The 127,114-nt window shown below is 37.3% G+C and overlaps 2 protein-coding genes across 4 annotated transcripts; both read right to left on the bottom strand.

Annotated features, from left to right (window-relative positions):
- Positions 1-43,104: 43,104 nt before the first annotated feature.
- LOC306877696 (ras association domain-containing protein 10-like) lies at positions 43,105-45,647 on the bottom strand. The gene has a single exon (XM_079429607.1). It carries the CDS (start codon positions 45,448-45,450, stop codon positions 44,086-44,088), a length of 1,365 nt encoding a protein of 454 aa, XP_079285733.1. The 5' UTR covers positions 45,451-45,647; the 3' UTR covers positions 43,105-44,085.
- Positions 45,648-48,926: 3,279 nt separating this feature from the next.
- Positions 48,927-121,277, bottom strand: LOC306885391 (transcriptional enhancer factor TEF-1). Of its 3 annotated transcripts, none has more exons than XR_013785529.1 (13): positions 121,131-121,277; positions 120,607-120,714; positions 102,345-102,597; positions 72,466-72,530; positions 67,607-67,669; positions 59,330-59,464; positions 58,986-59,032; positions 57,106-57,167; positions 56,875-56,999; positions 55,664-55,837; positions 54,272-54,412; positions 53,051-53,225; positions 48,927-52,115 (listed from the first exon to the last, which is right to left on the bottom strand). XR_013785529.1 is itself a non-coding variant. In XM_079441860.1 (13 exons), exons 3-13 carry the CDS (start codon positions 102,490-102,492, stop codon positions 52,002-52,004), a joined length of 1,227 nt encoding a protein of 408 aa, XP_079297986.1. In that variant the 5' UTR covers positions 102,493-102,597; positions 120,607-120,714; positions 121,131-121,277; the 3' UTR covers positions 48,927-52,001. The 3 variants fall into 3 exon arrangements, 2 of the variants coding, with proteins under 2 accessions (XP_079297986.1, XP_079297987.1); XM_079441860.1 differs by having other exon boundaries at positions 53,051-53,203; XM_079441861.1 differs by having other exon boundaries at positions 53,051-53,203; positions 58,986-59,023.
- Positions 121,278-127,114: the final 5,837 nt, after the last annotated feature.

Genomic DNA, 127,114 nt, shown 5'->3' with positions numbered 1-127,114 from the left:
TAATAATAATAATAAATATATAATTCTACAATAATCTAAACAGTTCAAGTACAAGTAAATGTCATTGAAAATATACAATTTCCTAACTTATTGGCAGGTTAGACGTAATGGTTATTATGTATAATAGTTTTTTTTTTAATGTTGTATATACGAGTATGCCTAATTATCATTTTAATAGTATTATTATTTTTATTTTTTACATATCACGCTCATTTTACAGCAGCAAAAAAACTAAAAAAAATCCCATACACGTGTTAGCCACTGGAGGGCGTCAAAACATAACTATGGCATTTTGCTGCCACTTTATGGAGCCACCGTAAAGACCACCACCACTGTGAGTATGGCAAGCCGTTTTGACTTTTATTCCTTCACATGATATGAATTCTTGATATCAACAATTCAATTTTTATTAGTTAGAATTAAATTGTTGATATCTGTAATTGTATTTTCACTAGTAAAATGTCACCATAGGCTGCCATTCAAAATCAATTGTTGATATCAATAATTAATTTCTTACTTGAAATTCCAATTTCACATATCAGAAATGCAATTCTTACTAGTAAAAATGTCTATTCTTGATATCAACTATTTAATTGTCACTAGTGACAATGTTCATTTCTGATATCTGAAAATGTATTTCTTATATCAACAATTGAATTCTTGATATTAAACTGACTTTCAGTCGGATTAGTGTCATCTTATTTACACAGTGTTACTGTACAGTATGTCACACACTATGACACATACAAACATGTTCATGATTACTGAGGAAACTCAGCGTTGGCAGCAATTGATTTACAATTTTAAAGCTAAATGAAAGTAGCGTAAAGCATAAGAAAATGACCTGATTCCTCCATTCTATACTTTAGCTTATAAATATTGATTTTTAAACTGCAGATGGGCTTTGTTCACCTTCATGACCCTAAAGGATGGAAAAAAGCTTGTGGGACATTTCAAATGTGTTTAGGGGACAGACTGACCCATTAGGATGGCTGACTCCTCTTGGGATTTCTTTCTGTATTCCCAGTGGACATTCAGTATTTAAAAAAGGCTGTTGCCCACAGGGGTCAGTTGCATAAAATGCTTAAACTAGTCTTTCAAGTTGCAGCTAAATTTTTAAGTCAGTTACATAAAAATGTAAATTGGTATATAATCGAAATAATCTAATACTTAAAGACTTATTCATCTTTGGCTAGTTGGTCAGACTAGTTTTTAAGACATAGTTAAGTTTAAGACTTAACATTGTAAAGCCTGACATATGAAATAGCCTAAGACTGTAAAATCAGTTTTTCTTTCTTTCTAATAGAACAGCAAAATATGCAATTGCAGTCGCTGGTATTCAGGTGAATCAATGAGAGCATAATAATAGACTATACATAAAATGCATATACTTTAGTTCTCACACTTAAGGGGATGATTTCTCACTCTTAACCAATTATTAACTACTGCGTTTGCCTAACTCCTAATTACTGCTTATTAATAGTTAGCAAGGTAGTTGTTAGGTTTAGGTATGGGGTGGAATTAAGGGATCTAAAATAGGATTCATGCAGTATATGGCATTTATATACTACAAACAGCCAATATGAGAGTAATATGCATGCTAATAAGCAAATAGTGAGAATTGGTCCCCAATCTAAAGTGTTACAATGCATGTAAATATCAGATGTCATCATTATATGTCTTAGAAAGATGGTATTTCAATGCTTAGTTTTATGATCAAGCTCTGTACTTTTTATTGTGCTATGCAATCCAATGATGATGAACTAATAAACATATCTCAAAAGCCTGATTTATAATATTGTATACTTACATTTTACCATGATTTTTCTAAAACATTATGCATGAAAAAAACATAAACCTAAGTTGTGTTTTGAAATATAACAATATAAACTGTGTTCTTACATGAATAAAAATCAGTAAATTCTTTACAGCAAGACATGTGAACCACAACCTAGAATGATACTAAAAGGCCTTTTACTTAAAGCATAAACTATCAATCAGGAGACAGAAGGTTGCGAACAACAGAAATGTTTCATTCGTGTTCATAATTCAGAGTCCTTACAAATTTGTGCATCACATATGATACAGTAGGGTTAATATGGTGTGTTGACAAGACTCTGGGCATCACATTCTGCTGCTTTGAGATCATTCATCTGCGTTTAATAAAGAAACATCTATGCACACTGTTACTGACTTCAAATAAATATTTGAATAAAGGGTTACAGACATATTTTAGGTAATTTGCACAAAGCAAACAAATTACTTACAGTTTATATTCAGGTTCAGGACAGAAAAAAACAAAACTGACATATTGTATCAGCTGCAATAAGTACAAAGCATTTTGCAAAACCTGTCAAGATTACACAAGAGAAAATGTTGCACTGCTTTAATTGGCAAAGTCACGGCTGAAGGAAAATGATTTAAATGGCTCTCTTGTTTCAGTCACTTTCTGGCCGTTCTGTATGGTGTTGTTTGCTTGGCACAGCGTGTGATGGGTTGGTGACAGCTCCTTTTCGAGAGACAGAAAAGAAAAGTGATTGGTGAGCAAACATGGCCTTTCTTGCCAGGCATGAAGTCGGTATAAAGAGAGGGAGGAAATCCAGTCACATAGCTGTGTCTGAATGAACACTTTTCCCTGAAAAATGTGACATGGCAAACACATGAAGTTCAAATGGTTCACACGTCACATGCCAACAGTAAAACGCAGAGTTACTAAACTGCAGTAAAACAAAGCAATTGTTGGCTAATAAGTCAAGGTTTCTTGTGTAAATGCTTCTCTTGTATGTTCTTCAGTAAAGTCAAAGGCCACTGCTGACAGTACTTTGATGCAGACAAACAAACATGCAGGCAAGTGGATGAGGAATGAGCCAGAGGAATGTACTCTGGATGGCAAACATCCCAGCCTTGTTGAATTTAAGCTTTTCACAGAGAAAGCCCTTCTGATATGATTCATAGAGCATTTCACCTCTTCTGTGAGTGAAACTGCATGCATGGCTGAGCAAATAAGTAAAAGCTATAAATGTAAGAATCCAGCTTGAACGTTTCCAGACAATATGAATGATACAGTTTGAATGAGATTTTTCATCAAGATCAATATAGCTATATATTAAAAACAGGTTTTATTTTATTTTACTTAATTTAATTCTATTCTATTCTATTCTGCTAGGACATCTGTGTAATACAGTATATACACCATAAACAACTGACACCAGAAGGTTAATTTGTATTGCAAAAATGGCTCTGAAAAAGTGACATCAGTTCAGAGAAAATCTCTAGCATTTATGTATGTATGTATCGGGTGTGTCTCACTCGTCCTGAAAAGTGAAGTTGCGGGCTCTTTGATAGCCCCCTGGTGGCTGCCTCCAGTACAGGTCATAAACCTCGCTCTCTCCATGTAAACAAATGGAACTTCAGTAAAAAAAAAAATAAAAAAATTACACTTCCAATACAGTTTTCCAAAATATGGTTTTGGTCATTTAAGGTAGTTGTTATCACGCTCATATATATGTTCAATTGTTAGTTTTTGTGATCAGTTTGATTTTAGCTAGTAAATTGATGCTATAAAAACGGTGCGTGTTGTTATGGTTGATTGGGTCTGCGGGAGTTTGATTCCGCGGCTCCACCTCACGCCACTACTGCGCAGACTCTGGCTCCAAACAAATCTCTACTGTGCAGACTCTGGCTCCAAACAAATCTCTGTGCAGACTCGGGCTCCAAACGAATCTCTGCTGTGCAGACTCTGGCTCCAAACGAATCTTTGCTGTGCAGACTCGGGCTCCAAACGAATCTCTGCTGTGCAGACTCTGGCTCCAAACGAATCTTTGCTGTGCAGACTCGGGCTCCAAATGAATCTCTGCTGTGCAGACTCGGGCTCCAAACGAATCTTTGCTGTGCAGACTCGGGCTCCAAACGAATCTCTGCTGTGCAGACTCTGGCTGCAAACGAATCTTTGCTGTGCAGACTCGGGCTCCAAACAAATCTCTACTGTGTAGACTCTGGCTCCAAACGAATCTCTACTGTGCAGACATCGGGCTCCAAACGAATCTCTGCTGTGCAGACTCTGGCTCCAAACAAATCTCTGTGCAGACTCGGGCTCCAAACGAATCTCTGCTGTGCAGACTCTGGCTCCAAACGAATCTTTGCTGTGCAGACTCGGGCTCCAAATGAATCTCTGCTGTGCAGACTCGGGCTCCAAACGAATCTTTGCTGTGCAGACTCGGGCTCCAAACGAATCTCTGCTGTGCAGACTCTGGCTCCAAACGAATCTTTGCTGTGCAGACTCGGGCTCCAAACGAATCTCTGCTGTGCAGACTCTGGCTCCAAACGAATCTTTGCTGTGCAGACTCGGGCTCCAAATTAATCTCTGCTGTGCAGACTCGGGCTCCAAACGAATCTCTACTACACAGACTCGGGCTCCAAACGAATCTCTGTGCAGACTCAGGCTCCAAACTAATCTCTGCTGTGCAGACTCGGGCTCCAAACGAATCTCTGCTGTGCAGACTCGGGCTCCAAACGAATCTCTGTGCAGACTCAGGCTCCAAACGAATCTCTGTGCAGACTCGGGCTCCAAACAAATCTCTGTGCAGACTCAGGCTCCAAACGAATCTCTGTGCAGACTCGGGCTCCAAACAAATCTCTGCTGTGCAGACTCAGGCTCCAAACTAATCTCTGCTGTGCAGACTCAGGTTCCAAACAAATGTCTGCTGTGCAGACTCGGGCTCCAAACGAATCTCTGCTGTGCAGACTCCGGCTCCAAACTAATCTCTATTGCGCAGACTCAGGTTCCAAACAAATCTCTACTGTGCAGACTTGGGCTCCAAACGAATCTCTGTGCAGACTCGGGCTCCAAACAAATCTCTGTGCAGACTCAGGTTCCAAACGAATCTCTGCTGTGCAGACTCCGGCTCCAAACTAATCTCTATTGCGCAGAGTCAGGTTCCAAACGAATCTCTACTGTGCAGACTTGGGCTCCAAATGACGTTATTTACTCAAGATGGCAGCAGCCATACTGAGATGCATTCGCTTCACTTTTCTATAGTGGAAGAAAGCAGAGACGCGTCATCCATCTTTTTTTTTTTTTTTACAGTCTATGGTATGTACATATGTATTTATTTATTTAGTTTGTTATTTAAAGGTGCTGTATGTAGATTGAACTAGGTATTGCAGTCCAAATTCAAAATATTGGAGACGGATTTATTCACCCGGCCCCTGCTCCTCAGACTTGACGCACACGTAACAAGCGCACATGACGATGAATGAAATTAAATATGCTGTTTTTTTCCGCCAACTGGCAACACGGCATGCCGAAATACAATAGGGTAAACTGACAGTGGGCGGGTTTCACAAGCCAAAACACAAATGGACATTCTGGGCCGCACATTTTCAAAAGGAAAATAACTGAATGTAGCATTGTTTTTCAGATTAACAAGTGTTCTAACTTAGCATGTTTCTTAAATATCTCTAAACATATTATGGTATTTTCATGCTTTAGTAGAGTCAAAAACTTACAAAGAAACATCTATTTGTTTGTTTATTAGTTTGTTCCTACCATAGCATATAAATAATTTTTAATAACTGAAATAAATGTAAAGAAAGAAAGAAAGAAAGAAAGAAAGAAAGAAAGAAAGAAAGAAAGAAAGAAAGAAAGAAAAAAAGAAAGAAAGAAAAAGAAATATTAACATGCTATCAAAAATGCTCAATATACTTAAAAACGAAGACATTTTAATACTGTGGTTCTTTCCGGTATATAACATATTCTGTGAGATCTGACATCAGTGAACTAAATTCCCGAAGATACAACACATTCAAGTATGTTGTATTTAAAAATATCTGTATTATAATATTTTCCTTGGAGGTTGTTTTTGACACTACTTTGTTATCTCCCCACAGGTATTTGTTTAACAAAAGCAAGTTGCACATCCTGTATTGCAAAAGTATGTAAATATGAAAGTTTGTTACTGCTGAATGTAACTGGCATATAATGGATATAGAGCTCATAGCATCTTATTTTCAAACACACTTCAGAAGAAACACAATCCTTACAAATTGGGATGTAATAGGAATTACTGAAACCAATATCATTTCTGCTGTGGAGGAAGAAGAGTATCACATTCTGTGACCTTGTTAGGAGATACATGCATCAAGTGTTTCTACCGGCGCATTTTAAACAAAGCTGATAGAATAAAGAAACTAGCTGAGAACTAGCTTTGAGAAACTAGCTCTGAGAAAAAGAAACAATGTAGCAAAACTGGGTGTAACACACACACACACACATAGATTTGGTGCTGTGGTTTGTCCTTTAGCTATTTTATGCCTCTTCTTTCCCATGCACATAAGGCAGTTTGTACTCCAGATGAACCTGTTGTGCTCTCCATGCGATTTCTTTAGCCGTTCTCATCCGTGAATCAGTGAGATCAGCTGGAATCTCGAGGGCCCTCTCGGAGAAATTCCCCATTGGTTTCTTTAATGAGTGTCTCTAGGCAGTAATGAGAGAGGCACATACGTACCACCTGAGAAGGTTACAAAGTAATTATTTCCCAATCACCAACCCTGTGGAAAAAAAAAAAATCAGTATATGTAATGTGAGTTCAGTGCTGTAAGTTTAATTGAGTGGCTGTGTTAACTCTGATACTACATGTCTATTACAGCTGAATTAAAACTGCCAAGTCTGCTGAGTACTACAGTGGGTTTTTGAACACTGTATTGCACGGTTTAAAAAAAATTAAAATAGAAAAATCAAAGTTAATAAAACAAAGATTACTGGAATATGTTTTACAGGAAAATACAAGAAAAATGTAATCACGTTTAATTCAGTGTGTTACTTGCCATTTCTTTGAAATTATTTTTTAAATGTTCTAGCAATTTCTGAGTGAAAAATGTTTTAAAGTAAATCCTACACCATTTTTTGTGCAACGCAGTGCCATCAGTATTACCCTTTAATACCAGTTGATTTTATTGATGTTATTCTTTCCTCCATAGTGCTGTACATTTTATTTTTACAGCACTATGGTCAACAGATGTTGTGTTTATCGTTGCTTAATAAATACATGAAATATGAGCAATAGCACACTCGTGGCTGTGCGATATTAAGCCGCAAGTAAATCACAGCGTGAAGATATACAGCCATATCGCACAGCTACAAGTGTGATATTGCTTTTATACAACAGTTCAATGCCACGAATGTGTAAATAAAAAAGAGACAACAACGGAGTGTTGAGTCAAGTATTATGAGAAAGAGATGGATTGAGTGAGTGTGATTACCTGCATCTGATACAGCATTCATTCTTCAGCTCAATCTCATATTCACAATAAAACATCAGTTTGAATGTTCGCTGAGGAAAGCCATATCTTTGTTATACTATCCTTTCATTTGGCTGCGTCTTACAAGGTTGTTGTTTTTTTTTCGTCTTACAAGGTGTTGTTTAAAGTATAAATAACTTCCTTGTTTACAACCTGTTGTCAATTTAAAATATTTACTGCTGACTTTACTGCAAATAGTCTCTTGTCACCATCTAATGTAACTATGTAACAATGTAAATAGAATCAACATCACACGCACACACAGTTTATCAATACTAAATAAATACTGTTATTAAATACTACTGTTATTTATATAAAATATTGTTTATTGAATTATACTATGCAATTCAGTCAAAAGTACAAAGGCAGCGCTCTGATATACAGCATTGATGTTACATAAAATATAACGAGATGAGATTTTGCTCCCAGCCAAAACTATTTGCTCTGGAACAAACAATAGATTAATGAGAAATACTGCAAGCTGGGTGATACAAATGGTGAATCGGTTAGAGTTCTGTTATCACTAGAATACCTCACTTCTAAAAGGCTCTCAGCCAATCGAGAACCAGAAAGAATTGTTGTGTGTGTGTGTGTGTGTGTGTATAGTATTAACCAAATTATAAAGTCTCACAGTGACTATTTCCCAAACAGAGGGCATAAAGTAACACTTTTCAATGTCTTATGAACTGTGACAGTAAAAAAAATGGTAATACAATGTCAATAAACAGATTATAAACACTTGCACATCACCCCCGATGCAGGCCTGAGTCGTTGCTTGTATGCGTGGGGGCCTTTGAAACTGCAAATTGGCCTCTTCGCTCTTCAGTGAGCAAAATAAAACCAGCAGAATGTACCTGCGTTCTTTAAGCAACCACGACGCTCTCCCATGCACGGCAACACCGTCCACCCTGAACAGCCGTCTGTCCCACGAGGCCGGAGGAACACCCAACACTCCCGGTGGCTGGGTGTGCTATGCGGTAGCGTCTTGTGCCGTCCCTCGATTTAAGAGGTCCTTTGAGTGCTTCCGATGACCGCGCTAATAGGAAGTTCAATAGTGCAGTATAGTCCGGCAACTAATGCTAAAAAAGATAGCAGGCTCTCAACAGGCCTCAATGCCTTCAACCCGTGAACCGTTTCAATAAACAAATAGTTAACACACAGCCTGCGTCGGCTGTGATACTTAAACACACAAAAGATATATTACATGAAAATAAATCGTACAACTCGGGTTTTGCAGTAATAAAAGTTAGATTATTATCAGAACCCTTCAGCGACCAGGATCTCCAGTCCGCTGCTCGTCTTCTCTCTACTGATCTCCTAATCGACCAATAAACTCAGACTCACCTATGAGAGGGCGTGTCTAAACAAATATACATCCAATCACCTAAAATAAATCAAACTTGATAGCGAAAACCAGATTTTTTCCCAAGTACACATCAAATTAGTGTTTTGCACGGGGTTTCTTAAAGGGGAACACACATATACAAGCGCTTTGTACAGCATACATATTCAGAATAGTGTTCTGTTAACATGGTCTCAATAATAACCTATTTGGCTATTATAAACTGAAAATTATAATTAAACTCACTCTTTTAAGGGAAACCCATTTACTTTGCTGAAAAGCTACTTATAGCTTATATATAAACTTCCCTGATAAGGCGGTTACAGATAGATAGATAGATAGATAGATAGATAGATAGATAGATAGATAGATAGATAGATAGATAGATAGATAGATAGATAGATAGATAGATAGATAGATAGATAGATAGATAGATAGATAGATAGATAGATAAAGAGGCTCTTCACAGAAATACCATAGAAGAACCATTTTTTTTTTTTCCTGTGATGAAAATTCAGCATCATTACTCCAGTCTTCAGTGTCACATGATCCTTAAGAAATCATTCCAATATGCTGATTTGGTGTGCAAGAAACATTTTATTATTAATAATGTTGAAACCGATTGTGCTGATATGATATTTCATTACATTATTAGCAATTACATTATTACAATTACAATTATTGTTAGATAATAAAAAGTTGAAAAGAATAACATTCATATGTAAATTTTAATCAGTTTAATGCATCCTTGATGAATACAAGTATACAACTTGCATCTGCTAAACCTGATGAGGGCATTTTTGAGTTTCGAGGTTTTGAGGGCATTCCTTACCGATGTTAGGACATTGCTTGATGGTTGCTAGGGTCTTGCTTACTGACCCATTAAAGAGTCCACCCCCCATCTTCATTCAGTCATTTAGAAAAGTAACAGCAAACCTCTTCTCAACAAGCCACAAGATGTATCCTTAATACCCAGAGATGAGTTTCACAGCAAAGTTTAATACTTAGGGTTAAGAATTTGTTCAAATATTTAACCGGATGTATGAATAATAATGCTTGCCTGAACGAGCAGTAGTAATTACTGTAATGCAGTCAAAAGTTCCTGTGCTATTGTTACTAACATTTTCCTATCTTGGGGATTATGTATTCGGTGTTTATTAGCTTAACAGACTCTTACCTGAGGCTAATGAGGGAACTGGGTATTAAAATGCACTATCCATGAACTTTTCGGGTTGTCAAAGGGAAAAATTCTGAATGAACATATACTGTCCCCTCGTTTGAGTCAATGCCCAGCTTCGAGTTTACCTTGCATTACTTCAGTTCCAACATTTCATCATGTCATCCTCAGCTCGCCTCCATCTCAAGAAAGCCAATAGTCTTGCAAGTCACAACAGGGACAGGCCCCAGTCAAAACAAACAATGCTCATTGTGAGAAATCATTGGTTTACCTTTATTAAGGAGCAGTATTCAAGGTGAGCCGCAGTTTGTGTTTTAACATTAACCAGGTAATTTATCATCATAGCCACTGTGGATCGGTCACTGTGGATCTAGCACTTACTGATCAAATCTGTCAGGCCGATGGCAACGGGTTGATTTCCTCTGGTCTGAAAGGCAAACATGAGTTTAAACCCTGCTGTTGAATAAAGAGCTCAACCTTTATTTTGCCAAACTTGTGCTGAACTGGAATAATCCTCTCAATGACCCTTGGTGACCCAGTTCTCAATTTCAGCAAATCATGTGCTGACATGGGAACAGAGAGGAATGCCAGGTATGAACACGTTTCGGAAGTTGCTCGGTGTGGGTGTTTTGTCTGTGTCCACAGATGTGTGGCTGAAGGAGTGCAAAAGAAAAAGATTAAGCCTAACCTTACTCAATAACAGATATAACAAAAGGAATGCATGTGGGGAGGATGTAAGATTATGCAAAAACGTTTACAAGCATAGTTCATTTATTTAAAAGGATAAAAGCGCATTTTCACTGCTACTTTCAGTTTTCAAAATTATTTGCATGATTGTTTTACTCAAAGCATTTAACTAAATAAATTAATTAATAAATAGTATACTGAAAAACAACCTGTAAAAAGAGTTCACAATGTACAGTATTAGTATGAAGGAATTATCTTTTTTTATTTTTCACAGGTGTTTTACCTTTGTTGTGAACTTTGCACTTCATTGCAGTTTTTTTTTTTTTTTAGTTTTGTTTTTTTTTTATGGTTAACTGAAATGTCTGTAAAAAAAATTATTCGATAATGTCCTGGCAGAAAAAACAAATCAATACTTTTTTTTTTTTTTTTACAGTTTAATGGAAATTTGAAAAAGAAAACAATAAATAAAATAAAATTATATATATATATATATATATATATATATATATATATATATATATATATATATATATAACCTGAATTCCGGAAATGTTGGAACATTTTTTACATTTGAATAAAATGAAAACTAAAAGACTTTCAAATCTCATGAGCCAATATTTAATTCAGAATAGAACATAGATAACATACCAAATATTTAAACTGAGAAATTTTACAATTTTATGCACAAAATGAGTTCATTTCAAATTTGATGCCTGCTACAGGTCTCAAAATAGTTGGGACGGGGGCATGCTTACCATGGTGTAGCATCTCATCTTCTTTTCAAAACAGTTTGAAGATTTCTGGACATTGAGGTTATGAGTTTCTGGAGTTTTGGTGATGGAATTTGGTCCCATTCTTGTCTGATATAGGTTTCCAGCTGCTGAAGAGTTGGTGGTCGTCTTTGACATATTTTTCGTTTAATGATGCGCCAAATGTTCTATATAGGAGAAAGATCTGGACTGCAGGCAGGCCAATTCAGCACCCGGACTCTTCTACTATGAAGCCATGCTGTTGTAATAGCTGCAGTATGAGGTTTTGCATATATATGGTGTCTTGCTGAAATACACGTTATCTGGAGGGGAGCATATGTTGCTCTAAAACCTATATATACACCTTTCAGCATTCATAGTGCCTTCCAAAACATGCAAGCTGCCCATACCATATGCAAACATGCACCCCCATACCATCAGAGATGCTGGCTTTTGAACTTAACACTGATAACACGCTGGAAGGTCTCCCTCCTCTTTAGCCCGGAGGACACGGCGTCAGTGATTTCCAACAAGAATGTCAAATTTGGACTCTTCTAACTATAGAACACTTTTCTTCTTGATGTTCAAATATGGCTTACTTTTTGCATGATAGAGCTTTAGTTGGCATCTGAAGACAGTACGGTGGATTGTTTACCGACAGTGGTTTCTGGAAGTATTCCTGGGCCCATTTAGCAATGTCAATGACAGAATCATGCCGATGAGTGATGCAATGTCGTCTGAGGGCCCGAAGACCACAGGCATCCAACTTCAGCCTATCTCTTACGCAGAGACAGATTTCTCCAGTTTCTCTGAAACTTTTGATGATGTTATGCACTGTAGGTGATGAGATTTGCAAAGCCTTTGCAATTTGACGTTGAGGAACATTGTTTTTAAAGTATTCCACAATCTTTTTACGCACTCTTTCACAGATTGGAGAGCCTCTGCCCATCTTTACTTCTGAGAGTACTTTACTTTACTCCGCCTCTCTAAGACATCCCTTTTATAGCTAATCATGTTACAGACCTGATGTCAATTAACTTAATTAGTGGCTAGATGTTCTCCCAGCTGAATCTTTTCAAAATGTCTTGTTTTTCAGCCCTTTGTTGCCCCCGTGCCAACTTTTTTGAGACCTGTTGCAGGCATCAAATTTGAAATGAGCTCAGTTAGTGAATAAAAGTGTAACATTTCTCTGTTTAAACATTTGCTATGTTATCTTTGCTCTATTGTGAATAAAATATTGGCTCATGTAAGTCTTTTAGTCTTTTAGTTTTCATTTTATTCATATTTAAAAAATGTCCCAACATTTCCAGAATTCGGGTTGTATACATACATATATATATATATATATATATATATATATATATATATATATTCACTGTAAAAATAATATTGTTAGATCATGCCTCCATGCCATATAATTAAGATCCAGCCCCGGATGCCAGATCCTTTCAGAAAATATCAGTTTTGTCTGGTAACAGAACAACTAGTCAGCAAAGTAGTCTAATACCCAAAACCTGTTAACAGGAAGTCTTTGTCTGGTACCCAAAACTATATTAGCAGTCTTCTATCAGTCAAGAAGTTTACGAAGGAAAAGCCAGTGAAGAGCAGAAACAGGAGAGGAAGTGATGATAAAAAAGGAGCAGTTTATTGAAGTCTTAGTTGCATACGTTTCAATGCTTAGACTTCGTCTGAAGAACACAAATTCATCAAGCATTGTTATATCAAACTGCTTCAAAACAACATAAACCTTGAGTTTCCAAAAACATTCCCTCGTATCTCTTATTCATGAAGACAAACAGCCCTTGAACCACACAATCATGAGACTAAACAACAGTGGGAAAATAATAATTAAAATAAATAATATTGAAGAGAAGAGAAGGAGAAGAGAAATGACTAATCAATTAATGAATCAATAAAATTAACATATAAATGATTATAATGATTATTTGATTAAATAGAATAAAATGATTAAATGATAAATTATTATAAATGAATGAACAAATTAATATAAAACAAATAATGTAAAACAACACAAATGTATTATTGCTCTTTGAAGCAAAACACACACAGTTTGCATTTGAGGATTCTCAGATCCTTCATTATGATCAATAATGGTAACATATGTTTCCCTCAACAGTTATGGTTGGAAAAATAGATAATGGCATTGTGAGAAACCCTTTCCTCGTGGTTGTTTTGCCATTAATAAAATAATTATTACATCTTACAGAAGAGGTACACAGACGGCGTGACATATAGTAAAACAGGTATTTATTGACAGACTCAGGCAAAATGGAGTAGAACAGGTAAGTGGTAGTTCTTGGATTCTTCGGAGATCTGGAGGAATGTTAACTTGGGTATCTTTTTCTTGACAGGAGACAAGGAACAGGAGCTGGACACACACCTCACCAATGCGGCTGACTTGGACAGAACTCGGGAGCAGACAGATTGGGGATCGCTGGAGAAAACACTCGGGAAGAAGCACAGCAGGTAAGTAGACAAGGAGGGAAGTATGAGGCATAGAGATTGTGATAGCAATGGTAGTCCTCTTCAAATGAACGAGACCAGACACTGGAGTGCTGTGAGGTGTGTGTATTTAAGGCTTGGCTAATGAGTGGTTTAACGATGTGCAGGTGCGTGTGATCAGTACTCAGGTGAGAACAGGTGCTTGCATGCGTCGTGACTGTTGGAGAACAGACAGAACCGTGACACTTGTCTTTTGGCATATCTTTTTTAAATAAATAGATCTTATTGTATTTATCATGTTATTGTTATCATGGTTTCTCCTGCGTTTTTTTTTTTTTTACATGCGGTTGCAGGGGCTGAGTAAGCTATATATTAAGTATAATATTAAGAGTATAATTATATATTAAGTATACATGTGTAAGAGTGTATAATCAGACAGATAAAGTCTGTGGAATGAAATTGGGATGAGACTGCATCAGAAGAATCACCTCAAAAGCAGTTTAAAAATGTCATTAAATCACAAATAGCACTAACGCTGTGCCATAAACATCATGATCCAAACTGCTGTCAGTTTCCTTCAAAAAGTGCAGGTACTCAAATAAATGTCATAATTCATTATTTATAGTTGATTTTACAAACGCAACTGTCAGTTCATTAGCTTACTTCATAGTACATCCCATGTGTGGGAACTTGCCGCCGGCTGTCATCTGCCTTAAAAGCACTTTCAGTGTTTTTGTGCCTCTCTACTCCTTGTTTGCTATGACACATGATGCCAGTAGGAGAAAGGTTAAATGGGGAAACCATTCACGACTGAAAAAGACCAAACAAGTATACATTTCCAACGGTTTATCAACAACTGCATAATTCCACCACCTCAAAGGTTTTTCTGTCATTTTTGATCATTTTGTTGGGTAACAAATCCACATGGAGGAGTTCTGTTTAATCTTTTCCTGCCCGGTGTGCAGTCACATTGTTTGCCAAAAGAATTTGTCCTACAAACATGGTGAAATTTAATACAAACCTATTGTGACAGGAAACAAACTTACCGTCCCGAACTGATGAAGCACGGGACTGCAGCAATTGTTTGGATGTGAGATACTATGGGACAGGCCTCAGGGACTATCCATTCACTTTTATGGAAGCACAGATAATTCAATGAGTTCCAGCAACACCCAGACATTCCCATGTTGTTTTTTTACAACTGACACCGAAATCATGTGTGGAGCACACGATAAGAAGTAGGTTATAGGCAGAGATTGCTCCTATATGCTCATGTGTAAAGCTCATCTTCTTTCAGACGGTGGGTGTGGTAGTGAATCTAATCTGTCCTTGTGAGTATGTCTAAAACTATCTCATCTTCAAATTGTAATCAAAAGTATTATCTCGTACTTGGCATTATCTCATCAAAGATAAGATGTTTACATTAATATACTACAATTACATTTCACTAAAAATACATTTCTTTGTGAAATCTTGAGATGGTCTTGTGTTGAATTGTAAATATCACTTGTGTGGTTGTGTAAAAGCATCCTCTCCGTTGTACTGTGGAGATATCTTTGGCAGGAAAAGTGTTCACCATTCTGTTCTGGTTCGCTATAGAAGTGTAGTATTATATCTACAGATATAGTAAAATTATATCAATAGATTTACAGTAGAATATTCATACTATTTTTTAATATCTTGATTGCTGGTTTTATTTAATTTCATATTTTACTCAAAAATTTGATCTTTTAATTACTTATTTGTTTTGTGTTTTTTTATTTTATTTACATTGATGCTTTGGAAATATTTGTCTACATGTAAAAATGCAATTAATACTTTATATTAAAATTATATATTATTAATAATTGATATTTACTGTTTTAATTATTTTATTTTATTTTATTACGCTGTATCCTGGAAATGATGCACAATACAAAACATCCTGCTCACATGATTTTAGTTTGTTTGCTTCAAACATTACATGTAATAACGTTACATTGACATCTTCACTGATGCTGGTATCTTCTTTAATTAAATGACATTACTGTAATAAACAACTTATTGTGGAAAATTTGTTGGTCATGATGCACTGGGCAGTTAAAAATGGATAAACAATAAAAATATATCATTTTAAATAATAAATAAATAGTGTACAATACATATTGGTTGTTTATGTTTATTTAAAAATTGGTTTGAATAATCATAGACTTTAATTTTTATTCAATAAATTTTTTTATTTTTATTAAGATATTTATTCAGTAGAATTTCTAATTCTAAGATTTAAAGGATAAAGCAACAATAAAATATAGGCATTTGCATAGCAGCATAAATAAAAAAAGAAATCTGTTTTTAATGTAAATCAATTCCTGTTTCTGTATTTGAACAAATACCTGTACAAACTATCATTTAAGTGTCCAATACACAAATGTACATACACTGCACTGACATCATGCACATTTGCTCTAGACAAAAGGAATTTCACACTGGCTACATCATGTAACACAGAGTAGCCAATTAGCAATTAGTCCCAAAATACTTCACATTGTCTGCATGGTCTTTAGCTTTGTTCTTAGCTCACTCTGAAGTGGAGTATAAATGGTTCTTTGTGGTCGTCATTTAGGGGTGAAGCCAAAATGTAAAGAGTGAACTTAGTTTTACCTTCCTGACGACATGGCTGACCTCGAGACCATCTCCAACCTTTGACATCTGACCGTTCCATGGGGCACTAATGGTGACTAAATCACCTGCTAAAAAGCACACCTGGTTACTATATGCTTCATAAAAGACCAGTTAAGCCTTCAAAAAGAATGCATAAAAAAGGGATCAATCTGTATCACTCATTTGTGACTCTGGACCACAAAACCAGTCTTAAGTTGCACGGGTATATATTTCAATAGCCAAAAATACATTGTATGGGTAAGAATTATCGATTTTTCTTTAATGGCAAAAATCATTAGGATATTAAATAAAGATCATGTTCCATGAAGATATTTTGAAAATTTCCAACCATAAATATATCAAAACTTAATTTTTGATTAGCAATATGCAATGCTAAGGATTTAATTTAGACCATTTTAAAGGCGATTTTCTCAATATGCAAGGTAAAAGGGGGAAAAAAAATCTCCAAAACTCATAGGGTTTTTGCTCATGTAATCACCAACGTATGCAATCATATAATACAATGAATGAGTGAAAGGTGAATACAAGTTATTACAAGTTTTATGTTTTTTTTCAGGCCGATCTCACTGCAACTTGCACATATTTTACGAGGTGGCTAATTCGTACGACCTCACGTACATATTTTACGAGTTGCCAATTCGTATGACACCTAACCCCGCCCCTAAACCTGCCTGTCACTCATGTGTTTAGACAAATCGTACAAAATCGTATGAGTGAGGTTGTACAAATTAGTCACCTCATAAAATACGTACGAATTGGTCGTGAGATAGCGTTGTTGTTTTTTTAAATTATTTATATTAAAATATTTGTTAACAATGCATGTGCCAACAATATAACTGTGAATGTGATCATAATTGCTCAAACCCCTGCAGGGCTACAATAAATCTGAGCACTCGCTGAGGTTCTCATATAATTCAAACCATATAACATCAGAAGGAAAGCCCGCTCAATGAGGAATTCCCACGCTTGGCTTAACCCACCACGTCCTCAGAGTAACAAAAGAGCTAAATCATGTCGTACTGCTTCCCACAGATGGGCTGCCTTCTCTGTTGACAAAGGCATGCAAAATAGTATTTACAGATGGCAGAGCAGGATCTGGCTCTCCAGCATAAAGGCTTCCCTTTTGAGAGCCGTTTCAGGGCCATGAGAAAACATCTGAGCCGAAGTGTGTGGCGTTTGTACCGCGAACCACATCCCTCCCTCCCTCCCGGACCACATTGCTGAAGTCTTTCACAGCAGTCTGTGGATTTGGGAAGCAGATGCTCGGAGAGACACCACTGCTGTGAGGTCATATAGAGGATGTGACATGCATGTCATGTTCAGTCCCCTGCCGCTCATATTCTCTGAAAGGAGAGTCCGATGAGTGTATGTGGCATTTGTTTGCACTGTCAGACTTCTTGAGGCCCTGTGGTAAATATGCACTAAACTCTCACATCTCTGAGACTAGGGTTCGCTGCGCATCTGATCTTGTGAGATTGACCTTTGCCCTTTTGCATGCATTTGTTCTGTCTCCCAAACTGTACCTTGATCTGATCATGTTTGCAGTCTTACACAAGACTGTGCTCAATATGTCAGTAAGGTCATGTAAAAGCTTCAAACTGTGTTCTTTTATTGGTTAAAGGTCTTCAGTTTCAGGTAACATTTCATTCAGTGTCCTTGTTACATACAGTATGTGCACTTACTGTAGTAATAACAGTAAATTATGCATAATTACACGCAACTAACCCTAATCCTAAACCTATGGTACATGTTGTTAAAATATTACACAGTACATAAATATATAATTACACTGTGATAAAGATGTATTCCAGTTTTGGTTTCCATGTAAACACCTTTAATAGTGTTCTGCACTCTCAGAAAAACATACAAAAACTATCACTGGGGTGACACTTTTGTACCTTATTTACCCCAAAGGATGATTATTAGTACCTAAATAGTGCATATTAATTAGTCAATTAGATAAAACCAGATGGAAGCTTGGAGAAAAATCTGTTTTTGTTCAGCTTTATAATGAATCGATGAGGATAAGTTATAGTTTTGAGATTTTTTTTATTATTATTATTTACAAGTAAACACTCAACATTGGAGTCAACACAGGGTCCCTACACAGAAAGTGTTTGGCACAATTTTCAGATAAAAAAAAATAAAAAATACAATTCCACATCATTGCACAACTCCTCAGTTGTCCTCCATCTGTGGTCTGATGTTATGAAGCTATTCCCTTCAGGAGGGTCAAGTTTAGGCTACTGGATGGGCGTCAGTCGAATTATAGTTCAGCATTTATAGTTTAAAATGTCCCCATAGGGATAGTAATACCAGTCATTTTTGACCTTGTGGGGATTTATTTATTTATTTGGTTCCCATGAGGAAAACAGCTGATAAATATATATTTTTTTTAAATGTAAAAATGCAAGTTTTGTGTGAGGGGTAGGTTTAGGGTAAGGGGATATAAAATTAAGTTTGTACAGTATGAAAACCATTACGCCTATGGAGAGTCCCCGTAAACCATATATACCAATGTGTGTCTTTTGACATCATGTGCCATGAACTTCCAATGTATAAATAAGAGGCAGATGAAAAAAAAAATCTGCCTTTTGGTTTGGAACAACAATTCATTAATGACTGATTTATCATGAATGTGAACAAAAGCAAAAATGATGCATAAAATATCCCAGATGCTTATGGCCAAAGAGCTGTTGCTATCCAAAATATGTACCCATGACTGTTCATAGCTCGTATTGTTTCTTTTTTGATTTCTTAAAAAAAGAGTAAAGATCCATGCTGAGATCGTGATATGGACAGCGGAATATCCAGCTTGGAAAATGTCACTCATCTGGCTCCTCTGTGTCAGCTATTACTGAAGCACACTAGGACCCCGCAGACAGTGACACCACACAGGAAGAGCTCCAAAACATCCACTGGGAACAGAGGAAGTGGAGAAGAAAGAACAGATGCTGTGATGGCTTCAACCATGGTGCTAAAAGCAGTCAGTCGTAAGAAATCACAGATGATTTTAACTGCTATATCAAGGGTATATGAAACAGTCACAGGTTGATCATGAGAAAAATGTATCTCTGAACAAAGAATCCTTTTATATGGTGCATTGAGCTTCATGACATGGTTTTGGATTATATATGTGAGATTCCAGATGTTAAGAATCTGAGAATAATAACTTTACTGTAATGCAAAACACTTCTTGTCAACATAATTCACAAATAAAACTAGCTGGTTTAATTCGTCACCATAAGAACAGCCCCATCGCCTATATAACGCAACTGTAAGAATGTCAAGCAAACATACATGGAGAGGTGAAAAATAATACAGTTGTGAATGAATACAAATTCATTCGTTTAGTATCAATGGCTGAACAAAGAAGAAAGATGAATCTGAGTTACTCATATATGCACTCATACAAGCCAAGCAAAAAAAAGTTGTGTGTACTTTAAGCATAGATGTGAAATGGGTTGCAAAAACGGCAAAACTTGGTTCGTCTTAACCTGTTTGACTATTTTTTATCTGGAAAAGATTAGATTAGATTAGATTAGATTCAACTTTATTGTCATTTATGCAGAGTACAAGTACAGAGCTAATGAAATGCAGTTGTAAAAGTGTAAAAGTGTAAAAGATGTATCTGTCTAATTAAGTATTATATATACATATTATTGTATATTATTATTGTAGTGCATATGCATTTTCTTCCAATGCATTTTATAAATTAATATATATATATATATAATATATATTATATATTATAATCATAATTTTAAAAAACTGAATAAGTTTTATATATGATATGCATCTCATAATAATGTAAACACACACAATCTATGTGCACTGTCTAAAGACATTTGGACATCTACATTTTAGATTTTACATTTCCCCCAATAAATCTCCTATTACTACCCTGTAAAACAGGTTTATACCTTTCCTCAGATAACTGCAATAACCACAATACCTGTGGGTGTGCTGAATGTTCACAGATACTAGATAACCATGTCTGCTTGTACAGGAGTAATTATTCTGATTCTGTGTAAAATGTCCTTAAAAATTATTTCATTAAAGCTAAGAGCCATTTTTAAGAGATCCCTTCGATAATTGTTATGGGGTATATCTATATATTGTTGCCACTGGTCACATTATGTAAAACAGAAGAAGTTTTGGCGTCTTTTTTTCTGGAAGACTGGAAGTTCTGAGAGCGCGTGCTGGATGCAATACATCAAGCAAGAGAACTCAGCTCAGCTGTTATGCATGTAGGTAACAATAGTTTAAAACGTTATTAGTTAATAAATGAAATCAGTGTTGACTGAATCATAAGAGATGTAAATCTAGAGAGCATCCAAAGCTAAATATCACCTCCATAGGCTCTGCAACTACAGATGATACAGTTATAGCACCACAGAGCCTATTGCTCATAAATCTGTGCATAGAGAATCTACATCAGCATTGTGTTAACTGGGCTTTTTCCGCTTTCAAGGGGAGATCTGGCAATGTAAGTTTAATGTGGAATCACACTATATTAAAACCCTACAATCTGTTATGTGTCGGGTGGTTGTAGTAAAGAGGTGCACGACGATGGAGTTAACAAAAAGGAGTATTCTTTATTAAACGGCATCAACTCACACTTGACATTAACTAACTTAAGAACGGACAGAGGACTAAGGGAAAACTCAAGACTAATAAAGGGATCGGGCAAACAAGGAAACAAGATAATTAATCTAACACAGGTGGGGAAGATCATTAATTAACAAAACTAGGTCAGGAACTAAAACAGGAAGAACCAAATATGGGCAAAACCAAACTGAACAGAAACAGAACCGTAACAGATATCGCCCCCCTCCCGGAAGGTGCGTCCCGCACCGTAACAGTAACATCGGGGAGGGGGGGCGGGCGCCCTGGGGGCTAGAACAGGGCCAGGACAAGGAGGAGACTCGGGAAGCCTCCAGGGCGGATCAGGAGACTCAGGGAGCCATGGTGGGACTGGAGACACGGGAGGCCATGGCGGGTCAGGAGACTCAGGGAGCCATGGCGGGACTGGAGACTTGGAAGGCCATGGCGGATCAGGAGCTTTGGAAGGCCATGGCAGGACCGGAGACTCGGGAAGATCGTTAATTAACAAAACTAGGTCAGGAACTAAAACAGGAAGAACCAAATATGGGCAAAACCAAACCGAACAGAAACAGAACCGTGACACAATCTCAATAAAACCCACTGGAATATGTATATGAAAGGGCTATACAGAGCATAAGATCATGCTCATTGCAATCCAAAGTTGTGAGTTAAACTTGTGAAAAATATTGGGATATCACAATAAATATTTTCAGGTTTTCCTGCTATGCTTTTAGGAGAACAATATCTTACGTTTTTGGGAAACTGGCGCTAGGTATCAGCAATAAATCATAAAAAGTTACTGCATCTGGGAAATTATTTGCCCTTAAAAATACACAGATGAAATGCAATGACAAATGCTGTCATGTTATCTTGCGTTCAGAGGCAGATGCCTGATATTAGGAAATGTAATCGTATGAGACAGTTCTGGGAAGTAATTATACCAAATTATTTGGATGACAGAAGCTCATATCTGTTGTTTTTTTTCAATAAAAAAAATATCTGCCTCAATTGTTTATACATGGATGTTAAGATTTCATACGCATCTTGGCATTTCTTTTCAGCGTTTTATGCACGTAATTGTTATATCAAATAATTTTCATAAAATATGTGGACGATAGGAAAGTTTGCTTACTAAGGTCACACAAGTTTTTCTTTGTGTGTCCAGGGATTGATTCAGTAAGAGTTTATGCACATTTTCTTATAAAAAAATTTTTTTTTTAAATCTGCCTCAAATGAGTGCTACATTTTTTTGCACATTTTACTGTATGTGCATCTTGGCATTTCCATCAATCGTTTTTATGCATTATCGTAAAATGTGCATAAAAATATATGGACGTATGTGTAAGTATGTGGATGGTAAGCCATTGTTATATATCAAAACAAAACACATCTGTCATTAGTCATTATAAGATGATAACTGCCTGGATGGTCATTTATGTAATATATGTAACTGGAGAAGCATTTATTTTATATCTTTTGCATTAACGCTGTGAGAAATAAATCTGTTCTCCACCTTGAGTTTTACAAGGTAACACCCATTCAGTGCAAACAAAGGCTGGAGCATTAAGAATGTCAGCCAACAGCCCCAAACTGATTTTTCTAGTTTCTGATATCAAACTGCAGCTATAAATCACACAAGAGTAAATAAACGAGAAAAGTGCACTGAGGTTGTTGAATTTGACAGTTGGAAAGATTATGGATCTTACCGTGTACCTGTTGATATGCGCAAATCAGAGCTAAGAGTCATGTTAAAAAAAACACCTTATATATATATATATATATATATATATTAGTATTTTTGTCCTGTTTTATAGTACAAATATTTAAAGAAAAATACATATTTACTTAAAACATAAAATAACAAGGCAAAATTATTTAAAAAAAAATGAATTTCTGTATTGCTGCCTGTACTTCAAGTTTTGTTTGAGTTTAAGAGCTTACTTACATGATAACACACACACATATATATCACCTGTTTCAATAAACTAATGTATGAAAAATCTAATGCATTGTATGAAAGGAGATTATAACTGTATTATACAACAGGTGGTTGGGGAGATGAGATGTACATACATTTTGTGCATATGTCAAACATCTCTTAGTTTAGCAGACTGTTTATGCTGCTGTAGTCTCTAATTCTGGCAGGATCATCTGATAGTGTTCCCTTGATCTAAGGCCTGTGCTCTTATCACACAGCAGTCAGGCTTCAGCTGAGGGCTGGATGCAGTGAGAGGGATCTTTCAGAGAGACAGCGATAGATTGGCTGTAGGGCATGTCTTGCACTCTCTTTGAAATTCTAGAGAGCAATATGGTTTTGGTTCAGTGCTCTAAGGCATGACATGACTCATTAAAAAAAAAAAAAAGTTTTTTTTTTACTGTATCTTATTTTAAAGGGCCCCAAAATCAGCTGTTACATACAGTGTGACAAATCACTAAACGACTGTTACGTTTTCTTTGTAAAGCACACATAGCTTTACAGAGAAACTAATCAAATGCAATATCTTGAATGTCTTTTTCTATTAGTTTTGAGAAGTTTGGATTGATTTTGGTCAGTCGGTTTGTTTGAACATTAAATGAACCACTTCAAAAATAATTCAGATTCATTTTAATCATTGCATAAAAATTTAGTTTTTGTGCCACATAGCTTGTTTAGTGCACTGACTGTGAAAAGAAATTATTAAAATGTATGTTTAAATTATATTGGATAGTACACTACCCTTTAAAATTTGGAGTCAGTTTTGTTTTGTGTTCTGTGTTGAACTTTTATGTTGAAACTCTTTTAGTTTCCTGTTCTTGTAGTCCATTGTAGTTTCTTTGTTGATTAGCTCTTTGATTGTTCTCACGTGTGTCTTGTTTCCCTGTTTGGACTGTGTATTTAAACCCATGTGTTTCCAGCGTTCATTGTTGGGTCTATTATTACATGGTTGTGTTTTTGGATTTGCTACATGACAGTCAGTAAGATTTTTTTTTTAAAGTAACACTTAAATCGATCAAAAGTGACAAAAACCTCCTTAGTATGTATAGTTTTATTGACATTTATATAATTTATAATTTTATGTAACATCAGTGGTTCTGGGCATGTGACCAAAAGCACAAATTCTATTTGTTGGCCTGCTTTATTCGCAGTGAGAAAAAAAAAAGAAAAAAAGTTTGTGATTGGGTCTGTGGGAGTTTGGACAGACTTTGACACCACGGCTCCACCTTACGACCATTACAGCGCAGAAAGTAGTGACTGTAAGAAAACAAAGAAAACTTTCATCACACTATTTCATTATTCTTTAACACTCTGCAGTGGCTCCAGAGCACATCCATGATCAGTGCCAGTTTGCTGGGAGAATTTCTTTATTCAGTCTAGGTTGCAATGATCATTACCTAACCTTGCAGAGTGTGCTCACTGAGCAAACTAACCTGTAAACTAGGCAAGTGCGTGCAGTTCATGAGTGTTTGATGAATGTACAGCCCTACAGGTGCTGTCAGTCTGCCACAGCCTTTCAAACATTCAAAAGTCTTTACCTGCGCCTGAGCGCTCTTAGAGAAAATGTCTCATCATTCCAAAATATCTCTGACAGCAGTAGGGTCTGGATATTGACATGTTAACAAATTGTTAACAAAGGATACAGAAATGTTTGGACACTTTGTTTTTCATATCATTAACTATTTTTTAACAGCACTTTTTAATTTAGGTTAATGTAATTCGTAAATACAATACTGTTCATTGCTCAATCCTTACTAACTCTTTATTGTGTTTGCAGACCTCAACAACTGAAAGTCAAGGCCCAGTCTTATCTTTATTCCTGATCTTTTTTGTGATTATAACAGAGGGTAAGGTCAGTTCCAGCGTTGGCTAAAGTGTTGGGGAGTAAAAGTGTCAACTTAACTACATTTTTCAGCAGTGTGACAGTATCTCATTTGTTACAAGACACTTTGCTAAGTAGAGGTGCATCGTGACAAATCCCTAAATGACTCGCATTTTCTTTCATGTCACATTGAGTTGCACACACAGCTTTACTGCTGAGCACGATGAAGCAATGATCGAACGCAATATCTTGAATACCCTCTTTCTTTTATATACGTATGGTTTTGATAAATCTGATTTATTTTAGTCAGTTGCTGAATTTGGACAGTTTGTTTAAATGAACCAGTTTGAAAATAGTTTGACCAATATCCACCCGCATCTTCCAGTGGCAGGCTTGTGCTCCAGTGATGTAGGTATGTTCCTGGTTAATTTTGCCCCTTCATGGACAAATATGGCTTGCAGGGAGTCACTCGCTGGTGGTTAAGAATTGGTAGTGATATGTTTTTCTTTAAGGGTGGAGGCAAGGCTCTTCAGGACTTTAGTTGGCGTTGGAAGGATGTCATATGTTGCTCTGACGATAAAGCTGAGCTGCTTCGCATCTATGCTCCACAGGTTCTTCCAGCTGATCCTCCTCTTCTCCACCCTATCCCACCGTGTCCACTATCCCTGTTTACCAAGGAAGACTGCCCTGACCCACCTTGATGCTTTCTCCTGTTTGTGCATTTCCTCTATAACCATCTTCCTCCATTCTGGTGCTGTGGCTTCGTTCCACTCTGGACATCTCGTTGTTAATCCAAGGCCTTCTCTTCACTGCTGAACATGCACCACAATATCTATGTTTCCATCACCCTGTTTTAATGCGCCTTTTAAAGTATTGCATCAGAAACAAGCGATGGAAAAGCCAAATTTCGAATAAAAATTCCTTAATTTGCAAAAAAAGGTTTTACGCTCACTTCAGGTTTTAGATTTGTGCGAAAAAGGGTTAATGTGAATAATGGAAAATGGAAACGCGAAGAAATTCCTCCATGTGCATCAGAACCTCCTTCTGCAGTTGTCGTACCTGTTCTTTGCATCATACCAGCTACCAAGGCTTTTCACAGGCTGCTCAGATACTGTTGAGATAGGGTCATTTCCGAGGATGAACTTGGTGTCACTGAGCACTCCTTTGACAATTGTCACGGTGCACACAGTAGGGAGGAACGAGGAACACGGAGATGAGGATAAACTCAAAATAGCAGTCTTTAATGAAGACATCAAGGCAAGGCAAGGCAAGGCAAGGCTGACACAGACAGGAACACCGGGAAGTAACGAGTAGACCAGACGAAATCAAACGGAACAGACAGGACTATAAATACACAGGATAATCATAGATAATTAGACAAACACGGCTGGACAAGAATTAACTAATGATCACATAAAATAAGGACAGGAAACAAACCAAATAAAGAAACGAGAGGCAGGAACACATGACACACATGACAGAGGACTGACAACAATAGAGATACCGTGTATTTGAAAGGTTTTATCTTCATTCTGGCCCAGCTGATATTCTCCTCCGGTTTTCTGAGTAGTCTTCTAGTACATGGCACCGTGGTGGTCAGAGTAGTAATGTCATCCATATAGGCTCTGAGGGGAGGAAGGCACAAGTCCAAGTTAAGCCGCTGTCCACCTACCACCCACCTTGAGGCACCACATCTGCATAAAAATGCTTTGTGCCATATACATACTGCTCTGACTGTGAAAATAAATTCTCTCATACATCATTGGTTAAAATGTATATACATAAATTACATTGAATAGTACACTGTTCAAAGGTTTTGGGTCAAGATTATTATTATTTTTTAAATAAATGAACACCTTTATTCAGCAAATTGATTAAAAGTAAAAAGAAAAAAAAATGCTGTTCTTGCAAACCTTTGACACATCGAAGAATCCTAGAGAACAAAATGCACAAAAATATTAAGCAGTGTAAATGTTTTCAGTATTGATAATAATAGGAAAAGTTTATTGAGCACAAAATCAGCATATTATAATGACTTCTGAAGGATCACGTGACACTGAAAATTGGAGTAATGATGCTGAAAATTAAGCGTTGCCATCACAGGAATACATTGCTTTGATTAGAAATAGTAGACTATTCTTTCAAAAACCTTCAAAAAAATCGTAACATTCCCAAAAGTATGAACGGTAGTGTATATATCTGCCCCGCTACTGACCATTTCGAATGAGTAGCTTGACTGTATTTTACCTACTTTAAATTACTGGCATGTAGCTCAGGAAGATACAGTTTCAAAGTGGTGTAGTTTCCCAAACACTGTCTCTCTGCATAACACAGAACTACAACCCCTGTGGCACAACTGTCACAGAGGAATTTCACACACATCCATAACTGTGTGTGTGTATGTCCTTGTAAATTACTGTACAAACTTCATGGCAAATCTACTGTCAGTTTCAGATTACTGTGTATGGTCTGGATGTTCATGCAAAAGAATGACTTTTTTATTCAACCACCATGAAAGGTTAGGGCCATAACTTTCCCTCAGACATTTAGGATACTGGGGTGCATTTCCCAAAAACAACTACGGTCACAAGTTCTGTTGTTACCAATAGAGTTCAATGGAACTAACGACCATAGCTAGCTAAAGATTGCTTTTGGGAAACGCATCCCTGATTGACTAAATCAGGTTTTTAATAACATATTAACTTTTTTCACCAGTTTTTTCCAGTCCTTTTATAAACTTTTTGAAAAACCTGAGGTCTGGTTTCCCGACCTGACAGCACCTAAACCCTAGAGCAGGGGTAGGCAACTTCGGTCCTGGAGTGCCGATGTCCTGCAGAGTTTAGTTCCAACCCTGAAAAAACCCTCATCTGCCTGTAGCCCTAATGATCCTGAAGACCTTGATTAGCTCGTTCAGGTGTGCTTGATTAGGGTTGGAGCTAAACTCTGCAGGACATCGGCAAATATACTTTTATATATTCGTCATTCAAAAGGAGAAACCGAAACAAAAGGTATACAAGATAAACGCAGATATACGAAACGTAAACAAAGCAGCGCTTGCTTACCATTTTGAATATCAGTTACGTTGATAACTTTAATCATTTTTAGTGGCTCATGTTGTTATGAAAACAATTTGAGTATTAGAATAATTGGGAAAGATCACGTAACGTTTAAACAGCCTTCTGTCTCTACCGCCTTCATTTACGAGCTCGTTTTCATCACTTTCATCACTGTAATTCTTGGGCACTGACTCATTCACTAAACTGAACATCCAATCAGAGTTCTCCCTCTCGCTGACGGCCCCGTCGTCGATTCAACATGTTGAATTGGGCAAACTGCCGCCAACATGAGCCTGACGAGTGGAACACACCAAACAAACTACGCCCGTCCATCACTTGCCGTCGGTCCGACTTTGGCCCCCGGCCAACCGTCGGCTTGGTGTGTCCTGGCCTTTAGGCTTCAAAAACAAAACAAATCCATCAGAGAGATAGCAGGAACATTAGGAGTGGCCAAATCAACAGCTTGGTACATTCTGAGAAAAAAAAAAGAACACACTGGTGAGCTCAGCAACATATAAAGGCCTGGACTTCCACAGAGGACAACAGGATCCTCTCCATGGTAAAGAAAAATATCAAATCAATATCACAATAACCAGCCAAGAGAAGAACACTCTCCAGGAGGTTGACATGTCACTGTCAAAGTCTACAATCAAGAGAAGACTTCATGAGAGCAAATACAGAGGTATAAAAATGGTTGTAATTCCTAAGCATTTTATGTTATATTTTTGTTCAACACCTGGATTTAAAGCTTATAGTCTGCACTTTAATCACATCTTGATTGTTTTATTTCAAATCCATTGTAGTGGTGTATAAAGACGAAAGCACAAAAACTCAGTCAGTGTCTGAATACTTCCAGACCTGACTGTATTTCTTCTTTCTATCCTGTATTGTGTCATTCCTGTTATTTTATCATATTCATATATACACTTTCATGGCTGTTTTAACACACTTAAGCACAAATGAACGTTAAAGTACAATTCAAATATTTATTTTACCATTCATTTGTAAAGAAGCTTACAATGCACATGTAATATACTTGATTATAATTTTACTTGCGTTGTGTTATTCACTGTTACATTTTAAAATATATTTTATATTTTATAATATATAATAAATAGGTCCTACCGGATCAAAAAACATACTAAAGTTCAGCTGATTGAAATTCATATAAATTTTAATTATTCAATTTTTATTTATTTGCAGCTAACATATTAATGTATATAAAACATACATTTATTTATTTGCAATTAATATACAATTGAGTTTTCGAAAACATTGCATTCAGTTTGCATTTATATTCCAAGTCCAAGAACCTTAAAAATGGCATTATATCCTTTCCAACATCTTTTCTCTGCAGTTATGGCATTTCCTTTCATTGAGACATTATCTAGAAGTTTTGAGTTGAGCAGCTGGATATAAAGCGTCCATATACCATATGCCCAGTTTAAACTCAGCTCAACGTCCCCTTTTTTGAGAACATTTTACGATTTGTGAATTTAACAGTAATATGATTTCCCCAACCTCTTCTCAATAGCCTCTTAATTTGTTTTTGTTTGTTGATTTTTTCTTTTAAATTAATTTACTAGCCAAACCAGGCAGCCAGAGCTCAATGACAGTCTGTTGAGTCCACAGCCTTTTCTGAGACACAAGAGGCCAGTATTGTCTCTAGGGCACCACATACTTCAATTGCAGCAATTAGACTTCACATGTCAATATTAGGCATTGGTCCATGACCTACCTGACACCATCCTTTGTTATAGCATCTCTATTCAGCCTCCCAGTTTGAGTGGGATTAGCGCTAATGAAGGTCCTCTCCCATTGGCCATGGGTCAAAGCAGCAGCCTGTTGTCTTATAGCCTGCAGACAACTTAAAAACAGTATAATGTCTCTTCCTGGTGGCTTTGTCATGTTTAGTTTTCATTATAGGAATAATTAATTAAAATATACATCAAAGGATGATTACTTGAAATGAGATTCCAGGGTATATTAAGTAAATATAAATATTCAATGAGCTAATTCAACAAACCCCTCTGAAAAAAACAAAAACAAAACAGAAAAAAATTCAGAAAATAGATAGGAATAAAACTGAAAAAATTGGTGTGAGTGCAACTGAATTTTAGATTTTGAAAGGTAACACTTTACAAAAAAAAAAAAAAAAAAGGTCTCGTTAGAGTTAATGCATTAATGTATTTACGAACATGAACAAATAGTTTTAGAGCACATATATTTTTACTGAATTTTTTACCTTTGTCAAAGTTAGTTAATAAAAAAGTTCATGTTAGTTCACAATGTATTAACTAATGTTAGCAGATACAACTTTTGATTTTAATAATGTATTAATAAATGTACAACATATATTAACCACGAATAATACAGCAAATGATGTATGTTCATCTTAACTAATAATTTTAACAAATGAAACCTTACCTTATAGTCTTACCCAATAAAAATTATCCTAACTTATTAATCCACGTTTTACTAAACATTTTCCAACCTTTTTATGACTTTCTTCTTAAAAACACAAGCATTTTAAAGAACTCTGAAGCTTTTTGTCCTAAGCAGTAACAATGGATTTAATGCATAAAATATAAAGATATATATCTGAAAGCTGTAAAACCATGAATTCATGAATTTATGAACTACTACATCCAATGAAAGATTGTTCAAACAATGCTGCCTTATATAGGGCGGATACATTTTTGGCTTTAAAAGACTTGTAAAGCTTGAAATCTTCATTACTTGACCATTGAAACTGCAAGGAAAAGAGTGACAAGTGCGATCTTCACAATTTCTTCTTTTGTGGAAAAAAAAGTCATACCGTTTTGGACCGAGATTGACTAAATGCAGACGGAATTCTTAGTTTAGGGTGAATAAATTCTTTAAATTAAAATCATTAGTATAGTTTTAAATCAAGGGTTTGAGATCTTAAAAGAATTGCTGAATCACTGCAGACAAAACTGTGGGGAAAAACAGTGAAATGTTATTGTTCCTCCCCTTGCCAGAATAAACCTTTTCATATGCTATCTAGTTTTATATTTATCTTAAGGGCATCATATCTTGAATCAGGCTGGGCCTGAGTAGGAGGCATGTTCATTTTATTCATTACTGCATCAGAACGGCTCTCCATGCCCTCCAGATACAACCATACAGACAATACTGAAACTGACTCACTGTGTGCTTTGAGACAATCTGATGAGAAGGCTTTCTTTGGGGTTTTTCTGCAATGTGGGTCCCACATACTCCTAACACATTGTGTCAAGCTCCAGTGTGATTATTTTCATTTCAGGGATGTGATGCACAGACGGTGTGTGTGTATGGGTGTGTGCTTAAGTGACTGTGTAAGTGAGAGAGTCTATTCAATAACAGAGCAGTCGTGAATTATCTACTGAGATAGTCTAGACAGATAAAGATGAATTCATACCACAAATCATAACACAAAACTTTGTCATACACAAATAATGTATTATATGATTTATTACTGTACACAAATGTCATAATTTCAATACCATTTAGCATCACTTTGGAACTGAACTACTGTTCTCTTGCAGTACACTTTCACGACTGTTTCTGAACACACTTAAGTGCACTTTTACAGTGGGGATCGAAAGTCTGGGAACCCCTTGCAGAATCTGTGAAAATGTGGATAATTTTACCGAAATAAGAGAGATCATACAAAATGCATGTTATTTTTAGTACTGTCCTGAGTAATATATTTTCCATAAAAGATGTTTACATATAGTCCACAAGACAAAAAAATAGCTGAAATTATTAAAATAACCACATTCAAAAGTTTGGGAACCCTTGGTTCTTAATACTGTGTGTGGTTACCTGGATGATCTACGACTGTTTTTTTGTTTTGTGACGGTTGTTCATGAGTCCCGTGTTTGTTCTGAACAGTTAAACTGAGCACTGTTCTTCAGAAAAATCCTCCAGGTCCTGCAGAATCTTCAGTTTTCCAGCATCTTTTGCATATTTTAACCCTTTCCAGCAGTAACTGTATGATTTTGAGATCCACCTTTTCACGCTGAGGATGATTGAGGGACTCAAACACAACTATTAAAAAAGGTTCAAACATTCACTGATGCTCCTGAAGGAAACACGATGCATTAAGAGCCGGGGGGTGAAAACTTTTTGAATTTGAAGATCAAGGTAAATTGTACTTCATTTGTCTTCCAGGAAACATGCAAGTATCTTCTGTCGCGTCAGAAGGGCAGTACTAACTGGAAAAATATGATATTTCAACAAAATAAGAAAAATTTGGACATCTTCATCCTGTTCAAAAGTTTTCACCCCCGGCTCTTAATGCATCGTGTTTCCTTCAGGAACCCAAGTAAAGTGTTACCCAATCTTCAAGTTCTGATATTCTTTTGTCGTGCTTTAAAGAAGTTTACTTATTTTAATGTGAGTAACATATTAAAGCACACTTAAATACTTAAGTGTACTTCTAGTGTGATATCCGCTAGTTCATTTTAAGTTATTATATTTTATAATATAATAAAGAAGTCCTATTTCACTGTGTATAACAGTGTTGTAATGTTCAGCTAACTGAAATGAATATAAATGTAAACTATAAAACATTTTTATTTATTTGAATTTAACATGCAGTTAAGGTTTCGAGAACATTACATTCAGTTCAGTCACATGGGATATACCTGCACCGGGACAAACTACTAGAATTGATCATAAATCCCTCCATGTATTGCAAGGGACTGTGGGCAATATTAGTCCAATATCACAAAATGTTCACATTTCAAACTTTTGGCATACTATTTACAATGCAGTATGATTTGCACAAATACTAATCTTACTATTCAGGACAACTATAACGAAATGCATCCTGAGATCATAAAACTTTAAAGCATTTTTAAATGTAATATTTTCCTCACTGTATTCTATGGAAGCTTGTTCCACAACAGGATAAAATAAAATAAACAAAAGAAAATAAATTGATTGATTGAATTTTACCTTTTTCTCATAATCATGATTTTATATTTCACAATTTGGACATCTTTCTGGCATTTCTGAGTTTATATCTCGGACTTAAGTTATAGAAATCAGTTATAACATTTATTATTTATAATAATAGGAGTTACAAAATCGTACACTTTATATCTTGCACTTTTATAAACTCGCAGTTGAGAGAAAAAAGTCAGAATTGTGAGATAAAAAGTCACAATTAGCTTTTTTTTTATTCTGTGGCAGAACTCGGAATTCTGAGGGAGAAAAAAAATCTGACTTGTGACATACTGTATATCGACTACATATGTATAAATTCAAAACTTTATATGACGAAGAAAATGACAGAGTTCTATGTTTATGTATTATAATTTATATCTCAAAAGTCAGAATTGTGAGATAAAAAGTCACACTTACATTGTTTATTTTTTATGGTTGAAACAAACTTCCATAGTTTTGTCTCTCTCCCATTTTGTTTTCTTTCTTGCCAACATTTTAAAAGCATATCCTGTAGAAGCAGAACAATGTGTGAGCACTGATGCTATCTGAGTAACAGAAGGATGCGGCTCTAGGCAAATGAAAGGCAGTATTGTCCGTGTTGTCCACAGGTCTGCTGCAGTGAAAAGCAGCTCTCAGAGGCTGAGAAAGTGAGCAGGCACTCAAGGCTGCCAAAGCCACCATGATTCCAGCACTGCAAGCACTGCCTTTCAACACTCAAGTTTCTCATGGAGGTAAAGTTGAAAAAAAGAAGAAGAAAATTCAAAACATCAAGGCCATTATGTCAAGTGCAGAGATCTATGAGAGCTGAAGACTACCTGTATTATGCTGATAAAACACCTAAGAAAACTATAGGCTGTGTAATAGATCTTGTACATGCATACATCCTTCTCAAAATATATATAAAAAAATCTAATTTCATTGAACTTGTGATTTGAGCTTTGAGTTTTTTGCATACAAATGCAAACATAGGGCAGCTTTGTGCATTCCTCCCATGAGAGCATGTCCAAAAGGCCTTGACAACTCTCTAAGAGAATTCAGCCATCTAAAGCACTGAATAGAGTTTATTGAATGTCCAGCTTGACTCTGTGGACATCTGCTAAAGGATGAGGCGTGGATGACAAACAACGTCTCCCCTTACACATGTCAGACATTAACACTTGACCCTCAATCTGCTACAGATGGATCTGGTTTCACTCACTGTAGTGTTTGTGTGTGCAACACAACCTGCTGTGAGCGTACGGAGGAATACAGGCCTCAGATAACTACTACCTGAGCAGATTAACTTACCCTCCATTCACCGTGACACCAGATAGCATTCACACATACAAAGTATGTGCCTGCATGCAGTTTGCATGAACATTCTGCAATTGGTGTTTGAGCAATGCAAGGAGTGCAGCATATGTGCCAACATTAATTACATCTTTAAAGTAGTGCTTTTCAAAAATTGAGTTCTAGTTTAATCAAAGGTCATCATGTACAACAGATGAATTAAAAGGTTCAAACCATTAAGATCTTTTGAAATGCATTTTAATTTAAACAAGGTCCTTGATTCCCTGAGTCTGACCTTTAACGTTTGATTAGTGCATTTAAAGTCTGCATAAAGTAAAAATTCACTCTGTTTGCTTTCCAAATATATGCTATAGATTTTATTCTGAATGTTTCAACCTTGCCTATGTTTAATTTCCCTCACAGTCTTATTCTTATTCATGGCAAATTAAATAATGTCAGTTCAGAAATTAATACAGGCTTTCTAAAGAAGCTACTGCTGAAAAATGGGGCAGAACCAAATATGCTGGATATATCCAACACCTGAGTAAGCACTGACACTCGTTAGCTTAGCTTAGCCAGTTATAATACAGGAACATAAAGGTCTTAAAGGTAATGCAGCATAAATAAATATACAAATAAATGGCCTTGTGCAACTAAACACACTTATTACATACACAACATTTTCACCACCATTATATGTGGACTACAGAAATAAGACACTGTTTTGTTACTGTTACTGTTCTGATATGATAGTTAAGATTCTTTTGTGCTTCTCTACTGCATACAATCAAAAGGAGCTTGTATGTAATGGTAGCCAGGTTGAAAATCAAAACTGCATTTCATGGATGTGAAAATGTTTATGTATTTGGTCTTGGCAACTGCTGCAGCACAAGTATGGACTTGTTATTGCCAATAGATACACAGATGTGTTGCTGTATAAACATGCATAAATCCCATAGTATATCTAGACAGGTGGTGCTGGGGAGGTGGAGGGTTTCAGAGGAACTCTGAACAATGAACAAGGCTATTTAAATGTTGAGAAAGCAATATTTAGGCTGCAGAGGCTAATCATTTTAATATATCCTGTTATCAGAAATCCTGATTCTTTAAAAAAAAAAAAAATGTATCACCAGAGACACTTTATTATTTTAGTAATATTAAAGCTTCTCTGTGGATGGCTTTTATACCCAGTAAAACCAAGTCAATATAATCAGCATTGTAGGATGCACTTTAATTTAGCCTAATATGACTGTAAACTACATTTTGAGCGATCTGAGCATATGGATAATGGTCTTTTGATCCACTTTATTTATTGTGCCTTAGCCTAACTCAGGGGTCACCAAATTCGGTCCTGCAGAGTTTAGCTCCAACCTTAATTAAACACACCTGAAGCAGCTAATCAAGGTCTTGCTAGGTATACTTGAAACTTCCAGGCAGGTGTGTTGAGGCAAGTTGGAGCTAAACTCTGCAGGACACCGGCCCTCCAGGATCAAGTTTGATGACCCCAGGCCTAACTGAATAAGACAATATGTGATAGCACACTAGTGAAATACAAGGGCTGTATCCGAAATCGCCCCCTATACCCTCAAATAGTGCACTATTTGAGGGGACAGCCATTTTAAGTGGTGTTCGAAACCATAGTGGATGTTCTCGAGTGCACTCATTCAATCCCACAATGCACCGCAAAAACGAGTGTACAAGCGATGTACACTCAACGGTTGGAGAGAGTCGCGCGCCGAATGAATTCCCACGTCTCACCAGAAGATGGCGCCCACAGCTGAATCATCCATCCATTCATTTTAGAAGCGCTCGTCCACGGCGTAATACAACACAGGTACAAATTAATTGTAAATGGACTATTAGGGTTTATACATAATTTCCGTGACTGAGTTCTAGATAAATCCTTCAATCTTACTATTGGAGCTGCCCGTATCAAATTATTATTTAACAGGAAGCAAACTATGCAAAATCGGCAGTCCTTCCGGTGCACTTAGTGTCCGAATTCACTCACTCGTTTTCATTCACTCCTTCAAGTGAACTATATGAGTGGACTAATGTAGGGAATAGTGAATGAGGGTATAGGGGGCAATTTCGGATACAGCCAAGGTCATCATCTGCTGTGAATATGGCATCTGCATTTAAAGAACTTTTCCACTTCAAATCCTTATGAACTCCCTGACCTGATTCCATACAAAAAGTTTCTACTTAATCCCAGCTATCATCTCTGCTGATCCAGTATGACTGTATTTATTAGTTTTTATGCCCTGGTTGCCTTTAGAAACATCAGTCAAGAAAGAGATTCACTCTGTGTGTGGGAGTTGGAAGAGAGATATGACCTCTTTAGCTTGCAGGTTTGAAACTGAATCCCATATTTTAAAAGGGGAATCCATTCAACCATCATATTTCTGACTGCTATTTCTCTGAAGCACTGCCAGAATTCCCATTCCTAGTCATTATATGTTGTATCCACAGAAGTACGCTTCAAGGTGACATACATGGGCATTCCATCCAAACAACCTGAAGGAAATTATAAATGATTTACACAGTGTTATGAAACTCTGCGCTGCTGTAACATCAACTAATTCAGAAACACTTAGAGTTCATACAGCAAATGGTTCAAATGAATTTATATATCAACAAGAACACAGTTAATAGTCATTTTGCATGGCTATGTACTCTCAGGAAAAGAGATGCAGTTCATTAACATGCAGCTCACAAGTTGTCACAATGGCAACCTGCCATTTATTCACTCTAATTTGAAAATACCATTTTGTATAATATTGGAATATTACCTAAAGTGAAAAAACTACTACTAATGTGTATTATTATTATTATTATTATTATTATTAAACAGAATGGGAATCATCATACTGTGCTTACATATATATGTGATTCCTTATATAATTTGACATTTTACTCAAAACCTATGGGTCTTGTTATTGAGATTTAGTCCTTGTGACAACTTTCCCATATGGCACGTAACCACAAGCTCTGCTCCTTAAACCAAAAGCTGAAATTATATGTCCCTAGAGATCTAAACATATTATATAAAACCCACAGCTTTACACATGACATGTGCTGTAATCATGCAGAGACAGGTACACATTAAATAAACATGATTCACGGTTTACTGCCATTGTACTCAGTGACAGAGATAAGTACTGCTACTATTTCACTCAGGTTTTCCAACACAGGAAACTAGCAAGGCATGAGTTAATGAATGATGCATAACATTGCATTTGCAATGGTAAACATTTCATTTGTGGTCTGATCCCAAAACTGGAACCCAACGTTATCATCTGCAGTAGAAAATGCAGAAACAATCGAAGAGCATTTATGTGGGTGAAGACCACTAACTTTGTTAGAGAACCATCCCTCAGGAAGTAAACAGATGCCTAATAGGAACTAAGAAGTACTTATGTTAGCATTTGGTTCAATGAAGCATGACTGACATGCTTGGTTGTACAGTCTTTGTTCTAAATCAATTTTAAGGTGGCTCAGAGGCTTTCAGCTGGGGTGTGTGTGTACCAAATTAGCTGCCTGAGACACTTTAGCAGAACACAGCATGCTTGTAAATCTCTTTTAAGAATAGGCCATGTTTGAGATGTCATCAAAATATGTGAAAAAAGAATCAAGTTAGAAAATGCAGCATCAATTATTAAAATAGTTTGTGTTACATTTTCTGAAATTGATTCTGAATGGTGCTCGTCTATGCAAAATTCACCACTATGCTGCTAAGTTGGATGGTTGCTAAGATATTTACATGAGGCTATGCAGCTGCTTGGGTGTTCTTGGTATTAGCCAGGGTGTTGCTAGGGTTTTTAAGGGATGTTACTTGCTGGTTCAAATCAAATAATGATACAATGGCTCCTGAATATGGCTCAGGTTGTACTTAGAACATATTTGTTTTGTTAGCTGGGAAGTATCTATGGATGCTATTCTTTTCTAAGACATTTTTTGCTAACGTTCCAATTGAATTGTGAAAAAAAAAAGATTTCTGATTGTTTATATGTTTATAGAACTTTATATGACCTGAGATGGGATTCTAAAAACGACGTTCTGTTAATGTTACTGGACATGGGAAAATGTTGAGAGAACCTTCCCAGAGCATTAGCAAAAGTTCTGAGAATGTTCCCATGATTATGCACACGATATGATATATCATCATGTCCAGAGTAGGATTGGTATGACAAGTGACACGCCAAAGTTTAATACTAAGTGTAAGGAGTGTTGAGGGATGAGAAATGACAGTGGGTGTGGTGTCAGACCTGGGAGAGGCTTTTAAACATAAAACAAGCATAAATTGTCCAAAAAATTGATCATGGGGATGAAAATGTACAAAAGAACAGGGTATCTGATGTCCTTGCCGTTACAGAAAATAGTAAAGGCAAGGAGTGTCAAAGGGATTTAGGCCAAGTAAAAGGGAGCAAGGTCCTGGCAGCCGTACAAGCTTCATTCCAGGGTGGGGTCGTGTCTTCTTTGTAGCTGTTGTACTTCTCAGGGACTGTCAATTCCAGCCCAAAGGTGGCAATGCATGCTGCACAGCACCATAGGTCTGGCAACTTGTGGATTGCCTCCTCCTGGATCTAGGAGAACATCAACATTCATGAACGGGGGAAAGACACCAGTCTCTTGAGGAGAGGCACATTCTGCATTTACCAGCAGGGGAGAGGAGTTCTAACTCCCGCACCGAATAAAAGTATCCAAATAAACGTGGTATATCTGGTGTCCTAGATGTGACAGGAAATCATGAAGGCAGGGAGACACAAGGCCCATGCTCCCCTCTTCAGAACGGAGAGCGAGGGATGGCGGCTTCTTTGTAGCACCTCTGCTTCCCTGGAACTGCTGCGTTTGAGAGGCACCCTGATGGTGGTGACGTGCCTCCTGCACGGGGCTACAGGTCCAGTGACTTAGCAGCATGGTGCAATCCTTCCCTGCTCCCCTCTTGGACATACGAAGACACCACCATGCATGCATGGGGGAAAGAGACAATTTCAGCATTTAACAGCGACTGCGACAAGGATTTATTCTCTTCAGGTGTGCCTCATCACACCCCTGCTCTCTCACAACTCTTCCCATTGGGAACCTAGCAAAGGGGGCGATCTAAGGGACGGGGTGACCCTGATAATAGGGGTAGGTGTCAAAGGAGTTTGTTCTATTCCTACGTACAGAATGAGCAATATAGCAACAGTGATGCTTGCCTTAGCAAACACCACTAATGAGGTTGCTGTGGGCTAGAGTAAATTTTAATGTGATAATAAAGCACAGCCACATTCATTAATGTCAAGGAGATGAGTGTTCATAAATAAGAAATTTTTCATTTCACTTCTGCTTCATCATGAGGTTCTGCATACTGCACAATGGGAGTGGAAGATAATTGCAAACAGTCTTATCTCTGCCTCATTGACCAGGAAAATAAAGGTCTGGCAGTTTCATTTGAGCAGCACACCATCTGTATCTCAACATTCATAATCATCCATTATGATTTGTTTACCTAATGTGCATAGAGATCTCACCGAGTGGAACCAGGTATGCAGGCTCACATTTAGTGTGTTTATGTGTGTGTGTGTGTGTGTGTGTGTATGTGTGTGTGTTTGTAACCCACCCTGTGTAGTGACCACAGCTGGCTCCCACTCTCCTCTTACGCTCCACTTCCTCCACTTCACCCATACAATACGTCCCACCTCAAATACCCTCCCCGCACTCACACACTCCGACCACAGCTGCCCTGCAGAGAGAAGGCCACAAGGCACAATGAATGACAGCTTGACCTGCCGTCTCCTCTGCATGCTTCCCTTGAAACACCTTTACAGCCTGACCCATGAAATTTCATTTGAATGCTGCTCTCCCCCTCACTGCTCACCATTAATAACAATCCAAATGGAGGAATGCTGGGTAACTGAGCGAGAATGTTTGCATATGCCAATTTTACAAATAACAATGTAAAAGATCATCACCACTGCTGTAGTGACATCAAAAGATATCATTTTATTTATAATTGTTTTAATTGTGAGGATTGAATGATGAGATAAGAAAAGAGCTGAAGTCTAAATAGAATGTGATGAGAAAGAAAGAAACTATCACATTATCGTTGCTGGCACAGACAGCAAGACCACAATGTCTGATTTGCAAACTAATGACTCTTTATGAGCTTTTATGTTTTTTAAATGAAACTCGTGAGTCAACAGACTGAATCAGTCTAACAAATCCTTCACTGAATGACTCATTGAATCTGTCTGGCTGGTTACTGAATTAACACCTGACTTCACATGAACTGAAGCTTAGCTTCAGTAGCTTTCAATAGCTTTCAACTAGCAACGCCAAAGTCATGGGTTCGATTCCAAGGGAAAGCAAGAGCTGATAAAATGTAAAAACTGTAACTTGAATGCAATGTAAGTCGCTTTGGATAAAAGCGTCTGCTAAATGCATAAAATGTAAAAAAAAAAAAAAACTGAAAGTGTTGTCATTTCAGCTATGTCTGCCTCAGAATAAATTAAGATGTGTTCATATAAGAATGTGTAGTTGAAAGAAACATAAATGTTTTTTTTAAGTTTTGAGATTAATCAATGTAAAATGAAATTAAAAGAAAATGTAAACCCATAAATTAATCACTAAAATATTAAAATGTTATCAAAATGACCAATTTAGGGGGAAGTCTTCAGTAAGTGAAGTGAAGTGACATTCAGCCAAGTATGGTGACCCATACTCGGAATTCGTGCTCTGCATTTAACCCATCCAACGTGCACACACACAGCAGTGCACACACACACACCGTGAACACACACCCGGAGCAGTGGGCAGCCATTTATGCTGCGGCACCCGGGGAGCAGTTGAGGGTTCGGTGCCTTGCTCAAGGGCACCTCAGTCGTGGTATTGAGGGTGGAGAGAGCGCTGGACATTCACTCCCCCCACCTACAATCCCTGCCGGCCCGAGACTCGAACCCGCAACCTTTGGATTACAAGTCCGACTCTCTAACCATTAGGCCACGACTTCCAGTAAGAGTATGGAGTTAAAATGGGAATTTTCTTCTTGGAAGAATTTCATGAGAAATATTTGTGTTTATATTGACATGTCTTTTGTAAAAGATTTGAAAGATATAGTTAAAGGTATAGTTTATTGAAAAATGAAATTTCTGTCATTTACTCATGTCATTCCAAACCTGTATGATTTTCTTTCTTCTTTCTCATAACAGTATTTTGATATGTTTGTCCATACAAGCCAAACCTTTCTGGTTACCAGCACTCTTCAAAATATCTTTTGTGTTCTGTAGAAGAAAGAAAGTCATGCAAGTATGGAAATACATGAGGATAGAATTCTCACTTTTGGGTGAACTTTCTCTACAAATTTTATGAAAACCATTACTGTCTCTAACGTGACATTATATTAATATAGCCACAAAAAGCCGTTACACCGACAATTATCTTTGAAAAACAGCTGAGGTGAATATTTTCTTTGGTTATGTCACCAAGCAGATTTACTACAACCTAATCGTATTGCATAAAGGTGAAGCACAAAGGCCTCCAGCATCCCAGAGTGAATGAATGTGCCCTCAGGCTTATGTTTCAGGGAGAAAACCACTGGCACTTGAAGCTGTGGGAACACAACTGGTTGAAGAGTGTGTGCTCAAGTTGTTGGTGCACAGGTGTTTGTACACAACTCATGACACGTCTCTACCCTCACGCACCACGGGATGGATCAACAATGTGTCCGCTTTTCAGACTTTCGCAATTTGCCTCAACAAATACAAAGGTATCTAGCCAGATGAGGCCTGTGTGCCAGGTGCTCTGTGATATGAGTGCTTTAACTGCACTCCTCCCTGCTGCAGTTTAACTGCCTTGACTTTAGGACGCTCACACTGTACTGCCAATGATTCCCTCACAGACATTAATGAGGAATTAACAGCACGTACCGTCTCCTGTTTGGGCCATACATTTTCTTACTGTCTGGGGTCTTTTGTATCCTTAGATGTGAGCATGTGAGAGGAGGCTATCTGGGTGCGTTATGTAAATGTCCTGCTTTCACAATGACTGGCGCTCTGTGTAAACCTGTGTAAAATATGTAGCTCACCTCCCCAATTGTGCTCTGTCTGCCTTTCCTCTGGGAAGGGAGGATTGCGTAACACTTTATGCCACCAGCAACTCGCCTCCCCAGCTCACACAACACTCACAATTATTTTACCATGAACGTTTCTTTCTTTACGTTATAGTCTGAACACTATTTAGAGCATTGGAACATCTGTGTTCTGCAACATTACGCATCAGAAAAAAAGATTTACATTTACATGATGTGTCAGGTGCAGATGTAATTGTTTTATAACACTTAGTACGCCTATTAAAATCCACCCTAAGCTCGTGAACACAGATCTGACATTTTTCACTGAACACAAATACTGAGATTTATTTTCACTCTACAACACTGCTGGAAAAGTTGTGATTTATCACGGAATGTTGCCTCATACACTTTTGTGCTGTGTGAATTTATGTTGTTAACACTGGTGAATCTCACAAAATAATAATAATAACAAAAAGTAGGACCATTATTATTAATAATAATAATAATAATAATATGACAATTAAGCCTATTTCTCTTAGCATTAGAGTAAAAACAATTATTGTAAAAAATGTTATGATTATTTAAATCATCATATAATAAAAAAACTCCATTAAACCAGCATTACACCTTATATTGTATTGTAGTTTTGTTCATGAATTTCTTATTGTTTTGTGAGATGATGATGTGTTTTAAAATCATTAAATGAAGCATTCTTTAGTATTTCAGTTTATAAGACAACATTGTGTTATGATAGATTCTCATATTACACAAATTTTACATTTGGACATTTCTAAAATACATGGATGGATTCTCTATTAAAAAAAAAACCATATAATAAAAACTCTTCTGTATCGTGAAGCTCTTCAGATGTCCACCACTTGCACACGTTTACTGAAAAAAAATAAAAAATATTTTTGAGTTGTAAACACCATGTGACAAACCACTCTGGAGCTCCATGAAAATGTCACAACAGTGCAGATTGGCAGCAGACAAGGACATTTTATTTCATGTTTATTTCATGCTTTTGCATGGCCAAAACATCTATTAAAATATCATTAAATATTTGCAACACTGAAATCAGTCTGAAAACTTTTAGGTTATTTTTTAAAATTCCATTTGGTGATGCACAGAAACAACACACTTCAGCTTTAAATAGCTAAAGCATAATCCATACTGTAATGTAAAATTGATCTGCAAGGCACAGCCTTCATAATGTTGGAAATGATGCCTCGTGCAGAAAAATACAACCACCCAGATTTCAATCCTGAATGTTTTTCTCAAAATAACAGTGCTATAATCACAAATACATGTGTGAAGTTAACACTGATTATTGGAAGCTTATTTCCGCCACAAAACAAAAATATAAAAAAGATGACTGTGACTTTTTGTCTCAAAATTCTTACTTTTTTCTCACAATTGCAAGTTTGCATCTCTGCAATTTAGACTTTTTTCCCCTCAAAATTCTGTTTACATCTAACGATTCTGACTTTTTCTTCAGAACTGAGTTAACATCAAGAAGTTGTTAATGACGTTAACAATTAATGACGTTTTCTCAAGTTTATATCAAGAAATTTTGACGTTTTTCTCAGAATTCTGAGTTTTCATCTCAATTTTGACACCTAAGTTTGTTAGTTTTTTTCCGTTTTTTGTTTTTCCATTTCCATACTTTGCAGTTTTTATTCTTATTATTCAATGGCAGAAAAAAGCTACCATATATTCTCATAGACAGAAACATGAAAATGACTAAGAATGCTTGGTAAGTGCATAGTTATGTTCTTAATGTGATTTGATAATATAATTTCATTTAGATTTTCAGGAAAGTACTTTTTTTTACTGTCCAAGCACTCCTGTTTACCTCTGCTTTATGCTTGTTTGCTGTATGCAAATGTAAAATGTGTTAAATTAAGACATACATTGTTCATTTGAACTATCCAGCAAGGAATAACATGAACGTAGGCTGTATTTGTTTTACACCAAAGATTCGCAGATGGGTGTGATATCTGAGTCTTGACTATGCATTGAGCTGAGTCCTGTATCTGAGTCGTCATCGTTCACGTCACATGTTTTTGAAAGCCCTCTTGCCTGCTCCACCCACACACTTTCCCCCTTCAGCGGCATCAATCTGTCTGTTTCTATTGTGTTTTCCTCTTTCAGCTCAGCTTCGGCCTCACTGTCCTCCTCAAAATCCAAAGAGTTGACTTTCTCCATTAAATCCCTCAGTTCTTTCTCTTTCGCTCCAAATATCTCCTGGGTCAAGTCCAAATCGTTCCTTATGGCCTCCAAATCAGTGTTCAGCCGCAGACCGATGTACAAACTGGTGTCGAGTTGGGTTCTGATCCTCTCTTCTTCAAGAAGCAACTCATTGTCAGACGATACATCCCCCACTGAAGGTCCATCGTCTTTTTCTTGAGTTGTGACTCTGAGAGACGTTTCGCCAGAAGTGCTTTCAGAGTCTTTATTCGCAAGTTCCTCGTGTCTTCGTTTCATCCACCTCTGGTTGAGTTCCTCTTGAATCTCAGTTGTAATGCTCTCCATGAGGGCCTCGTGGTTCGCCAGCTCTTCCTGCAGTTTGATGACCTCCTCGCATCTCTGAGAATATTCCTCAAACTGGGCGAGAGCTGTTTCTGGGCTCGGTTTGTCCCCCTCACCAACTTTATCTGGGTTGGCGTCCACTAAATACGTATCCTGGACATAGTTGATCCCATGCATCTTCATTCTGTCAAAATGAACTTTGGCCTCATACCTTTCGATTTCCCTGTCCAGCTCTTTTATCCTCTGAATCTGCTGGCGGATGGTGTGATCTTGAGAAATGACCAGGTGCACAAGGGTCTCCATCTTCTCCATAGACGAGGCATCTTTAGACGCAGCCTGCGCCCGTTTCTTATTGATTTTATCCAACTTTCTGAACGCTTTCCTGACTATCCGTCTTTGTTTCTCCTGTGACAGAGCCATGGTCACTCTGGCGGTCCCCTTGTAGACACAAGGGCTCTCCTTGCTGAGGACGACGCGCGCCTCTGCGCTCCGCGGCCCGTTGCTGGGTAAAGACGCCTCGTTTTTCACCAACACAAACCGGACGTTTTCTTGTTCCTCTCCCCAAGCGCTCCACAGTCGCAGAATCTTGGTTTTGTTCGGTAAAATCCGTTCAAATCCTCTCCATTTCTCCACGATGCAGTAGGACTGAGGAGAGCCCGAGAGAGAGACGCGCTGCTCCAGGTTCTGCTCCTCCAGTAAAACCCGGATCACATCCGCGCAGGTCGTGCGCTTCGACAAGCCCGACACCAGCTTCTCTTCGCGACAAACCCACACTGAAATTTTATTCTCCTCTGCCTCCATCTCTCAGACTGATCCCAGCAAGTCTGTAAAAGTTTCCCGGCGCAGGGAATTATTCAGGTGAAGTGAAAAATATGATAAAAACAAAAATATTCTATGAAAGGTTATGGGTTAATCTTCAGTAATAAAGATAAATCAGACTCAGCTCGTCTGAGAATGAAAGAGTTCGTCATAGTCCAGTGTCGGCAGGTTTGGTGTGTGTGTGTGTGAGAGTGAATGCGCGCAGACGGGACAGCGCTGCTGCTGCTGCGAGAGCGCTACACTGATCACGTGACCTACATCACCGCAACACTCTCTGTAGATCACAAATTACATACCTGTTGTGTGCACTGCTGTTTAGAAATAATTATTTAATTTAATTTTAAAATAAAATCTATTTAAAGTGTTTAGTATAAACAGAAAAAAGAAAAAAAAGTTTTAATGTGTTTTGACTGTCTACTAAATAAATAAATAAATACTAAAAAAAATAAAAATAAAAAGTGGTGATAAAATAAATTCCCATTTAAAAAATTTAATAATAATAATCATCATCCATAAATCCATCCATGAAAACAAGAACAAGGACCTGATAAGTTGTTTTGGTTGTCTACACAAAAAAATGACAATAATAATTCACTATAAGTCACTGAATTTATGACACAGAAAATCATCTCAGATAATCATATTAATTTATTACATACATAATGTCTTTATATTAATTTGCATACATAATAATGCGTTTTATGGATTTAATTTACTTTTTTTTATTTGTTTATTCTTATTTATTTATTTCTCATTTATATATTTTTTTTAAATAAAAGAACAAACAAATGCCAAGATATAAGATTATATATATATATATATATATATATATATATATATATATATATATATATGTATATATATATATATATATATATATATATATGTATATATATATATATATATATATATATGTATGTATATATATATATATATATATATATATGTATATATATATATATATATATATATATGTATATATATATATATATATATATGTATATATATATATATATATATATATATATATATATATATAATAGATTACATTTGTTAAAAAAAGGAAAATAAATTAATGAATGAAAAACAAATAATTAGATAAATAAAGATATTTTATCTGGATATAATTCCAGATTTTTATATTTATGTTGCAGTGACCAATATTGTCTTGGACTAAACCCTGTGGATGCAGCACTGCACAAAAGAAAAAATTCTCAGGCTACTTATGATACTGTAGAGATGTGTTATGTAAAGTCAGACTTCATTCATTTATTTTGTGAGCAAAAGTGAACAACAGGATGCTTAGAGAGACAAAATCAGTAATATTTTGCTGGTCATGTGTTTTCAGTATGTCACGCACTATAAGGTACCCCTCCATAAATCATCATTTATCAGGCGACTGATATGACTAGAATCATCTCACGTGAGTGGACATGATTTAGTCAAGTCTGCTTTATTGTCAATTCTTCCACATGTACAGCGCATACATACAGATAATTGAAATTGTGTTACTCTCAGACCCTTGGTGCATACAGTTAACATTAAACTTAAGGAATGTTTTGCAAAAGCTCTATTCACCTTTAACCCGAGTGTATCCTGATGTTTCCAAGACAAAAGTAGCCTCTCCCAACCCACGGTAAACTGGGACTGCCTTCAGAAGAACAGAGTCCACTGCTTCACACGCCTCAAACACACCGTGTGATGGGCACACTATGACTGAAGGTATTTTAGTAATAGCATTTTTGTGTTGTTCCAATTTTGAAAGCCAAAATTAAATAGATTTACTTCTTCAAGCTTAGGGTAGTTTAAAAGTGCTTCATTTGAGTATTGCATGTTATTATGAAACTGCATCACAAATCAAACACTTATGCTTATCTGCACTAATTATTAATCTAGACTTTATATGCCATTTTATGGTAAAATAAATTCTAGTTGCATGGTCAAAACAGATCCAATTTAGGTTAGAACACCATAATCCTAGAAATGAATAAAACTGCATGATCAGTGTAAAAGCATGGTTTCAAACTTCATCAGTCACTAAAACCAAGGGGATATGCAATGACACAACAGTCTAGCTCTCTCTCTCTATTAAATTAATTATATTTTTCATATATTCTAATTTGCTTTTTAACTTGTTTAAAAGCCTTCGAGTAATTAAAAGCTCATGGTTCGCCACTTTCTGAGAATAATCCTGCAGTGACCCCTGCTGTTCACCTTCATTAATGCAACATTCACAAATAATAGCGGAACAATCACGCCCCCTAGTGTTCAGTGCTATTACTGTAGCGTTCCAGAGGATCTACATAAATATTAAAGGAACAGTTCGCCCAAGAATTAAAATTTGCTGAAAATTTACTCACCTTCAGTTTGTGAGTTTGATCTGTTTGTTTCTTCATTTGAACAGATTTGGAGAAATTTTGCATCACACCACTTGCTTACAAGTGGAACCTCTACAGTGAATGGGTGCCGTCAGAATGGGAGTTCAAAATCTAAGAGTATATTTATTTAGAACAGTTTTGGTGCTTATAAACTGTGCATATTTCTCTTCTGGTTCGGAAATTTGATCACTGAAGAAAGCAATATTATTGATAGAGGACTCATATTTAACCCAGAAGCAACAGTATTGATGAATTTGTTCATAACAAACATGCAGTTTTTTACTTCATAATACATTAATTAATGGACTGGAACGGTGTGGATTATTGTGATGTTTTTATCAGCTGTTTTCACTCTCATTCTGACGGCACCCATTCACTGCAGAGGATCCACTGGTGAGCAAGTGATGTAATGTAAAATTTCTCCCAATCTGTTCCAATGAAGAAACAAACTGTTCCTTTAAACACACTCGTTTATATCTTTAATGACCTGAGGGTGAATACAAGATATTTTTATTTTTGGGGTACTGTTCCTTTAATTTACACCTTATGACGAAATTATGCATTAAAATGTTGTGTTTATAGCCTCCATAAAGTTCAGAACACGTTATTAAACAGCTGTACTAGAGTAAATAGTCATTTTGTGGATAAAACATTTAGTTTCAGTAAGCATGCACTACAATGTGTGTCATAAATGCTTATAAATAAAACTGAAAAAAATGCATTGGGGGAAAAAAACTTAATTCGATTAAACTGTTTTCAAAGTCTGTTCCTAGAAGTGACAAGAGATGGCGCTGCAGACTTGAAGATACTTTCAGTACTACAATCCATCCCTGCAAGAACATTTCTTTTTTTCTTCTTTTTTTTTTAACTGCATGGGTTTCTTCTATGGAAAATAAGACATTTTGATATATATATATATATATATATATATATATATATATATTTATTTTTACAATTTTGGTTACCAAAAGTGTTTGGTGACCATCATTCTGGTGTTCTCAAGAAGAAAGTCAGTCGGTCAAACAGGTGCATCCTTTTCAATGAAACATGAAGAAAACTACACATGAGCAGACAGGCTGTTTTAATGACTTATTTTATTCAATATTGTATACATACAAAGTATCTAGAAAGCTACAAAATATCTACCACTTTATCAAGAAGGCATCAAAATGTTACGGAGCAAAGACAAGACCATATGCGATAAAGAACACACACATAATATGTTTTTATTTTCTCTCTCAGCCTTGCTCCAATGCTTTTTTTTCCATCATCAGAGATATTAAAAGATATCACACCTTTGTACCAAGAAAAGCCAGAATATATAATTTTATACAAAGCACCTTTTTACAAAAAAATCTCTGCACACGAACCCAATATCTTTTTATGATACTATCTGAACTAGAGAAAAGTTCACTTTAAAGCCAACATCTTAAATGGTAATGAACATAGGAGGTACCAGTACCTACACATAGACAAAATACAAACATATAGATCAAAAAACAGAAGCTAAACTGCTGACATACTGTAGTCCGGATTCCGCTCAAATCCTTGCTTAGTGTCCGTTACTAGCAAAACAATGTCCGTTTAACATTCATCATATTAAAGGCCTTAGTTCTCAGATCCCTGGAGAAGTAAAGGGGACTGATAAGGAGGAACTGACGTAGCAGATGCACCAGCAGCGCAGCAGTAACAGTATCACCACCCAAATGGGCTCCGAATATACTGACGTCGTCACAAAACCATCGCGTACATGTAGAACAATACAGGAAGATCTCTATATGAAACGTGAACAAGAACGAAGGGCGAAGGTACGGCAAACACGAAACAATCAACATCGTCTGCCGTTTTGATATCGTGCGTATTTAATAACTCCACAGTTTACTTGAAGCGCTACAACATACACAGCTGTAAATCTAACTTAGTCTCTCTCGCTTTGAGGGTTCAATCGCATGAATAAATTATGCAGTGAAGATGATATGGTTTGGTGAAGCCAGCTTACATGTGACTCTGCGGTTAATATCCTTGACTATCTTTAAGCTCTGAGGAGCAACACACCTTGACGTCACTTCATATAGTTTCTATATTCAAAATAAGACATTGAAATGGCTTGAAAAAAGGAAAAGCAAACGCCATTCAGCAATCATAATCTCCACGGTGCTGTGAGGTTTGACAATTCGATTATGCACTAGAAAAGTAGCTAAAGCTCTATGTCGAATACATCTCTCACAGAATGGAACCCAAGTCCATAGTTCGAAAAAAAACAATGACAGTTTGCCACATCCACCAAATCAAATGCTGATAGAAGTTTGTTTTTAATAATTATTACATAACTTTATTTCCACTCACTAGCCCATGTTGATTTTTCTATAAAATTCTTATGAAGGCAATGTGGTGAATATTTGACCTACATCCACTTTTTTTTTTTTTTGGTTTTTGATCATCTTGAGAACGCAAAAAAAAAAAAAAAACATCAGTCTTTTCTAAGCTGGAAAAATCAGAACCAAAGGCACTTTCATGCTACAGTGCAGGAAATAAAGAGGAGCTCTATGCGTCTCCTTCAACTTTTTGGTCTTTTCGGATTAGAAAGGCAAGATCTGTGTGTCTAAATATGTCTTCCGTCTCTGAGAGTGAAAGGTCAACCGAATGGCCAGTGCTCTTTTATAAAGATGACACGTAGGATCTTAAGGTGCGGTCACATTTGCGAAACACCGGCAAAATTTAGTGGGCAAAAAGTCCATTTTTATTATCAACGATGTGTAAAGCACAGCTCACACAGAAGTCACTTTCAAACCAAGAATCTCTCAGCTGGTCAAAACTCACTTGAAACGACTTAAAAACGAGCAAAATTTCTGCCTTAACGCTCAACTCCCAATCAAACAAATTCCTATTGGGAGCACTGAGTAAATGTGACTGCACCTTTTTCCCCGTAAAAAGTCTGCGCTCATCCACGTTCGCTTCATACACTAAGGCACTGTGCTGTATATTGTTACACTTTGGCAGGTTTGTACTGTACAATTCCTACAACATGTGACAATAAGAAAGTCTTCCAGCTTAGGAAAGAGGTCACAGCTTTAGTGGCATCTTTTGGAGTTCACACAACCATTATTAAGGCTTGCAGTCGTAGAAATCGATTAGGCCACAGAGACATGGGCTGTGTGGGGATGTCAAAGGCAGCGAGGAACTCTGGGACAGATTCTTACAGAAGATGAAGGAGTGCTCCGTGACGGACGGGTGTACAGCACGTTCAGGGATGGGCTTCGTGAAAAGTGTGGCTTTCCCAGCGGCAAACACGCTCTAAGGCTTGTCCGACGAGTGGATCCAAGTGCTCGGGTCAGTCTGATGGATAATCCATCAAGCCCTGGTAGTTAATGCAGTGCTTCTTGTTTCTAGAGTTACCTTTTACACAAGCTGTACAGTCAACAGTAAGGGGTCGATTCTCTGCGTTTTCTTATTGCAGGTGATGACACATGACAACAGACAGCTTGGTATAAACGTCTCGTATCACAGTGCAGTAATTCCTCAACGAAGTAATGTTTTCAAGGGCTGGGCTTCAGAATTCCCTGAATTCTCGGAATGTGCGGAATGCAGGAACGTTTTGTTTTCCGATGGCCACAAGAATCTTTTTTTATAACACCTACAGTAGCTTTCTTTTAAATAAATCAACGTTACAGAATGACATTTCTCAAATACTTTTTCTTTGGGAAAAATACCTACGTACAGTATGTGAGAATGTATATACATCTGTACACCTACATCCTATACACACACACACATTTATGGCTGCACCCATACGCTTTCAGATGTGTACGCTTCCGAGATAAAAAAAACAAAAATGAGGTCGTTTCCAGATTCATTCTAACTCAAACTATACATTAAGTTGAATGATACTGTCACTTTATGTGTATAATCTACGAATGAATGTTGATTCTGCATTCTTTGACATTCGTTCCCGTATTAAAACATAATACAACTGTACCGCAATTCACAGCTGCAGTTAAACGTCAAACACATATTAAGAAAAAATCAAAACAAAAAAAAATATATATATATAATTATAAGCATCACCCAAATGTGACAGAAAATCATCTTGAGTGAGTGTTGAGCTAGAGGCACTGCCACTGTACTGAGGTCCAGAGTCTGTGTGAAAGAGCTGCTTCATTCCTTCACTAGTCTGTAGATGTGATGCTGGGCTCCGTGCTCGCTGTTTGACACTTCGAACACACAGGCCATGCACAGCAGGGTCTCCTGTGTGTCTCTGTTTGTTACCACCTGAAACAGAGACAGATAGAGAGAGAGACTGTATTATTGTTCAGTTCACGCCTAGGCCTAAAACTCACAAACCTGTCAAAAAATGGTTTAGATAAATTAAGCCTATACCGCCTCTCAATTCTCATTACTATGATGCAAAAAACATCATTCAGTAGTGGGCAAAAAAAAGAAGAATTTATACACTACCACTCTTTTTTTTTTTTTTTTTTTAAGCCTTTTAATTTAATATTTTATATATAGTGTACTGATTTGATTTGTGAAAGGATTTCATCCAAAGGATGGTTTTTGATTTTTGACTGCATACATCACTTTATGTCAGTGTCAAACTGCATGTCGATTTCAGGCACATTAAAGTTTTTTATTAAGCCTTGTGCATTTATATTGGGCTCCCCCCCCCCCCCCCCTTTTTTGGGTGAGTCAGTCTGCAATGCATCAAGACAAGGTAGTGTTTAAAAAATGAATGACTGGATCATTTTTAACATATTGGATCCTGATTAAACTTTTTTAATCCAATATTAAACATTTAGTGTTGTATGTGATTGGATCACCTGAGATGGATGTTAATGCCAATGCCAATGCCACCACCCTTCAATAACATATATTGTACACAAGCATTCACTGTTAACACACACACACACTCATCCTCCCTCAGTCTATAATAACAACTAAAACCTCCATGGCAGGTGAGAGTCGCAACCCAGGAGAGTAGGTTTACAGATGCACAGCACCAGGATGTATAGGAGAGAATAGGGCTCTAATCCTTGGGTATATGATGGTTAGAGAAAGGGGTTCCTCCCCCTTTGCAGGAGATTATCAGGCTTTGCACAGCGCCACAGGAATGCTGGGTCATCTCTGCTCAGAGGCCACAGGCTCCGCCCTGCACTGAAAGCTCTCACTGATTGGTTTAAACATCACTGATGGACATGTAGACTCACCAATAAGATGGTGAAGTTCTCCAGGACGCTGTTCATCATGTATTTCTCAGGCAGGTGTTTGAGTTTGTGGATGAAGTTGATCATGTACTCACACATGGGGGATCGACTTATCCGGTACACAAAGCGTCCGTTCTCAAAGCGAGCGTACTCCGTCTGAGAGGACAGATGAGAGAGACTTTTTTTTAATTAAATTTAATACAAATTTATTTGTATAGCGCTTTTCACGATTCAACTGTGACCCTGGACCACAAAACCAGTCATGAGTGTCAATTTTTTGAAATTGAGATTTATACATCATCTGAAAGCTGAATAAATAATTCCATTGATGTATGGTTTATTAGGAACGGACAACATTTGGCCGAGATACAACTATTTGAAAATCTGGAATCTGAGGGTGCAAAAAAATCTAAATACTGAGAAAATTGCCTTTAAAGTTGTCTAAATGAAGTTCTTAGCCATGCATATTACCAATCAAAAATTAAGTTTTGATATATTTACTGAAGGAAATTTACTAAATATCTTCATGGAACATGATCTTTACTTAATATCCTAATGATTTTTGGCACAAAATAAAAATCCATCATTTTGACCCATACAATGTATTTTTGGTTATTGCTACAAATATACCCCAGCGACTTAAGACTGGTTTTGTGCTCCAGGGTCACAAATCGTTGCAAAGCAGCTTTACAGAAAATATATATTTAGGAGCAGTGGTGACTATAACAGAAATGTACAGTAAAAATCATGCAGTTTGTATGTTGTTCCAGGGTTAGCATCATCTGAGTGAAATTAAGTTTGTTTTTAATGTTTTTAAAAGAAATATCTTATGTTCACCTATGCACTGTAACAGCAATATTTTGAAATATTATTACATTTTAAAATAACAGTTTTCTATTTTAATATGTTTTAAAATGTAATTTGTTCCCCTAATAGTTGTACTTGTAAAAACTACAATGATAACATTAACATTAAAACATTTTTAATTCACATCGTCTCATACTGTGCTTAGATGAAGATATCATAGTCTTCAATTAAAATTCTGAGACTTCTCATCAAATTATCCCAAGACAATGTGTACTAACAACTAAGAACTCCATTAAGTGTTCTCGGTAATAAAAGAGCAATTACATTTTCCTCTGGGAAACACGTATTAGAGGAAGAACATTTATTGCTCCATTTAGATGACACAAATGTACTCAAAAACAAACATTTGAAATTTACCTCCACTTTCTCAACGACCTGTTTGCCAAACGAGCAAACCTTTGTGGAGCAAGTGATGGTCATGTTCTCCGGGCTCTCGTACTGACTGCTCACTCCATAGAAAGCCCCAGTTTCATCCTGAATGTTGCAGTTCAAGTCAGCCTACGAAGAAATGAGATGGTAGCTTTAATTCTCAATTTAATAAGTCACACTGTCAAATACAACAGAAAAATCTACAGCAGAAAAATGGATGGATCAATCAACATATAACATTCAATACAAAACTGCCATCTAGTGGTGACTGTAAGCACAGCTAAAAAAAAACCTATATGGAGGATTTTGAAGACTTATACTTCAGTTTAATCCTCACATAAACACAAACTAGTATGAAACTTTTAAAATACTTGTATAGTGCTTTTTTGTCATCCATACACATTATTAAAAGACCACTATAGACCTTCTGCAGTATATTGGTGTTACCTTTTAGCTTGCATTATACCTACACTAAACTACCAACCATGGCTATTTCTACATTTTAGTCTATTCGGGTATTAAAGAAAAAGGCTGTGTCTAAGGTTAGAAAGAATAGATTAAATAACTTTGAGTAAAAAGGCACTCGAAAAAAAAAAAAATCTGAAAAAGAGTGGAAAAAAAGAGCAGCTCGCTCTCCGCTCTTTCAGTAAGCTAACACGATGTTCATTACAGAGAAAGCTCAAATATTCATTTCTGGCATACTCTCTTTTCATTAAGACAAGCCTGTTACATTTTCACATCATATTCAAGAGGCATTATTGTGCAGATCCAGAGTTTCATTTGAAATTCAGATCCCTCTGTCACTTCAAACGGAATTCGAGCAGCCTCGCTCCAACCACAACGAGGCCCACTTTGTTGGTTGCCGCTAGTTAGCATTTCCCAAAATGCATGCAATGTTTGAATAGCTATTAGAGGAGCAACCAGGTCATCCAATTGTTTTGCGATATTAAACGGAATAAGTGCGAGCTTTGATCATGGACACTTCAGCTATGCCGTGCCAAATATAGCGGCGGTTTGGACGCTGTCTTTAAAACTAAAGTGGCCCAGTGTCTTTAGGGAAATGCACGATTATTCATGCATGTAAAATCACTCGGTGGATAAATATTTGCGTTAAATAGGCAGTTGTATGGGTGGTAAACATGAACTGTGGTAATTTTGCTCTCATTAAGGTAGAAACCTTGGCATAGGCTGGGCATACATTACAGAGCACACTGCATATGTGTTTATTTTTAAGCCTAATTAAAAAAAATACTAAGTGTTTCTTTACTAATTGTGCATTGTGATGTCTTCTTTTGTGGATAATTGTCCCATGCATGTTGGGGGGGAGGGGCGTCTGTGAATCGCTAAACAGATGCTCATTCTTTACAGAGATTCACTCACCCAGAACTTTATGAGAAAGAATGAATTCTGAGGACCCTTGCCAAACAATTCCTTCAGCCCTCCTTTCTTCTCAGGAAATTTGTCGTAAATCTGACGAATGTCCACTGACTCGAGCAAGGCATCATTGTAAGAGTGATTTGTCTGGCCGATGTGCACGAAAAGATGCTTGTTATACTGCACAGAAAAAAAGAAACAGGAAAACTTGTCAAAATGACTGAAAGTGCTTGATTGTTTAGTTTTAACTTCGTACTATCCATCTATTCCAACTGTTAATTAATACATTTAATGATATGTTGATTAATAATGCTAATTATTCACAATTAATCACATATATCGATATTATATTTGGTGAAAAAAAAAATTCCCCCTAAATGGAGAAAAGTCACATTTTAATATTTTGGCAGACAAACAAATGACTGAATAAACATGACAAAAGTTTAATGATCATTTATTTAAAAAATAAATGAATAATAATAATAAATAATCTTGCTTAAATGGCGCTAAATTATGCACACTATTGTTCATTGTTACTTCATGTTTGTTCATAATATAAAAAATAATGTTATGCCCCCAGACATATTAAAAATGTATTAGCATATGTAGAAATTAACATGCCATAAAGTGTTCATTGGTAGTTCAAAATATTTAAGTTAACAAATTGAATTTTATAGTAAAAAGTGTAACAATTCGATTTCTTAAGGTATAATTCGGAGATATTCACAAATGTACCACAGCATATAAAAGAACTATAACACATATTAGCGATGGTACTTTAATATAGTACAGAATCAATACATTTTATGTAGGCATGATAACATCTGAATTGTTACAAATTTAAAAATGTATTTTCACAGTCCTCAAAGTCACAACTAATTTTCACTGCATTACAGTTATATTAGGGTATGATCATATTTCTGAGTAAAGCATTTATCTGAGATATTCAAAAAGCCAAAAATGTAGGGCGGGTATTTTTCCCCATTGGAAAGAGACTGAAATGTGAGAAGTATGTACGTGTTGCATACTAGAATGCATACTAGAATGTGTGTTTTCAGTCAATTGTGGAGGACTTCTTTCTAAAAACATTTTTTTGACTAGTAGGCTAAAGGTCAATGATGAATCATGTGCAGTAAGACCAGGAATGTGTATTAGGAATTAAACTAGCTCCATTTTAATTTCATTTTGACTTATAGTGACATAAAGAAGCGACTCACAGAATCTGGATCTCTCTGGTGCTCAAGAAAAGCAGAGAACTCCACCAGTCTGAGTTTAGATGTGCCGATAGATCGGCCGTGCCAGGCGGGCACTGTGGGCGCTGGTGCTGTCGGGGGCTCATAACCTACACACACATACACACACTGAATATTAGCTCTTCTAAACAAGCAGAATGCTACATCTGAATGTGAACTGATCAAAAAAAACATGGCAAGCGGTGACCGACATACTTGAGATCGTAGTTGTGACTGCTGGCTGGATAGGGTACGCTTGCTGAGCAAATGGCTTGATGCTAAAACATAGACAAAGGAGAATTAAGAACAGGAAAACGAGCAGCCTGAAGTTTAGCGGCACTACAAACTGAAGAGATTAAGAGGGTTACACAGCAAAGAAGAAACAAAGCTGCATAAAGTATTCAAACTTGGATTCAACCCATCCCTGTTTCTGGAAAGGCTTCCTCTATCTCTGATCCCTCTGAGGAAAAGAGAGAAAGCTGGAAGGGTCGGGGAAAATACAGACATCAAGAAGAGGCGAACGACAATAAAAGAAACAAAACAGAGACAGGAGGAATAAAGAAGATCTGCATTTCTTGGAAGGAAATGCCAGAGCTTGCAAGGCAGCAAAAGAACCACATTAAAGTTTTGGGCTATAAATTTAGTTCTGTGAAAATGAAATTCTGAATCAGATCATAGTCATGACACTCAGTAAAAAATATGAATTAGAAATATGATATCCCACCAGCTTTCCTTCCTCCTGCTCTCACATTCTCTTGATTTCATTGGATATTGCAACTTTCTTACTGAAGGACTGTGTGCACAGCTGACAACCGGCTGACTAAATTTCAAATAAGCTTACTAATTTACAAGTGTGCATAGACAGCATTGGCAGCATGCATACATTATAAGTTGGCCATAATCTAGGGCTTTTTACTGCACACTAGTTGTGGAATTAAAGAATTTGTCTTGTTGTGTACACTTGTCTTAAAGCAGTGCTTTAATGCTTTAAACCAAACCAACCTGTTCATTAAATTTTAAATTTTCATCCTAATAATCCTAATGAATCTGTATACTATGACCATGGACCACAAAACCAGTCATAAGTGTAAATTTTTCAATATAAAGCTTTCCATTGATGTATGGTTTGTTATGATATAGGACAATATTTGGCCGAGATACAACTATTTCAAAATCTGGAATCTGAGGGAGTAAAAAATAAAAATATTGACAAAAATCACCAATTAAGTTGTCCAAATGAGGTTCTTAGCAAAGCATATTACTAATCAAAAATTAAGTTTTAGTATATTTATGGTAGGAAATTTACAAACTCTCTTAATGAAACATGATCTTTACTTAATATCCTAATGATTTTTGGCATAAAAGAAAAATGGAAAAAAAGGTTTGACCCATACAATGTATTTTTGGCTATTGCTACAAATATACCCCAGCAACCTAAGACTGGTTTTGTGGTCCAGGGTCACTCACTCACACACACACACACACAAACACACACACAAATTACATTAAATAAAATATTACACTCAATTTTGTAATATTAAATTAGACAACACACCTAAGCATGAAATTATGCGCATTCAATTTTGAGTCTAACCACAGCGTTATGGTAAGAGTAAGCAGTAAATTAATTGCAGAAGAAGGTGAAGAATAAGATGATGAAGAAGGTGCAGAAGATGCAAAAGGAGGTGCAGAAGAAGGCGAGGAAGGTAAAGACAGTGGTGAAGAAGAAGAAGGTGCAGAAGAAGGTGAGGAAGCTAAAGACTGTGGTGAAAAAGAAAGTGCAGAAGGTGAAGAAAGTAGTAGAGAAGAACAAGAAGGAGGAGGTGCAGGAAAAGGTGAAGGCGGTGGTGAAGAATAAAAAGAAGGTGGAGAAGAAAATGAAGATGGTGAAGAAAAAGGTGAAGAGGGTGGTGGTGAAGAAAGTGAAGACAGCAACGGTGAAGAAGATGCAAAAGAAGAAGGTGGTGAAAAAGAGGGTGAATACAATAATGAAAGCACAGAAGAAGAAGAATGTCTGATGTGCCTTGCATGCACTGTAGCAAGAGAAAAAGCTTTAGTGGGCCAACGGGAGCAGAACTTCTAGTAGAGATACTCACTCTTGTGAGGATCCAGGCTGGCCCGTGGATATCATGCCCTGCCAAAACTAGAGAATTAGATAAATAAATAGACAGCAAAACACAGCCTATCCACAGGCACACACACGTCTGTGCACTCTTGATACATCAGTTATCACATGTCCATTGAAAAATGAGGTGGACTATGTGCCATGCAGTCTAGTTATCTTGAGTGTGGCATTAGTGGGCTTATCTGATGAAGGCAGGTGATGTGGGCACGGCTCTGAAGGTGTGTAATGGGATTGGAGCTGACACAGGCGGCCCGGTGGCCAGCCGTGTGGCTGAAGTAAGTGTACTGATAGGTGGGTGCCAGAGGGCGGTCTTACCCCTGCTGCTCCGGGGAAGGCAGGACGCGGGATGCCCGGAAGACCCAGCTTGTTGTGGATGGCGGTGGCAGAGACGATCTGGGCCGAGGACATGGAGGCCATACTCTGAAGAGCTTTGTCCTTCACGCTCTGATCCTTCAGTAGCATTTAGAAAAGAAATTAGGATCCAGAAAGGGTACAGACATAGTGAGCAAGGAGTTAAATGGTTTCTGTTAACAACACGGTTCGGGATACACGTTTGTAGCACGGTTTTATCTCAGTGCCAGAATTCTGACACCACTAGTGTAAATGCTTCTTGAACTGTTCTCTAATTTATAATAAAAATGTACACTACCAGTCACAGTTTTGGAATAGACTGACGTCTTAGAAAGAAGTCTCTTATGCTCACCAAGGATGCATTTATTTGCCCAAAAATACAGCAAAATGAGTAATATTATTAGAATTTTCCCATTTTCAAAGCAGAGTTTTTAGCAGCCATTACTCCAGTCTTCAGAGTCGCATGATCCTTCAGGAATGATTTTAAATATGCTGATTGGGTGCTCAAAAACATTACAATTAATGCTGAAAACAGATTTAGCCGCTTAATATTTTTGTGGAAACGGTGATACACTACCATTCAAAATTTTGGGGTAAGATACGAAATAAATTAAAATAAATAAATAAATAAGCAACCAGGCAAACCAAATGATAGTAAATACTTTTACAGTTATATATTGGATTTCTGTTTCCAATAAATGCTTTTCATTTGAACCTTTTTTTTATATAAGAGTCTTGAAAAAGGTGAACCTTAAGCAGCAAAAATGGTTTTCAAAATGTATAATAATAAGAACCATTATCTGGTTTTCTATTATCTAACCATTACCAACTGAGACTCAATAAGAACTCATAGTACTTGAGCAGCAAATCAGCATATTAGAATTACTTCTAAATAATAATGTGACACTGGAGTAATGAATGCTGAAAATTCAGCCTCGCCATCACAGGGAAAAATTACATTTTGAAATATATTTAAATAGTAAAAAATAAATAATATGAAATAAAAATATTCCAAACTTCTGAACGGTAGTGAGCTGGTTAAAGCTGGAGTTAAAGAATATAAAAAATAAAATGTTAGATTTATTTAAACTTTTCACTTAAATTGTTAGGTTAATTATGTAAACTGACTATTAAAATTCTGTAGTAATTTCAAAAAATGCAAAAATAGAACATTTATGGAGATCAATACAATGATTAACAGTGTGATAACAGTAGAAAACTCCATAATAGACTATCCTGCAATAATGACACTGATTTAGTAGTTTAATTTAATAATCATCACAAACATGGTTAAAAAAAAAAAATTCTATATTTACTGAATTGAAACTGACTACAGAACCGTGATACAGACCGAACCGTGAGACATTCGAAACCATCACCCCCCTGCAGTGAACACAGAATACAGGACAATAAAGCAGCCCACACCCTCACACACAAAGATCCACAGACAGAAAGCATGTTAAAAGAATCTTCAGAGCTATAAAGCCGTTGATCTTAAGAGGAATGTGCAAGCATTAAAGAAGAAAAGTGTGAAAAGAGCGAAAGCCTCCAGCACAGAGCACGGAAGATGATAATGTTTAATATCGAGCGCAGAGCTGAAAGAGAACTAAATCCAATGAAAAGTGACATTGATGTTATATATTATCCAGCTCCTACATGTCTAATAAAATGCATTGTGTAATACTAACTTTCCTTTTCTGCAGTGTGTAATGTTCTCATTCTAAAAGCTCCTATCAAGGTCATCAAACTGAGCCGAAACAGTACAGATGAACGCGTCAAAGAAAAGGGCCTGAAAGACACGCTTTCTCCTTTAAACAACCTCCTTGTTATTTTCACAAGAAGGCTAAAGACGATTTCTCAATATAGACTTTTAATAACACAAGGAATGTCTGTGCATAGAAGGATTTCTAAAACTGGTAATTTAATTAATCGAGTTAAAGTGTGTAAGCCTGAACACTACAAAGGCAAACATTCCCCATGCAGACTGTATAGCGTGCACCACCGTAACAGGATGGAAGTCCTGCCTCTAAACACGTGAAACAGACAGTGAATGGAACACAACTGCATTGAAAAGACAGTGAAAGGCAGGCACGGGTTGAGGATAAACATGCTGGGAGCAGCGGCTCACGTATGGCTTAGAGAGAGGCAGAGAGGCTCAGAGCTCAAGCAGGTGTTTAGCAGCTGCTATACTGCGACGGCGACACATCGATGCACGGTCAAGAGCACTGAGAACTCATACTTACCATGCTTGTCACCTAAACGCAAACAAACAAGGTTGTATTGTCAGTGTTCAATTTGCACTTTTTGCCAAATCTAATTCAAACAATATACATGAATGCTCAGTGATCTGTGGCAAGTCCACACATTTATACATCTGATACAGATTTATTCCTGCTGAAAAGACCAGCATATGGTGTGTTTTGGATGCTGGCGTCAGAACCAGGCTAACTTTTAACTAGTTGTGGTCCGATTAGATTCCACCAGAAAGACCATGCCGGAAAATCCTCACCAGCTAACACAGTGTCCACACCAGCTGCGTGAGACTTGTCGCGACACGCCAAAACTAGATTGCGTCTGTTAAAATCAATGGCGCCGTCTACAGTGCAAGCACCTGATGTGGTGTGACACAATTCAGTTGATGGATGTCACAAGGTGCACACCTAAAATAGTCATTATATTTTCCCTTTCCATCTAAAATGAAATTATTTTATTTACAAATATCATGAGTTGACAGCTATTAAACATCAATTATATACTTATATATATATATATAATTGATGTTTAATAGCTGTCAATTCATGATATTTGCTGTCAATATATATCTTTTGGCTTTTCAGCTTGTGACCACTTTTATACGCAGTTGTAACATTATGAATAAAATTGTTTCATTGTCTCCATTTACACATTTTTTTACATTTATTTATTTTTAATTGAGTTGGTGAAAAATAACCAGTTTTATTTTAGTCTCGAGCTGGGATGTGTTTATCAAATGTATCAGAAGCCAACTATGGTCACATCTTCTATCATTACTAATGAAGTTTCCAGCAAACATTTGCAAACAGTTTGGAATTACAGCTCTCAACTTTGTGTTTTGAAGCATAGCTTCTTGTTAGTATGATGTGAATTAAAACAGACAATTCTCTTGAGCACAATGACATGCTAACATGCAGTACGTTCTGTACACTTTACTCCATTTTAATTATATATACACATTTCAATTTATATATATTTACGCATGTCAACAATCAGCACTGTTTATGTGCATAAATTAATATGGGAACCCCAGGGTATTATATAAGAGGGGCCATGCAATGAATCAAACATCAAATAAAGCAAAACTACAAGGATTAATATTGAATTATCTTCAGATGCCATGTTTCTATACAGCAGCATCTTGGAGAAATTACATTGTAGAGAAAGCTGATGACTAATGAACCACATTTAAATGGGAATAAAGGATACACCATTTGCATACTGCATGATAATATTATTTAAAAAAAATGAATAACCTATATACTCCGCCATTCATTGTGAATCAATTAATGAGCAGAAGGCGACCATGTTACTATGCAGTTTCAGGGAACGGTCATGACTAGCTAAAGCAAAAAAATAGCAATTACTAAGTTAAGTGGTCTAAATGTATTTGTACCATAAAATGTTTGTCCCATCATATCCCTCGGTCCGAGGCCTACGACACACTGCATTTCCTGCCTGTCAGCGTATGTATTTGCATACCTCTGCGCAGACGTGATACGCCATCAGCGCTTCCCATTACGCTATTGCAGACAGAGCGAGAATAAAAGGTGTTAATATTGTAATATTATGCGCTCTGTACTGTAATGTTTTCTCAGTAGTGAATGAGATGAGATATGACGTTGCATTCAACCCTCCACCAACGCCGTCTCTCATCTTGTCACTGGTTAGCCTCTGGTCTGCCTCATGTGTTTTGGAGGAGGCGTGGATTTGGAGAGTGATTATGCAGGGAGGGTGAGATCTTATGCGTTCAAAGCTAGCTTGCTATTGCTAGCCTCTCCGAAATCACCTACCCTTTTATTTTCTTCAACTATGCATCGTTGGATGGTAGTTAGTTGTACAGGAAACTTAGGGTAAACGTACCTATTAAGCTCACTTCCATTTTTGAGATCAGATTATAAAACAAAAAATAATTTATTATCCTACTTGATGTCTTAAACAATTGATGTGTTTGTTACTATATACCTCCTATAATTTCAAGTTAATCAGATCATTGCACACTGAGATATGGGTTTCCATGTGTTCACACTGTCTGGTGGACATTTTGAAAGCTGTCTAAAAACTTTCACCAAAACAGGAGTCGCTTAAATGTGTGTTTTTTAGATGTTTAAGCCTTTATTTTGGGTAAGTTTAACTACTTATTGTAAAATTAAGAGATTAATGTTCAGACTTTTGCATATTATAACCTAGAACTTGGATGTGGGAAATAATTACATTAGTTCCAAAAGATAATTTTAGCAACAGAGCGCAGATGCTACAGAACACAGTTAGCTGACTAGCTGCATAAGATTGTGTGCAACGCTAATATATTACTTCACAGGCATTACCGGCTTATACTTTTACATCCATAATATTATAAAATTGACAGTTTATTGCTGGTCTGTGGTTTTACAGTGCTGTAATTTATTTTAAGGTGAGCTTAAAGGGTGCACTACTATGAAAATCACACAGCTTCAGTGTGACATCAATAAGAAAAAGTATAATTTTATAGATATTGTTAATAATAGTTGTTCATATTACAATATATATGAACTTAATACATGACCTAGACTATTTATTTAGCAAAATCCTGTCATTTTAATAAATATTTCATGAAATGTATTAAAAATTGTTGCTGCTCCCATTAAGTTCAGTGTGCTCTCTTTAAGCTCTTCCACATTGAACGTCTATGTAAATACTTCATAAACAGATTTTAAATATTAACTGATGGTTGTCACTTTAAGTTAAGTTAATCGAGTTTCTATGGAATCAATCGACTCAAATCTGCAGACTGGCTCTGATCTTTGGCAACTAGCATCAATTTCTCCAGTCTGTAAATCTGTGGAAAATCGGGGCAGAAATCCTGTAGTGTATTCTAGCCATAAGAGACTATAGAAAAGTTAACAACCATTTAAAAAGAGGTTTCATAATGAGGCTAGTTTCTATGTTCATCCTCATGAATTAAATGTTTTATTGGTTTGTTTTATTAGATTTTTGAATGTGTTACTTAGCTGAATGTGGATTAGTATAGATGTTGATATGTGCTTAGATGACACTTCATTATGAATATATAACTGATCGACTTGAATGCTTGTTGCTTGATTTTAGTGTTCTGGGTTTTTTTTGTGATTGACTTTGTACCTTCAAAAAATATATATTTTTACAATTATTATTCCTTGAAATAAACAAGAATTTTTAATAAAACATGATGTGAGCTTAATGGGAACAGGGGTGTGCTTAAAGGGTACAAAAATGTACCAGACTTTTTGAATTTAATGATGTATATCTTAATTGAAATGCTTTTTTCCTTTAAAATAATATTAAATATTTTGTGTGAGAGATTAATATTCTATTTTAACATAACTTTTTGTACTGAAACCAATATCTTGTGAACTAAAAATGTCTCAGTGTAGATTTTGGTGAGCTTAATAGGTATGTTTACCCTATCTCTGATTGGTCCATGGTGTGGGCATGTGTAACTAGTGTACCAGCTGGTGAACAGGGTGCTGACCAGTGCAGAACTAGTCCTAACCAGCATAAACTAGAATTGAAATATTGGTCCATGCTGGTCTTTTCAGCAGTAGATATAACACAGTGACTGAAATATCGAGTTAGATAACACCACTTTCAAGGACTTCCTGAATATTACTAATTTTGAATATGACCAAATTGTGAATTCAGTAATGAAAAAGTCATTTTTATTTCATAAATATGCTTTTAGTCATATCCTCCCTATGATATGCTAAGCCCTCTGAAGTCCCACCGCACATGCTAATAGTAAAACCAAGATTAAGGGCTCAGTGTGAGCGCTGGTCAAGCAGATGAACTGCAGAAAGCATCTTTAGGGAAGATTTATAGCTGATAATATGGCAGTTTGAGATCACTGTGGCTAGGGTTTCATTACAGACCAGCTCAAAGAGTGGCACCATAATGACAGTCATTTCAGTCAACATGTCTCAGATAAGAGCACACTGGGCAGGTTTACTATAATGCTACGCTGCAAATGGCAGGAGGGAGCTCAAATTCTTCCCCGCTTCTGATTTCTAATTTGCTTTAGATGAGAGTAGACAGAGACCCATACAAAAGCTGGCTGTTTTTACTCAGGCAGCCGCCAGTGTCCCTGAAAGACCAGCCATTCATGGCGGAAATGCACACAGACGCTCCACTAGGCACACACACACACACACACACTTACTAGCACGCACACAAACGGGGGAGTCATTAATCTATCTGAGTAAACTGGGAACTGTGGAAACGTGTGCTGGTCAAAAGGAGTTAGTCATCACCTCACAAAAAGAAATAGAAAGAAACAGAGAAGTCAGACCAACCTCGAGGTCCTTTCAGTAAACACAGACATTAGGAAACGACCCTTGCAGATGTATCTTAAATGACAGGTCAATTTATTATCAGATTATCCCTTCCACAAAAGGCCCCTTTTTTGTAAGCCACAGCCTTTGTGGATGAGATGCATTTGATGTAAGGTGATTATATGCAGCACACTTTGCTGTGTATATGACTGAATCACACAGGGGGGACGATTGGACATAGTGGGAGAGAATGGGGGGGTGATTTCAGTAGTTTCATTAATGCGGCATGAGGAAAGCGTTTGACGGCCAGTGGGTTATTGAAAAAAAAAAAGCCAAGAGAAAGAGCCAGGAGAGAGGGGAACGCCACAAAAAGCATCTGAGCGATGGCCCTAATGGGCCTCTTTGGTCCAGACTTCTTGTGCAGAGCGTTTGGGAAGAACAGATGACCTCATTAAACAGGAGAGATAAAGGCAAAGCAGCGCTGGTTTTACTCTAGACTGTGCTCTTCCTGCAGTCATGTGGCCACACGTGTTGTTTAAGCAGTGACCAGAATCCCACTGAACTCTGACCTCCAGCTCTCAGCCACTCTCACCAGCTGAAGCGTACTGCCAGCACAAGACAACACTCCACACACGACACACACATGCAAACACGGCACACAGAAAGGCATTCATGTGACCAGCCAAGAGAACACTTATGCTTTTAATTTAGTTTAACTTCATGTACTAAAATGTCAAATTTAAATAAAAAATAACAAAAACTACTAAATAAACAACTAAATAACAGTAACAAAAATTACTTAAACTTTAACTAAAATTAAAATGGAAAATATAAAATAAAAATAAAAAAATTATTCAAAATAGTAATAAAAACTATAATAGTGTCTCAATAATACTAAAATTCAATTTTTACAGATGTTAAAAATTATTTAAAAATGGATTTATCATTGAGCAGTAAACTTATTTTTTTATAATATCTGCACTGTTTAGAAAAAAATTGTATATAGAGTTTTTATTTAGTATATTTATTTTATTTAGTATATTTATTCTATTTAGTCCATATATATATATATATATATATATATATATATATATATATATATATATATATATATGCCTATATTAGTCATTTATTAAGTTGTAGAATATTTCTGTATTCCACAAAGATGGAACCTACAGATTTAGTTTTTGAACTTCAAAAAATTCCATCCCCAAAATTACAGGGATAGAAAACTGGGATTTATAAAACCTCAGTTCCAAATCGGTGAGCAGCAAAATTGTGCTGCATTATGGAACAAACTTAATAGTTGCCTTTGCTCTCCAGAGCTATTGAATTTCACATCCATATTAATTTCCAAAGCATATGCTGCTTTTCAGGTTTGTGGCGTGTGCCGACAGTTCCTGCCCTCCTGCTATATTTAACCAGGAGCCGCCGTGGGACCTATAGCGTTAGACTCAGAGCACACGCACTTAGCGGTCAACGAGAGACAGAGGCCAAAGCGGCCTGGAAAACATACGTTCACTGACAAGAGTGAAAGGAGGATGCACATCGGGGATGGGGTAGAGGCGCTGAATTATGTATGCTAAACTGGCCGTTGCATGCGAGGGATCTAGGTTACAGGAATTAGAGCAACAAGGCATTCACAGGAAACAGGAAGTGAGATGCATGGCAACCACAAGCCCAAAAGCAGAAAAGCGCATACCTTTAGCTTGGAATGAAATTCGCGAGATTTCCTTCTGGCAAGAACCTGAATGTGACTAGACACCTGCGGGGTAGGGGAGGGGAGGAAAACAAAGGAACAGCCTGTAACCATGGCGATGAAAAGCCCCCCCTGCAACTGGGCAGAGCCAGACGTACCTTGATGGCAGCTTGGATTTCTCGAACTTTCTTTCTTGCTAAGACCTGTATGTGACTAGACACCTCCGTTTTTCAAAACGAAACAAGAAAAGCAAAAAGAAAAAGCAATAAAGAATTACAGACATTTTAAACAAGCAAAACATTCAAGGAGGGCCTCCATAAAAAGGAAAGCGTGGCCAAGCCAACGGCCGCCCAGCGCACTGGCCCGCTCACCTCCTCACTTAAGTGAGCTGATTAAGGAGAATGCAGGCTTCTTAAGCACATTAAGAGAGCGCAGATGTGATCTTCTGTGTGCTGAATGAGAATGGCCATGTCTAGTATTCTTCGGGGAGGAGAGTCAGAGCGGCCGCGTGGTCCCCGGGGCCCTTTAACCGCCGCTCTGCATATTCCGCCAGGTCGGAGTTGTGTTTGTGAATTATGTACTAATGGCGCATTGATAGTGATGTGAGGTGGGAGGTTGTGTGATGTTGTAAAGAGGCTCTGCTCCGAGGGGTTACGTGGAGAGCGTTCCTCGTCTTAATCAGGCCAATCACGCACAAGTGGCTGTTGAGTGGGCCTCGCGCTCGACGCCGTGTGTTAATGAGGTCGGCGGTCTCCGGAGGCCTGGCAAAGTCACATTTACACATATCTCAGCAGCACAAGTGGTCCTTTGACCTTTCCAAATTAATTACAAGAATCACTTCAATGGTTCAGGCTTTGCCAAATGAAATTACAATGGGACTGTTGTGATGTTTCTGCGTTTGGGTCGATTTCTGGACTTTTCGCTTTGCTGCGTGTTGAGGTGTCGATCTTTTATATTAGTGTGCATGTAGGTTTATGTCAATTTTTGCCATCACAGATAGTTAGGAAATCATGCATGATCTTGGTTAAATACAATTTAAGCTCTGTGGCATCCTGCCGATTACAAAAGTTAATAATTAAAAATCAGGCCTCAGTTTGTATATCCAATTTCATAAAGTGTTTACTGCACTTTGCACTTTTGAATTGGAAGTTCAAATTGAGAAAATTTTCTGCACTTCCATTAATTGATTGTAGCAAATATTTATGCTCATTTACACTGTCCTGTGCAATGGTCATTATTCAAAAATATTTGAGTAACACTTTACAATATGGTTTCATTAGTCAACTTTAACTAACAATGAGCAATGCATTTGTTACAGTGTTTATTAATCTTTGTTAACATTATTTAATAACAATACAACTGTTCATTCCTCAGGTCCATTCAAATATCAACACATACACTTTTTGATTTTAATAATGTATTAGTAAATAATGAAATTATCATTAATACTAAAGAGAAAGTTCACCCAAAAATGAAACTTTTGTCATCATTTACTCACCCTCTTGTCGTTCCAAACCGGTATGAGTTTCTTTCTTATGTTGAACATAAAAGAAGATTTATTTCTCTACTATAGAATTCAATGGGGACCAACAACTGTTTGGTTCTTCAAAATCCTTCAAAATATCTTCTTTTGTGTTCAACATAAGAAAGAAACAGGTCCGGAACAACATGAGGGTGAGTAAATGATGACAAAATTTTCATTTTTGGATGAACTATTCCTTTAAGTACTTTTTAATGATTAATTCATGTTATCTCAGGTCCATTAAAAATATCAACAGATACAATTTTTGATTTCAATAATGTATTAGTAAATTAAATGATTAATATTAAATACTTTTTCATTGTTAGTTCATGTTAACTAATGCTAACAAATGAAACCGTATTGTACAGTGTTGCCAATATTTGATTTGCTGAATGCCGTAACTGACCAATCAGAATTAATTATTTTAGACAGTATCAAAATCTTAGTCTAATGTGTAAAGTTTGTTATTTAACATGCTTAAATTAGCGTGATTAATTAGATATTGTGCTGCTAAATTACTTTAAGTGATTTACTCGAAACCCCCTTCTTGTTTGTTTGAGGGATCAGAGAGTGGCCTGGATACTATATAACCTGAAATATTCATATAATTTAAAACAAAAGGATGTCTAGTATTATGTTTCCTGTCTGCTGTAGTAAATCTATCTGATAACAGCTTTGAGACGGAGCCGTCTAAGCACAGCCCACTGAAGTGTTACAGCTGCACCAGCTCATACAGATGACCAGATTCATGGATTTATACAGGCATTTCGGTTCTGAACAGGTCATCTGTGTAAAAACATGTCTATTTGAATTGTTTTTTTAATAATAAGCCTTTTAAAAAAGTGATGCTTTGTGTTTGCTAATGTGTGAGTGAGTGTCTTGGCCGGAGCGGTGTGTTCTCATGCAGCTGAATGAAACATCTGCCGGCTGAGCTCAGCGTTCAGGGTCTGTCTCTCCTACAATCACATTAGCGTTCTTGCACCCAGCCTGAACATGCTGCAAAGCTCCATGCTCCTGCATGAGGTTCTGTGTGTGTGTGTGTGTGTGTGTGTGTGTGTGTGTGTGTGCGCGTGCATTGCACCAACCTACAGTCCCCTCCGTAAGTATTGGAACGGTAAAGACAAAATTGCTCTGTAGGCTGTGGAGTCAAGACATTTACAAATATGATTAAAAGATGAATATGAGACAAAACTACAGAATGTCACATTTTATTATTGGGTGATTCAACACGTTGACAACATAAAACAACACAGATGTTTTACCAGCTAAGAAGTTCAGCACTTTTAGAGTTTCATCCCTCTATCTGATGTGAGCATAAGTATTGGAGCAGATGCCTCACAGGTCTTTCTAAGTGATCAGCTGTGTCCTGTTGCATTAATTCTTCAGATATTAAAAGCAGGGAATGTGTCGTATCAGTTATATCCATTACTTTTGTATTCTGCATCATGCATTCGATGATGACACACACAAACCAGGATGAAGATGAGGAAGCTGACTTTGAGAGAAAAGCAAGCAATTTGGATGCTAAAAGAAAAGAGGAAGTCAATTAGAGCTCTAGCAAAAATAAAGGGCATGGAGAATTCAAGAGTTTGGAAACCACCAGCGACACCAGCAACCAACAACTACCTGATCGGCTGAGAAAACAACAGTAGTTGATGACAGACAAATCATAAAAGCTGTGAAAATGAACCCTAAAAGACATGTCTGTAAAATCACCAACAACTTCCAGAAAGCTGGGGTGATGCTCTGACAATCTACTGTCCTCAGGAGACTTTGACACAGAATTACAGATGCTACACAGCAAGATGCAAACCTCTGACCAGCACCAAAAATAGAATATAAGAGCCTACCAATATTCAAGAAAATGCCACCAGATTCATTGGGAAGTGCTTCATATTGCATCAGGACAATGACCCAAAACACCCTGCCAGTTCAGTCAAGGACTTTATAAGGGCAAAGAAATGGAAAGTCTTAGATTGCCCAAGTCAATCTCCAGATTTAAATCCGATTGAAGATGAATTTCACCAGCTGAAGAGGAGAGTAAAGGCAGAAACTCCCAGAAACAAGCAACAATTGGAATTGGCTTCATTAAAGGCTGGGAAAAGTATTTCAAAGGATGAGACCAAGAGTCTGGTGATGTCTATGGGTCACAGACTCACTGCTGTGATTGTGTGCAAGGGATCTGCAACTAAATAATAGCTTTTAATCTTTTATATCTGCCTTATGTTCAACTGTCCCAATACTTATGCTCACATCAATGAGTGGGATGAACTCTAAAAGTGCTGTTCTTTTTATTTGGTAAAACATGTATGTGTTGAAATGGCTAATAATAAAATGTGACGTTCTGTAGTTTTGTCTCATATTCATCTTTTAATCATATTTGTAAATATCTTGACTCCACAGCCAACAGAGCAATTTTGTCTTTACTGTTCCAATACTTACGGAGGGGACTGTATATCTATGTATGTGTATGAGCAGGGGTGGGCGATATACCAGTAAATAATAAACCGGTAAAAATTTGTCAAGAGAATTGGTATAACAATGACTCAAACCAGTGCACAATAAAAGATGGAACATGAAAGTTGTCTCAAATGCCCCACTTGCTAAAATAATGCTTCTTTCACACCGCAAGCCAAAGCAGTACATATTTTTCATAGCGCGCTAAACTTTCATCTATTTCCAACACATGTTTTAGGTTTTTCTGTTTAGGTGTTCTACTTTAGAACAAAATACTGGAGCAAACTATTCTTTCATTGTTTGAAAAACACATCAGTCTGGCATTACAGGGCACACACTTTCTATTCAGTAAATCTGACTGAACACAGACATTTTTAGCAGTTTATAGTCACAGTTTGGATTTGGGTTCAAGTTTTCAATTTTATAATATTTTTTATAATATATTTGTATATATTAACTACCATAATTATAGAATTTATTAATAGTTTAGTTATTTAACTTTTAGATACTGATTTTGTAAAGTATAAGCTTATAGTTATCAATCGAAGCCTAATTTTTTCTTTGAAATTAAAAAAAAATTAATATAAGCAGATAATGTATTTAAAAATTGCAATTTAACATTAAATCTTCAAGTATTGTTAATCATTACTCTTTGAATCTCTTTTCTGTAAAATTATGTACAGAACATCATAAAGAATTATTTTAAGAACACTGTAATAGACATTTTATATCGCCCACCCCTAATTGCGAGTATCTTTTTATTTCAGCTGTTCATTGTGTGCGCTGTAAGTTTTTATCCTGCAAAAGCTCAGATAGCAGGTGCATTCAACAGTACTGGCTTTCCCGTTTCGTGGCATGCATGCAAGAACACGGATTCTCTTACCTGTTTCCGTGTCCTTGTCTTCCCAGTTCTGAGTTTAATGTATCTGGCAATCAGCTCATTCCGACCTACAGAAAGACAACAGATGAGATGTGTTCATGTAAAAACTTTGGAAATGTAATACTTTAAGTTGAATTAACCAAATCAAATCAGGAATGCACGGCCTTGAGTTCGTATGCATGAGCCAAAATTTCTATAGCCTCAATTGTTCCCACCATGTCAGCAACATGTAGCAACCTTAACCCCAGTGAATGAACAAACACGCCTAATTTAAATTAAAACTTGGCCGTGCATGCTATTACCATGAAAATAGCCCAACAACTCTATGGCCTTTCAATTTAATCTAATTTAATCCCAATTTCTTCAAAGCCTCGCGCTATGAAAAGAAACAGATCCAGACATTCATATGGTTACAGCACGTAATGGCAGAGGAAACATATTAATTTAACACACTACTGTTCTCACTAAATAATAATTAAAGCATGGTTTTGTAGTGATCTCCAATTAATGGCAGCTCTACACATTCTTGCGCCCTCGGCACTGCTCTAATTACTGATGCTAGGCACAATGACCCCTGCTTAGCCTTTTCATATGTTAATAACATACCGCCACCCCAAAACTATTACGCAAATTATAGGTAAGGAGCCACTCTAATTATGTGTCCAGCTGTAGCCAACGGTTACCATAGAGCCCTTGCTTTTTTGTTGTTGTTTTTTTCAGGACTGTGTAATAAAACTAGCTTTTTAAACAGGCAACCGCAGAATTGATGTAGCTACAATTTAACACGTGTCCACCCATTTTACTTCGGAACAACAATGAACTGTATTTACTTCAAAATATAATTAGCATAAAGTAAAAAGAATATTGAATAGAAGCACTAGAAACACATGTTGCTTTGGGTACATATACATGTAGTATTAGAAACACTCGCACAGCAGCATTAACCAGTTTTCTGTAAATAAATTCTGAGTTAATTAAATACAAAGTATAGTCTTAAAAATGTATTTGTCAAAAGTTTGTCATCACGATTGTTAAATATTTTTAATATAGTCTCTTCTGCTCACCAAGGGTGCATTTATGTCCACGAAATACAGTAAAAACACTAATATTGTGCATTACAATTTAAAATAAATGGTTTTCTATTGCAATATATTTTTAAAATGTAATTCAAAGTTTCATTTTCAGCATCATTACTCCAGTCTTCAGTCTCACATGATCCTTCAGAAATCATTATAATATGCTGACTTGCTCCTCAAGAAACATTTATTATTATTATCAATGATGAAAACGGTTGTGCTGCTTCATATTTATGCAGAAACCATGATAAGCTACACTCTAAAAAATGCTGGGTTAAATACAACCCAGCGCTGGGTAAAATATGGACGAACCCAGCGATTGGGTTGTTTAGACCCAGCGGTTGGGTTACTGCCCAGAAGGCTGGGTTAAACATTTAACCCAACTGTTGGTTGAAAACAACCCAGCATGTGTTCTGTCCAATATTTACCAAATATCCAATATTTATTTGTATTTAACCCAGCATTTTTTAGAGTGTACCATTCAAATGTTTGAGGTGTGTGTGGCAAATATGCGTTCAGTTGATTAAAAGTGACAGTAAAAACATTTATAATGTTACAAAATATTCTATTTCAAACAAATGTTGTTCTTTTGAACTTTCTGTTTCTCAAAGAATCCTGAAAAATGTTTCCAAAATATTAAGCAGCAAAATGTATATTATATTATTTCACAACATTACTGTTTTTGGTGTATTTTGAAAAAATAAAAGCAAGCTTTGTGAGCATTAAAAACGTTTAAAAATCAAACATTTTCCAAACCTTTGAAAAGTACTGTATATTTAAAATAAATGAATAAATAAATAAAAATGTGTCATCGCAGTCTGTAAAAAGTGTCCATAAAGAAATGACCTGACCTTTTAAACAGCCATATAAACACCAGAGCTCAACTTGCAACTAACCACCGAGCCATGGGTCTAACAAATCACACATTAAGGTAGATTTGTCGATAACAGAAAAAAAGCAGCAGATGTGTTCTGGGTGTGGAGTGGGGTGACTGGCCGTGGCGGCGGCTGGGCTGAGGTCTGTTGTTTGTGAAATGGGCACACACTGAGATGGCAAAGCCGCATCATCCACCTGCTGTGCGCTGGGCTTGCTGTGTTCAGGTGGGCTGGGTAATCTCCCGAGCTTCTGCTATTAGGCACACCTGTCGTGTGAAAGGGAATCTCTTTCTCACTCACCTTCTCTCTCTTACATACCAGTCATTTTCCTTAATGTCAGTAAAATCTGCACGAGTTTTAAAACAAAGAGAAATCAGAAAGAATGAATTACACCTACTGTTATCAGTTTTTCTTTGCACATCCTGATTTAGAACTCAATTCACTAAACAAATTATGCAAATGAGGTAATGATGAAAACACGCCCACAAAATCAGTGCTAAACACAATTTGTATGCCACTATTCCCAATATTTCAGGGTCGGTGCTAGATAGTAGAAGATGCAGCAGACCAAAACAATCTGCCATACTTTACTGAGACTCTACAGCAAGATTTTTTTATTCTATTGTGACCTGCATCCAAGTGTAACAGATTATCAAAAATTTCAAAAATGTTATTTATTTAGCAGTTGTTAACTGAATTTGGGTATGTGGGCGCTGCACTAAAAACTGTAGGCAGATGAGCATGAGCTTGCTGAGGCAAGTTCAAGTGGATTAAATGATTGGAGAAGTCCTGTATCCTTATTAAGATCTATAACTTTAATATAAATTTTCATTTAATGCCTTGGGGTTATCATCAATGTCAAAGTGTCCACATAAGTCTGAAAAGCCCCAATTGGGCACTGGATCCTTTGAAGACCAAATTCTGGAAATACCCACAAACCATGTACATATGTGGCAATATTGAGATGTCTATATGAAACAGTACAAACCTCCTCTTTGAAGACCCTGTCCTAACAAGTGTTTAGCGCTCCCCAACACAGCCTGAGGCCAATGAGCGTGTGATTCCAACATGCGTGCTTGATGTGCGGGCTGAATGGAGGGGCAGCGCTCTTTCTTCACGTAGGCCATTCTGTTAAGGCAATAACAACGGCGGGAGATCATGTGACCTCCAGGACAAATAAATAGCAACTGGGGATTTTCAGTTCCAGCCCACCTCCCCAGCATGCCAACACTGTAATCTCTCCCAGAAGAAGCCAGGGCCTCGCCACTTTCAATAATTCACACACTGTGTACACATAACATGACAATAAGGGCATTCATGCAGACGCCTGATTCCTAGATCAAAGCTCACAAACGGCCAGCTGTAAGCATGCTTACTGCTGAATAATTCATTCTTTTCACAGCCTTGAAAAAAACCCTGCTCAGCGGGACTTGGCCAGCACGCTTTCTTTCCTGTGTTTGCCGTGCAAAACAACGTTGACAGAGAGAAACTGAGTCAAAAAAAAGAGGGTAAGGACACACTGGAGGTCCTGAAACCCCAGGAAACAAGCTGCCCCCAATGACAAAATAATAAGAGAAAATACTTTTTTAAAGAAATACATATTCCAGTTTTTATTCTAAAAGAGTGTGAACAGGTGCCGTGTATGAAGCTGGAATGTGAAGACCTAATTCTGGATCAACACACAAAAATTCACATACAGATGTTAAAATAAAGTATTAATAGTTCTGGTTACTGAAACTCATATGCAGTAGGGCTGCACAAATTTTCCCAAAAATCGAATTTTTATTGTTTCATCATATATAGTCAAATAAGTAAGTATATTTATGAATAATAATAAAAATAATGAAGTATAAAAGGGATTCTGGCATATTTTGCTTTGTGTGAACAGGTCCATAGGAATGTAGCGATTCAATTTAAAGTCTTGTTTGTGGTGGATATTCATGGTGAATGTATTCATTTTGCAATATGGTATATGAGGAAGACGGCAGAGCAGTGGGTGGGAATGGGGAGGATGTGAACTCTTGCAAGAGTTCTCCAGTTGTCAATCAAAACAGCAGGGAAAGGATTAGGTATTTATGGCCCGACTAAAAAGCAGAATACCAGGGCAAAGAAGAAATCCGTCCTCTCGAGTAGGAAAAGGCTTCCCTTCATTTCAAAGACACCAGAGTTCATATCAATAGCTCCTAAAACAGCAGAAGCCACTCAGTGGGGCCTGCCGGCACCCCTCTTTCTAGGACTGTCCCCCAGCTGACTCTTCATTCAATTAAGAATGCATCTCCGCCCTTTGCACCAACTCCCTCAGAGGAAAGAGGAGCGGACTCCCTCCCCGCTCCCTACTGAGAGCTGTCAGCACTCCCACCTCAATTTAGACACTAACTCATCCTCCCCTGCTTAGGCTTCACAGATATGCACCGACAGACTCGGAAGGCTTCCCTGGATAGGGTGTGTCTTTGATAATTTCGCAGTCTGGAGCCGAAGTGTGACTGTAGCTGGACGTTGGCTAAGCTTGAGAAAAATCAGTCCTGCAACAAGAGTTCACCATCTTGTTACATCCGTCCATCCCATGGTTTCTGCATCCCCTTTTTGAACTGAGGAGGTTTACACAGCTGCTGCATTGGCCGCTGTTCCCCCCACGACCCCCTGCTGCCACACATTCACTCTCACCTCACAATGCTGCATCACACTTCTTTAATTTGGATGAAGATTCATTACCTTAACTGGGCTGCTTTCAAACGGCTCGGCAAAGCAAGCATTTTCTCTGTTTTATGGCTGTTTCTCAGAGTTGCCAAAACACCCAAGCAGGATTGGACTTTCAAATTACTATCATCATTAATGTGTCAAGACTCAGTATCTTTTCTCAGCTCACAATGACACATTTTGACTTCAAATGTTCATACATTATAATGTAATTATAAAAGAAAATTATATCAAATGTGCTTTGTACGTTGTCTGCTTTGTGCAACTACCTCTCTACTGTTGTTTTAGAGGATCAATGCTGGCACTTGATATAAAGCTCTGCTCAACAAATCAGTTGGTCCAAGCTGATCTAGTTGATCAAGCTGGTTGGGCCAGCTGGTTAGGACCATGTTAGAACACCAAAATTCAATTACCATGTCCAAAACAATATCTGTTTGACCACCTTAAGCAGGTAAGAGCCTATTTATAGGCTTTAGCTGGTTGATAAACTGGACAAGAACTGGTAGAACGTCTTGGTCAACCTGGTTAGAGCAGGTAGACCACCTTGGAACAGCAAAAACCAGCTGCTATGTTTAGCAGGTCCCATCTCCTCCTCTTTGCAGTTTAACTGGGATGAATCTTCATCAGCCATTAGAATCCTCTGAACCCTACAGAAGGCTCAAACTGGTTAAGATTATTGATTAACTGGATTATCATTTGGTAGACCAGTTTTCAACACGGTAGACCACCCTGGTCAAGCTGGTTAGGGCTGGTAGACCACCTTGGAACAGCAATAAATCAGCTGCTATGTTACAAAAACCAGCTTGACCACCTTATGACCCGGTTTCTTTAACAGGGTAAAGCAACACACGGCAGCTCCCTTTTTCTCCTCCTCACAATTTAAATGGGATGAAACCATTAACAGCAGTCCTTGCATTATCATCATCTCAACCCTACAACTGATTCAGTCAGGTTAAGATAGTTGTTGAACTGGACTATCATTTGGTGGACCTGTTTTTGATCTGCTGAAAATCTTGATCAAGTTGGTTAGAGCTGGTAGCCAATGCCTTTGAGCAGCAATAAACCAGCTATCAAGTCCCAAAAATAAGCTTGACCACCTAGCTTACAAGACAGCATGAGCTGTTAATTTTTTTTTTTTTTTTTAAGGAAACGTGTCAGTGTCCTCCTCCTTACAGGTCTAACTACCATCATCTCCAGTCCTTCCATTAGCATCCTTTTAGTCCTTCTGCAATTTCAATCTGGTCAAGATGGTTGATTTAATGGACTACCATTTGATGGAGCTGTTTTTAACCTGGTAGATCATCTTGATCAAGCTAGTTAGAGCTTGTATAGAACACCTGAGAACAGCAACTAACCAGCATTTCAAATCCCAAAAATTACCACCTTAAGCTGGTATGAGCTGTTCTTTTCTAGCAACACGTGGCAGCATCCTCCTCCTTACAGGTCTAACTGGGACGAAACCATCAACACCAGCCCTTCCATTAGCATCCTCTCAGCCTCTCACAGATAGCACTCCACAGGAGCCAAAGAGCCTCTACAGCAGGAGTGTGTTATATCATTTAAAAAGACAGCATAAAATTGCCATTGATTCCACACCGAGGGGGTGAAGCAAATAAAGCCCCATCATCCTTCCTGCCAGCATGTCATAGCAAAGATGATTTAATCAAAGCAAAATCCTGCAGCTCGGCTCAGACCCCATGCCATAAACATTGTCCTCATTTATAGTTATAGCATATTAAAGCCTTTTAATGGCTTTGGTTATGTTCTTTGATTGCTAAAAACACATCTCTTTTTTTTCTCAGAGCTTTTTAAAGGACTCATTTCCTGTTGTACCACATTTGTTTAACGCAGGCCTGACCGCACTCACATCTGGCCGGGTGGACAACTATGATGTCAGTGGATGCTGGATCGCACCCATACAGCCAGAAAGCAGTGAGAGATTTCTCACATAAAGGCTCACTTCGACGGCTTCACCCCATCCAAATCTAGCATTAATCCTCAATTGGCCACAAATTGCATATTTTGGTTGTCACAGGAAAAAGGAACTAAAATATGAAGTTTGATCATTCTTAACATTCATTCCTGTGAGATTTCAAACTTGTATTCTTGTTCATCTTCTGAACAAATGACTTTCACGAGGCACTTCTTTTAATCAATTGGTTGAAAAAATGCAAACTGACTGAGCAATATTATCAAATCTATTGCTAGTTAAAACAACAAAAGACAAATTGTTAATGTTAAATGTTATGAATTGCGCATTAGCATACATATTTTGGGGAGTACATTTTAAGAAAGAGCGCTCGTAATTTGGGGGAGTCTTATTATTAAGTAGTACTACTTCTACAGTCACTATGGACAATCTATCACAAAAGCATGAATTCTTTGGGTTTGATATTCTCCCGGGTAGACCTGTGGAAACAGCAGCCCTTCTCCTGTGTGCAGTACAAGACACAATGCCCCTGCTTCCCTGTCACGTATGATAGATGACTCGAGGGTCTCCGGCCTCCATTAGCATCACAATAGACTAAACCAACAATATGGAGGCATTCACTCCAAGGGTCCCTGGCTCGGCTGGGCTGGGGGAAGGGCAAGAGCGGGGCAAAGGGAGGCAGGCAGGAAGCCTTTTACTCCCAAGAACAACGGCATTCAAGGAACACTGCTTGCTAGGAGGGGAACCCACATAGACAGGAGACAAAGAGCGAGATTTGTGCCTTGGAAGTTGAGCAGGTGACACAGAACTAGATTCAAGTGCCCAAAATGAGGTACAAAAAAGGTTCATGCAAAAGTTTCTCTGGCAAAACCTGAAAAGACTTTCAGGATTGTGACTGAAACTTCAACAACTAATTTTCAAGAACATTTACAACTGAAACTAACTGAGCATGCAAACTACGCAAATTTCTCACAACTATTCTGCTTCAAGTGAAATCAGGTTAGCAAATGTGACCATGTATTTGAACTTGAACTTGCATCAGGACAAAAGAGAAAAAGTGCATAACCTTAATCTAGCTACTGAAATCTATTTAGAAAGACTGTTTGTAAACATCTCATGCAAACCAGCTGCCTATTTCAGGGGCTTTTGTTTCCTCATTACAGGGCCCCTCGCTTTAGAGAGAAGATAAACATTTCTTTACTGGAATTATTGTTTCATGAAGAACTTTTTACATCAATTGCACAAAAAGTCCTTTGTAAATTCTTAAGATTATTCAAATGTTCTTCACACTAACAAAATGTTTATTTTAAGTACCTTTCATTGAATGGTTCTTTGGGCAACTATAAAAGTGGTTTATCCCAGCACCAAAATTTGTCATGACCTTAGTGGTACCCTGGCCTTTTTAGGGTCAAAACACTGGCCTCTCACCCACCCTTTGACTTGAAAAAGCTTCGAGTTCAAGACCATGCATTTTTTTCCCCGTGACCTAATGAGTGTGTGCGCACGTGTCTGGGGTTAGGCCATTCGGACGGGTCCTCTGTGCCATCTGCCACCTGCTGAGAAGACCTCACTCACACACACACACACACACACACACACACATGCAATCACATACATTTATGCATCACCCACTTACCACACTCAGAAAGCCCCTTCATGGGAGAATGGAACAAGAAACAAGCTTTTCACACCACATGTCATGTCCATTTATTAGTGATGTTTGCCAAGACAGGATTTGCGATTATTATTACACAGATATGAACAAACCACTAACCCAAATTATTACAATTTTGCTACAGACTATTTTCTAATGGCGCTTTTCCACTGCATAGTACGGCACGGTACAGTTCAGTACGGCACACTTTTGGGGGGTTTTCCACTGGGTACAGTACCTGGTACCTGGTACTTTTTTTAGTACCACCTCGGCAGAGGTTCCAAGCGAGCTGTACCGTTACCAAAATGTAACGCGTAAACTCTGCTGATCACTGATTGGCCGGAGAGAATCGTCACTGCCTACGTCATTGAACTTGCGGCACGAGACACAACAGACCCGCTAGATTTAAATCAGCACAGCCAGTGAAGGACCGAACACAACTGTTTTGAATGGGCGCGCCTTTTTTAACAACCATAAATGGCTGTTTCGTTTTGTCTGTTGAGGAAGTACAGATGATCCTCCCGTGATAGCCGAGGAACAGATCCAGCGAGAGCTTAATGGAGCGACGTGGAATTAAAAAGTTTTTCAGGAGTCACGGCAGTAGAGGCGGCACAACTATAACGACATGTGAATAATCCCTAACTGACGGCATCATAAAAAGCTATAGTGAGATTCATCAATACCTTTAAACAATGTTTATACAAGAAACTTTAGTATGAAGCTTTTACAGCTGCTGACACAATATTTTTTATTAACCCTCTGGGGTCGATAAACATGGATACGCGTTTTGTGGCAGATTCTCCTGATAAGGCAGAAATTAGCTTGAATTACTCTGTAAGGGGTCTACTTTTATTTGTATAAACTCATAATAACAACTAAACTTTGTGCTTTGAAGAATAAAGAAAACAAACAGGGTGCGCTCTCTGCCTTCTCCATCGCCGCAAACTGCTTTTAGAAACGCATCACTAAAAAACTGTAACTCTGCGAATACTCAACACACAGACATGGGAGTTATCTCTATAGAAAGTGTCTACTTTTAAATGAAAGTCATATCGAAAACAAATATTCTGTGATGAAGTAATCCGTATGAAATCAACACAATGTTCAGTCTTTCCCATCTAACTCATTATCTCTAATGCAATCCCGCCCCCTCGTGGCTCGCGCCGTTCATATGTAAATAACCACGTGAGCCGTGTGCGCGTGGAGACGCCCAACATAAACAAAGAGTGACGAGTCGTTCATCGCGGCTACTTTTCGTTTCGGCAAGAAGACGCGCTGAGTAAAGACTGGATTTCCCTCAAAAGAAGAACAATATTTCATCCAGAAGAGAAGATCGATCTGATGAGTAATGTTTCTTTTTTGCATTAGTTAACTGTTATTTAGGGTTGTGACGGTGAGGAAATTTTCCCACCGGTTAATCGACGTGTGACAACACCGGTAATACCGGTATTACCGTGGTGGTGGTGGGGTCGTTTGAGTTTTCCCTCTTTTCCTCGAATTTGCGGCAATTCGGCATCAAACAGTTGTTTGTTTTTAGTTTGTTTGAGTTTTCCCACTTTCCTTTGCTTGTAAAAGCACCGTGCGCATTTTACTTTCACTTGGGGGGAAAATCACACAGTTTAAATAAAATAAAAACTAGTAAATACTGTGGAACCAAATAAATGAGAAACGAATGTTAAAAAAAACCTTCCAATATCACCTTAGATAAATGGCAGGTCAACAGGCTTTTCAAAATCCAAAATATTTTTTTAAACAGGCGCTTTTACATTTCGTTTTGAAATTCTTCTGCCATCGTCTTGTCTGTCTCACCTCACTCTTCTGTCAGTCACCTCGGCTCACTCTCCTCACGTGTTCAATGAAATCTGATCTGTGATGAGCGACTGTCGTTCGCTCGATGTGTTGCATTGAGCAGCCGTGTTCAGTTTTAATTATAGTGTCTGTTCTCTAACTGAACTAAATGATTTTTATTACTATTAAAAAAAAAATCTAAATTACGGTGAGGGACAGTGCCGCGGTAGGCAAGTGAAGTAACCGGTGTTGCGGCTTAACACCGGTATCACCGCCAACACCGTCTATCGCAGCAAGCCTACTGTTATTGTGACATAAACTTGAACACATTACTAGTTGGGTTGTTCCCAAACTACAACACGATAAATGCTACGCATCTAATAATGTTTAAACCATGTTTATTATTAATAGTCTGTTCACAAATATATTTTACTAGCGTGCTAAACGATAACAGTTAGTTCTCAGATATAAAATACCCTTTTTTATAGTACAAAGTACATCCTTTTATAGTAAAAAGCATACGTGAGTCTATGACTGCAGAATCATATCTTCTATACTATAAAATCATACATGATGTTCAGGATGGCTATATGACTACAAAATCATAGTTGGGTTTTTGACAAACTATAATTCCTGACTAAAATGTTTGAAATCCAGTAAAACATTTTGAATATGATACACTGTAAAAACAATTCATAAAATTTACGGTAAAAAACTGGCAGCTGTGGTTGCCAGAATTCTACCGTAAAAATACGGTAGCAACGTTTTAGGTTTTACGGTTTTAACTTAAATTTACAGTTAAATACCGTAATTTCTTTAACTGATATAATCTTAATATGCCAACCTATTAAAGTACTGAAATCTGTTTTGTTCCTTTGAAATACACTGATATCCACGAAATGCAGGTGATGATGAGAAAGTCACATGATGAGCCAAAGCCCATCACAAGCAACTTTTAAACAATAGAATATACAGAAGGTGCACAGTGTCATTCACACAAGCACTAAACACCATCATGGTGAGACTCATTAAACTGAAATATGCTATAAACATTAATTTAACAACATTAGATGTAACATACAACCCTAATAAACATAACTGATAAGAAAAAACTAAGAAGAAACAGTTATTTCAAAGAAAAAACGTCAAATTCAAACAGAATTTGAAATGGAACGCAGGGAATTCTGGGAACGTAAATTTACGGTTTTTCCCTGTAAATTTTACAGGAACTTTCCGTTAACCATGTAACAGGTTTTTACCGTAGCATTTTCACAGTTTTTTACCGTTAAAATCACAATCATTTTTTACAGTGTAGGCAATTCATTGTATTTAAATTTATTTCGGCGCGATGATGTTTTCATGCTCTTTATAAAATAATAGAAGTAATATACCCTGTGTACACTGTAACATGATGAATGCTATGAGTCTAAGTATGTTTAGAACACGTTTATTATTAATAGCCTACTCTGTTCAAAAATAGATTTTAATAATAATTAGTTTTTCAAAAACTAACTTTATGATAGTACAAGGCATGCGTGAGTCTATGGCTACAAAACCTATATATATATATATACAGATGCTCCTGATATAAACATGCTCACAAATGTTATTTCTTTTTTTTTTTTTTTTTCTTTTTTGGTTGTTTGTATTTCATTGAATCAGATACCTGCACCACAGATGATAAATCCTGCTGACTTTCAGTCTCTTCCATCTGTTTGCCAACATCAGATGTTCAACTACACTGATATTCTATAGTAAAACAAGATCCTTGACTACGGATTATGTTTTTTTTCTCCTTGAATCCATGGAAAGTAGCAGAAACACTTAAATAACACACGTAAATATCAGGTATGATTTACTTGTTGAACAGAATCTGTTGCAGGAATGACTCAAAATCGGTTCACATCTCTGTGGTTAGATCAGTGTGCACAATAATGTGTCTTTTGACCTTCGTTATGTATGTTTTGATTATACTGTGTTGTAAATAAAATATAAATAATAAAAAAAAAAAAAAATTTCAATCTCCTCACACTCCATCTCTCTTACCTGCCTCAAAGTCACAAGGCACGTTTCCATTACAGATTTGCGCAAAACTTTGGCAATAAAAAATTGTAGATAAAAAAGTATTGCGAAATGACGGCATTTCCATTATCAGATGTTAAGCAACAAAAATGTAAAATTTTTCCTCTCGTTTTTCCTCATTTTTCCTCTAATTTGACAAGTAGGGCTTGCTGCAGTAAACAACATCCAGGAGGCGTGGTTGGATCCACATCTAGGGGGTGGAGATGGGGTGGGTTTAGGGATCAGGGGGTGGAGATGGGTAGGTTTAGGTATATGTAAGGTGGGAGGAGTTGAATCTGGGTCCAACCACGCCCCCTGGATCTTGTAGGCTGCAGCAAGACACTTCTCGAATTTGATGGGATTTTGACGGATTTTGGCTATATTTAATCGAAGGAGGCGTGTGCATGTATCTTTACAAAAGCAGCACGGAAAGCTGCTTCAGAAGCGTGCGCAGTGCAGCTCATATAAACACAAGCATAGACTAGAGTGGCTGAGACACATCGTGTGACCATCATGCAATCGTGTCGCCGCTCTTTCAGCCCCTGGACGGATCTTGCTTTTCTACAGGCCGGGGTGCCCTTAGAACAAGTGTCCCGGCATGTTGTTGTCACAACAGATACCTCCAGCACGGGCTGGGGCGCTACATGCAACAGGCAGGCAACCTCGGGGCTCTGGACAGGGCCTCGACTGCTTTGTCAAATCATTTGTCATATCAAATGCCTTGAGCTGCTGGCAGTGCATCTGGCCTTGAGCCACTGCTGTTAGGAAAGCAGGTGTTGGTCCGTACAGACAACACTGCGGCTGTTTCGTACATCAACCGTCAGGGAGGTCTACGATCACGCCGCATGTCACAGCTCGCCCGCCATATCCTCCTCTGGAGTCAGACACAGCTCAAATCGCTGTGTGCCGTCCACATTCAGGGGGAACTCAATCGACGCACTCTCATGACAGCTCACGTTCCCCAGAGAATGGCGACTCCATCCCGAGATGATCTGGCTGATTTGGAGTCGATTCGGGGAAGCTCAGGTAGACCTGTTTGCTTCCCGCGAGTCCTCCCACTGCCAGCTGTATTACTCCGTGACCCCCCTGGCCTCGGGCTCTACACAAGTATGTGTTTCCCCCAGTGAGCCTGCTCGCACAGACTCTGTGCAAGGTCAGGGAGGACGCGGAGCAAGTCTTGTTGGTTGCGCCATATTGGCCCACCCGAACCTGGTTTCCGGAACTCATGTAATCCCATATGTGTATTCTTCCACGGTAAGGTTTCCCTCTCTGTAAACCCGTGTCTTCTCCTTGACAGAACAGTCTGTCTGGCTCTGCTGGCAGCTCTCCTCCTAGGTAGGACCTGCCTCAGAGTCCCATTCCGTATGTAGTACTGCCCCAGGCCTGGGTCAGTCCATATCAGTGTCTCCACATGTTACCTCCCTACGGGCAGGATGTGGCCTCCGTAGCACCCTTCTTCAGAAGGCTCGCTTCCCTGTCATTACTGTCAAGCTGTAACAACAAATAGGAAAGACTTAAAGCAATCTTTCACTGAAGGTCGAAATCCCTTCCGATTCCTGTGGGGAAAGGAACAGCGGCTTGGCGATCTCCAGCAGTGATGTACTCTCCTCTGGTCCCTGCGGGTAACAAGGTCAGCGAATTTGCGCTGGGGCGATGGGAAGGTTGCAACCTTTGCATGGCATTTGTCTGTCATGCGCTTGCTTGTCAATATTTGCATGCCTGAGGTTCTGACGGGGTTCAGGTTGTGGTGCTTTCCATGGACCCCTAATGTCGTCACGACATAAATCGTAGTGAACAACAGATAGGGAACATCTCGGTTACGTACGTAACCCTCGTTCCCTGATGGAGGAAACGGAGATGTTATGTCCCCATGCCACAATCTTGAACCATCGCTGGTTACCAGGGACACGTTATCGGCTCCTCAGCGGAAAACCTGATGACTGGATGCAGCTGTCGCCTATTTATACCCATATGCACGGGGAGTGGCTCAGGTATGCAAAATCCACTAGCCAATATTCATTGGCATTTTCTTTTAATATCAGAGGTGATTGGGGCTACCAAGTGAATCCCCTAATGTCGTCACGACATAACGTCTCCGTGACGTATTTGAATGCACTAGATAATACAGTTTTGGAGAAGCATTTAAACCCATCTTGTAAGGAGGCATTCATTTTGTCAATAATGCACAACATCTCTCACCAGGACACTGGTACACTGATGGTCGTCTTTAATCTTTCAGATACTCGATTAAATCTAATCTTCACAGGCTTTCATTTATTCCAATCCACACTTGAGCCAAGGATTTCTGGCTTTGTCTCACAGCCTTCAGATACGCCTATACTTCATGAGCCGTTTCTCAATGCACATAAAAATCATTAAAAGCATTTAACCTTAATGTAAAAAAGCAGCTTCTGTTTGAGCCAAATCACTTATCAGAAGCTCATGGGTGACAGCGAATAAGGATGTATTAGTGCACTGTAACGCACGGCCATATTCAATAGCCACACTTGTTTTTGTGGTCTGCAAAGGATGAAAAAACAAGTCTGCAGGCCTGAGAACTTCTTCATGTTCCTTATTCAGCTATTACGTCTTACTGAAAATTCCCCTACTCCATCACTGTCATGCAGTGCTCTGTTGGTCTGAAGTGAGTGGGATTCTGGTATGTAACGTCCAGACGTTGGCAATAGACCATCACTTCCATCCAAAGGACTGCCAGAGACTAGAGCACACCTGAGAAAAACTATAGATAGGACAATTTATCAAGGGCCAAAGTAACATTGGTCTACTTGAAAAAAAGTCTCTGTGAATACATGATAAATGACCTATTTTCTTTTCTTTTCTTTTCTTTCTTTTCTTTTTTTTTTTTTTTTGCATGCTTGTGATTAGCTTAATTAATTTTTTTGGATGATAGCAATAGGCCAGTATGGCCAATTTTTGACTATTTTAAGAAGTCAGTAACACTTAATTTTAGGGGTCAATTCTTACAATTGACTACCTGCTTATTGGCATGAATTTCACAAGCATAATTGTTGTGCATTTGTATTTATAAAGCACATATGTGACCTTGGACCACAAAACCAGTCTTAAGTGTCAATTTTTCAAAATTGAAATTTATACATCATCTGAAAGCTGAATAAATAAACTTTCCATTGATGTTATGGTTTGTTAGGATAGGACTATATTTGGCCGAGATACAACTATTTTAATTTCTGGAACCTGAGGGTGCAAAACAAATTTGAGAAAATCGCCTTTAAAATTGTCCAAATTAAGTTCTTAGCAATGCATATTACTTATCGAAAATTAAGTTTTGATATATTTACGGTAAGAAATTTACTAAATATCTTAAAGGAACATGATCTTTACTTAATATCCTAATGATTTTTGGCATAAAATAAAAATCGATAATTTTGACCCATACAATGTATTTTTGGCTATTGCTACAAATATACCCCAGCGACTTAAGACTGGTTTTGTGGTCCAGGGTCACATATTACTGCCTTAATCTGCATTACCATATTCTACATCCCTCATTAACCTTATTATTAATAACTATTAATAAGCAGCAAATTAGGAGTTTATTGACTCAAAAATCCTAGTTAATAGTGAGAATTGGTCCCCTAACTAAAGCGTGACCAAGATGTCTTTGACCTAGCCAATTAACAAATGAACATTTTGCCTTCTGTCAGCCTCAATATTGTCAAAATAACATATATCTGTTCTAGATTTTTTTTAACAGAGCAAAAACTAGAATATAGCCACCACATAATTTATCTGCATTTTTCAATTGATCATAATTGTTATGTGCATTAGTGCATAAAATTAGTTAAGGTTTATCAATGTTAACATTCATTTATTTTAATTTGAAATGTGCAGTAAATTCTGTTTCAGACCACACACACAAATCTCCTCTAATTTCTAAGATTACTTAAGGTTATAACTCCTTAAGCTTTCATTCTCTGTTTTTCAAGGACTATCTTAATCAGCATCCCAGAGGTCCCTTCTCTGTTAATATGAACATAGTTTTTTAGCAGATTTCAGAACGGATATTTATCCATCCCTCATCCTGTACATTATAAATATGCCTAAATAACCTTTAAGCATACAATTTAGGATTGAATTTAATTCATGAAATAATATAGATTTATAATATTGACATTTAATCAGTTTCTTTTATAACTTATCAGTATCAGCAAGACAGTATTATTGCATCAACAGTTAGCCCACCTTACATTTACTCTCAAAAATGTCTCACTAAAATTAAGTAATCTAATCCAACAACCAAGTTACAAAGAAACAACGATTCATTCACAAAACTGAACATCACTAGGTCAAAGGCCACCAGAAATCGGTCAGTATGACTTAAGAGTACAATTTGGTAATGAGGTCTTTAACGCTGACTAATAGACGATCAGTCTTACCACAAGTACATCGACATGACAACCAATCAATTAATTCCTCATAATACTGTCTTTAAAAATAATAAATACCACTTTAAAAATCAATTGAAAGTGTATGAACACAAAATGAGATCGATAGATAACTCCTGATGACCTGCGAGAAGTCTGAAAGCTGTGGTCGGGGCTTTAGGTCATGAGTCAGAAAACCGCGGAAGGATTAACGGTGGCCATCCATTGTGGGAACAGACAAGCCACCAGCAGAAAGCTGTGGGTCGCAACCTCGAAGCTTCACCGAGACAGAGAGGATTACGCTAGATGACCCCTCGTAAATCCTCACGGCAAGGCGGCAGGTGAGGGGGAAGAGGAGGCCTGGGCATCTTTCCTTCTCTAGTCTTCTGTGTTTCCCAGCAGGCATACAAACGCCCTCCCTCCCAGGGACTGCTCGTGCTCCCATAGGACCAATTATTACAGCAAGTCCTCCACTGAATCACTCTATCAATTAGGAGGTGGTGAGTACATCATCACATATATTGCTGCTGAGGCAGGCCTGGCTGTGGGGTTAGGCGAGAGAGAGCGGCAGAGACGGATGAATGGACAGCGGACTGATATGCTAGAGTCGCTTGCCATCATCAGAGCTCCCCAGAGGTGCGGGACAACTCCACCTCCGGCCCTGCGGATGTGTGAACACACTGGCGGCTGGCACCTCCCAGCGAGAGCACGTTCAGAGCAAGAAAGAGGGTTAAATCAATATTTTCAATCTCTCAGGATCAATCCCACATCTGAACATGAAGAGAAACCTGTTAGCAGTCACCAATATGTGTAAATGAAAAGCCAAACTTCATGGCCTTGATAGTTCTCGTCTTTTAAGTTCCCTGCTCCATCTCCTGCAATGCAGCTCTCTAACAAGCCCAAACTCAGCTGAAATGTTTCACGTTTCGAATGAACTGGGCTACTGTGTCAGACCACCCTCAAGAAGTTTCTGACCAAAGACAAATTATTTGATAAGAGTTAGCAAAGCTCCTTAATATTTTATATTTGTGTTTTATATAATAATACATTTATTTTATATAATTTTATTTTTAGAATAAATTATTAATTCATTTATTTATTTAATAAGAACATGCAGATAATTTAATTAAGGCATTTATTTATTTATTTGAACTATAACATTTATGAGCAAGAAAACAAATGCAGGATGTGGCTAAATCTAGATTTTACGGAAGTTCTAAGCGGCCATGCATTATTATAATTTTTCTGTCTTGTTTTCTCGTGATCACGACATAACGAGTTGTTTTGTCGTTATCACAACTTAATTTTCTCGTGATCTCGACATAACGAGTTGTTTTGTCGTTATCACGACTTAATTTTCTCGTGATCTCGACATAACGAAATTTGTTTTGTGGATATCTGGACCTAACGAAAGTTGTTGATCTCAACCTAAAAACCGTTTTCTCACGACGTAATTGTAGCTATCGTGAGAAAATCAGGGTCGCTATATTGTCTTCGACGATAAAGTTGCAGACCCGACAGCCTCCTTCTCAAGTGTCGAACACTTATGTGTAAGTCGTCAATCACTGACAGACACAGAGCTAAAATGTCCGAGTATGAATATGCATGACAAGTATTCTATCATGGATCAATGTAGTCGGTCACACACACAACACCTTCAATATTTGGGATGGTACTTATACCATATTTTTATTTTTATTATTTCAGTTTGAGTGAGTCCCTGATCAAAGTAAAAGCGAATACAATCATCCATGATGCTGCTTCTATAGCATTTTCTCATGCCGAATACACAGAGAAAATTAAGTCGTGATAACGACAAAACAACTTTCGTTATGTCGAGATCACGAGAAAATTAAGTCGTGATAACGACAAAACAATTTTCGTTATGTCGAGATCACGAGAAAATTAAGTCGTGATAACGACAAAACAACTTTCGTTATGTCGAGATTACGAGAAAATTAAGTCGTGATCACGAGAAAACAAGACAGAAAAATTATAATAATGCATGGCCGCTTAGAACTTCCGGAAGATTTCTAGATCTAGATTCTAAATCTAGTTTTGATTGAGATGAAACATTATATTATCACTTCAGGGCAGTCTTATCACATTATGAGGAAAAAATTACAGCTGATGCACACAACACCAAAGACATTTGGGAAGACATTAAATAAGGACCATTTTATGTTGCATAACCAGAAATGTTTACATCACATCATGACAGGTTTTGCTCGGAATAGAATCCTGCCATACGACTAGTATTATGTCTGCACTATAAATTATGCAAACTGTGAATCACAACATTTCCTACATTTTCCAAAATGTGCCGTACGCAATAGAACACACTGCAAGTATACCACAATGCAAAACACTCTTGACTATACAATATGATAAGTAAATCTGAAATAAATCACAATTTTAATTTTTCTTTAAAAATGTCTTTCTTGACCCTTTATTAAATCAGAATGCTAAAAGTTAGGTCTTTAACCACCAAATTTGACCACAACATATCCCTTTACATTTCTGGGATAATAACTGGATACCAACAAAGGAATGTAATAAGATCAAGTGATAAAAGTAATATATGTTACTGTTTAACAGCATTTATCACTGCGTAAGTTTCAAATACTATTTTTTAAAAACAGAAAACAGTATAAGCAGCAAGTAGTTTGCCATTACCACAATATGTTAACCAATGCACGCTGCTGCTTCTTTAAATGGAGCAGAATGTCCTGCTTCACTCATATAACAGCAGCCAATTGGAGAGATGAAATACGAGACCAGCCTCAGCACTGGCTGATTCTGCTGGATCTGCTCTTCAACAGTGAAGAAGACAGCTCAAATCTCTGCAGTCACATCCAAAAAAATGCAGTCAAATCTGCTGAGCCGGCACATTCATTCTTTACAGGACACTTTAAATACCTTAATTACTGATATGATGTTAAACTTAAAATTTATGTGAAAAAGAAAAAGAAATGGCAACTGACCTGAACTGAAAACAAAAATTAGACCACTGGTAAATTTTTGACATTCCAGACTTATTCTTCTTATTCTGATATACTTGAGAATCACAAAGTAATTTTCTTTCATACTAAAGATGAAATTGTTCAAATTGACCACAACATTTTACATGCCCTCGTGGTCTCTGAACTTCAAAACAAGCTCTTTGTGCAATCGGAGAAGCTGTCAATAGTATCATGTCACGTGGTCAACAAATAGCAAACATGAAATGCCTTGGGCGTTTTGCTTTCAGACTTGGCCAGCCAAGCATGGGATAGACTAGACAACCCAAAGCACTCTGGGTCGCACTTCTTTCCACCTGGCAGGCCCGGAGAATATCTGGCCAGTGGGGACATGCAGCACGGGACCCCAGGGTCATTTAAACAACTCAGAAGGTCAACATTGGAGCACGCCCTGGCCAAGAACACTAGAGATAAACGAAGAAATCTGAAACCTCCATTGAAAAACAGCCTGCGTCAATACAAACTAAATTAAATCGGTTCTCTGACAGGTCCATATGTTTACAACGTCTAGGTCCAAAAGAACGCAAAATTCCTTTTCATTCATTGTTGGCACAAAACATCAGGTGCTGACAAGCCCTAACGAGGACGTCAAGACTAAGCTTTGTGAAGTGTGACATGACCAGGAGGCGTAAGATAAAGTCCACGTCCATCACTGTGAAAACACGGCTAAATAGCTTGTGATCTGACAGATTTTTCTGCAGCTTTTGTGTTTTCGGGATCAAACATGCACATGCGTATTTTTGCCACTGCACTGCAAAGCCCCTCTCTCTTATTTTGCAGTCAGACAGACGGCAGTAATATGAATTTTAGGGCACACAATCAATGTTAACTCAATATGCTTTGTTAGAAACCACTCCAAATATTTCAGCAAAATGAAAAAGAAAAATCCCACAAGGCACAGAGAAAGAGGCACAGCTAGTTTGCTGGTTTGTATTATCCATACAGACAATTAATACAGCTGTTCCCCTCAGGAACACGTTATTCAGGGCACGGCGTTCAGCTGATTTTTATGCAAAATAAAACGACGGCGAAAGACTAATCATCATTATGTTTCAAGAAAAAGTTTCTTTATGTTTCTTTATACTTCGTTTACTGCATGAGAACAACCCTGGTGGTATTTCTGACTCATTTTGTAAGCGTAAAACGTAATCATTTTGTAATCGGAAATGTGTTTCTTGCAGGTGTAAAATCACTGCGGCGTGTCAAAGCTACAATTGCGCACAAACAAAAGCGAGGGATTATATTGGAGGTGTGTGCTAGACTAAAGTTCTCCAGACTCCATTCTGAGCGAATGCAGGAAGCAGAGGCCTGAGCGGATCCCAGAATTCCTCATTATCCTCACAGCGGGTAGCTAGGGTGCGCCAGCGGGGCGAGCGAGAAGCGGGCCGCTGCTGAGGCAGGTCTGGGAACAACGCTCTGGCAGCCCCACGGGGGAGGCCAGGCTCGCTCATTAGGCCTAAATGATCCACGGCAGCCCTGCAAACCAAGTGCCACTTAGTGCCCGTCGGAGACGCCAGTCCGGCCCTGATGAGATTGCTGAGCACACTGCATATCTGTAATAACACGGCGAACAAAAAAGGCCTCACAATGGCTGACGGTAACTCCGGCAAATAGGTCCAGCCAACGTCTGGGCGATAACGTGGCAGTGCACTGCCCGTAAATGTCTTTCATCCTTTGGTCGGGGTTGAAATGACACAATATGATAAATGTTTGCCACCTTCAAAGCAAACAGATGCGCTGTGGGAACCGCTCTGGTGGCGAAAACCTGATATCAGCAAGTGCGACTGCCGCTAAAAGAAGCTCATGGCTCCTGAGACAGATGGTCGTTTCACACGTAATAATTACAGCGACCTCATGTATTCTCACGCTCCTGTCACATTGTGATATTTACACTGCTTTATGGTAATAATCTGACTGATTATACTAATAAATGTCACAAAAACTTTCCTAACAGGCACATCTGAAATACAGTGCATTCTACTTCTATTTCGTAACCAGCTATTTTGTCTTCTTTTCAAGCAAAAATATCCAAACATCCTTAAAGCAATAAGATCAATTTACTCGAAAACCTAAACTATGTGTGATATTATTAAGACTTGAGCATGTATCTTAAATTCATTTTTTAATTCACCTTAGAAAACTAAGCAATACTACGGTTTTAGAAAATGATTTATTGCTTTAAAGACACTGTTGGATTAACCCAAATCTCTAAGAAAACCTTTAAAGGGATAGTACACCCATAAATTTTGTCAGCATTTACTCTCACAACACTCATGTTGTTCCATGACACAAAGGAAGATATTTTGAAGAATTTTAGTAACCAAACACTAACATTTCTCAAAATATCTTAGGACCCACATAAGAAAGATATTTGGGTGAGTAAATAAAGGCAGAAATTTCTTCTTTTTTTTTTTTTTTTTTGGTTAACTATCCCTTTAAGATGGTGTACTTCAGGGTTAAGGCTAGATGGTATACAAAATCATCTACTGGGCATGCACACATAAATAATTTTTGTTACACTGTACAACAATAATTACTGTTTTTGCCTTATTGTAAAGGGTAGGTGTAGATGTTAATAAAACGCAATCTAATAGGTAGAAAAGGTATTTCAGTCCAATAAAAGGTAAAAGGTACATCAGTCCAATGAGACTTCAGTGTGGACGGGGCCACCCAGTGCGACGGCCAACCAAATGTCGAGGCCATGGCTCGTTAGGACAAAAACTCACGCAACATGGAAGATATAAATATGGTGCTTTATGCAATCAATTTAATTTTCAGTGTCATTTTTTCTCCAAAAATCTGTTGGAAACACAGATGAAGTTTCGGAAAACGAAACTCCAAACGAATTTCTACATATTATGTGTTACAGTCAGCATCGTGCTGTGGTGCATTATTCCTAACAATTTGACTTAAGGCTCTGCTGCGTTCACAATAACACCCATTAAATTCAATTTCTGGGAACTGAATGTCCCATTGTGCGTTTCTTGCCATATTTCACATCTGGTCATGTGTTCATTTATATACTCCGGAGGGTATGTAATCACGCAGGGCATGCTGAATGGAGGCTCGCAAAGCAGGTGAATTATGTAAGTGCTGCGTCTTCACTTCTTTCTGCTGAAGGGGACCGCCACTGTCTTCCACCCCTTTTCATGCTCCTCTCATCACAAAGCAGCTGTTGTGATGTTTTTCACCGCGGTCACAATTAACCTCTGAGGCTGGGCAGGGAGCCAGCCCCGGCACAACTCAGGGCGCTAGAGAGCCCATCAGGTAAACAGTATGATAAGCTTTGCTGCAAAAATTAGACATTGTTTTGAAGTGAGAGGCAGTTGCTATAGTGACTGTTGCTAATTAACTGCATTCAGCCAGGGGAACAAAGGGCTTAAGGGTACTCAGGACGGCATCTCTCGCAGAGAGCTATGCGCAGTGAATATGTGCGATCCCGCGGGTTTCTCTGCACCAAAATACCTGCGCCTCTGCTTCTCTCCTTCTCATGAACGAGCCATGAGACGCACGGTGGTCGTTTTATCGAGGCTAAAGGCTGCTGGACACCAATTAGAGAACTGTGTGAATCTCGATGCCGTTGGGTACCACTGCAGTAAAACAAAAATAATCATCCAATCCCCAGCCAATCAGGGTGCTTCATCAGCATGGAGGACCTCTCGAAGGAGATCTCATCAGCTCCTGTGGCATTCTGGAGAGTGGACTGCCATCCAGTGCATTTCATTAAAGGGATGGTACACAATGGAGAAGTAACACAGAAACACGAGTCACAATGTTGTAAGGTCACTGTTCCGATTTGTGCTTTAAGAAAATGGTGACCTGACAGGGTTAAGAAAGGTTTACTAGATGATCATTAGATTTTAAAAAGACTTGCAGAAAGGACTAAAAGATCAATGGGTGGTCACTACTGAAAAACTACTCAATAATGCTAATCACTAGTCAGTTTTCAGATGACTAGATCATTGAATATGTTGTGTTTTACATGAGATAGTGGTGCTTTCACCACACTGTAAAAATGACACCGTGTCTACACTGGACGCAACAGTTGTCGTGTCTACACTGGATGTGACAGAGTAACCATTAAAAATCATTTGAACTTTGTCAGTATTTCATAAATAAAACAATGCAGCAGGCGAGGAGTTGCAGTGTCTTGTGTCGTGCCGCAGTGTAGACAGCATCACTAATTATAATGGGTTCAATAGTATTTTGTGGCGCCGCACCGCTCGCGTCCAGTGTAGACACGGTGTGATTGTAATTTTAGCTGTAAAATACTGTAAAAACACTACAGGAAAAATCTTAATGGCAAGTTTATTTACCAAATACTGGGGAAAACTAACCAAAAGCTAACCAAAAATTGTATGTAATTTTACAGCAAAATACAGTTAAATGTACCCTTTCTGAAGGTACAAAGAACAAATAATCTAATACTTTACTTTAAACTGCCTTCCTTATACAGGTTATTTTGTAAACATGTTTTACTGTATTTTTTCAGAACTATTCTGGCAACCACAGCATTACAGTTTTTTTAACAGATTTTTTTTTTCCAGTGCAGTCTTATTAACAAATTTAAGTAGCAAGGCTTCCTTGGGCCAATTAACTAACATAACTAACTAACAACCAGCCCTAACTAACATAAACCAGCCTGGATTAGCTTTAGGTTCAAATTTTGGGTAAGATTTTTTACAAGCAACATAATGTAAGGGTTAAGTACTAGCTTCACAAAGGAGTGTTGTCAGAAAGGTCAGAAAATTAGGTTAGTTTAATGCAATTAGGCATGAATGTCAAATGAGTGTAAATTATTTATTAGTTATTAAGTATTTGCAGAATGACAACAAATGAATTTCATCTGATCGATTTTCTAGATTTCAAGGGTAAAGCCTGTCATGTCTGTTTTGTATATGGGCCACAACAGACATGCACAACAACCCAAGAGTCAAAATAATCCTGTCTAAAAAAACGGCCCATTAACCACATTCAATTCACCAAAAATGCCAATCAAGTCTGTTTCTCTAATTTGTCCCGGAACCCCACTAACAGACGCACCCTCTTGTTTTGACAGTTGTAACGGCCCTTGTTAATGGTTGAGTGAGAGAGCGGGTCACAGTTCACGGTGTGATGGCTTTGGCACTAGGACCCAGTGACAGCTGCAGAGCTGAAAGACGAGACTATACAACGACTCTATGCTCAAAGAGAGGGCAGTCGCAATCTGCTGCCTTCAATGCCCCGCCAAACTTTGTAAAAGCCCAAACACTGCCTTTCAGAGCTCTACTCTAGATACAAAGCTCAAATAAATCAGAAAAAAAAGTTTATATTGCCAAAACATGCACGTTTTTCATCATCTGAAAAGTTCTGTGATATAATCGAAAGCAATGCACGTATATAAACGCCAAGCACACAAAACACACATTTGGATTCATGCCGAACCACACAACAGTAGTTTAAGTTTTGCTTTAAATAAATTTGTTTAGGTTTGTCATTTATAATGAATGTCACTATAATTTATGTTTTTCATTTTTCATTCCTGCTCTGTTCTGAATACACTGTAAAAAATGATATGATCAGCAAGTCATGGCAACTTCATCAAAAAAGTGAGCAATTTAAACTTTTTTTTTTAATTTATGTGAAATTCATATTTAATTTTTAAGTCAGTTTAATGTAATTTCAGTTGAAATGATTTGCACAACCAAGTTGATTATGCTGAAAAGTTTTTAAGTTGAAATGGCGATTTTTAGTGGATTTTTTTACAGTGTACAGTTAGATTTAAAGGGGAGTAAAATACATGTTTATAGTCTTTGTGATAATTTCATTTTATTTAACAGTATTTTACATTATTTATTAATTAAACAATAATATGTGGCTTATACACCAATGCAGCTTATCTGTTTTGTTTTTTTCTCTCAACAATGCAATTTTAACCCAGAATGACATATGCAGGTCCGACTTATTTTATGGAAAATATAGTGCACACATTTATTGTACATAGTAGAGGTGTCATTATTTGTCATTCTATTTTGTATAACGAGTTTCGACATTCATTGTGATGATTTGCAAAATGGGGAAATTTTGACATTAATTAGCTAATTTATGCATGGATATGCTGCTGGCGTTCTCACCGTTGTAAAGATAAAAGTCCCACTTCTAACACAACAGCCAGACAGAAAAACTGACAGAAAAATATCAGCCAATGCTGATAATTAAAAATGTCAACTGTCGATATATCGGATGACTACTACAAATGATAACCACTTTCATGTTTTGTCTTAAAGGGATAGTTCACCCAAAAAGGAAAATACTGTCATTAATTACTTACTCTCATGTTGTTACAAACCCATAAGACCTTCGTTCATCTTCAGAATTCAAATTAAAATATTTTCGATGGAATCCGAGAGCTTTATGACCCTCCATTGACAGCAAAGTAACTGAAATGTTTCCAGGCCCAGAAACAGTAAGGACATCTGTAAAATAATTCATATGACATCTGTGGTTCAACAGTAATTTTCTGAAGCTATGAGAATAGTTGAATAAAGTCATTATTTTTGTTTTCGTTGTGCAAAAATGTATTCTTGTAGCTTCATAAAATTTTGGTTGAACCACTGAAGTTACATGGACTGTTTTACTGATATTATTCTGTTTCCGGCCTGGGAACATTTCAGGTACATTGCTGTCTATGGCGGGTCAGAAAGCTCTCGGATTTCAAAAAAATTCGTTTTCTGAAGATGAACAAAGGTCTTACGGGTTTGCAATAACATGAGGGTGAGTAATTAATGACAGAATTTTCATTTTTGTGTGAACTATCCCTTTAACCATCAGTTCAAATTTATTCAAATTTGCTGTTGCTGAAATTTGTATTACTTTTTTAGGATATGGTTTAGAATGAAGGGAAGGCCTCTCATCCAGACTGTCTCTTTGGCTTAAGCGAAATTTAACATACCTTTTCTAGAGCCAGTCCCTGTCTGCAGGAACCATTTGCTATTTTATGCTGAATTAGGACTTTCGGCTGCAATCTTTCTCTCTATCCTCACCATGAATGCCACATACAGCCTCCTATTTGCTCTGTTACTTGTCTTTTCTTCCAATAACTTGCACCATTCTGTACCAGATTATGAGCACAACCGAAAATCTCCCAAACAAACAATCATGGGGTCATCATTATAACGGAATCAATATGCTTTTATAGCAGCAAGTCTAAACTTTGCTGGCAGTGATTTGTTTACAAATCTGATTTGTCTACAGTATGCGATCATCTGCTTGTAATACGTATTACATGTGTAATAATGTACTGTGCTACTTTCTTGTTGTCTCTGCCTGTGGTCTGGAGGACTGTGAAACATTACACTGGAGGCTATGATGGACATCGCTATTGAGTAAACATGCAACCGGACACCCTGAACAGCTGCTAAAGCTGACCTCTGGTCAATCTCTGCACAAGTCAGCGGCTCTCTACTGGTTACGCTGTCAGGTGATTTTGTCATTAAGATTTCCTGTTCGTTCTATATTGGCTCACATATGTGACCCTGGACCACAAAACAGTCATAAGGGTCAATTTTTCACAATTTTGATTTATACATCATCTGAATGCTGAATAAATATGCTTTCTGTTGATGTATGTTTTGGACAATATTTGGGCGAGATAAAACTATTTGAAAATCTGGAATCTGAGGGTGCAAATAAATCTAAATATTGAGAAAACTGCCTTTAAAGTTGTCAAAATGAAGTTCTTAGCAATGCATATTACTAATCAAAAATATATTTGATATATTTACAGTAGGAAATTGAAAAAATATCTTCATGGAACATGATCTTTACTTAATATCCTAATTATTTTTGGCATAAAAGTAAAATTAATCAATTTGACCCATACAATGTATTTTTGGCTATTGCTACAAATATACCCCAGCGACTTAAGACTGGTCTAGGGTCACATATTACTTCTTCTGTACAAATGATATACAGCAAATGGTAATAGAAAATTCAGGACTGTTTGTGCTACTGTACACAATTCTGTTCATGAATGCAAAAATTCCTGTTCTTAATCTGTATCTTTTTTCCCACTAAAAATACCTACATTTAAAACCATATTAATTTATGTGAGAGGCACAATGGCTCCTTTTTAAAGAATTATCTTGAAAGTAATATAAGTTTGAAGTTCCATTGCATAAACCTTGAAAAAATACATTTAATTCATATGATTTATGTTAAAAGCAGTGACAAATCTGCCAATGCAACAAAAAAACTGTTTAATTATTTAAATGGTCAAATATATAAATACTGTTATTCATACCCCTAAAAATGTTAAGCAGCATTAAATCAGAATTAAATCAGCATATTATAATGATTTTTGAAGGGTAATACAGATTTGCCATTATCAAAAAAATAAATTACATTTCAATATAATATAATATAAACCCAGAAACCAGGCATTTTAAATAGTCACAATATTTCACAATTACTGTTTTTACAGTTAGGGCCTTTGAGAGCATAAGATACTTCATTGAAAATCTTAATGATTCCAAACTTTTAAATTGTAATGTAAATTATTTGTTGTAAACTCTGGTTTTAAGTTGTAGTTTCTGCATGAACTTATGAAGAAAACCACAAAATAAACTCTCTTTATATCAGTCTGAGCACTGCTGAATCTTGCACTTGGACTTGATCGTTTAAAACTGGTTAGCCAACCCTATTTTCATGCTTTAATCCTGAAATAGGGAGTGAATGAAAGTGCGTTTGAGAGCAGAGGCTATGTAGGGTGTTTTGGTGGCAGTGTGGCCCGAAACGCTTTTTGTAATGGCAGCTGAGAGGCTTTGCTGCCACTCCTAAACTTTACATTTCATTTGGTCGGAGGGGTCACATGACAGCTGCAAACGAATGCCCCGAGGGCCTTCTGCTTTCACTTGACACTGACAAGCTGCGAAGGACTCCAACACCGCAGAAAGAAAATATTCCCTCTTTCCATGACATCACCCAGCCAGGAATGGAGGAAAAGGGGGAGGACGGCAGGAGCAGGAGAGGAGGAGGGGGTGGCACAGCTGGTGACAGCCGCAGTACCATCTGCTCCTGACTAATAGTTCATGCTGCTTTACTTACACTCCCACTACTCAACAACTGAACGAATGGGAAGCCTACTGCAGAGGCCCGCCAAAACTTCAGAGATTCCTGATTGACAATTGCTCTCATCTGCTCCACCACTTCACTCTCATGCGATTCCTCAGAGCCCTCCGTTTCACTTCTCACCTCTAGCGATCACCTCTGGGACGATCCAAGAGCCCTGAACGCTGACGCTACATCGTAGTGGATTCGTGTTGTTACTTTGTCATGTGACATTGACGACATGTCTTAACCAGACGCAAAGTGACAAGTTACCAGCAACAAGTAATATCTCTGTCCACAGTAAAAAATGAAATATTTCAACATACTTAACATGAAAACAGTGACAATCTATTTTACTTTAATAATGGAATGTGAAACTGGACTTTCAATAAGAAAAAAGGATCTAGAATCTAATTTTTTCCACCTGTAATGGGTTGGTTCTTAAAAATGGTCAGGTGGCAGAAGAAGAGAAAAATAATAGGGCTTGGCGCCGTCTGTTGAAAAGGAAAGTTGTTTCAGAAATCGATCGTGAAAGAAGCAATGCATGCACCAATAATAACATTTGGTCCAATACCGATAAGACAATAATTATTCATTTGTGGTGCTAAAATGTGACACTATTTTGTAGAAATATATAAAATAAAACAGGTAAAAACTTATTCTAAAAAAATATACCATTCATTAGTTCTGCACGATATAGGCAGATTTTTTGAAAAATCTAATTATGATTTTTCTCATATAAATGACAATAGGGATAAAAAAATCAGGTTTGCTGTGCTTGTTTGTAGGGAATATTTGGCCATAAATCTGTGATTATGTCAATATGGCTATATAATAATAATTATTATTATTATGATTATTATTATATAAAAATTACTAAATCAAATTTTCACTGAATGACCTGAATTGCAGTCAACAAGGCCAGGAACATGTATTACAAAACCAGGTCAATATTGATTTCCTGTTGATTTAACAGCCATTGAGCAAGATTTTGGACCAACTAGACGTCATTGTGTCCGGGGGCCGCCCAGTGAGACAAAAATTGGAAACCAAGTGATCCTTAGTGGCCAGTTGTCGTGATCAATGGTTGTGCTTAGGACAAAACCTCAGATGACCATTAAAGAGATTTAGCGTTTGCAACTTGTAAGAAAAATCTGTTATTTGCCATATTAGAAATCAACACCTTGCATTTTTCTCTCTCCTGTTGACTGGGTTTCCAAAGAAACATATGAACTGATTCGGGCCATATCCTGTGGTGAACACTTTGGAAGAGCCACTGAGTTCTTACCATACATCTTGCCCTCATCCGAGAGGATAATTTTGCGGCGTCCACAGGGCGGGTAGATAGCCAGTGCCTCCTGGAAGCTCTGCTCTATGTCAGGACTCCACACCCCCTCAGCATCGTTGTCAATGGGCTTGTCTGCCGAGTCGCTCATCCTCTCAATATCCTCGGCAGAGCTTTCACTGCCACTCCAGCTGCTGGGATCAATGGTGGTGGTTGGGACCTCCAAGCCGAAGCCTGGAGCAGACTAGGGTGAATCCTGAAAGTGACAATAAACAAAGACAGAGTTGTGGTTACTCTCTCCAGAACAGATGTCTGTCACTGAGATATCAGGTGATGCAGTTGTGCGGTGGCAGGATCATTTTCAGTTCATGCCACTGGTTGAGCCAAAACATTTCCAACCATTCATAAAAATAGAGCTAAGTTTTAAAGAGGTAGCCCTCTTTGGTGAATTCAGTGAATGGCTTTCTCATAGTTGTCTCTGCACATTAAACTGGCATTAGAGAAAGCATTTTAACATTGAAAAAAATTACACACTTCAGCTTTAACTACATAGCACTGTTAAATTGAATTTGCTCATTTCGTTAAAATGACAGTCAAAGTGGGAATACTGACATGAATGTAGCGCTCCCTAAATTACTCTAATTTTTTCATATGGAGACATGCTTGTAAGATTATTGTAACTGAAATCCAATTGCCTGAGGAAATTAAGTTTCTGACTAGAAGGTTTAACCTTCAAACATTTCCTAAAACTGCCTGGCATCTCCATAAAATTGCATAAAAACCATAAAACTCCTCTGACGAAAGGAGAACAATATAAACCCCAGCTGCCTGGTCTCGGGTTTGCCCCTGCTTGTCAACATGGGCCAATACTGTTATCATATTCCAATGAAATTTAATAATGACCTAACATCTATTCTGTAATCTGAATAACCTGAGCAACATACAATAGTGAACTCTAATAAATAAAAATAAAATCTCACAGGAAGTTGAAAAATGCCTTCCAAATACGTATGCATGTGGGCACATTTGTGATACTGCACTTTTTAAAGGTCATTTACACAGTTTGCAACCATTTTACTTAAGTATCTACATTTACATTTTACATTTATTCATTTAGCAGACACTTTTATCCAAAGCGACTTGACAAGAGCTTCATCTGACATTTTCGAACTGAAACTGAAACTTGGGGTGAATAAGGGGTGACTTTCCCTGTTACTTTGTGTGCCACTCCACCTCTTCCCCCACCCTCCCGACAGCTTCCTCTCTCCGTGCCTGCTTCCATTCAGCCAGCACAAGCTGTTGTGATGTGGGACTAGCAGCATATGTTTCTTCTAGAATGTCAGTTCACGAAGGGGGAAGGGAACAGGCTGTTGGAAAAAAAGGGGGAAAAACGCTCTGGGAGAGTGGAGGGAGCTTTTACTGAATTCCGTGTTTGTGTGCTGAATGCTGACACTGCAGAACAGACTCACAGACTGATGAGAGAGGAAAAAAAGCCTCCCCTTTCTGACCACTAAATGGTTTGGGCCTTCATGCTCCCCCCTCCAACCTAACTGAATAATGAACTACAATGGTAATCACTTCCAGCGCTGCTGCAAACATAATGTGGTTGTTCAGTGCAGTACCTCATCTTGGAGCCGCATTCTCCCCCCACTGTCAGATATACAAACTGTTTAAAGATGGCCAGTTTGAGGGGAACGCTCAGGAGCTCAGCGTAGATAAACATGTTTTCTTAAGCTATCCTTGCAGTACTGGCTCCCATTTGCTAACAGAAAGCCTTCTTGAAAAATGGCTGCCATTGGTCCCTCGGCCACACGTGGCCTACTTGAGAGAGGGAGCTAAGGCCAATGTCTCAACACGTCTGTTTCGCCTGATGGAGTTTGACTTCCCTATAGAAAAATACCAGTGACAAGAGGGTGCGGTTTCAAAGTGACATGAACTATCCAACTTCAACAGGTACATTTAGTTAAGCGTTAGCTAGACCAGCCTGAAAAATAAGTTTTGTGAGAGTGATTAGAGCTACAGTAGTATAATTTTTTATAAAATTGTCTAATTTTATTCCCGATTTGAAATATCAAGGAAATATATTTGCATGACTGAAAATACCTGCCTTGGGACATTGACTTTCATATGCCGTTTTCCAATTTTTATGCTATCCATTGTTTAGTATGCAAGATAAAATTTATTAGTGCATTGAAAGTAGTAAGCCAAAGTTAGGTGGTGCTGTCAAACGATTAAACGCATTCAAAATAAAAGTTTTTGTTTGCATAATATATGTATGTGTTCTGTGTATATTTATTATGTATATATAAATACACACACATACAGTATATACAGTATATTGGAAATATTTACATGTATTTGCATGTCTTTATTTATATTCATATAATTTATATTATAAATAAATATATATAAAAATAAAACTTTTCTGAAATATATACATGCGTGTGTATTTATATACATTAAAAATATACACAGTACACATACATATATTATGTAAACAAAAACTTTTACTTTGGATGCGATTAATCGTTTGACAGCACTAATATTTATTGAAGTGAGTTTTTACTCTGTAAAAAAATTGTAAAGTTGTAGGGATGGAACGATTACCGGTTTGATGAGAAATCATGATAAAAATTCCTGTTTACCGTATCTTATTTGAATTATCATCAAAACCGCGATTTGAACAGCTGAGGATAAATAAATACTATCCAGCATAAAGCAAAGTTTAAATAACACTCTCACGTGCACACAGCATGCAGAGTAGGTTCGTTCTGAGTGAAAACATAGCAGAAACCTGTGAGGTTTCAAAAGAGTGCTAAGGGAATGTATTAATTAATTAATTATATGAATGTACCTCTGCAGAAAAGATTCAATGGCATTTTGTTTGCATCTTCGCTCCATGTAATAGCCTACCTAATAAACTAGTGTTCTTAATTGCAGTTCTGCTTTGTCCATGAAGTTTACGGGAAACAGCTGTAATTCTGCTGTTCCATAAGTGCCACCTAGTGTCAGAGAGTGGATTTACAGAGAGTTATATTTACATACAGCCTGTGTGCAGGTTTTGTCTGGCCAAAAATATTTTATAGTCCATGTGACATCAGTGATTCAGTGAAATTTAATCCCAAAAATCTTAATTTGTGTTCTGAAGATAAACTAAGGTTTTACAGGTTTGGAACAACATGAGGGTGAGTAATTAATGACAGAATTTTCATTTTTGGCTTTAGCTCCATGGTTCATACTCCATGGCAGTTTCAACCTTCCTCTTCACTTTTACAAGTATAAACCATGGAGTTAAGAATGACATGTCAAGAATTGTTAAAAGTACAAGACTGATTGCAAGATTCAATTTTATGATGTGGCAGTATGTCCCACTTCTGTATTACAAACAATGTATTACTACATGTATGCCAGCTATGCCTGAATAAAAGCACATTCTGCACTTTTACTAAACACTAAGTGAACAAACTGGGATTTGTGGAAACATGAGCACCTGTAACAATGCCACAAAGTCACACACTACAGTCAAGTGTCACATATTTATTAGTGACCAACATTACAGCAGCTTGGTAACCTGTAGCGAATTGTTCTGCTTTATATGCATTTTACATAACATTGGGGTGTAAAATCAAGATCATTTGAAAAACAAACGTAAGGCATTTTTGATAATATTACAAACCCTACTGACAACTCACAGTCATTTGTCTATCCTAAACGACATATCACACTTAGCAAATGACCATATTTTCAAAATATTATTTAAGCCTTCGTAGTAAAATGTGATAGCAATTAAAGCTTAGTTTGCACAAGATGAATGCCAAGCTTAAACTGCACGAGATGGATGCTCAGAATAATACTAGACCATGGCAATTTCTAACCACTCGCTGCTCAGAGTTTTATCATCAGACCAAATGGATCTACTCTGAATTTACATTTCCACTTACATTAATTGGAGGTTATTCTGCCTTTGATGGTAATGGAAAGTGTAGTAGCTGGTTCTAGATAGGCAGGCGCTCTTTAGTGAAGAGAAACAGTCAACCTAATGCCGCGGATCCCTGTCCCTGGTCATATGCTTAGGTAAATGTTAGAGACCAGGCCATGGGTTGTAGGCCAGTTACTTCTAAATGTAACATTTGCATTTACAAGTAAAAACAAGCAATGTTTGCTGTTGCAGATCAAATATGAAATGAACATGCATTTACAGAAACGAGTGTTAAAGAAAAAAATCAATAGCCTAAAAACAGCCTAATCACACTACATGGCTGAAGTCCCTCGATGATCATTTAGCCTTCGATACATCAACGTAACTGATTCACCTCTGCCACTATTTCATGCAACATCTCTCATGGGAGACCCACATCAATGCCGCCTAAAAGATAATGATAATTTCCGCCTAGTTCGAGAGCGCTGCATTATTGGATTACTTCAACATGCACAATAAATGGGAGTATGATTAAAGCAGGATTTTATCTTTTAGCCTTTTCCCCTGCAATTGATAATGAAGCAGTCATTCATCAGATGGGACCAAGAAAATCCTTTGCAAGACTTACAGCAATGTAAAAGGAAAACAAAATGCGCTCGGTATTTTGCAAAAGTGAACATCATTTAGGAAGACAACTCTATGAGGTCTCTGTCTTATTGTGAGTGCTCTCAGGAAAATTTCACAGCAAACTGTCAGTTCTTACATGTCTTGTCTAAATAGAGACAAACAGTAGTTAAATGTTTGCTGGGACCATTTCTTTACTTCTAGGAGGGAGCTTATTAAATTTACGCCTGAGAGAAACAGACATAACTTTCAAAAGAATTAAGAGCAATGAAAGTAATTATTTGAAACTAACACTTTAATATTATCTAAACTAATGTTGTCACAATACTAAAAATCTGAGAGGCTGACGCCAATATCAGTGCAATTTCACGACAGACACCAATACAAAAATATGCTATTAAAGAAGCTCCTTCATTAAAAAAAGTTTAAATACTGATATTTAAAAAAAAATCAATTAAATGAAAACAATGTCACGTAGCCTTCAAGTATTTCACTTACATTTTTGGCATAATTTTCACTTCATGGCACGCACGATTATTTGATATACTACATTAATACAGACTTTATGGTGTTGGAATTTGTAATTAAAATTAGTTGCAAAGTTTCTTTTTTAAAATTAAAAGCTAAAATGAATTTAAATATATTAAAACCAATAGATATTTCTTTTGAAATGTATATGATGTATTAATACCTCAGCAAGATGGCATTTTGACCATGAAGTTCATTTAATTCGCACATGCAGCCATTACGGTGAGACCTACATATATATAAGTGACTGGTATAGTCATATTTTTAATAAACAGACTTGGAACTTTCACTTCCAAAACGCAAAGATTTTGGTCTTACCTAATAAAACATCTTGAAATACGTAATAAACTACCACAAAGATTACAGAAAGGCAAACAAAGTGAGATTTCCTTATGGCGTAGCAGCTACCAGGAACACACAGCCAAAAAGCCTTGACAAATGCATTTTGGCAGGAGTGAAAAAGGATGTAGCTGGAAGCCTCTCCATTTTGATTCATTAAAAATTACACTATAATGGAGAAACAAGTGCTGCTCTGTGCTCAAACAATGTGAGCACCTGCATGTTGCATGGAGCATACGCTTACACATAATACCTACAGGGGAAAAAAAAATTCGCTAATTTTCCTTTTGAATATCTTAAATCAAATTCTGTTTCCTGGCCTAAAATTAATTCTCAGAACAAAGTATATCACATATTCAAATATATAATTTCAACATTATAGTCTTTCATCTGAATGTGTACTTTTTGTATTCATCTTGCTGAGGTATGTAAAACCTTTGTGAATAAACAACAGATATAAAAAAAAAAAGGAAATAGAATATCGTATTGCCTTATAAACTGTATCAGGCCTGGCCTGGCTGGGTTTATGGATATAACACTGCTTCTTATAATCATCATATTGCCTGATTTTAGGAAGTAACCTAATAAATATTATTTTATTCCTTTGTTTAAAACCTGCATGAGATGAATAATCATGATTGTGATCATACGCGCCCACAGTATCGTACAGAATGGACTGTTATTTTTATTTTCATATATGGCGGCTGCCAATCAAGCTGTAATTCCCTGTATTAGCCTGAGGCACCAAACCAAAAACCGTTAACCTTCTGCACACATTAGAGACGTCCAAACTCATTCACTTCTATGCCTCTCTATGCATGCATATGTGTGTGCATGCATGCAAGCTTTTGTGTTTGTGTGCTCAAGTGTGTCAGCAAATTTGTGTTGCATTATAGGTGTGTGGTGCTGATAATACACCAGCAGATCAGAGCCAGGATGTGCCTGAACATGCCTCCCTCACAACTCCATGCCATTATATAGTCTCTCCCACAACAACTCCAGAGCTCGGGATGCGGAAGAGAGGAAACGTATGAGAGGTGACACGGAGAGCTCTGAACATGTCTGTGGGGGCGTTTCATCATTGTCATTAAACTGAACACATGCCTGCATGGTCCGATTATTCAGATTATTTAAAACCAAGCAAAGTGAGTCACGTGTGGAAGAGAACAAGTTATTAGTGAAGCACTGTATAAATGTACACAGTAACTACTGTGAGTACATAGATTTGATGCTTTTCCGCTGTGATATAATGAATATATTACATTATAGTTCATATATTGCTTAGGAGCCTCAAATAAGGTTTATAAATGTGCTCTTTAAGAGGTTACTCTTTTGTGGTGGGAATTTGCATTTCAATAGCATATTTGTGTTTGCACATCTCTTGTTGCAGTGGTGTACGCTCTGCTCCGGGTCTCGTAAGGCATAACGGTTTATGTGCTACAGCCGTTTAAATCATTTCACAATGTCTAATACTAAAAACACCATGTTCATTAACTTGTCATTATTATATCAAACTATTCTGAATAATTATAATATACAAGCAATTGTGTAAAGGATCATAAGTAGAGCCATGTGGATCTGGGTACTTTTTTCTATTTTCTGTGGAAGATATTTAAATATGGTAAAATTCATTGAATGAGGGTGAGAGGACACACATTATTAGTAGAAAAAAAGCATTATATGATCATCTAAAATATTTATGAACATGCAAGTGGTAATGGACGTGTAGAATTTTGTCAAAGGCCTGCTTTTGAATTCTGTGGAAATCTGCAGAGCTTTCTGTTCATTCTGTGGATACTGATTCCAAGAAGACCTAAACATAAGGTAGTTTTCTTGTGTGATGCTTGCTGGGAATTGCAAGCCACTAATCACGATAAAGCCGCTTTGCAATAATACATATTCTGAGAAGTTCTATACATGTTAAATTAAATTTAATAAACAGGAATTTTATTAATTGACTGTCTTAAATTCTACAGTTTTTTTTTTCTCCAAAAAGGTTTAATTTAATTTCAGCATTAGTAAATTTTGATTGGTTTTTAGCTCTTCAAGACATTTGGGAATTCTTAGAAGCAGTGTTTTAGTGTTAACTAGAACTAAAACTATTAAAAATCTTTTTTTTTTCTTAAATTGAAAAAGATTAAATAAAGTATACATTTTGCATGGAAGAATTACACTTAAAAAAACTTGTATGAAATGCTGAAGTTGAAGTATTAAAATTACTAAAACTAATATTGAAATAAAATTAAAGCCAAACATATATTTAAAAAAACTAATGAAAATGCAGAAAGCACATAACAAAACTATGAAAAATATGCAAATTGAAAAAAAGTTAATAAATTAATAAATACTACTATAGAACATAAGTAATATTAAAATAACTCTGGTGTGAACTTAAATTGGATATATATATATTTTTTAAAATGTCTTAGGAATTAAACTTTTAAGAAAAAAATTGAAATTGCTGATGTACAGTAAGATCTACTAAATTAATATTGTTAGCACAGCTCAAATAATGAGAGAAATATATCAAGTTCATATTGAAATCTGACTTTTGATTGCTGATTAAAAAGTGAAAACGTACATTTGTTACAAACAGTAAATTTCGACAATAAACCCAAAAACAGACCAATTATACATGTCTTCTAATTAGGACTGATCAGTCAACTTTGAAACTACATAGTTTTGCGCATAGCTTTGAGCTTGAACTTGAACTAGGCGAAAGCAACAGCGCCGAACATTCATAGGTGCGAGATAAGTGGCTCTCCACTAACTTTAGCGAGAACAGCTTCCTACATCTCTGGCTCTGGTCACAAGCCTGTCAAAGCCAAAGTCTAGTGTGCCACAGCCTGTTAGAACACTAATTATCACAGCTTCTAAGAGGCAGGAATGTCACCTGTGGAAACAGTTGCAGCCTTAACAAATAATTGCATGTTCCTATCTGCCCGTCTGCAGCACCATGGAAATGGTCTTATTAGCGAGATAAAGGAGGAAGCAGGCAACAAGTGAATGCCATGGTGAGAGCGGCCCGTGGCTGTGACACGGCATGATGGGAGATGACACTTATCGACAGATTACATAAACCACTCAGGTTCTAGCTAAGCAGGAATTTGGCTCCCTAAATGAAGAGAACCAATTTCAGCCATCGCACAGGGCTGAGGTAATGAAATAGAAGATGAGAGGTCTGAAATGTAATTTTCTGTGCGGACTCCTTTTGTGCCGTTATCACTGAAGGTGCAATAATGGTTCAGTGAACGACTTTCACTGACCCCATAATGACCCACAGTGGTTAAGGTCCCTGAATAAATAACTATAATTACCATATAATTACTAAATACCTCATATTGTGCATTATTTGATGCGGGGAATTATTTCAGTAATGTCTGAAGTATTTCAAAGTACGCTTGTTTGGAACAAGCTGCATCAAGTTATGCATATTCATGGCAGCGAGACATAACTGAGATTCCACACGCCGCATCCGTCCGCCTAACAAATTCATTATCGTTGGAATGTTTGAAATGACTTTAGTACAACGCATGAACCTTGAGAGGCAATTTTACTAATTTTTAAGTTGAAATTGAAAGGGGCCATTCAAATTTCATTAACATTGTTTGCATAATAACATATTTTCATAGAAACCAAAGTCTTCAATGACTGAAACAAAATCAAAATGCTTCATCAAAATGCCTTGTCAGCCAATTATCAGTTTTCTTGCCGCATGTAACTTTCTAGGTCTTGCGATATCTCTTTCTTTAAATATTTAAACTTTTCTTATTTGATTTCAAAACATTTTTGAACTAAGCAGGTATGTAAACATCATTAGGAATGCTTTTTGAGTTTTTCCCAAGTCTACGAGCTCTCCAAGAATCTCTGTTTGCACAGAAAGAGAAAATCAATTGATCTGTTTTATACTACCTTTCTGCTGGTTTCATGAATAAATCTAAAGTCCCAGAGCGCTGATGAATCAATGATTGAGTCTCTCACGACCAATCTCCTAAAGCAGACAGCAAAGGTCCAGTGGAGTGGACGGCCACCGGCGCTCTCCTGCTGGCAAGACCCAAGCGTTTATTTCATGCCTCTTTAAACCGATGGGGTTAGATGCGGTGAAACCATCTGATAGCATCCAACTCAAACCTGAGGCCTGAAGCTTACCGCCCGGTGCTGCAACTCTGGGCCGCTTTGGGATCAATTTCTGTTGGCCAGAGAGCTGGATTGATTTACAGGGCCTGTCAAAACAACTTTCTCCACCTGACTCCAATGCGCCACAATCATGTGCAATGTTTGGCCCATCACACCCATGGCACATGGAAGGGCAGAGGCATTAGTCCCATTTCCTGTCTGAGGCTCAAAGTAATATTTTGCACAAACATGAACATTTTGTCATCATTTACTCACCCTCATGTCATTCCAAACCCGCATGATTTTCGTTCTTCCATTGTTTTGAAGAATGTTCATTCATGCTCTTTTCCATACAATGAAAGTGAATGGTGACCAAATGAATGACTGGAAAAAGTAGAGTCTATACTGCTCATGCACTAAGACTTCCGAAGCCTTATAATAGCTTTGTGTGAGGAACACAAGAAAATTTAGGCTATAATCTTATTTGTGCATCATGAAGAGGTACATATTATGAGAAAAATTAAATTCGATGGAGCATTTTTGAATAGAGAATAAACAACGTAAATTGCACAGAAACAACCTGCATGAAAATTCTGCTCTATGTGTTCCAAAATAGAAAACAATCAGGACTGGAATGAAATTAATGTATTTCTTGAAATAACAATAAAGAATCCAATTATACTTCAATATCGCTGACCTTATCCACGCTTCTTTAGGATGCATTAGTTGACCTTATTAAAAAAAGCATGTCTATCACAATACGCATCAAATTCCACCGTCCCAACTTGCGTAGATGTTAAACAAGTGTGGAAACAGTGCATATAAAACAAGTAATAAAAGCTGTGAGTAACTCCTGCCTGTGATAAGAGATTTCCCAGCCAGAGCTGAGGACACGGGCCGAGCGACATGCGCTGAGGCATGAGGAATGAAATGGCAGTGATGAGCAGAGAAGCCATCTGCATTTCACAAGTCCCAGCATGTCAAAGACAGCGTCTGTTTGGAGTGCACCTCCATCTGTCATAAATCACTTCTTCCCACCACAGCACTAATGGCGGAAAGGTCACGTGGAATTTTCTGACACGCTGTTTGTTTGTCATCCATAGGCAAAGGGATGCGCCTGTGTTTATTGGTGCCTCATGAGCAGCGGCGACCAGATGAGACCCATCCACCGGGCTCTGCGCTAACATGCTAGTAAAACCACCCAGCAGGTCAGGTTGAGCAATGCTATTTAAAAATATTATTTTGAAAGAGCATCAGTTCAAAAAGTTCAATGACAATCAGTCCTGACCGTATTACAAAATGTTAAAGTTTCTTAAAGTCTAATACAAGTTCAAAATTAAAATAGGTTCCTTAAAGGGACAGTTCACACAAAAATGTTGTCATTTACTCATCTTCGTGTTGTTACAAACCTGTATGAATTTCTTCTGTTGAACACAAAAGAAGATATTTTGAAGAAAGTTGCTGGTAGCCATTGATTTCCATAGTATTTTTTCTCTACCGTGGAGGTCAATGTCTACCAGTAACTGTTTGCTTACCCACATTCTTCAAAATATCTTCTTTTATGTTCAACAGAAGAGAGAAATTCACAGGTTTGGAACAACGTGAGGATGAGTAAATGATGGGAAAAAATTTTTTAGATGAACTATATCTTTAAGAAGCCATTTCTGCCAGATCAGGAACCCTTGGATGTGGTTTTGTAACTGTAAATTAGTTTGCTTTGAATATTATTGACTTCTTGAATTTGGATTTTACCACATTTTAGGTTAACATTTTTAGTGTAATTCCTATAAATACTAAAATAAAAAAATACTAAAAAATAAATACATGATGTTGTAATCTTAATACTGAGTCTCTCTAGTATATTCAGCATAAACCAACAAAAAAAAAAAAAATTGTATTTAAAAGTATTTATTTGATAAAATATTAAGTGCTTATATGATAGAAAATCATGTTTATGGGTCCAGTCAAATAGAAAATAGATCCTTGAGGTAACATTTGACACTTTTTTCAGGGTACTTATACCTATACTCGACTGTTTTTAGTATAAAGTTTAAAGAATAAACCATACTGTTAGAGTGTAATTTGTTCACTGGTGGCTTTTGTTAAAAGGATAATTTAACCAAAAATGAGAATGCTGTCATCATTTACTCATCCTCATTTAGTTCCAAACTTTCTTTTTTTCTTTTATCTCAGAACACAAAATAAGAAATTTTAAGAACGTCGGGAACCAAATAACATTGGAGCCTACTGACTAGAGACACAGAGACATTTCTCAAAATATCTTATTCTATATTCCACAAAAGAAGAGTATCCCTTTAACATTAAAAATGATTCACTTCACCTTTAAATCAATGGAGGAATAACATATAGGAAATGTTTGCAGCAACTGCAACCTTTATATTAAAAAGAAACAAGCCATATCCCTGGAACTAAGTATTTGCATAAGGCATTGGAGAGGTTAAGCGGTGTTTACAAAGCTGAAGGCCGCACTGTAGCAAGATTTCAAACTCATTGTGCATGCCCACTTTGCATACTAATGTCCAGAGGTAGCTTAAAGTCTGTATCTTCCCCCTGTAAATCCAGGCCAGCTCCAGGGCAGAGGGAATCTTCCCGGGCTCCGCCGCTCATGATAACAATACAGCAGCAATTAATGAAAAGCCTGCTAGGGATTTATTACGACGGAGGAGAACTGAATATGGTGCCAGAGATCCTGGACGCTCGACATTTGAATACAGGCCACAAATTATAAACAGTTTCAGTAAATGAAGTGGCTGAGTGTCTTTGTTCCACAGGCGTACATCTTCCTATTGCTAGCAAGGAACAGGGCGCTCTAACCACTAGCGTGGCCAGCTCTGGGAAAGGAAGTTATTGAAGCCTGGATTTCCTGCTTTCAGCTGTGGCCAAGAACTTGGAGGTTTATGGCGGTTTCAGGAACTGACTCATCTAATGATTCATGGATCAGAGATTGCTTTTCACATGTGTCTGGTCATGGAAAAACTTGCTTGAATAAGAACATACAACATTACAGTATACCATAGATGGCTGACGGGAAGGATCTTATTAGATATAAAGCACAAGTTCTTCAGAATAACTGTTTTTTTAAGTCGTTCAGATGCCATTTGTATCAACATTAATTTCTTCCTCTGAACTGACTAAGCCCTCCATCTGGTTTGAGTTACAAGGCTATAACTTTGAAGTGTTGGAACTGGTCTCGCTAGTCTTTTCAGGTTTAACAACAAGCAAAAATGCTCTTGAATTCACAGAAAATCTCTTCTATCTCTGATGTTTACTTTGAGAACACTCCAAAATCAGGCAACAATTAAACTTCAAACTAAAGTGGTCTCTGTGTTTTAAATAGTGTGCATGTAAAAATAGCTCCATAGCATATTAGCGCATTATAATCAGAATACTCACAATTTTTTAAAATATTACCAGTGGGGGGCAAAACATGAACAGCACTTGCAGGAATGGTCGTCGGGACCAAAGTGCACTCTGTAGCTGGCAGTCATTTTATGGCAGTTGTCCTGAAGCACATTTACTTACATGACGTCAGTGGCTAAGAGCCAGCTTTTCATTTTGGTGGCAATTTACCTCAGCTTCTTTAAGGGCTTGTTGTTACAACTAAACAGCAGACCACACTCAGTTATTCCCTTGGAGAATCAATTTACCGTGGGTCGTGCTCAGACTCCAGGCTACTGGTTTCTGTTTGTAACACAAGATTAAGCGACCACAAATTTTTAAAAGTAGCAAATGAACATTTGATTTAGCCTACGTTAGATTAGTAAACAATAAATAAACAATTTAAAAACAGAGGCAAAATTAATTTCAGCCTGACCAACTGCAAAGTCTGAGATAGGACAAGTGCATTGTGTCATAATGAATGCTTCACAGTTTAAGCAGAACAGAACTATATTCTTGCTCCACCACAAGGTGATTCAAATCCAACCTGAAATTTTCAGAGTAACGTGAAAACAAAAAAGTGGACCTTTTCCTATGATACACATTTGAAAGAAATTTAAGGATTTGGGGGAAAAGTAAGGATTTGTCTGTATACACTAAACTATTTATTTTACAAAATGGCAAGTGACACATTGTAGAAAAATGTGACATTTGAAGAAGAAAAGTTTTAGAAACGTTACATTAATCAAAAAAATTTAAAAGTTATTTATTTCTTGTTTTAAACTACTGTTTACTTACATATTTTTAATTCTTAAACAACTTATTTTGAGAACTTGAGAAAGTATGATTTTTATAATAACATAATAATTTTAGTAGTTTTAGCAATTTAGTTTTAGTAATTTTATAGTAATTTTTATAATATTTTTTTTGTAATCATTTCTAAAAAATGTTGGTATACCATTGTGTTATTATTTTATTTAACATTATTTAAAAAGTGTTTATAAGCATTCATTTTTGTGCAGTATCAAATTATTAAGAAACACTAAATATTAGCATCATCAGTACAAGTTACTCAAATTGTGGTATTTGCTATATTGTGGGCTCTTTTAGTGGGGTGGTTTGGCCCCCTACAAACACGAATGAAAGCAAGCATAGTATTTGTGATAAAATACAGCAGTATTTGTGATAAATCTGATGGAAAAGTAAACCAGACAGTGTGTTAAAAATACCTCTTGGTATAATCTGAGAAAACAGCACTAAGGCAGTTTAGTTTACACTATTTAGCCATTATTAACCATTTTTTTTACTATTTAAATCAGTTCATGTGAATTAATATAAACAATTCCAACAGAAAAAAAAAACATAGTGGCAGCATTTTTCATCCCCTAAATTCATAACTTAATTTAGACGTTAGTTTAAACATGAATTGAGTGAACAGTGAACAATACATGACGGACGTTGATTCATTTTAAAACATCATTGTACCAGCTGTGGTTTTGATGCTCGTGGTAGCGAGAGCAGCAGAAGAATCAATCTTTGGTAAGTTTGATGTTAATAACCAACTTTCAACCATTATGACACTTTCTTTTTTTTTCTCCGTCCAACGTATGTAATTCATTTTCTTCAAAACATCACATTGTGTTACAAACAAAAACAGAGGGTCCATCCAAAGATCATAAATACATCTGTTGTTGAGTTCATCAATCAGGAAAGAGTGACTAATACTTGGGTTTTATACAAAACGGCATCTGATCGGTTCAGCTCTTTATTTATAACAGCTGTTTCCATTACATGAAGAACGCTCTTGTGAGAAGAGACAAGAATATTGCTGAAAAATATAACCATCCTCGTATAATACGTAATACAGGACTCCTTCTTAACGTTTGTCTGCTATTATGTCAATCGTTAAAAGCAGGACCTTCCAAGGATCTCATATTTTCCATGGCTTTGATTTTTATTTTTTTTTTCCTCCCGGCGATAATCTTGATTCCTGTTCGACCACAGATAGATTCTAATAGGAAATGATGCCTATGAAGAGTAAAACACACAGGACGTGGCTGTTTGTGTTGGTCTGTCTCCCAGCAGAGTTTAGGAGTTCACATTACCCCTAACCACAGAGCAGAGCAAAGTGAGTTAGCTGCTTCTAGAAGTGGCAAAGGCACTTTTGTGCGGTTCATTCATATCTGTTGTAGCCTTGTTGAGGTAAACCCTATTTCATAGTGTATCGCCATTATAAACCTATTTGTTCCACGCTGCCCACCGAGTGAACATAAATCACATGCAGTCAATAAAAACATCAACATGTGAGAGAGAACATACGCCTAGCGAGGACGAGCGCATTTCTGAATACCTATTGCTTGTTTTTAATGTGCCAGGTGTTAATTCAAGAAAACCGCTCATTAGGATATTATTCAAAACAACTATTTAAATGATTCACTAGGATGATGCAATGTTTCCAGGGGGGGTCTCGTCAGCAGATCAACAGCAGGTAGACCATTTTTGATTTTGATTTAACAGTTTATTGCAGTACTCCTGAACTTGCATATGCTACATATTCCAACTCAATCTGATTTCCATCAGTCATTCGTACACAAATTTCCAAACGGACTGTTAGCAAGCATCCCACATGGGAACATACAAAATACAAACCGAGGAAATGCTATTGTTTAGCATGCAGGATGTCAGTCAGACGAGAATATTCAGTTCGACTTTTTGATCTTTCATCCTTTCAAAAGAAACTTCTTACAAACACTTCGATGGCGGGCAACAGAAAATTGGCGACTCAAATATGAAGCGATTTAAAATGCCATTGATAAGCTAAGGGAACAGATATCTTATCTGAAGCATACATGGGCCATATGGTGCCACAGCCACTGCCGCCTGTTGCTGACATAACAATAGCCCGGCCTGGACAGCGAACGTTGGGCACAGTATTAGCTTGGAGCGTACGATCAAATTTGCATTTTTTCCTTACAGGTGCAGAAAGGGTCTAAACCAGATGTCTGCTTGAGCACAACACTGCTTGCCTTCTACAATTCAACAGCCTCACACACACTCCTCCCCGGCTCAGCAACAGGAAAAACAATAGGTTCTCTCTATGCGCTCCCATTCCCCCACAATCCTCCATTCCCAGAGGTAACCCAATCCACTATGTCTGAGCAATGCACCTATTCTCTTCTCATTTCACAACTGAAAGACTGCTTTCTTCCTGAGCACCACTGAAACAGAAAGTATTGAAATTTATGTTTTTTTCCTCCCGATTCAAATTCATTATTTATGGTCAGTGACATGCGATTTTCCTTAACAGAGATTGTAGCCCTATTATTGAAAAGGGCAATGTGGTACATTTGGAAGCTAAACACAGCTTCAAACAGCCTCATTTGAAAAGGAAGCAGTAGGAAAATCAGCTTAAAAAGTTTTCCCGGTTGTATTTTGGGAAATAAATATATATGTAAAATTCCATTTTATGTAATACATTGTCAAAGCAGCCTGCATATGTCTACCAATGCTGTGAGCAACATTCATAGAGAATCCATTCATAATAATAATAATAATATATTAATAACACAGTAACGGCACGTAACTTACAAATCACAAATTAGCTATATCTCCAAACAGCACACTAAACTAAAGGTTAAGTTTGAAACTATTTAACCATTGCATCAAAACATATTTCTACTCCGATTGCATGGTTTCTTTTTTATATGCCTAATGAGTACTTGATAAGGTTCCTCTGTTTTCGAACCATCTGATCAAGAGTCAGATGTTCGACATCAAGTGATGGGTTCAATGCAAGACAAATTCTCTCACTTGAAAATGTCAAGCAAGCGTGTATTCACCAGGTCTATGTGTGAGCACAAAGCACTTATTGCTATGCCTATTTTACACAACAAGCAGATTTGCTTCTCATCACTGTGATACTGTATGTCAGGGGTTAGATCTGATAGAAGTCAATCTGTTTACTGTAGTACATGATAATGGCCCAGCTAGAGGACACAAATAACACATTGTGTCGCTCGGACCCTTCTTTATAAAAGGGTCAATGTGAAATATAAGACAATAATTAACTGCAAGAAAAGAGGTCTTTTCCCCAAAACACACAATAGAGGAACTTGTTTCCTGTTAAGAATTAAAGTAGTGTAAGAGCAGTGTAAAAGTTTTGCATTAGAAAGACAAGAAATACATAATAAAACAGCTACTGTTCCTACTGTACACTGTAAAACGTGAAAAAGTGCCGTTGATACCTTAAGCTATTTCCACCTGTGCTGTAACCAGTTTGTTTCCATCCATTCAGAATAATTTTTGTCATGTTGTGAACTCAAATTTCATTAAAGATGACATTTAAATTGGTCAAAAGAGTAAAATGGCCTGCAGACTTTGGCATTACTGATTTACCCAAAATAAGTATCAACAGTTAAAACTGTAATAAATCATTAGGGTTCTGACTTCAAGAAGCTTTCACAAGCTTCCTAGTGACTAATACTAAGTTACAGTTTTATAACAACAGTAAGGTTGTATAATGGATGAATCATAATTAGCTTGATTATATAGAGTTCATGGGCTAAAAGTGAAACTCACAGCTCGTTTTATTTTGGGGTTTTTGCAGCTGGAGGTGTGAATGAGGAACAGAGGCATGTGTGATTTCATAATGAATTAATTAGCTAAAAACACTGTAGAATGATAATCTTTACGCCTTTAGGTAAAAGCCTGGATAGTTAGTGGAGTTGGTATTAAAGCTAGTCACTGATGAAGTGCTAAGCTAAGCTACGCTGTTACTATCGTTACGTTCATAGTTTCGTCTCTTGTGATGAAACAGCGTTTCTAAATAAGTGGCTTTAAAACACACAAGCTAATTGACAAACTGTGTTTTAACCCGCAATGTCGTTTATAAAGCCCAAATATACGAGGCGCCGAAGCACGACGTTACTCCATAAGAAACAGGGCGGGCAAATCCCAACAAAGGAAATGACAGAGGAATAGCAGCCAGATTCTCCATGTAATCTTTCTGAAACAAGCTGATACATTAAAACAATGTCAACAACTGCTACAATTGTATCTAGCAGCTTCGGACAAACGAAAGGGATGGTTTTACAATCGCACGACAACAGTGAAGTAAAGTTTCTCCAGAGTAACCAAGTCTGGGAAGTTCAGTGCGAAGTACGCAGGGCTGCTGTTGTTGTTGTTGTTGTTGTTGTTAAAATAAAAGACACAAATATTAAAGCATTTTCCGTGTCGTTCTGTGTGTGAGTGTTAAATAACGAGTCATATAAGTCAATAAAGATGCCAAGAGTTTACGTAAGTCGGTTAAATAAAGAGAAGAAAAGTCAAAAGTGTACTTACGGGAGAGATGTGAACAGAAGCTGGTGAATAAACGCCAAAGATACGCGAGCAACAAGTCTCTCTCCGCGCTATATTTGTGCTCCGCTCCCAAATGTGCAGCGTAGCCAACTATGGAGGAGAAAACAGCAACATTTGGATCCGTCATCTTGTCCAAAATTCTTTTCATGCAATAATCAGTGTCCAAAAAAATGTTCCCCCAAAACGACGCGTATTGTTTCTGGTGTAAATGTACAGGACTTACTGCAGAGCACGAGCGCGCAAGGTCAGCTTCTTTAACAAAAATGTGAAAAATGTCAAAGATTTTCGTGCTATGTCAGACTGAGTCAGTGGACAAAGTGAAAGCACCCTGTTGCTGCTGCAGCGTCGAACTAAATCCCATTGAAAAGATACTACTTTGAGCCCGACCCCTCTCGTTACATGCCTATAATCGCGCAAAACACTTTTGCATTTGCTCGTCTGCTTTAATTTAATCCATACAATCGTTTGCTGATAAGCCGTCAAGGGCTAATTACCTTAAAACTTACCTTAACGTCCGCTTTATTTATATCAAAATTTAAGTTCGGCCCCTTTGTTTTGTTCTAGTGTGGGTTTGTATAGTTTTTTGCAAACTGTGTAAAGTTGTGTTTTGTGGCCGGCCGGGAATGTGAACGGGAATCTCCGCCGCACCGATAGAGATGCGAAGAATGCTCGGAATGAGAGCAGGAATGAAATGAACGCGAGCCGCGTCGAGTTTGCAGCAGGGCGGAGCCAGAGGGAGGCGTCATCCCGCAGCTTCTCCCACATCCATGGGGATGACCTCACAGGACACGTCCGAGCCCTCCTCCAATGGGAGACAGCGCTGGCTTGTTTATACTTTCTTCTCTAACCCACTTGTTTGCAACCTATTGATTCGGATGAATGCGATAATAGCACTTTCGAGGTTTTAATGGCTCGCTGTCTTTACTGTACACGCCTTTATTGAGGTCAAATGAACATCATAAAATAGTTCATCGTATTAAAATAGTGAACACCATTATTCTAAAAATGTATCGCATTTATCACAGTACTTTTATTAGACGTGGCATCAATGCATGCGGCCCATTCTCCAATTGGAGAGGCAGAATTTTGCATGTTTGTACATATGTGACCCTGGACCACAAAACCAGTCATAATTGAGATGAATAAATACGCTTTCCACTGATGGATGGTTTGTTAGAATAGACAAGATACAACTATTTGAAAATCTGGAATCTGAGGGTGCAAAAAAAAATATATATATATATATTGAGTAAAGTTGTCCAAATGAAGTTCTTAGAAATGCATATTACTAATAAAAAATTAAGTTTTGATATATTTACAGTACAAAATATCTTCATGGAACATGATCTTTTCTTAATGTCCTAATGACTTTTGGCATAAAAGAAACTTCAATAATTTTGACCCATACAATGTATTTTTGGCTACAAATTAAGAGTTCAGATGCAAAAGGATCTAAGTGCCATTTGAAATTATCTTCTAAAATGAGCTTTTTTTTTCTGGCTCGTATGTGTATTTCATGAATAGGTTATTTTCTTTGCCAAGTGAAATAACTGAACAGAAACATAGAAGCCTGAGAAAAAGTCTTTTGCATATGAACTCTTCAAATATACCCCAGCGACTTAAGACTGGTTTTGTGGTCCAGGGTCACATATGCTTATGAGCACTGGTGCCATGTACTTACAGCACACTGCATGAAAAGGGTCAAATCTGGTAATATCTGCTCATGGTAAACTAATGTGATTTAAGGTTTGCCGGATGTATGTGGAAATTACCTGAGCCAAGTTACACAGAACAGTAAATTAAATCAAATGCATTTTGTATGCTTGTATGTATGCTTATAAGCACTGGTGCCATCTACTTACAGCATGTCTGTATGACCACAGACAAATTACAGACTATATTTTTCAGAAGATTAGCTTAAAATATGTAAACACCTGTAAGTTATCAGTGTGTTCTTAATTGCCAAAAATGTAGCAAAATGTATGAAAGAAAGAATGAACTCATCATGCACACCTCAGATCACCCTTAATAACCTGAAAGTAGCCCAAATATATTTCCCACTTTTCTTAAGGAGATGAAATCCACTGTGCTACATGATGAATGAAAAAAATATATACTCCCGGTCAAAAGTTTGGAAGAATTACGATTTTCTAATGTATACAGTACATTGCATATACACAATTATTACTTTTGGTTCCCCAATCCCAAAAATACACTACAGGTCAAAAGGTTTTTTTTTTTTATGTGTTTACAGTAATACAGAAAGAAACTGTAATATTGTGAAGTATTATTACAATTATTTAAGTAGCTGTTATCTAGTTTGATATATTTAAAATGTAATTCAAAAAATAAATTTTAACTCCAGTCTTTCTGAAATCCTTCAGAAATGAAATGAAATGAAATACTTTAGTGGAAGCTGCAATACACTACCATTCAAACATTTGGGGTACATAAGATTTAGAAGAAGAAGAAGAAGAAGAAATGTATACTTTAATTTAGAAAGGATGCTTTAGATTGATCAAAAGTGGGAGTAAAGACATTTATAAGGAGGAGTTATATTTCAAACAAATTCTTTACTTTTGAGCTTTCTGATAATCAAAGAATTATGGAAAAAATAATCACAGTTTCCACCTAAATATTAAGCACCAAAAAAATGTTTTTAACATTGATGATCAATAATAAGAAACATTATTAATTATTTAGCACCAGTAACAACTGAACAAAACTGAGCATTCATCTGACACTGAAGAATGACTACTGAAAATTCAGCTTTGCTATCACAGAAATAAATTATAACAACATATATTTAAATATGCTTATATTTATATGTATTTTAATATACAGTCTATACTGTTTATACTGTTCATGCAATTCACACCTTTTTAAGTCACTGTGGATGTTGACAGCAATGCATTAGATCATCTCTGAGATTCACAGGCTTCTCTTTGATCACATCAAAGTAACACCATGTCAAAGTAGCCCCTAAAGTTTAATTACTAGTGAATAATGACTTTTGCTTAAGTGCAGCACTTCCCTTTTCCCCCGCTGTATCTGCAATATCAGCACGACGTCTGCTTTCCAAAGCTGTCTTATCTTATTTGCCGCTTCTCATCCTCGCGAATGGTGTCTGTTCCTTCAATACCAAACTATTAAGCATCAAAAGGGAAGGCTTATCTATGCAAATCCAGCTAGCCCTGGAGGAGCCAGCCTGCCCCTTCGGCTCGGCGCAGAGCTCCAGCACCTGAGTGCAGTCACAGCAGTGATTCATTCACCGTCATGGGTCATCTGCCAGAAGGGTTTCACAAGCTCCTTGTCAAACATTAGCTCCGTGTATCCAGGAAGCCTCAGCGAAGGATCCCGGCATTATAGAGGACTGTAAATGGCTTCATAGCCTTACATCAGAGCCTGTTTTCATTGCCTTATCTAAGAGCTGAGCTGCCCTAACAGATTGGATTGGTGGAAAGCAGCCATATGAAAATCCCTCCATGTCTGTGAACCCAGGTGGAAATGTCGTTCACGAAAAACAATGCCAAAGCAAATGGCTACCGTTAAACACAGAAGGCATACTGTAGGTCTTTAAGCCACCGTGCTCAGCTAGCAACATTAAAGGCCGCGTTTGGCTCTTTAAGGAACAAGTACATCAGTCAATAATGCATTTACAGATTTTTGGCAACACAAAATCCAAGTAAATCAATGCCGCTGTTGGCTAAAGAAGCTTTAAATTGTCTCGCCGTAGTGCAGAATGTGGGCCTGCGGATGTCACAGACAATTTAAGAATCACACACGGCCTGTAAACGTATGGATGAGATTACATTTTTCACGATGGCACGGTTGAGGTGCACACAGATAAAATGATAAAGTGGCTCATTTGAGAAACCAATAAGCACTCCAGCTTCATGCAGCATTCTGCACTCTGATTCAATCAATTTCATACAAGGTACAATTGAGCAATATTCTCGCAATCCCTACCAATGCCCGAGGCTGATCATTCAACCGTAGTTTGATGTATTACAAACAATATGAGAACTTACGCAATTTGGCGGAGCCTTGGCCTAGTTAAGAAACTACCTTATGCATGTGATAACTCAATGTAACACTGAGTTTGTAAACTTACACCTGACAATTGTTATAAAAAGACACAATTATACAGTGGCTCAAACTAAGAATATTATTAGATAAACATTTATCTAATAAGGCCGTCTAATATTTTGGTACTGGCAGAGACCCTCAGGCAAAAAAAGAGGGAGCTGTGGACAAATCAGAGGCTGGGTGATGTTTACCTTAAAACACACTCTCAGGTATCTACCTCCATGTGTCACATACACTTAACACACACACACGCAGGCCTCTCCATATGCTCAAACAGCCAGTGCACACAAACAGAGCTCACCTGAATTAACACTGGGTGTGGCTAGAGAACAAAGCGCCTCATGCACAGCAGAAACCTGAGAGTGCTTGTGTCAGAGAGGAGCTGTTGGTAAAGCAGGGGTAAATAACATGCTAAACTCAGGACATTCAATGCAGATTCTGCTTTTCATAAAAAATGGATGTAGTTGTTCAAATAAAGCAGTGAAACATGAACTGTGCTTTCCTGTACAAAACTCTGCACCATAATTCTAGGGTGTTCTGCATGTCTTTTTAGCATGTTGCTATGCAGTTTCTATAGGGTGTTTAGGATAGTTGCTTAGTCTCTACACTGAAAAAAAAAATCACATTAAAAAATATAATTATTATAAAAAATAATAATCTAATTACTCTAATTTGTTACAGCCAATGTTTCAAATTATATTTATGTTTTGATTAAAACTTGTAAATTTTGACTGAATATTAATAAAAAAAATTCCCAAATAAAAAAAAAGGAAAAAAGATTAACATACCTTTTTTTACGGCATGATATATATTGTCTTCAGACATACACAATAATGTTACTCAGCATAAGTCAATGTAACAATTTCTGGGATTTTGACAACTTGGTTTCACCATAAATAAAAGCTAAATTAGCTAAAATGTGAAAGTAGAATTTTCACTTAAAGATTTTGTTAATCAATGTTTCGTTTAATTTGCTTACTACACTAAAAAAAGACAAGCTTGGAAGACTTTGTTTATTATGATGTCTTTTGAAAATATGCATCATATTTTCAGTTATTTAAAAAACAGATAGAAAAGATGAAATAAAACAGAAAAATGAATAAAACCACACTTTTAAAAATGCGCTCTGAATAAATGACATTGTCATCTAATTTTGTCAGTGTAGGTTGAGCTTACATGCTTAATATAAATTAATAATTTCAGTCTATAATTAGTTTTTTAAAAATGTAATGCACATGCTCAAGTATGACTAAAATCCCACCAGTCCAGTTTTTCTGAAGCTGGGTGTTGATATTTGTGCACTTGCTCTAGAGCACTTCCCTTTGGCCTAATATAGTTACTTGAAGTACATGCGATGACTGAGATCTGAAGTTTATATTTCATATATTGATAGATTTCTTATATCAGTTAATGGTCACAACACACACAAAAAAAAATTATAATTAATTCAAATAAAAAATATATAGTATGTTTAATATTTTAATTGCTCATATTGTTAAACAATTTAATTTAATTTTACGTTTTTATGATTGATTTATTCATTTTTAGCTTTTCATCAATGCACAATCCCCAGTTTGGAAAAACATGCTCTGAAAGACAATTTGTTATGTCGTAAGGGTCATTTTTTTTAAATTGAGATTTATACATCATCTGAAAGCATAAATAAGTTTTCCATTGATGTATGGTTTATTATGATAGGACAATATTTGGGCAATATACAACTATTTGAAAATCTGGAATCTGAGGGTGCAAAAAAATCAGGATATTGAGAAAAGCACCTTTAAAGTTGTCCAAATTAAGTCAACGCATATTACTAATCAAAAATTAAGTTTTGATATTTATGGTAGGAAATGTACTAAATATCTTCATGGAACATGATCTTTAATTAATATCCTAATGATTTGTGGCATAAAAGAAAAATCGATAATTTTAACCCATGCAATGTATTTTTGGCTATTGCTATAAATATACCCGTGCTACTTAAGACCAGGGTCACATATTTGATTATGCATCATGAACACTTGGACTGAGGAATAAAGACTGCAGCTCAGCTGTAACTTTATGATGTTCTGGTCCCCAGATATACTTCTTGGTCCCTTCTTCAATGTAAATTTATAGTATCTTTCCACCAGGCAAAAAGACAGATTGCGTAGAAAATATTAACATACCTTTCCTCAACAATCTGCATGGTTTGAGGTGTCATTCACAACGGCAGGAAACACAAATAATGCAGGAGGAATTACCTGCCAAAAGTCTAACACTTAAAGTGATAGTTCACTTAAACATGAAAATTCTGTCATCATTCAGATTTCTAAAAAAGAATGAGAATGTTTTGTTTTCCGCAGAATAAATAAATTCACATGGGTTTGGAACAACACGAGGGTGACTAAACAATTTAATT

This window comes from Barbus barbus (assembly GCF_936440315.1).
Source record: "Barbus barbus genome assembly, chromosome: 2".
Taxonomy (NCBI): Eukaryota; Metazoa; Chordata; class Actinopteri; order Cypriniformes; family Cyprinidae; genus Barbus; species Barbus barbus.
This window is presented reverse-complemented; position numbering and strand designations above follow the sequence as displayed.

What these genes read in the sequence shown, in the direction of transcription:
- LOC306877696 (XM_079429607.1), bottom strand. Translation starts at nt 45,450, where the DNA reads ATGGAGGCAGAGGAGAATAAAATTTCAGTGTGGGTTTGTCGCGAAGAG.
- LOC306885391 (XM_079441860.1), bottom strand. Translation starts at nt 102,492, where the DNA reads ATGAGCGACTCGGCAGACAAGCCCATTGACAACGATGCTGAGGGGGTG. An exon ending in AGTCACAACTACGATCTCAA is followed by an intron (nt 57,000 to 57,105) that starts GTATGTCGGTCA and finishes ATGTGTGTGTAG; the next exon opens with GTTATGAGCCCCCGACAGCA. An exon ending in TCTTTCTCATAAAGTTCTGG is followed by an intron (nt 54,413 to 55,663) that starts GTGAGTGAATCT and finishes ATTTCTTCGTAG; the next exon opens with GCTGACTTGAACTGCAACAT.